General features: G+C 41.3%; 8 protein-coding genes across 13 annotated transcripts in view; 4 read left to right on the forward strand and 4 right to left on the reverse strand.

The window, feature by feature from the left end:
• The window catches only part of atad2b (ATPase family AAA domain containing 2B), a 71059-nt gene extending 63217 nt beyond the window's left edge, over nt 1-7842 (reverse strand). The window contains exons 1-14 of one of the 2 annotated variants that reach the window (XM_078274164.1): nt 7634-7842; nt 5701-5867; nt 5326-5357; nt 5059-5206; nt 4473-4572; nt 4241-4370; nt 3870-4010; nt 3620-3695; nt 3321-3422; nt 3078-3189; nt 2830-2945; nt 2407-2581; nt 2040-2128; nt 282-441 (exon numbers count right to left, since the gene is read on the reverse strand). In XM_078274164.1, the coding sequence (XP_078130290.1) occupies nt 282-441; nt 2040-2128; nt 2407-2581; nt 2830-2945; nt 3078-3189; nt 3321-3422; nt 3620-3695; nt 3870-4010; nt 4241-4370; nt 4473-4572; nt 5059-5206; nt 5326-5357; nt 5701-5867; nt 7634-7732 (1647 nt within the window). In that variant the 5' untranslated portion in view covers nt 7733-7842. Of the gene's footprint in view, nt 1-281; nt 442-2039; nt 2129-2406; nt 2582-2829; nt 2946-3065; nt 3190-3320; nt 3423-3619; nt 3696-3869; nt 4011-4240; nt 4371-4472; nt 4573-5058; nt 5207-5325; nt 5358-5700; nt 5868-7633 lie in introns of both variants that reach the window. The other variant, XM_078274163.1, reaches the window with a different exon arrangement.
• A 2385-nt stretch (nt 7843-10227) lies between these two features.
• On the forward strand, nt 10228-15749 carry ubxn2a (UBX domain protein 2A). Of its 2 annotated transcripts, none has more exons than XM_078275220.1 (7): nt 10228-10323; nt 11055-11117; nt 11499-11601; nt 11993-12114; nt 13196-13333; nt 13844-14005; nt 14713-15749. In XM_078275220.1, the coding sequence occupies exons 2-7, from the start codon at nt 11074-11076 to the stop codon at nt 14891-14893; spliced, it is 750 nt and encodes a 249-aa protein (XP_078131346.1). In that variant the 5' UTR covers nt 10228-10323; nt 11055-11073; the 3' UTR covers nt 14894-15749. The 2 variants fall into 2 exon arrangements, with proteins under 2 accessions (XP_078131346.1, XP_078131347.1); XM_078275221.1 differs by having other exon boundaries at nt 12005-12114.
• A 4618-nt stretch (nt 15750-20367) lies between these two features.
• mfsd2b (MFSD2 lysolipid transporter B, sphingolipid) lies at nt 20368-38547 on the forward strand. 2 transcript variants are annotated; one of them, XM_078274213.1, is made up of 15 exons: nt 20368-20470; nt 21070-21429; nt 25670-25795; nt 25902-26026; nt 29253-29376; nt 31443-31521; nt 31677-31858; nt 33183-33273; nt 34040-34161; nt 34677-34760; nt 34927-35010; nt 35147-35256; nt 36608-36751; nt 36997-37173; nt 37963-38547. In XM_078274213.1, the coding sequence occupies exons 2-15, from the start codon at nt 21088-21090 to the stop codon at nt 38009-38011; spliced, it is 1839 nt and encodes a 612-aa protein (XP_078130339.1). In that variant the 5' UTR covers nt 20368-20470; nt 21070-21087; the 3' UTR covers nt 38012-38547. The 2 variants fall into 2 exon arrangements, with proteins under 2 accessions (XP_078130339.1, XP_078130338.1); XM_078274212.1 differs by lacking the exon at nt 20368-20470 and having other exon boundaries at nt 21051-21429.
• wdcp (WD repeat and coiled coil containing) lies at nt 38369-44192 on the reverse strand. Of its 2 annotated transcripts, XM_078274209.1 has the most exons (4): nt 44055-44192; nt 41302-43204; nt 40834-40954; nt 38369-39887 (listed from the first exon to the last, which is right to left on the reverse strand). In XM_078274209.1, the coding sequence occupies exons 2-4, from the start codon at nt 43201-43203 to the stop codon at nt 39697-39699; spliced, it is 2214 nt and encodes a 737-aa protein (XP_078130335.1). In that variant the 5' UTR covers nt 43204; nt 44055-44192; the 3' UTR covers nt 38369-39696. The 2 variants fall into 2 exon arrangements, with proteins under 2 accessions (XP_078130335.1, XP_078130336.1); XM_078274210.1 differs by lacking the exon at nt 44055-44192 and having other exon boundaries at nt 41302-44044.
• Nucleotides 44193-44362: 170 nt separating this feature from the next.
• On the forward strand, nt 44363-54173 carry fkbp1b (FKBP prolyl isomerase 1B). Of its 2 annotated transcripts, XM_078274214.1 has the most exons (4): nt 44459-44733; nt 45388-45435; nt 51919-52031; nt 53370-54173. In XM_078274214.1, the coding sequence occupies exons 1-4, from the start codon at nt 44697-44699 to the stop codon at nt 53496-53498; spliced, it is 327 nt and encodes a 108-aa protein (XP_078130340.1). In that variant the 5' UTR covers nt 44459-44696; the 3' UTR covers nt 53499-54173. The 2 variants fall into 2 exon arrangements, with proteins under 2 accessions (XP_078130341.1, XP_078130340.1); XM_078274215.1 differs by lacking the exon at nt 45388-45435 and having other exon boundaries at nt 44363-44733.
• A 374-nt stretch (nt 54174-54547) lies between these two features.
• mmut (methylmalonyl CoA mutase) lies at nt 54548-76329 on the forward strand. The gene is made up of 13 exons (XM_078274552.1): nt 54548-54650; nt 55641-56073; nt 56756-57123; nt 57636-57793; nt 61185-61356; nt 61465-61713; nt 61986-62097; nt 65781-65896; nt 66689-66804; nt 69792-69923; nt 71545-71692; nt 73800-73967; nt 75191-76329. The coding sequence occupies exons 2-13, from the start codon at nt 55677-55679 to the stop codon at nt 75317-75319; spliced, it is 2265 nt and encodes a 754-aa protein (XP_078130678.1). The 5' UTR covers nt 54548-54650; nt 55641-55676; the 3' UTR covers nt 75320-76329.
• Nucleotides 76330-81050: 4721 nt separating this feature from the next.
• Nucleotides 81051-92258, reverse strand: opn8b (opsin 8, group member b). Its single transcript, XM_078275284.1, has 4 exons — nt 92189-92258; nt 87082-87375; nt 84621-84946; nt 81051-81714 (listed from the first exon to the last, which is right to left on the reverse strand). Exons 1-4 carry the CDS (start codon nt 92256-92258, stop codon nt 81379-81381), a joined length of 1026 nt encoding a protein of 341 aa, XP_078131410.1. The 3' UTR covers nt 81051-81378.
• A 6255-nt stretch (nt 92259-98513) lies between these two features.
• Nucleotides 98514-117962, reverse strand: opn8a (opsin 8, group member a). Its single transcript, XM_078275419.1, has 4 exons — nt 117890-117962; nt 106861-107154; nt 104405-104730; nt 98514-98906 (listed from the first exon to the last, which is right to left on the reverse strand). The coding sequence occupies exons 1-4, from the start codon at nt 117960-117962 to the stop codon at nt 98514-98516; spliced, it is 1086 nt and encodes a 361-aa protein (XP_078131545.1).
• Nucleotides 117963-143528: the final 25566 nt, after the last annotated feature.

Here is a 143528-nt window from a genome sequence, read left to right on the forward strand (position 1 = left end):
ATGTACAGTGAAGTGCTCCGTATACAGAAAATTGCATTCTGTCATCTCCCAGTTGGCCAGGAGATACAGATTCTGTGGTGCAACAATATCTTAAGTAATACTGCCACTGTACATCTTGGAATTCTATGTGTGATATGCAATGTTTTAGATATACTAATGAAAAGATCATGCTTCTGCAATGGAAAACATATCTGCTGAAAATCATCCCTGCACAATGTGTACAGTTGTGTCAATCAATATGTGTCCACTGTACACGATATTGATGCGTCACTCGGTCTCACCTTCTTGTCGGGCAGGTTGAACAGAAACTCCCGGTCAAAGCGTCCAGGCCTCCTGAGTGCCGGGTCGATAGAGTCAAGTCTGTTTGTAGCACCGATGACCACTATCTCCCCACGACTGTCCAAGCCGTCCATCAAGGCCAGCAGAGTGGACACAATAGAACTGGACAGAGGGAAGGAGGTGGGGAGACAGAGTGTAAGTATACATGCAGACATTTAGAGCCCAAATACTTATTGAGATTGAGAAAATATGACAAGGCTCAAGAGTAGGGGTGGTACGGTTCACAAAACCCACGGTTCGGTTCGTATCACGCTTTTAGGTTCTGTACGGTTCTTGTTATTTTTTCTTTTAATCTTTAACACTCCAGAAATACACTTCAGCATATGATACATAGCTAAAATGAGCATATTAAATGCATGTATGCACAATACACGCACACAGTGGCAGTTCTATCTATTGTTTTATTTCCGCTGTCATCATAGGTAACGTGAAATCCAAAATGTTCCCACACACCAGACTATATACACACGACGCTGGCGCATCCTCCAACTCCGGGCAGCCTTCCTCATCTCTCCCACTTGACATCTCTGCATGTGACGTGACCTGCAGCAGCAGCAGCAGCAGCAGCAGCACTCCACACTCCACTTGAGCGGTCGGCTCGGCGCCTCTCAAAATCTGACGAAAATCTTTTAAACTGACCTTTGTCGATCAAAAAAAAACAAAAAAAAAAACAGACTGTATGGCCTATTTCTCGCTTAAAATGTTTTCAGAAACACGTTTCGGTGAACTGTTTTTGTAAAATACGAGATCGTATTCAGAACGAGACGCCATTAGAGTCCGTTTTGAAATTCGGGAGCAGCAAGAACCGCGTGACGCGTTCGTCCAATCAGCTGCCATGTGTTGCGTTCGTCACGCTCATCCCCCTCGTCGTTTCCAGTAAGTGTTTTAACAAAGGTGTATAAAGTGGGCACTACGGCAGTAAGTGGTTAGTGCACATTAACAGTGTACTGACGAACCGTGCGACGCACACACGCTCCGAACCGAGACAAGCGAACCGAGCGGTTCGGATGTTTTTTCATGAACCGTACCACCCCTACTCAAGAGCCAGTAGGGACCAAATAAATAAGACATTATTTCTGCAAAGAGAACACAGACGGGGTCTATCAAACACACATATTGAACAAAACCGTGTGGGGCAAAAAATATCTGTCCATTTCTTATTATATGTCTATGTCTGTGTTGAGTAGAGCTCCATGTATGCATTAACCCAGCATGGCAGAAAGAGAACATCTATAAACTCAAGTTTTGAATAAACTTTGGTCCAGAATTACATTTCACAGTAACAAATATTCCATTTTTTGGATGGCAACCATTTCCACAAAGATCAACTGCAAGCTGCGTTTGTATGATAGGACTCTTCCTCGCCTGCAGTTCATATTGAAACGGTCTAAATCGGAAATAAAAATTGTTGTGGATTTCCAATTTCCATTGCTGTGGCTACTCAACACCAAATAATCAAACTCTGAAGCACCCAAATCCTGCCAAAATCAAAGCTGCAGTGCCAGTAAGTTCCAACCTGCAGTTTAAGAAAACCTGCACCACCTATTGGCAAGGAAAGTAACAGCAGCAGCAGTTTAGACCTGCAAATGCACACATGCCAATGTTGCAACTATGACACTTTCACCACTGCACGTCACATCTGTTGGGTACAGATAAGGTTTGTTTTTGTTTTTTTTGTTGTTTTTTTAAATTAGCCTTACCTGTGTATCTGGTCTTGCCTGCTGGAGCGAACAGGAGCCAAACCATCAATCTCATCAAAGAAAATGATGGATGGCCTCATCAGGTAAGCCTGATCAAAAGCATACACAAGGTCAAACCAGGAAAAGAAAAATCTGCCTCTCGTTGAAAAGAACAAGCAAAAAATAAAAAAACATTTAAGCGAGCTGGGTTCAGTTTACTTAAATTTCCTCCAAAAAAGTGAAAAGCAATGTGACAATATTAAGTTGCAACAGGTAGACTGAAAATCTTCTCCCAGCAGCCACCAGTTTTCCATTTCCATTCCGAAGTCAATTCAGGTCAAGCGACTGAAGCTGTGGTTACAACCAGCGTGCTGCCTCCGTGTCTCACCTGGTCAAAGAGCAGGCGTAGCTGGCGTTCCGATTCGCCGACCCACTTGCTGAGGCAGTCGGCTCCCTTCCTCATGAAGAAGGAAACTTTTCTGTCTCCCTGGCTACACTCATTGGCAAGCGCCCGTGCTACCAGGGTCTTTCCTGTACCCGGGGGGCCGTAGAACAAACACCCTCTTAAAAAAAAAAAAAAGGGAAGGGAGAGGAAATGGAAACCGTTGTTTATTTCATAATAGCAAAAGGAAGGCACTTTATCATCTTGCATCTGTGTAAGTAAAACCACTCATGAAAGTGGACAGCGTGTCTGCGATCAGATTTTAACGTAGTCGGTTTTTACATCAGACTTAATACAACAAAGTTCCAAACCAAGAAAAGGCGACCTTTCTGAAATAAACGCACGTATTCACATCGTAGTTCTTCTCACCTGGGAGGCTGAATCTTAAACTTCTCAAAGATCTCGGGATAAAGCAGTGGGAACACGACCATCTCCTTTAGTGACTGGATGTGATTACTGAGGCCACCCACATTGTCAAATTTCACCTGAGGAGAAAAACACACATTTGAAAACTGAAGATCTCCATTCATGGAGTAAACTGGCTCAAAAAAACCTGGACTAAAACTATGCTGCTTTACAGTTTTTTTTTTTTTATATTTACTGACGTTTCCACTCACTGAGCTATCAAGGTTCATGGGATCCACATCAGCCAAGCTGGCACCCACTTTCACCCGATCACGCAGCACCCCACTAGCCAGGTCTTCTGACGCCAGGTTCATGGGCAAACATCTGTGGGGGGGGAATAGGATTGACATGTATGTTAACAGTCCTGGATCTTCATTATTTTATAATCAGAAAAAGTGTTTTCGATCATAGCAAAAGTAAAAGTAAGGTAGAAGAAAGAAAGCAGCAGTCATCACCTGTTCCTGGCCCGGGTCATGCTTTTGCTTTTCCTCCGCTCAAACCGCTCTTCATCAGAAGACGAGGTGGTGTCACTGCTGTGAATGGCATGTTTCTTCACTCTGGAGAAGTGTGACAATCTACATTCAGTTTTACACTATTACACAGTAATATTCCTGAATCAGCGGAGGCCAATGGGGAGTGTAAAAACCTTTTTATAACCACAGCTCAGTTCATTAGTCAGGGTAGTGAAAATGCTGCATAGGAGTCACACATTGTGACGCATTTAGCACCAGATTTGACACAAATTTCTACCAACCTTATATGGCTTCTTCTTGCTGGGGATCTGTGGGTGTCAAAAAGTGAGGGGTTGCTCTGTTTTCTATTCACAGGCTCTGAGAAAGCAAACACAAAGTGACCAGTTGTCACACACCAAACCTCTAAACCGTTTCAAACAGGATTACACTGAGAGGAAATCATTAAATAAATGGACAATGTTCCTAACACAGCAAGAAGAAAACATACATGTGTATGTAATATATATATATATCGGTTTGATCAGCAATTACCAATAGGTGGTGCCTCATATCTCTGCACCGTCTTCCGCTGCCTCAGATTGTACGGCCTGTCATTTTCCTCTCCTGCCTCTTCTGCTTCATCCCCTTCGTCGTCTTCATCCTCTGCATCCTCCTCTTCCTCGCCGTGAGAATCTGAAAGTCAAAAATGTCCTTTTGAAAATTTCACATAGTACCAAATTTGAGCGTTTAAAAGATTCCCCCAAAGTACACTAAGCAATCGACTGTAGATGTTTTTTTTTTGTTTTTTTTAATCATTTGATGAATTAAGCTGAGGTGATGAATCAAGCTGAGGTGGTTCGTTACGTTTTCATGAGCTCTCTCGCTCCACTGATTCATAAGTACAACATTAGCAGGAACCTGACCTTCCGTCCCTTCCTCCTCTTCATCCTCCTGCTCCGTCTTGCTCATGACCTTGTGGTGTGTAGGCATGCTGAAAGTGCCCCTGCGCATGGATTTTCTGCGCTTCACCCGAGAATACATGTCCATGTTTTCCTAGAAAATACAGGGCCACTTATATAATATATATATCTCATTAGGCAATTGTATTGTACTTTTATAGCTCTGGGTTGTGTGTTACAGCAGGGCCACACTCACCTCCTCAGTGTCTCTAGTCCACATGCGAAGTCGCTCCACCTCACGGTTCTGCCTGATGCTGCTGATGTTGTCCATCTCCTGAAGGACAGCCTCAGCAGTGCTGCACGCACACGCACACGCACGCACACACACACACACAGGTAAACCATTCTTGTCTCACTGAGGTATATGATCTACAGTGCAGTTTTGGACAGTGACGTTTTTCTTATCCTTATTTTAAAGAATGACTATCATGGTAAAGTGCTGACATTCATCTCTAATTGGAGGACTTGTAGCCCTTACTTGACTGCTGCACTGACGACGTACCAATTTCTAAATCCAAGTACTGATTGAGCTGTATATACTGTAGGTAGGCTTTGTGAAGGAAGCAGACCTGGACAACATGGCAAATACAATTTAATTTAAAAAAAAGAAAGAAAGCTCTTTGGATTTCTCATACTTTTCTCAAGTATAAAGAAGTCCAATTCCATACAGTATGTTCCAAGATGAATAAAGTATGCTCCAACCAATAAAGTCAGTTCCATTTACTGTTGTGTTAGAAGCGATGTTGCAAAGAAAGGTGTCAGTTGTGTGACTGCTAAGCTACCTGTTGACCAGCTGGTCAAACAGCAGGCTCTGATTGAGGTGTTCAAACTGGCTCTTCTTCACCCGGCAGCTCCTCTTCAGCTCCACATGGCCATTCATGCGAGAGTGATCTCCCCCTCCACTCTCTTCATTCCGGTGACTCATATGGGCTGCAGCATCAACAAAAATGTAATGAGACCCATTATTTCATTGTATGCCTCTTAAAGCATATGTTCAATGTATGACTCTAAAAAGAAAAAAAGGGACAAATAAAAAATAATTGCATTACCGTGTCCATTTTGCATTATGCGAGAGGACAACCTAGAAATAAAACAAAACAAGTGAAAATACGTATGCACAGAAAACTACAATTAATCTCACATAATGTTGTCCGAGTGCTCATGTTTAAGTCTGTCCGTTTACGGTTTACCCGATTACAATACATGACATGAGAAGAATGAGATCTGACTCAACAGCCAGACAGCAAATAGGCGTGTAGAGATTAACTCTTGCTTATTTTAACTTTGGACAGACAACTTTGTCTTAACAAATCATTATATTTCTGCCAAAGTAAATGTAGTAAATAATGTACTGGCCTATCAGTGTGCTGCACAATATTACTATTGAGAGATACTCATGACTGAAACCAAGGCCAGCAACTGACCTGGTGTGGTAGGTGGGAATTTCCCAGCTGACCCTCTGGCCCTTGGTCTGAGGGGATGGGGAGGTATCACTGGAGCTGGGCTCGGAGGCAGTCTGGCGCCGCATCCGCTTGGAAGGAGGAGCCCGCCGCGGACTGCTTGGACTGCTCACATCACTACTGGGTTCTTTCTGTTGAACAAACAAACAACCACGCCAATTTTAGGAGAGAAGGGAGGAGAGAATGCAAAATGACAAACAATCAGAACAAGCAGGCAACAGAGAAAGAGAATGCCTCATATCGTGACAGCCTTTCACAATTATCTGCATAAACCATTCACCCCATCAAGATTGTATGAAGCCAGAATATTAAGACAATAACAGGCAAGCATGAGTAAAAAAATCAAATCCATGACAACATAAAAGAAGAAAGCTAGTACTTCAAATGGCAAACCCAGAATAGAGTACTATGACGAGACAAGACACCTTGTACCCAACTCCTTAATGTATTCCCCAAATCACAACAGAGCACCAACCAGACATATGCCCTTGATGCTCACGCCCTTCACAGCTTAACTTCCCTGCTGATATGAGAGCATATCTCACTGTTGTCATAGGCAACTGTCTGCAATGTCTGCAGAGGGGTTTGTCTGACTGTCTGACTGACTGGATAGATGAAGTGAAAAGTGCATAATGTACAAACAGTGAACAAATGCACAGTTGTGGCCTGCTGGGTGCACCTTGAAATCATTCCTCATTTAAATCATTTTCCAAACATTGTCATAACCGATGGTCAGATTTAGCAACGAGTTTTTGGACAAGGTCTTCACACAGGACACCAAGCGAAAATGGTTGGGAGTTTAGTGCACAAAACCTCAATTTTCTTCTTCAGAAAAATCTGAATTCTTGGAAATAACATTGTGAATGTTTAGGTGAATCACTCAAATGAATTTTAAGTCACAGATCACATTACCGTGTGTCATGATCAGTTAGCCTGGCTTGCGACCCACAGCCGGGAATGACTCGAATTACTTGCAACATAATTCAACAAAGTATAAAGCCTCGCCAAACAGCCCATTAAAACTCAAGAATGTGCTAATGACTATGAATACATTAGGAGATAAGTGAATTACTTTGTTCGTCTGTGTTAAATGCTATAATAATCGTAAATAATGCGGAAACACAGAGCCTCTTGCCTTGCATAATCTCAATGTTTACATTTTGAGACAAAGACTGACAGCTTGTAGGTCAGCCGATCAGAGTACAAACATAAGCTATTAATTTAGTGTACATTTCGAATAAGCTGAAAAATAGCATTCTGTATAACGTTATATCAGTGCGTTTAAAACGTTTACTGTACATAAATGCTGCGTAAGGGCATTTGCAGAAGAAAGTTCAATAAGTTCAGACTTGCTAAATACGGGACTTGAGTCAGCCAACTGTTTTGAACCTGGGACTCCCTTCCCCCACTGTAAACTAGCTGTCGGGCTAGCTATAACCTACAAACGCTAGCTTAACTAAAGCTTTATCTTAAATAATCAAGCTAATACTTCCAGGACGGCGACATGAAGTAATGATAATAGCCTCATGTCAAAATCCCAGTTGTCGTTATTAAGAGGGCTAATTTGTGGAGACAAATGTGAAACAAGTCAGCCGGGTAAAATTGCCAAACACAAAGGGAACTCAACTTGGGGCTAGCCAGGAGTTAACATCGCTAGCTTGAAATTTGACAGTTGTGCAATACGTTCAGTGTAAATGACACGCGTATGAATTGCTGCATTAAAGTCTTTTATTGTGTATCTGCTTGACTGAGTGGGTGTCAACTTCAACAATGCTCGTAGTTTGCTGTGAATTATACATTATGTAGAGCACCTTGAGGCCACAGCTACAGCTAGCTACCTAACCAACTAGCACAGCCAGCTAGCTAGCTGACCGGCAAAGAAAAGAAACCGGCTTACATGTTCATCAGAGTTTCGCTCGGTTCTCGACGACGATCTAGTCCTCGAGGAGATGAAGGGACCGCTCCCCGACCGTGAGCTTTTCCTTGTGTTCACCATGTTTTTTCCTTTTGTCTGCCCTTACTGAATCTCCCTAGCCAGCTCCAAACACTGCCTCAGTGAGCGCAGCATCGAGGCGCCATTTCTCTCTCTCTCCCTCTCTCTCCCTGTCTATCTCTCTCTCTCCCTCCCTCCCTCCCCCTCTCTCTCTCTCCCTCTCTCTCTCTCTCTCTCTCTCTCTCAAGTAGATGTGGGTCTGTTTGGCAGGTGCATTCATTTTTGCTGACTGGACTAATACTACAAAAAACTAGCCTAACTTAGTTATCATGTAGATACTAAACAAATATAACTAAAATGCCTTAATAACCAATATAAACAATTGTGTTGTGTTGTTACGGGTTATAAATTATAACGTGCAATTTACAGTAGTAATATTAAACATTACAGTGAACAGTACAGACTTCCATAAAGTCGCGTCACTAAGTAGGCCTACTGAAGCACGGTGAGTCCCTATAAAGGAATATTAAAGGAAACAACTTCAGAAAAAGAACATATATAATGCTTTTAAACCTGAGTACACCGTGTACCCCTCAGATAATTACCAGGGACTCGTTTGAAGCTGGCAGAAACCAGATGGAAGTGGGCAGCTTCCAATTTATTTGAAAAAAGTTACCATTTCACAAATTGCGTAGGCTATTACAATTCACTCTCCTTTCTACAAAAGTTGTGAAAGTTAATATCAAAACAGACATGTACAACCTGGACTGGAGTCATTGCTCCAGAATATTAAAAACAATATTATCCTACCTAAAAAAGATATTTTGCATCCACAGACTAATATTATTGACTATCTCTACTAACTTTTGTCATTCTTCACTACAACCTTAATGCACGTAGTCTAAGTTATCGAAATAATGATCATCATTCTCCTCTTGCTGTTTTCAGTATTGCTTCTCACCTTGTTCTCCACACCATTTGATTCCCACATCAGAGAAATATTATATAATAAATCTATGAAATATCATAATATCTGTCAGGCAGAATTCCCACGGGCATGATAAAGACCCAATGTGTTTTTGTTATTCGCTACTTCAGGTGGGCAATAACAGTGAAAAGTTTGAACCTTTGATCATACTAGATTTCCTATGAAGTAAAAGTGACATTTAACAAAACTGTAGTTTGCCAAGAACTTGCTGTGATCCTCTTCAGAACCCCTGTGGGATCCCTCGGGGATCACTGCTGAAAGTGTGTGTGTGTGTGTGTGTGTGTGTGTGTGTGTGTGTGTGTGTGTGTGTGTGTGTGTGTGTGTGTGTGTGTGTGTGTGTGTGTGCGCGCGTGTGTTTGTGTTGCCTCTTCTATTTCTGGCTTGACTGAAGATGCAACTGTGCTAGCCATCTGTTTCATGTTTTAGGTTCAGGGTTTGTTTTTTAAAAGCATAATCAACACTATTTTTGTTTTATTAGATAATGCATTATGTGTGTGTGTGTGTGTGTGTGTGTGTGTGTGTGTGTGTGTGTGTGTGTGTGTGTGTGTGTGTGTGTGTGTGCATGGAGCTGCTGAAGGCACCATCTGTGATCTGATTGAAACAATAGGTATCCCCACCACTGAACACAAGATTGAAACCTTTGTAATTCTCAAATGTAACTAGAACTGGTCAACACCTCATTCTAATGTTTTCTGATGCTGTAAAAATAGTTTTCTTTTAATATTTTTGAATTATGATCTTTTAAGAAACACACAAATGAATCCATCTATAACTAAAACTCTTTAAGTATGCGAAAATAGACCTCAAATTCATGGTCAAATGAAGGATTTATTGGGCCTTTCAATGGTCATAGACAAATCCCATATGTAGCCTACATTAGAGAGTAAAGAGGCTGTGCCCTGATTTTATTCGTAGGTGTTCAGTTGCATTGTGAATTATGCATACTAAAAGTGACTCAGTCACATATTCAGTTAATTCTTAATTAATGCATACATTAATGACTTGGCTGACTAATAGCATACACAGTATATTACAGTAATACAGTATTTAATCACACTTGTGGTTATATATCTGCCCCTAGTGGTCAATAGGAGGCATAGCAATGTAGATGGGTTTATGATTGTCTCTCACTGGAACACATTTCTCCAACTGAAAACCTTTTTAAATACTGTCTATGCTGAAAACATGTCTCTGTGAAAAGGTATGGAGGGACTTGTGGTGTAACACAGTTTAAATAAGTCTTACATGAAAAAAATAAGTACAGTAATATAGTAAAGTTGAGCCAGGCGGTAACAGTAGTTATTTTTCATATGGCAGTCCACCGATCAGTGTTCAAAAGCGGGACAGGGTGAGTAGCCCAGTAGATAGATGAATAGATAGATAGATGATAGATAGATAGATAGATAGATAGATAGATAGATAGATAGATAGATAGATAGATAGATGTCGACCCTGTGTGTATCAGTGGTATTGCCATTTAATACTGTCATCAGTTTCAATTGCAAGTCAATGTGCTGAGATCAGCAGTACAGTTGCATTACGACAAGAGGGGTCGATTTACGGCACTGTTATTACTTCACAGACATTGCTCAGCAGAGAATAGCCGCTGCACGAAACTCATGGCTGCAGATGTGTAGCCTGGGATTAACCGACAAAACACGGACTGGTAAATTAGTATTTGACCTTAACCTTAATACGCGCATGCAAATTCGCATCTACTGTGTGTGTACATGTCAATAGAATCCATGTTATGATACACAGGTCCTATGTCGTTGGCTCTATGAGCGTCTTTGGTTTTCTGACGCCCACTTAGGCCTACATAAGTAACGATAACGCTAGCTGCTTGGTTGTTTGTCGATAAGGTTATAGAGCTCTAGCGTACAATGACTTGTGAATGCCAGAGAATATAGGCTATACGTATAATTAACATAATTGAGCTAATAAAGGTTACCTCTCAAAATATAGGCCTAATAAAGATACATTTAAAGGCATAAACTGTACTGTAGGAGTGTATAGGCTACTGCAATGCACTTTTATTGTACTAATATTATCATTCTATATCATTAACGTTACTATCATAATGTGTACAGCTTATTTTTGCACTATTATTCTCATGTCGTTATCATTATTATAATGCAGCTTATTTTAGCACATATATTATCATTAATATATTATTATTATTATTATTTGATATTTATTTGATTTTTTTTATATTTATTTTAATTTATATTTATTTTTTTCCATTAACGTATTAAACGGTTATACAGTGTAAAGCTGAACCCCCCCCCCCCTCCTGTATTTCGTTAACTGTACTACTTTACGTGCCTCTGCAAATTGCCCCTCCGCTGTGATAGGCCCTATAATAACGTTTGCTTTGTCCATTTGTCATTCTCTTAGATGGAAAACACACAAAGTCATGAAAGAGATTGAAACCGCGGGGGGCAAGGAAGATGAAAATTCGTAAGTCACAACAAATTGTTTTCCCTTAAAATCCCTATATATTTAAATGGAACAATTGAAATTAAGAGTTCCCATAACTCCTAATGTTCCTGTAGGTGTGGATCAGCATTTTTCCTGAAATTTCAACTCAATCCCTGGATTTAATGTAGGTCAGTTGTATCAAGTGTGACGCATCTAGAATGAGAAATCAATTTGATTGAACCATAAAGTGTCCAGGAGAGCACATTTTCTGGTTTACAAACCTGCACGCTTAACATTATTTGGGGGGAGACAACTCAGTAATGCAATTTCTGTCCAATAAAGCCTGTGACTGCAGACTGAATTCAATAAGACATATAATGACTGAATCACACACTTGTCTATTTCTTAATGGGTTGTCAGTGAAGAAAATGAAGAGGAGGCTCCAATGAGGCGTAGTTTCTCGGTAGAAGACCTCCTCGGTGAGGTGGAGAAGATCTGTTACGATGCCTCGGGGACGTCAAAGGTCAGAAACAAATTCACGCCACTAAATCTTCGTGGCCATATCGCTGCACATATGCGTTCTGCAGCTGACACAGTAAAACTTTATTATGTCCCCGGACATATTTTGAGATCATTGACAGTTTTGACGTTTCATTATTTTTGAAAAATACACTGTAGACTTCTAAGAAGAAGAAGAAAGGATGAATAATGAAGTAAAACAAGACACCCACATACTGCTATAACGTAATATACTAAATAATTAAAAAGAAATCAGGACATTGTTCGACAGAGTAATCTACAGTGACATTACAGTTATATGTGCTCACTAACCCACTCATGTTAACATACATACCCTACGTGGTCACCAGAGTATTCAGTTAGGAGTTCAGCACATACAGGGCTCATTTTTGCAGCCTTCATTCCAGGTGGAGATGGTGGTGAGGCTATGGAAGAATGGCTTCACTGTAAACGATGAGGAGTTTCGCAGCTACTCCATACCAAATAATCAAGACTTCCTGGATGCCATCAAAAGGGGGTGAGTAGAATCTTACAGGTGTGTCGAGTATGATTTTACAACCTTAAAGCACAAAAAAGACCATAGTATCTTAAGCTCTGATAGGTTTGTTGTCCTGTAATCGTGTCGCGTAATATCGGTGACCGTACTACTACTTCAACAAGTGTTGGGATATCTGGCTTTTAATAGCTCACCTACTGGCCTGTACTTTGTGCCTAAAACTACCTAATTTGTTCCTCTCACATTGTCAAGCGGTAAAAGATGAGGACATTGCTACATGCGATGGTCGGGTATTGCAACACCTATTCTCCAGCTGATCAAAAGCAAATAACAAAGCATATATTATATATATTTCTGCTGGCTCTGGGTTGTATTGAGTATGAAAATGTGACTTGTGTCCATGACAAACCACTGTAAACGGAATACTTGAAGTTAATAAAAAAAAATACTATAGTATACCCTAGTATAAAACAGAACTATGGGGAACTAGATTACATAAATACCTAATACAGTTCAGTTTCAGTTGTCTCTCTCTCTCTCTCTTTTTTTTCTTATTTAGACTAGACTAGTACTATGCTGTTTATGTGTCAGTTACATGACATATATACCTATTTGCCAAATCCAGTGTCCGACCGGAAATTTTCCCAGGTAGGACAATGGTTGCAAAGCCAAGTGGAATGATGCATGTTGACTCATTCAGATTGACGCAGGTCACTGTGCTTGTGTAACAAAAAGAAAGATTTCTGGTGGATGACCAATTTTCAGATTTGACTTAAACTCAAAATGGTGGTTGACTTTTTCTTTTAAGATATACCAATACAGACAAACCTCACATTACATGTAAAATGTATATACCGTAGTGTATACTGTATATAGAGAGCTGAACCCTGTATGTAGCTCAAAATAAAAAAAATAAAAAAAATGTTTCTCCTTGGTTCAATCTTACATTCAAACCCTATTGGTCACCAAGGGGAAACTAGTAGCAAAGATGTCCCTCCTACAGACCCCAACCAGGCGAGATAAAGCATAATGCTTATTAGGGCTCATTTGTCATATTGATTGAGCTGACTAGACTTCAAACCCGGTCTTTTATTCTTCCCAGGGAGCTTCCGGCAGAGTGGGAGAGCAGAGCAGAGGAGAATGAGCTGGAGATCAGTGTGGAGGATCTGACGGAGGAAAATTATGTTCCAAAGAAAAAGGCCTTTCACCCCTTCAGCGGGCGCGGATACCGACTTGGCAGGTGAGAGCTTGCTGTTGTGATAGTGTTACCAAGTAAAAGGTTACATTTTAGATTATTATATATGTTGTATGTTATATATGTGTACATATGTTGATACGTGGTTAGACCTTTTTTTTTATTTATTTTTTTATTTTTTACAAAGGATCATTATATAAAAAAATAGTATACATATTGTCATAAATAATCAATAATGTACACCGCTGAAGTATGTCTCAAGTTTCAAGATACTATACTACTTTATACCACTAGGTGTCCTTCTAAATCCAGGTATCGAAACACCCACAAGCAGATCTGATCAAACAGGCAGTCAGCCTGATGAACTCAGAGCCTCAACATTTTCACAACATCACTGTATGAATACTGAATTGAATACTGAGAGTCCAAGAAATATTGAGTGTGAGAATTTATCTGCCTACACCTGGGAGTAATCAAATAATAAGTCCCAGTACACAATGCATATGCTGTTTGTAACTGGTTCTTAATCTGTTTTTTATTCCTCTCCATTCCCAGTGTTGCACCCAGAGTAGTGGCCAGGTCACCATCTGTGCACTCGGACGGAGAATCTCCTCCTATTCCCATGGTAACACTAGACCACGCCCTTCCTGTTACCTCCCTGCAGATCTGGTTGGCTGACGGCAGAAGATTGGTGCAGAGGTTTAACCTATCGCATCGGTGTGTATCACAAAGTCAAGGCCAGAAAAAACACATCTCTCCACATCTTGCTTGACATCATCAGACAACATCTACATATTAAAGACAGACGAAGTATTGTGCGTGAGGAATATCTTGACCCTTTCCACCCCTGCTATGCTGTCTGTAAATCCCCCTAATCTCAAGCATAGCAGGGGAAAAAAGTAGTTCAAGGGATGAGATAAGAATTTTGTTTGTACTAGCTTGGGAGGTGGTGAGGGGGGTTGTTTGAGGATTACATAATGCTTTGTTCTAGTCTGCTGGAGTTGAAGGCATGTTGCCTGTTATATCCCCTGCCACGGCGCATGGGGCTGCAGAAAACATTATCTGAGATGTAGCAACGGTGTGGATCTATAAAATCCCCAGAGAGTGATTGCGTAACTCGGATGCAGCATTTATATAACAGGGTTAGTAGCTAAAGGATAGGGAGAGCTGGACCCCTCCAACCTTCTGCTAGCCTCAGTGTGTGAGGATTGGGTCTGCCATAAGATCGCTCGTATATGTCGGGCTGCGATTAATAATGGATGATGTTACTAGTATAGTGCTTCAGAGAGACATCATGTGTCACAAGAGAGAGTAGAGTATTTGGGCGGTAATGCGTTGCTGCTGAGAAGGAACACACATGAGAAATAGTTCTGCCTTTTAACCCGTTGTCCCGATCTTAATTCTGTCTCTTAATTCTTCTCTAGGATCACTGATGTTCAAGATTTCGTGGCACGCTGCCAGAGGAGCTCCCCACCTTTTGTCCTGACAACGTCAGTTCCTTTCCGGGAGCTTGACGACAAAGAATTGAGTCTAGAAGAGGCAGATTTGGCCAACGCCGTCATCGTACAGAGACCCCTAAACACACAGGCTCCGTTTGGACACTGATTAAAAGGGCCCCCCGCCCCCCCATAATGCATACAACACACCACACACCCCTTCACCGACACCTCACCATGAGCCTGATTGCAGTCTCAAGGCTTCCTGTAAGTTATACTCTTTCTTTATTCTGCAGCTTGTGCTGCATTTGATGATTGTTATATTTATTCATCTCCGTGTGGGATTATCTGTGGCCTAATGGAGATGTTGTCAGTTCTTCGCCATCACAGGTGCTGAAGTGCTGTTGTTAATGCTTACTTTGTCGTTTTCCTCTGGAGGACAGTGTTTACCTGCCAACAGATCTCCCAAAACTCCCAAACTCCAGAAAGGCAAACCAATACTGTCGCCCGTGCAGATGGTCAACCATGTGTGTCCATCTGGTCGTCTACCACATGTAACCCTGCTTCCCTCTCTCTCTCACACACACACACACACACACACACACACACACACGCACACGCACAACACCAGCACCAGCATCACCAACATACTCTCTAAAGTCTTCCCAAACTGTGATCACCAGTTTTTCTGCACTATTTACAGTAAAAATAAATAAATGAGGGGCTGATGTTTCAATTTGCATCTCTGAGTTTACAATTATATATAAGGGACATATGATTTTGTTTGCACATTATTACTATTTAAAAAGAGAAAAGGTGGCAGCGTGTTATTTGTGTTGGCCTGACTGTTGAGGTCTATTAATTGTTTTGCCATTTGTTGCAGGGTTTTTTGTGTGAACATTTGCCTTTGTTCTTGTGGGGAGGGATTTAATTCAGAACGTACAATGAATTGTTTTATTTGACTGCATCCTTTCAGTACATATCACATATCAAGGTACAATAAAAATCCTCCTTAAAGTTCTGCATATTTTTGTTTCTTTTTGATGAAACACAAAATGAAGTGAAGTGGTATATTTTTTAAGCACTTTGACCATGATTAAAAGGGCCCCCCCGCCCCCCCATAATGCATACAACACACCACACACCCCTTCACCGACACCTCACCATGAGCCTATTATGTTATTACAGCCCAGGTGTGAAGACTGCTGACAGAAATATTTGATAATTAGGGCATCCATCAGCTCGGAGTGATTGTGATTATGGCGTGTCACCGAGCAGCACCTTATTCTGTGTTGTAATGCAACATCTGTGCTGCCATTACAGATTTAAATGGGGATTTAGATTAAGGAGGCAGGGAGGGGCTACTGATGTCAAATAAGTCAGAATGGGAGGAAAGGTGACGTTGCAGTGTTGACACAAAGACACAGTACAAAGTGTAACTGCAATGAGCATTGTGTGTAATAGTGGTCACTGGGTTGTAGAAATCAGCTGCTTCACAACAAAAGAAACAAGAAAGTGGCAAAAAAAAAGGGGTAAAAGGTGTAAATTTAAAGGTCCCATGGCAGGAAAATGTCACTTTATGAGGTTTTTTAACATTAATATGAGTTCCCCCAGCCTGCCTATGGTCCCCCAGTGGCTAGAAATGGCGATAGGTGTAAACAGAGCCCTGGGTATCCTTCTCTGCCTTTGAGAAAATGAAAGTTCAGATGGTCTGATCTGGAATCTGCTCCTTATGACATCATAAGGAGGAAGGTTACCTCCCCTTTCTCTGCTTTGCACACACGGAGAATTTGGCCCGCCAATGAGAAAGAGAGCGACATCATGGCTTGAAAACAAGCGAAGCATGGCAGTTGGTCAAGGCCACACCCCCACCCTCCACCTTGCCCCCCCCTCTCCTCCTCAATAGCATTTAAAGCTACAGACACAGAAATGGCACGCCCCAAGTAAAGCTCATTGTGAGACTGGCTCTAGTGGCTGTAATTCTACATCAAGGCTGAATTTCGGGAAAAGAGACTTCAGATACAGTATCAGGGGACCACTGAGGCCTATAGAAAAGCATCCAAAAAGCAGCATGTCATAGGACCTTTAAATCCTCGCTTTTCTTCTTGAATGATGCACCTTGTGTTTCTTGGCATGTGTAAGGACATGTGTGTGCTTTTACATCTCCTCATCTCCATGCTTTCTGCCTTGCCTCCGGAAGAAGGCGAACATTATCCATCTTCAATATTTAAAGCAATGGGAGGGAGTGTGCAGAACAGGAGGTTTGTGTTTGCTCATGGCTGAGGAAGAAGAGATGACAGCCTCAGGACGGCCAAGGTTAGGGGAAGAAAAGTCTTGAATATTCTAATCCCCTCTGAAAAATTACCTTTCTATGAGGCCACATTTTCAGATTTTCTACCTGAATGTACAGGCTGTTGGCAGCCAGTGGGTGTCTGGCTAAAGAGTAAAAGAGAGCACATTTCCTTTCTGCTACATATTTAATAAGGCTAAGCATGCAGGGAATTACTTTCCCTTTAACTCCCACATTTCCTTTCAGAATGACCCTTTTACTCATGCAGCAGCCAACCTTTCATTTTGCACATTCCTCTTCACGCATTATCAGAAACATACCCGTTCTAATGCAGGTCATATGGCTGACTTTTGTGCAACGGTGCCTTTTTCATTGTCATAATGTGGTTTTGGTCAAGGGGTTTGCATGCTTGGAATTCATGGGTTCATCAGCCGACGTCTCCATGACATGTTTGTTGACATGCTCTGAGGAGAGGTTTACTGTGGAGAGTAAGCATCTAAAGGAGCTGCTTATGAAAGTACTTTGTGGGAAAATGAAAGGCACTCAATATATCATAAGCGAAAGACTGGAAAAAGAGCCTATAAAAATAGCATTACAAGTATGTGTACAACTGTATCTCATTTTCCAACCAGACCAAAAATGTTTAGAAAAAGCTTACTTTCTTTTCTGGGACAAGCCTAGATTGAACTATTTATATGTATTTTAAAGAAATATTTTGTTTTACAGAACTAAGGATCTCTAAATTAAACAACATAGTAATCTTACAATATAAAGTTAGAGCCTGCAAAACACAAGATTTTAGAAAATAAATGAGAAAGGTTCAGTTAAATGGTACTGCGATGGGTTTACACATGAAGTTCAGTTTACTGGTCACAAGGATGATACCTGTGAATCAGATGTATAATGTCTTCTGTGGCTCTGGAGGGAGTTTTCTTAAATTTGGAAAAGAATAACCTTGATCAGACTTAAAGAGCTCAAAAGTTAAAATGTTTAAGCCTGCATGTGGGTTGAAAGAAGTGGACAGTGTAATGGCCTAGGCAGAAAGTGGCATAGCAATATTAATCTGAGCATATTTGTGAAATATATATATATATATATATATATATATATATATGAGTTATCTCAAGACACTTTACAGACAGAGTAGGTCTAGACCACACTCTATGATTTACAAAGACCCAACAATTCCAGTAATTCCCCCAAGAGCAAGCATTTAGTGCGACAGTGGCGCGGAAAAACTTTCTTTTAGGGAGAAACCTCGGACAGACCCAGGCTCTCGGTAGGCGGTGTCTGACGGTGCCGGTTGGGGGTGTGATGAACAGTGGCAATAATAGTCACAATAGTAGTTGTAGTAGTTCATGGTGTAGCAGGGCACTGCAGGGAGTTACAGGGTGTAGCAGGACGGATGAAGACATGAAAGGGGAGAGAAAGGGGGGAATGACATGCAGCAAAGGGCCGCAGGTCGGAGTCAAAACCCGCGGCTGCTGCGTCGAGGAGTAAACCTCTACATGTGTGCGCCTGCTCTACCAACTGAGTTAACCCAGCCACAGAAATATTTGGTTTTTAAGGCTTGGCGACGTAGGGACTACTCGCAGGGCTAGTCGTTAAACTACTGTAGCTGGCAAGCTAACCTCCAACACCCTAGCAGGACATGCTAACACAAGACAAGTCACAATAGCGCCCCCGAGGTTCTATTTTTTAGGAACGGTACCATTTACTCCTTTTCAGCATTTAATGCTAGTTCTGAGCATTGTACATGATTTCATTCAAAAAGATTTTATTGGAGAGGGAACCAATTAGCTCAGTTGCTAACGGGACAGTAAATTCACGCAGTTAATTCAAGAGACCGTAGAGTATCATCAACTAGGTACAAAGAGGATTAAATTTAATCTCAGAATTCTTAGAATAAAGTTTTTCCCATGTGGCCCTAATCCTCTTCTGTAACTAGGCCACTGCAAAGCATTCGTGTGTTTTTTTTTAGCAGTATATACTCTACAAGAGGAGGTTAAATAAAAGTGAATGGTGCAACACAGCTAATGAGCATCAATCGCTTCCTCCATTTTGGACTTTGTGGTTAATGACTCATTGTCGGGTCAAAATACGCACAGTGAGTGAATCCACTAATCTCTGCGATTCCATTGTAATTCATTTTATTTTCCGGCTAAACTGCCAGTTTTAATGTTGCGACCAGGTTTTAATGACAGACATTGTCCAGTTGCATTATGGGAAAATGAAGGATAAGGCGATTTTTGGAGCTAAACCCATTCTGGTAACTAAAAGTCTCCAAAAATGATCTTTATCTTGAAAATGTTTTTATTTTTTTATTCTTGTGAGTCCCTCAGTTTTATGAAAGTGCAATAACGAACCACTGGAGTACCCCTTTAAGTATGCCTACCACACACACACACACACACACACACACACACACACACACACACACACACACACACACACACACACACACACACACACACACACACACACACACACACTGGGCTACCTTGTATTGGAATGTAAAATCTTAGCCTATGTTAAACTAATTTCAAAGCTACTATTGTAAGTACAAACCAACTACACCTACTGTACTACAAACTATTACTATTATCCTGTGGTGATGCTGCTGTGTGGGAAACACACACACACACACACACACACACACACACACACACACACACACACACCTTTCCGCCTCTTTGTTCCAAAGAATTTCACAGGTCATTCTGCGTGACAGAAATGAAACCAAACTGCATTTTCGACATTCCGCGTGCACCACTTCATTAAAAATGACATTTCATGATATGCACGACCGGATATCAGCTCGATAATCATGAATAACAATATTCATTTGAAACAGGTGAGAGTTTGTAAACAAATGTAGGCTATGACCAAGCGGGGATTGGCTTATCGTGCGGAAACAATAACACAACTGCCAAGAAAATAAGCAGTCAGCATATTGATGCTTATTTTATATCAAGTGTAGAATATTACAGGATTGAGATTGTAGGATTGTCACACCTGATTAAAAACAACCGCAATGATGTCACTGTCTCACAAATAAAACACTAGGCCTATATATATTAACCTCCGTGAAATGTTTTAGAAACAATATCATTTGTGTTGCATTGTCTCACTGCACTGCTTTCCCATCTAAAACAAACACACTGCCTGTGTCAAACCGTCGCCTGCCATAATCTCCTCACAGATGCACACAGGCGCACGGGCAATCCGTTTTAAGTGTCATACACCGTGGCGGCCGCTGCAGGGCGCAGCTCCGTCACCGCAGGCTGAAAACAACCGAGAGTGGAGACGCGCAGACCATCTCCATCGTCCGCAGTCTCCTTCTCATCCCGCCTGCCTGACTGTCTGGCTGACTGGCAGATCACTGCATGGACCAAAACTAACTAACTACCGAACTACAACCACTGACAGCACCGGCTGCTTTTCCATCAGCACGGGGTAAGGTCCTAATTGTGTTTTCTCCTCCTTTTTTTTTTTTTTCTGGCTTCAAGGTTCTTATCAGGTGTGCAGAGTGGTTGTTTTATGGATGCACTTACAGTAATAGTATGAGGGGCAGACAACACACTCCTGCACGGGACATGTTCGCGTTTTTGTGCGTTTTGTTCCCCTGCTATCTCTTTCTCAACCACGGCCAGCTGTGCAAGCTGTCAAATACAGCAGTAGGTGATGGTAACATGACTGACATTTGACTTTTAATAGGCTGTATATTCAAAAAAGGTTGCTTAAGCTAGAGTGTCAGCATGTGTGTGTGTGTGTGTGTGTGTGTGTGTGTGTGTGTGTGTGATTTCTTGTGACATTCTCCTACATCTGTATTCCACTTTGCTCTTGTGCATTGTCCCATTTGTGTTTTTTTCATGCATCCAAAGTCTTTGTCTGTGTGTTTATGAGCCTGCATTCTTGTGCTTGTATGTTGCAGTACCTGCCTGTCATTGAGTGTGTGTGTGTGTGTGTGTGTGTGTGTGTGTGTGTGTGTGTGTGTGTGTGTGTGTGTGTGTGTGTGTGTCTGACTTTGCCCTTCCCTCCTGGCCTCATTCCAGAGCAACAACAGCATGTGAATGGCAGCAGAAAGCGGCAGAGTTGTCACAGAGGAGCAGGAGGAGCTCCCAGCCTCTGGAGCCGTCACTCACGCGCACCACACACACACCCGGAGTCAGAGCCACATCCAGTTTCAGCCTCTGACACACACCACCCAGTGGCAGGCTCCTCGTACTCTCGCTCAAACAAGGAGTCACAGTCACACTCACTTCAACACTCCCTCGCACACACAGTCGCAGAAGTACGGCTGTCGCCTCACACACAGTCTCTCAGCCATGGCCAAGGGAGAGAAGGGAGCGCAGGGCTCTGCAGGGAAGCTCATCAAGCCAACTGAACCGCTGTTCCCCAAAACTCCTCAGCAGGTAAGCTCACCTGTTTCTGCTGCTTCTTTTCTATTGTTGTTATCACATGTAATGGCACGCTGTGTGTAACCCTTGTTTGTACCCTTGCTGCAAAGTGAGACACTAAATCTGAGTGAGAATGTTCAATCTCATCTGGTGTGTTTTGCGGCTTAGTTTGGCTGCGAGTGACTTCACATGATTGGATGGAGAGGGAAAAAAAGATTGAAAGTGTGATCTCTTTAGTCGCTTATCTGTTTGTGTTTAATCAGCTGCATTGTTTTCCTGTGTGAACTGTAATCGACCAGTAGATTCAGTGTGTGAAGTTGATTGTTTTCAGTTGAGAAAGGTTGTTCCCATTGATGGGATGACCTGCTGTAGATGATTGCTTTCTTTTGCCTGATCTGTGAATTGAAGTGATGGAGTGATGAGTAATCACAGCCATGATAGGAAGCATGACAGCGAATAGACAGTAGAAAGGGAAGACGACGGAGTTGACATTCCTCTCATTTTTTTGTTTGATCTTTTGTTCTTTATCGTAATGGATGATTGCTATTTGAGTGCTAGAAGGTGATAAGTCTGTGAAGCGAGCACATCTTTTGTGTATTAGAGTGTGTTTTCATTTCTTGTGCCGGATGGATTTGGAAGAAGCTGTGTGTTCAGATTGATACTCTTCAGGATCTCATGGCCTGTAATGCTGTAAAGACTGAGAACCAAGGCTTTACAAAGGTGCATTGCCCTTTTATTTAGGTAGATACCACATTATGCAGACAGTGTTTCAAATACTGTTGTAATGCAATACTATGGCTGTTAGTCACTCATTTTCTGTTTGGCTACATTGACTTAGGTTTCCCATGAAACAGCGTTACATCACTTGATCTAACCAGTTCTGCCACTGCCTCATCTCTGCCAAACCTCTATCTAATCTGCAGTATTTCTTTAATTTGACTCAATGGATTTGACATTTTAAGATTTTAATTTGACTAAAAACAAACCATTGTGAAGGAAGTTTCCCCCGAAGATGGCAGAACTTGAATGTGAACTAGAGAATTAACATTCACATAAGAGTAGTGGATGAAACATGGCACAGTCGTTTGCATTTTGTTCAGCCAATTTCCTGGAAATGAGTTTGTACTATATTTGGATGGAAACTGGACTATTTTTTTCAGTATATAGAGACAAAAGTTTTTATTCGCACCAAAGACCTTGCTGCTCCAAGCTGCTCTTGTTGCTCCGCTTTTGGGCCAGAGCTAGTCCAAAGTAGGAACTGAAGTGGACACTAACTTTCATTGTGGTTAGCATTGTTGTTCAAATCAAAGGAAACAACCCTGACTTACTGTAACATGTCTTCAATATACACAGCAAGTTCTCTTAAAACTACAAGTTTAACCCCCACACAGTACATGCTACTAAGGCTGCAAATGTGCTATTCATTTCTTTAAATATCACTAGATATTTAAAATTGACTTACAGTAAAGTAAATATGAACAAAACTAAGACTTGCATGTTTCTCTGAACAACTAGGACCCGCAAAAGGAATTTTGAAGTTGTGTGTATGAGAAAAGTCAAATAAGGTCGGATCGGATGACTAAGTGGGACATTATAGATGAAAGCAGTTTCTCCCTCTGTGAATGAGACTAAATGACGGATCCATGGTCAGTGAACTGCCACAGCAAATTTCACAAAAAGAGCCTCCTGATTCATCACTAAAGTACAGAGTTTTGTCACTTTGACTCGCACGTGGAGCAGTTTTTGGAGAATGACTAAACGACTGGCTCTAAATTCTGTCCATCTTTAGATTTTCTGGATCGATTCCATGCGAGTTTAGCCAGCATCACCAGGCAACATCTTTATGGGTCCATTTTACCAGCTTAACTTTGTAACACCATACATTACATGTACACATTTATTCGGAGAATATAGCTGAGCTGGCTCAAGAGGCTTTTTCTTCCTCCCTTCTTTGCACTAGAATTATCCTCAATCCTGATTTAAATCACTTGCGGTGCAGTTCAGACATTTTAAATAGTTTTCCCTCTAGCGGTTAAGGATTCATTAACTTTAGAGATTAGTCTTATCTGTCCTTGTCCCTTGCTTGTAGACAGTCAGAACTTTGCAGATGCTCCCTTTAGTCCCAGCCAGTGTTTCTGCATGTGTGTGTGTGTGTGTGTGTGTGTGTGTGTGTGTGTGTGTGTGTGTGTGTGTGTGTGTGTGTTTGTGTTTGGTGCGTGTGCGAGTGTGCGTGTGTGTGTGTGTGCGTGCGTGTGTGTGTTGAATTGTGTATTAGTGGTGCTGTTTGTGCATCCAGACAACAGTAGAAGGGATATCCTGCTTATCGTCTTTGATGATAAGAACTAAGCAATGAAAGATTGAGAGTTAGTGGTTCGAGGGCGACAATGACAGTTTAGAGACAGAGAAAGAGAGTAGTGCTGGATGCACTGGAGTATTTTTGCACATCATCAGTTAAGCAGCGTTCACTAGACACCAAAGACTTTAATTGTTCTCTCCAATTAGGGGTAATTGCAGCAAGAGTGGAAGAAGAGAGAGTTTTGAAGTTGAAACCGCCGCACAGCCTTTACTTACCTCTGACCCGCTTGTCTTGCGATTGAATAATTACACACCTCCCTCCTTGGTAATTGTCGTTCTCCAACTCCTCCACGTTTCGATGGGGCAAAAAAGGATGAAGAGAAAACGTGGGCTGGATAATAACAGTGTGTCGGTCGCGGCTGCATTTACTTTGGTGATTTCCCCTCTTCATAAAACTCGGAGGAGAGTAGCTGTGGGCCAAGCCTAGGCTCTAGATGTAGAGTGACACTGTTTTGTGTGTGTGTGTGTGTGTGTGTGTGTGTGTGTGTGTGTGAGAGAGAGAGTCTGACACCAAAGGTGTCTGACACCAAAGGTTATACAGAACGGGGGGAAAGGGAAAGGTTTTGCACAGCCCCGGAGACAGTCGTAAATATTGGGCTCCCTAGACTGTGGTGTCTCGTCTTATTCATGTGTGAAGATGAAAGCTTGCTCTTCCTGCTGCACACACATGCGCGCGCACACACACACACACACACACACACACACACACACACACACACACACACACACACACAGTCACGTGCCTGATGGTTTTGGCAGAGCACGGTGAGGGGAAACGGAGCTGTGGATGACTTGTGGGTTTCTTAGGCTGCTCCATGTGCCTCAGTGTCTGCGCAGAAAGACCAAAATGCAAACAGCCAGCAGGGGGTCTCCTTCTAATCCTCTCTGATCTATTTTACTGTAACACACACATCATACGCACACATATTTTATACATGAGCATCGTTTTTTTTTTTTTGTCTGCTAGAGAAACCTATCATTTACGGAGATGAAACTACAGGAAAATCGATGATTTAAGGTTGTCCTGATTGTTGTTTTGCGTGTTTTTGGAGTGGAATTCACGAAGAAACAGATCACCGTCTAACTCATCTTCCACATACATCACAGCTGCAGTGTGACGTGGTTGCACTTTAGCAACTACTCCTAGTTTTCTTTGCATTTCACTGAATCACTGAATCATTGCGACATTACAGTAAGATGAGAAGGAATGTTATTTTAGGAGCACCTGAAATAGAATTCGAAAGGATTCAGACTATGAATGACCACAGGTTTCAGTATTTATGAGTCATAAGTCTGTTCTAATGACTTCATTTATTTGAAAGCAACACACCTTGCTTCACATTGGTGTGTCTGGGAAGTATAGTCTAAAGTTTAGCTTAGTTTAGTTAGTTGGATTTTAGGGCCTTCATTAAAACACTATATTCCGAAACAGAAACATACAGTTGATCATGTTATGACTGAATCATCCATGCATGTTGGCTAACAAAGTGACACATTTTGTATTTATACTCCTGATTTCCTGTTCCAGGAATGAGTAGGAGGTAAATATGCTATAAATGCCTGCACAATTTAAACTGAATATATTCTTTTCAATGACATCTATTGGCCTCGAATGAATGGTTACCATGAATGTGTAACTTGCAAACAATGTGTGTCCATAAATTCATAACCATGTTGAAAGCAATTACCTTATAGTTAGTTTAAACCTCAACAGTAAGCAGTTATAGTACATGTTTCAGTGGGTGGTGTCCTTCTTTCCTGTTCCCACTTGGAATGAGATTCTTCATCAGAATGCTTGCAGAGGAGAAAAATGAATTTGCTCATTAGCAACCTGACCTGCAAGGCCACCGTTGTCTTATTCATATTTTTTCCCTCTCCCTTGTCACCTTTGTCTTCACAGACTGAGTTGGGCCAGAAGTTGACATTATGCAGTAAGCTGTGTTTCGCCATCGGCGGCGCGCCCAAGGAGGTGGCTGCAAGCGCCACTGCCTTCTTCCTGCAAATCTACCTGCTTGATGTCGCTCAGGTAATGCGTTTGAGGACAAAGAGAATTAGAAAGCGTGTATATGGCTCCTGTATGTGAATACATGGGTGTGTTTCTAACTCCAGTCTGTCCCTGTTCTGCTCTGCAGATCAACGCCTTCCAGGCCTCCATGGTGCTGTTCATCGGTAAAGCCTGGGGTGCAGTGAGCGACCCTGTGGTCGGATTCCTCATTACAAAGAGCAGGTGGACCAAGATTGGCAGACTCATGCCCTGGTGAGCTCCCTGCTCACACGATGAAGGAAACTCCATCGTTGTCATTTCAGTCATTGTTTTGTTTCTTACTCCTTTTCTTGCTGTTCCCCGCATTTCTACATTTAGATTTTTTCATCGGCTCAAAGGTAGCGCTAGGCGGCTCTGACAAAATTAGATTCAAAACATATGATTGCACACAAATATTGATAATAAGACAGTTCTTAAGGGAAGGACTATTACTGTTTTTAAGATATTGACACAAAAGAAAATTATGATTATGTAAAATGAACTCACAACATTGTATTGTTTGACTGTAACCTAGAAAAGGATGGCATGTAAGCAATTGAATAAACGAAGCAAGCTAGTATTTTGTTTATCTAAGCTAAATGGTCCTTCTTTCATGCTGCTGTTGACATACAGCTAAGCTTGCGTAAAGGACTGCAATTTGTCGACAGATTATGAAACTTGTTTTGGTTTGCTCCCATCTCTCAGACATAATTATGGCCGCTACATCATGCTAATGTTTGTGCAAAATGAGAACAAAAACAAATCCTGTGCTCCAGTTCTGGCTGGTTTTGAAATTATTCTCAGGCCTGAGCCTCTCACCTGAGGATTGGGCTGAATAAATAGCTTTTGTGCTTTAAGTACACTGTTCCCGCACTCCCTCTGATGAGCTTTACATACTGTATGCTTCAAGGGTGTGAGCTGCCTTTTGCCTTTTGAGGACAGACAACAATAGACAAGGAAGTTCATCGGCATTCTTTCATAAATCGTGTTGCCACCGTGCTGCTCGTTGACATTTTAATACATTTATGTGACACCTCATTTCACATTTGGGCATCATCCAACTGTTTCTTTGTAGGCTCAATATTTCACAGCCTTTCGGTGCAATTTAACGTTGTGGCTCTATGATTGTGGATTATATAAAGCTATTACCATCCATTTTCATAAATCCCCTTTCGCAAAGATGATTTTATAAGCGGCATGTGTGCAGTATATGTCTTTTAAACACACTAGCGAGACACTTACTGTAATTACACATTCAGTATCTAATGCCTACTGCATTATAAAGCATAGATTACACACAAGCTGACAGAGCTGGATGGGGACCAAGTCCACTGTGGCCAGCCAGCCGCGCTCAATAGCAGACAGATGCTGATGGCTGTTAAATCAGCTTTGATTACCCACGTGAAGCTGTAGGTGTGTGTGTGTGTTGTGTGTTGTGTGTGTGTTTGTGTGTATGTGTGTGTGTGTGTGTGTGTGTGTGTGTGTGTGTATGTGGTATACATGGGTATTTTAAACGTGTGTCCATCAGTATTTGTGATGAGATGGCAAGACACTCCCTCAGTTTTGACCCTGTTTGGAAAGTCCCCTCTGCCCATCCAACAGGAAGTGTTTTTCCCCCTCTGGCTGTCACATCTACAGCCAGACACAAAGTGATTTCTATCTTGGAGTTCTTTAGGATGGAGTCATTTGGCCCAAAACTCCCTCTTGGGTACTGCCCTGTTTATTATTTTGTGATTGTAGTAATGCACAATCCCAGTGGCAAGTAAAAGATTTTTTCTCTCATAGAAAATTGTCTCCGCTAGAGAAAGACAAGGTGACAGTGATGATATATCAAAGTACCAATACAACAATGTCAAAATACTCCATTACAAGTAACAAACAGCACTAAGAACCTGAAGTAAAGTTATTGTATTATTATTATTATTAAAGTATTATCAGCAAAATACTACTACTTATTTGGCCCCTGTGATTGATAAAATACAGTATGTGTGTTAGATTGTTTAGGTTTTAATCTTTAACATTAGATTGTATTTTATGAAATTATCAATATATATGTTTTTTTTTAATGTAAATCTTAATTTGGAAAGTAAATCATGTGTTGGAGTACAATATTTCCCACTGAAATGTAGTGGAGTGTATAAACACTACTAAACCCAATATCAACTCTCACCCACCAGACCTCTGCTACAGTTAATCCCCTCTGTTCCACTGCACACCATCTAATTAACATTCTGCAAGTGTCCTGAACAAGTCAGAGAGGCGAGAAATATGTGTGCCAGCTTCCTAAAAACCCGTCCTGGCTTAATTAAGACTGTGCCGATTATTGGGACAGGTGTAAATATGTATTCACCCATGCCTGATGCGTGAGAAAATATGTGTTTGGCGCATGTGCCTTTGTTGCCTCTCCCCAAACACAGTCATCTTGCAGGAACATTCTGACTGTCCCATTCATCGACCCCGGGGCCCTTTCATCGCTTCCCATGACCAAGCGGTCAATACTGCAGCACCAGCGTTGTCAGCCGCCTTTGTTTGAGCAAACAATCAGGAGGAGAGTGAGGTGGGAGGGCTGGACGATGCTAGAAATGACCATTCCCTGTCTCTCTCTACCTCTTTCTCCCACTTTCTCTGTTTATAACTCCTGCTGCCGAGCGGGTCAGAGTTCAGAACCCCTGCTGGTTTTGTCACAGTCACCAAAAATGCTAACAGTCAACCTTTTACTACCTGCAGATGTGCTGATGTTACAGCTGCTCCAGGCTCAACACCGCGTGACAAACATTCACATTTGCTCTTTAAAGCAAAATGAGAGGGTGAATGATATTTTGGTGTTTGCAGAAAAGTCATACGGTTGATCATCCATGAACCCCCCCTTTTGCTTCATTTCAAAAACACACAGCTGTTCACTTTAACCATAATGACACATACCAGTTGTTTACCTATGAATTAAACATGGCCCACGTATCACTCCAAGCTCTGAGAAAAGCACAACACAGCAGAATTGCTTCATGCTGCATTTGCTTGAGTGTGTACTGAATATCCGTGGGCATGCGTGTGTGTGTGTGTGTGTGTGTGTGTGTGTGTGTGTGTTGATCTTTGAACGCTATTTGGGTTTGAAATATTATGGTATTTTCCTGCTTGCCCGTCCCTCCCAGGACAGATTCCTATCATACTTACAACAACATAATTTAGCAGTCAGCTTAGCCTCCCTGTAATCTGCTAGAAATATGGCCTGATTTGTACTCTGCACTGCTATGAATATTACATAACAAAACCACTGTCATCCCTACTCTGACAGCTTAAAATGGTGATGGCGGCTGCTTGGAGATAGCTTAGAATCGTAATAACTTGACACAAATCATGACATGTAATTAAGATAATTGTATCTGAAAACAAATTGTGATATTTCTGCTTCAAATGAACATTTAGGCATTAGTCTCACCTGGCATATGTCTGTGTTCTCTAGGATGGTGGGTTGCACTCCGTTTCTGGTGGTCTCCTACTTCTACCTCTGGTTTGTTCCTCCTTTCATCAGCGGAAGGTTCTTCTGGTACCTAGGCTTTTACTGCCTCTACCAAACCCTCATCACTGTAAGTACCAATGCTCTTTTCAGAAGTACATTTGAGGAATCTGAAATGGCGCACGCATGCTTCAGATCACTCAGCAGGACTTCACACGCAGTGCAAGCAGGTTGCAAGTGGGAGATAAAAGCTCTGATTGATGCAGCTCATAGTGTGCAGATACAAAATTACATAACATATAGATAAAATGCTGCAAACATTGCAAACAACAAAGTGGAGATGATTACAGTCATCTCATGCCAGACTCCGGCAGCTCCCGGTAGGATTTACACTTTGATTTGTTAGACGTGCAGCAGATTAGAGCCCAGAGCTCTTAGATACCTCACCTCAAAGAGGGAAGTGTAGTTATTTAGGTTGCCTTTTGTTATTATGGTCCGGACCATTCATCTCTCTCCCTCTCTGCTCTGGGGTAACCCATATAACATGTGCTACAGAGCGTGTGGACCGCTACAGCCACACTGCGGCGAGCTGTAATGGCATGTCATTCTAACTACTTGATAAGTATACGGTCAGTTTTGCCAGGAACCTCTTGCTGGGTAAATGCTGGTTACCACTTTTAGCCTTCCTTCATTGTCTCTGGATGTGTGTTTGTGTGAAGTAAGCTGGGAGAGGCCAGCTGTTATCACTCAGAGGGTCACAGTCTGTAAACAGAGGTTAGGATGCAATACATCATCTGTTCATGTAATCAACCTATAATGACCTATAATGGGCTTCTATCAGATTTATTAGTTCTCACTTCCATCTGCAGTGGACGGTTAAGCAGGTTCAATTCTATAAATGTTTGCATACAGTAAAGGCTCCATAAATGACATGCTGCATAGAACCAGCGGCTGAAGAAAATCTTTTCACGGCCGTGTTTATTTTCGTCGTGGCTTCCGTAGTGCTGACTGAGCCCTTGTGTAAATTACAAAGTGAAGCAGGACTCAATTTGCTTGCCTATTCTCTGGGAGAGGTGGTGAGGAAGGACAAAACAGAGAGCTGAGGTTTCGCCAACATGGAAACTGCAGAGATTGCTTTTGATATACAGTGTATATTTTGCATTTTCACAGGAACTTGCAGATAAAAGACATCTAAAGATATCATGGGTGTTGCCATTTGATTTTGAGTCAAATGTTATATTTTAACACAACTGAGAGTGGGAAGCCATGCCGGCGGCTCTGTGAGGCTGAGCTACAACGCCAGCATGCTAACATGTTCACAATGACAATGCTAATGTTTAGCAGGTATAATGTTTGCCATGTTCACCATCTAAGACTTATGGGAATTGCATCAGTCTTGCAGGCATTTAGTCATAAAACTAAGTATTGGACACGTTCACATTTTGACCTGATGATAGCGCTAGATTTCAAGGTAAAGGTCCCATTTTGTAAAAAGTGAGATTTCAATTATCAAGCAGGTCGAGGTGCTAAATAAACACTGTGAAAGTATCAAAACGCTCAATCGGCAGAGAAATGCAGACGGCCCGTATTCAGAAACGGTGCCTTTAAATGAGCCGTCAGGACTTCTGTACGGTTGTGATGTCACAACTATACTATATATAGGTAGAAAGTGTCGCTTTTTTTGAAGATTAAAGTATGTACAGTAAGCATGTCCTAGTAGGAACCCAAAATACAAGTATGAACCTAAAAATGAGCATGATGTGGGACCTTTAAGGGATGGCCAAAGTGATTATAATTCATCCTGAAGGGAACATTAATATGTGTACCAAATTGTATGGCAACCCATTCAAAAGTTGTTAATGCGTTTCACGCAAAACCAAAAATGTCAACCTCATTGTGGCGCTATAGGAAAGGTCAGGGGATCGCCAAAGTCATTAGGATTCATCATGTGCGAACCATGGATATCTGTACAAAGTGTCATGGCAATTCATTAAATAGTTGCTAAGATATTTGGTCTGGGCCAAAGTGGTGGACCAACCAACTAGAGCCATGCTGCCAGGCTAAGAAATCTAAAAAACAAGTTAAAATGAATTATCTTTCTCCACCATTATGACCCTTGTGCGACGGTTTGACTGCTGCTGTGCCAGACTTGTTTTTTTACCCGAGCCATGACTGTGTCTTTCTGCTCCTTTGCAGTGCTTCCACGTGCCTTATTCTGCTCTCACCATGTTCCTGAGCACAGACCAGAAGGAAAGAGACTCAGCCACTGCCTACCGTAAGCTCTTTTAATATGAAAAATACAGTTTTTAATGCCTGCAATGCTGAATTAATCGTCCTGTTCTTTTTGCAACAGTTCAGAATTAAGAATGTGTGAATTTCTTTAAGTAAGTGCTGGAACTGATAGCTTGATCTTTTCTTGTGTGATGCCAGGAATGACAATGGAAGTGCTGGGGACACTTGTGGGCGCTGCCATCCAGGGCCAGATCGTGGCCAGTGCTCACACTCTGAAGCACTGCCCGCCTCACAACATGTCTGCCGGTTACCTTGGCAACAGCAGCGGGGCAGAGATCGTCACGAGACTGGTGCGCTCCCAGGACTACCTGTCACACTCAGTAAGTGTCGCCGTGCCAAACAAGGAGCCCAGGTGTGCTCAAAGTAGGCCGCAGAGTTGCTTTGAAAATAACTCGGACTGTCATCAGCATTCTCACTTAACTTGGATCTGCGTTGTGTGCTCAAGGCGGTTTACTTCTGCTAAATACCCGGGGGTCGAAAAAAGCAGCACTGAATGAAAAGGAGGACTGTTCGAAATTGGGTCCATATTTACAGACTGTCTACAGGTTCTGACATCCAAAATGGCCTCATGTTTTAATCCATGAAACCCATGGGATTGAAAGGAGACGCCACTGTTTGATATCTGAACCCGACATCCTGAGCCAGCTCCCCTCTTATGACCACAAAGGGGATTCCTCCCTCACATCAGGCTCCAAACTGTGGCCCCCACATTGAGGGGTCTTCACAGTCTGCAAGTGATTAGGCCTATTTATATCCCACCCACAACATTTGGAACAAGGCACTCCAGATTCATTATGTTGGAAGTATTAGTCTGTTACTTCAAGGTGGCTGCAGCTTGGCCTAAAGTTGGAGGGAAAGGAACATGATAGGACACATTCACATCCACATTTCAGTTTGCAGAGCTGTGAATAAACACGACTGCTGCAGGGAATCCATCATGGGATTTTTTTGTGGAGATAAAATGAGTCCAAACTGTCCTGCGTTGGATTTTGGTTGCACCGCAGCTATTTGGGCTTCAAATGGTTCTTTTCCAATGGATTTTGGGTGAACCCTATCGGGGCGACCCGCTCACCACGCCAACCCTCTGCAGCCACCCGCTACATTCCTTTGCGGTCGCTGGTGAGGGTGGCACACCGTCTGGGCAAACTAGGTCTGCCTTCGGAAACAGGGAGTGTTTGATGTGCATAAATAATAATGAACCGCTGGGCTGAGCCACATGGAAAAATAGCAAACAAACAGAGGCTGTTTAAGGCAGAGTAGTTCCTGTCAGGGTACGGCATTAAATGGTTAAGGCTGTATTTTAGGATACAGATGTACTTGAGGTTTCCTCCTGTTTATGCTTGTATTTGTACAGTGAAATGCGCAGTTTTAACTGATGTGGAAAACAACACAGGACGTCTCGGAAGAACTGGAAGAACAAAATACATGTAGACCTAGCTACCAGTTGAGTAAAAACTGACACCTACCGTGACCATATCCAGAATGGATGCATAGCATATCGAAATGAAGCATTTGAATTATTTAGGCATTTGAGAACATTATGAATTAAAGATTGAGAAAAGGCTTAAAATAGACTGGATTGTGCTTTGCTGTGTAAGAAGTGATGGATGGATGTTGCTACATGTGTGTTCTTTCTCTCTGCAGAAGAAGGTGTACATGATAGCTGCTGGTGTTGTAGGAGGTGTGTTCCTCGTCTGCACATTGGTGATGTTCCTGGGAGTCAAAGAGAGAGATGGTGAGACTTTTTTTCTTTTTTGGGTTCTGAGAACTATAGTAGTGAAACAATTAAATAAAAGTAAAAACAAAAAAAAAAAAAGAAGCATAATCAACAAGTATATTAATCAAGGAATGATTTAAAGCGGTTATCTCATAATGCGCTTGAGACGTTGATTTTGACCATTGTTATTTTAATTCTGTCTCTTGAGAGTGCCCCAACATTATTGAAGTGCAACACTCAACATGTGATGAATTGGTTGCACTTCTCCTTTTTTATAACGTTGTAAACGGAAAATCTTTGAGTTTTGGACGGTTGGTTAGATAAAAACAAGCAATCTGAAGATGTCACCTTAGGCTCTGGGAACTTGTGACAGCATTTTATAGGCTAATGATTAAACACATAAATCAGTGATGAAAAGTAGTGTTAGTTGCAGCCCTAATGAGATATGAACACATTTTGGATTCAAACCAGTACAGTTGGAGATGAAATTAGTAGCCAGCGGGGCATCCCTTTGGGTTATTGGTCTGAGATGCATACTACGTAACGCTTTCCCTTGCATCTTTTACATTTCTTTCCACAGCGCGAGTGTGTCTTTGAACCACTTGGGACTCTGCCAGTGTTAGCTGTCATTCTCTTATCTTTATTTTAAATGACAAACAGCATCCACTGCAATGCAGGGGCAGTTCCAGGATTGCCAGTGAGCAAACACATCGCCTTTCTTTTCCCGCATGTTATTGGATATGCTGCATACTCATATTCTTATTCCACGTGTTACTGTTTTCAGATCCGTACACCCCAAGGACAGAGAAGCAGATCCCATTCCATCAGGGCTTCATCCTGGTGATGAGACACGGGCCATACCTCACTCTAACTGCTGCATTCCTCTTCATCACTGTCGCCATTCAGGTATAAAGCTAATTTATTTATAAAACACTTCTTAGACACGACCCTCAACGTTACAGTAAATGGAGTTCTGGAATCCTGACAATGCCGAAGAATTACTGGCGCTCGATGTTGATTCGATCAATGTAGAAGAGCACTTACTGAAAGCTCACAGTTTAAAGCATGTTTTCAGTCTCTTGAGAGTGATAGCAGCGCAGCACATTCTTGCTGTTTGTCTGTCACTTGTAGGCAGATAATTCAGTTTTCACACCTGGGGTTTAGGCTGTTTAAATTATTGCAGACTATTCCTACTTTTGCATCGGATCTATTCCTGTATATTTTCCTCCTATCATCTCCGTGGCGGTGTCAGTTGTCATCCGTGTGAGCCCAGAGTGGGAATAAATCACTGCAAAACACCGTCAGCAGCTTCTCCAGTCACTTGGTTCGGCACTTGGCGCAGCAAGCTGAGCACCCAGCGACAGTGCTGAGTAGACAAGACATGACTGAATATCTGAAAGTTTGATCTCTGATTTCTGCAGCTGGTACAGAGCAACTTTGTCCTCTTCTGCACTTACGCCGCCGACCTGAGGGATCACTTCCAGAATATTGTGCTGACCATCCTGGTGAGAATAGCTTTTATCACTGATTCACCTCACAAGTACCCAAAGATGACTTGCAACTTGTCTGTAAAATACAGAGTTATAGTGGTATGATTTAAAAAAAAAAAGCAACTAGATACATATTTTTCAACATTGGTACAATTGTATGACTGTTTGCACGTTTACCCAGGTTTCTGCAGTGATAAGCATCCCGCTGTGGCAGTGGTTTCTGCAGCGGTTTGGGAAGAAGACGGCAGCTTTTTGCGGTATCACAGTGAGTATACTGTTTTTATTTTGGTAGCTTTTAACGCTGACTATTACACTCTGTTCCATCTTTGCAGACAAAGTTGGCAATGTGGCATCCTCATCTGTGAGACTTGTTTTTTAAATGACTCTTTCCCTCTATCTAGTGGATCATGCCCTTCACCATGATGCTGGTCTTCATCCCCAATGTTGTGGTGGCCTACGTTGTGGCTGTCTCCTCTGGACTCAGTGTGGCTGCCTCGCTCCTGCTGCCATGGTAAGACTTTCAGAGCACATCAGATCATACTTCACTCGAGAGGATCGTCATTTTTGTCACTTTTTATTCGTAACAATTTAGCTATATTTGATGGGAATCAAGAGGCGTATACCTTTCTTGGTCTATTTGTCTTTATGTCCTTAGATCTATCTAGATCCACATATGATAGTTTCCTTGTTGTTCGCAGTTCTACCATTTTCTGGGAAAGGTCATCCCACATTATTCTTTAGGCAAAATGTCACTTATAGGATCAACATTTATTTAAAAACACCAAAATTGTAAATAAACAAAACATTTTTGAAATATTTGAGCAAAATAATCTATTATGAGATCACATAAATCAAGAGTTTTTTTCTTCTTCTCGGATGTTCCAGTTTCCTCTAGCAGTTTAAATACAGGCAAGCCAGGTAGACTGGAGACTCTTTGTGTTGCCTGCGGTATTGAAATGTAAGAGTCTGTCAAAATGTCAACCCTATTTGGGACTGTCCAGGGCGTCTCTCTACCGTCTGCCAAGTTTATGTTCAGCGGGCCTCCACCATGGGGATTAAAAGAAATATGCTACAGCTTATTTTATATCCCCAGAATATTCCAAATCCCCTAAACCTCTGACATTGTTTATGTAACTGCAGTGCTACAATATGTCTGTCTGTGCAATGGTTGTGCTGCTCATGTTAGTTCCCTTTGATTTGATGCAAAGTGCCATTAGTCAAACCACAATAGTGCACCAACCTTCTGTCAGTGGTGACTCTGTACCTAGAGAGCCCTGTCCATTCATGTAGGTCATGTCACGGTCATCGAAGTGATGTCATTTTCATGAATCAGAGGCGGCGTCTACTATAAATCTTCTATACCATCACAGAGCTAATACACCGCCAGAGGAAAAGCAGTCTTCTTCTCCGTGTCTGTTTTTCCAGTCGTTTCTATTGCCGCCTCCGCTCCTCACTCATCTCTTGTCCCCTCCTTTCAAAACCCCAAATTACAGGGGCCTCCCGCAGGGGCATGTTTATTTTGGAAGGGGCCGATTGTTTATCCTGTCTGTGGGCCGAGGCCGGTGGTACCGCCCGCTGCTCATCATCTAATCGTGTTATTAGCTCTGTAATTTTAGCCCACCAGTTTATCAGAACGCTATAAGTAGACCTAACATCATCAGCTGCTACCATCTTGTATAAGATGATCAGAGTAAGACCATGAGGGAGGTCTTAGGCATGCATCGGCTTAGAATGTTACCATGTCTTAGAGCGATGTTGAGAATTAAAGACAAGGGACACATGCTCACAAGATTCTGCAAAAAAAAAAAAAAAAACATAGATTGGTGTGCATTCAACTTTGCATGTATGTGTGTGCAATTCAGGTCTATGCTGCCAGATGTGGTGGATGACTTCAGACTGGCTAACCCCTACTGTAAAGGCCATGAAGCCATCTTCTACTCCTTCTACGTGTTCTTCACTAAGTTTGCTGCAGGCATCTCCCTGGGGGTGTCCACCCTCTGCCTGGAGTGAGTCTGCATTACTATCCCACATGCACCATACATTTACATACTCCATGATGCTCTGTAACTGCACTTAGCGTGTCATGATACCTTGCAGAAATGCATTAACCCCAGACCTGATGTATGATTCATAATGTGAAAGGTGTGGAGTTTACTCATTTGCAGTATTGCAGCGTCAGGCTGGATATCGATTTCCTGTAACCTGGGTTTAAATTGGATCTCTGCGTGTGTGTGTGTGTGTGTGTGTGTAGATTTGCAGGGTATGACACCGGCGCCTGCAAGCAGCCTGCTCCTGTAGTGTACACCTTGAAGCTGCTGATTGGTGCTGCCCCAGTGGCCTTTATTGTTACGGGGTTAATGATCCTACTGCTCTATCCTATCACCGAAGACGTACGGCTCAGGAACAGACTCTGCCTGGATGAGCTACGGTGAGCAGAAATCATAAATGTACACCTGAGGAAAAAAAAAAGTAAACCAACTGGTCTTTAAAAGGGCACTCCATTAACTGTTCACATTAAGTTCAGTTTACTCGTCATGGGGAGTTCTATTCAGCCTGTAAATACAGTTGTATAAATGTCTTCTGTACCTCCGGAGGGAGCTGTTTAAAGTTTGAAAAAATAACCCTGATGACATCATCAGAGTTATTTTCTTTTAGAAAGTTTGTCTTGGGTTTGAGACTTAACATCTTCAACAGAAAGCCTGCATTACAAACTGTGTTTGGACACTTATGAGGCAATCAGGGTCTAATGCAAGACACCACTGAGATGCAACATGGGAATTGTAGGAGTAGGAGCTTGGCCCATACCAAAGAATTAAAGTCAGGATATCTCAGGCGCTCTCTTTCTTTCTTTATTGTGACTCTAGGGAGTCCCCCAATTTTACGGAAATGCTAAACACATGTAAGTGTTACATGGCTGGCTCCTCTCTGTGTCCAATTTATGTTACAAAATAAAGATTTCACTTTATTAATATATTAAAATGTGATTATGTTATGCATGTAGAATCTCAATCAGAAAATGAACCAATAACTGCAGCTGTCAGATTAATGTAGTAGAGTCAAAAAGTCCATTATTTGCCTCTGAAAAATATAAGTTGGGAGTAGAGAAATATGAAAAAAGGTACCTCAAAACTGTATTCAAGTACAGTACTTAAGTAAATGTACTTAGTAACTTTCCACCACTGCTAATATTAATGTAACACATTGATGTCTCCCACAGGAAACAAAGCATCAGCTCCAAAACAATGGAAGATTTGAGTAATGTGTGACCTGGATCTGGGATGAAGTGAATTCACAAAGCCACGTATTCCAGTGACGCTGCTGGAAAGTTGTTCATTAGTGTATATTACACTGATAGTTAAATTGTTTTAATGTAAACATTTTTGTTTCATTTTCACATGTACTGTGCAGTCATCTTGGATATATAAATATTACCTAATTTATATAAATGAATGTATATGATTATTTGCTGTGTTTAGCTCTACAACGCTGTTATTTATTTATGATACATGATTATTGAGGGCTGATGATATGAAATGAATAAATGTTGTAGAGGATGGTTGATAGACCGAATAAATGTGTGTTGTCTCTTTGCTGAAGTAAAATAAGTAACACACAAAGGAGTGTAAAGTAGTTATGCAGATTTAATATTCAAAATGCTACCAAAAGATGTCTTTTTATAACAAGATACACTTTTAAAACATATTTGGTCTTCAACAGAGCTCTGAACGACACTGTATAGCAGTGATACTCAACCTATGGCCCCTGCCATTTTCTAATTCGCAATAAAAATAAATGAATTTCACTGGAATTTTTTTTTTTTGCACTTTGAATGTGAATAAGGTGCCAGACAGAGACCATGTGGGTTTTGGATGGAGTGCAAAGCGGATTTTTTTTAAATGTTAGGAGCTTAGCCTTATCTCCCGCTCCACCCTGCTCACATCATGAGTTCGAAGCCTGCCCGAGTCTGTCTCTCTGTTACTGCAGCACAGTACATGCAGATGAATGGCGCCAGCCTTCCCTACATGCTGCCAGTGCTTGTCATCTGGCCGACCTTTTGCCCAGGATCCCCTGGACCCCGTCAGGTCCGGGCTACTCCCGGATGTCCTAAAATCCTAGAAACGCCCCTGCGTACACCTGACCTGTGCGAGCTGCTGCGACTGGATTTGCCACTTAAAAGGTTGAAAACAGGCCGTTCGATAAAAATAGACAGATGAATTTGCCTTGATTTTCCCACTTCATACCAATCCTAAACCGCTGTGTTTAATTTGCCAAATGGCAATTGATGTATGCAAGGTTGCTAATATCAGGCGCCATCACAGGTTGTATATTAACTGGCCCCTGGCCTTGTGTTTATTTTGCAAAAGTGCCCCCTGTGTGAAGCAAGTTGAGTATCATTGCTGTACAGCAATGACAGGGAAGTTTCTGTGGAGTCCTGCCCCCTCTAGTGGTCAGTTGTGTTACTGAGCTTGGTAACATTACAAATATACAGTAGGAGAAAAAGTGCTTCAACATTTTATATGATTTTTATATAACCCAGAGCATTGTATAACAAAGGTTAAATTACACTTGAGTGTTACACATTCATTTTAGTGGGACTTTTCAGCATGAAAGAGCCAAAACTAAATATAATTCTATGGATAACATTTAAATTTCATACACCTCATTTGGAATTAGGAATTAGGAAATTAAAGAAAAAACATTGCTCGGTGCTCAAACTTCTTTCAGGTAAGCTTTCATTTCAAAGCAGCAACATGTAAACATCACATGTGAATAGGCAGCCCTTTTCAACTCACTACTGTTTTTCAATAGAAAAATAAATTTGACATATAACTGCATTAGTGAGACTCTACATGTTCGTGCCACATTCACTCTGCACTGCATACTTGGATCCACTCAAATGTATTTCAGTAAGAGCGTTATAACTGCATGAGTACATAAATGGAGGTGTGTGTTAATAGGCACTATATGAGGCCTCTGTCGTGTTGGGGCCATGGCTGGGGGCTGGACTGGATGGGACGGAGTTCTCCGGAGTCCGGAGGGCAGATTTCCGCTTCCCGTTCCGCACTGTAAGTTCCTCTTGGGACTTGAACGTCAGAGGCACAAAGCCGTCTGCATCGGCCACGAGTACAATCCACAATGGACCTGTAAAAATAACACAAGACTATTGGCATGAGCATGGTTTTCGGTACGTCTGAGATCTGTTTAATAATCGAATACAGTGTTAAACCACCGCAAAATGTAGTTTGTGATAGCTATTACTTGCTGCTTGTGTCTCATTTTAGGACAGTATGTTGCTACAGCAACAAAACAATATGCTCATTAGTAGTAAGCTGCTTTTGTTTAAAACCTTGTAATCTGACCTAGGCCTTTAATCACTTCCAATTATAGCTTACGTATGGTATCAATGCTAAAAAGTGTCGTCTAAAATTGTACAATAAAATAATTTATCAATTAGAATGCATTCTGAATGGGTAGCTTGAAGGTTTAAAAAAGACAACAGTAACTGCAGAGAGTTTGACTTTGACAACCTATCTGTCGGATGACTAGGGATACCCATCATAAACGCTTGCTGAAAATACAGGCCAAGAGGCCTGCAAGGGGTTTCCTCTAAGTGGTTTTAATTTATTAACCCTCTCACTCACACTCTCTCTCACAACATGGTTAATCTCACAGGCAAGAAGAACGCGGCTTAGACGTACTGCTTTGTAGTGAAGACAAACCAATTCTAAGGTTTACACGGACTTATTCACATGTGAAACATATAAATTAGCCAGGTATCTTGAGAAAACCTGGGAGAAGAGGAAAAAAGCTCTTTACCGAGATGATCTGTATAGATGAGGATTTGTTGTTTGTGTGTGTGCGTGTATATATTTGTATTCATGTATTTCTCCGAATGGTTTGTATATGCGACCGGAAAAAGACGTTTGCTAAATAAGTTTGTGGAGTCTTGTAATCCCATGTAGGATGGGCCAAAATGTTTGGCATTACGCAGAAATACAATTAAACTAACAAACTAACTAAAAAAAACTATACCAAACTCGGAAGGGCCGTTTCAAAGAATGGAGGCAAAAAAAGGCTGCACACACACCATACATCATCTCCACAATGGTTAGGTTGAAGAGGTCTTGGAGGGCCCGCAGACACAGCTTCCCATCACACAGCAACACTGGCCTCCGCTCGTCAATGAACACATTTTCCGATAACTGCTTCTGCATTTGCACAAAGAGGGACAGAGTAAAGAAAAGAGTAACAGTCCGCATCAGGAATAAATCAAAGAAGTCAAGCTAAGATGCTTTTATAACAGTTGATTATCTTAATCTGATACCTGATAACACACCGTAGCTGTGTGTTTGTAACACATTAAACAGGTCCAGGTATTTCAGTTGTCTTATCCCTTAAGTGTAAATTCCCGCTGATTAAGCCGTTTAAGCCTCTCATGCAAAAGCTGCTCATGAAAGAGATTGTAGAAAGAAAGGGAATCTCCATCCTTCTAGCCAGGGTTGTTATCCCTGTCAGTTACAAATACACAGAGAAAATGTAGTGAGTAAAACTGTACCTGACATGTGACATTGACATACGGGGGTTCACAGGCATTGGGGTAGACACTCAGGGCCTTCTTGCCATTCTGGGTAAAATCTTTGATTTCTGTCAGGCACTGCTGTACATCTGCACAGCGCGTAAAAAGCCTCTCCATGTTGTGAACGAGCTGCTCCAGTGCGCGATCCTTGGCGGGGTCTGAAGTCTTTCCAGGCATAGGCAGCGTTGGGTCTGTGTGGAGCTTGTCCGAAGGCTCGTGACGAGGAGAGCTGGCCCGGCTGGAGTTCCTGCTGGCCTGGCCGGCCACCGCCAGGCTGGTCATACGGTTGACATGGTCCATGTCAAAACTCTCCACGGTGATGGAGGATGCACTGGACGCTGCTCTGTCGGAGAAGTCCACAGAGCTGGTGACGGGGCTGGGCTCGCCGCTCCTCACCTCCTCCACCAGCTTACGCCTGTTGCTTGGTGAACGAAAAACTGCCCCTCCAGGTAACACCAAGTCCCTAATCCCTGGGCGCTCCCTTTCATCCTTAGATAGATGCTCCGAGCGCCTTCTAATCCCTGCGCAGAAATTAGAGTCATGGTTGTGAGCAGAGGGGGATGGTGGGATTGGAGTCTCTCCATCGGGCATCAGCTCTTTAGCTACGAGACGAAGAATATATTTATCTGCGTTAGAAGACGGGAGGAAGGCAGGGTCGTTGGACTTCTGTCTGCCCACCATCAGCAGCAGCATCTTGTCACTGAGGAAGCAGACTCCTTTGGGCCTCTCGTTTGTCTGCAGAGAGATCTGCTGAATGTTTGGCATGGCGGAGGCTGTGATGCAATACACGAGCACCATGTTACAGGTGTTGGAAGCCACTGCAACTGTGGAGCCACGTGGGTCAAAAGCCACAATGTCTGGAACCAAAATCCCCGGGATACTGACTTTGCGGCTGGTAGTGACTTTACGCTCATAGGTGACCAGGATGAGGTGTGAGGAGTCCTGGCCTGAGCCTGTCATAGTGTCTCTGCGACGCAGGTGAATCAGGGGGCTGGGGTCAGAGCGACGGTGCCTCGCCAGGAGGTGGGTGAGGTCTAGAGGGCCTGAGCTGGTGACGCTGGACCTATCTGATTCAAAAGATCTTCTTCTCGAGTCCGGAAAGTTGTCTTCTTCTGACATGACCATATGCGAGCCGTGGCTATGCAGGGACTCAGCATCTGACGGCATGTCGAATGCTATGCCGGCATTTAACCCACAGATTTTATCTAGAGGGAGCTCTGTAGCCACAGCTACCTGAGCGTCCCCCGTGGCTTCGATGGCACAGATGTAGCCTCCCACATCAAAGATGGGGCAGAAGGAGCAGGCTGCCAGACTCTTCTGGATGTCATTCCAGATGTAAGAGTGAAGAGAACTTCCTATAGCCACCACCAGACGTGTACCATCTTTAGTCCAGCATGCACAGTGGATAAGTCCACTACCTTTGACGTCCGCTTTGATTCTCCTGTTGTCCACCCTGACGGAAAACAAGACAGAAGTGTCCCTCTTGGTCAGCAGAGCCAGGATGTCCAGTTTAGGATGCCACACACAGCCTTGGGAGAGCAAGGGGAAAGGCTCGCTCATCTCACAAGTCTGAGTGCACAGCAGCTTGTTTTGCTCAAGCGCACTGAGCTGCAGTTGCCACACAGTGACATGTTTCTTGTGCTGAACAGCTAGCAAGGCCGGTGATTCAGAGCAGCACAGCGGGCCCCAGTAGAGCCCGAAGACATGCTCAAACTGCCCGATAACGTTTGTGTCCCCAAAATTCACCTCACCATTGATGAAGAAGAGAGTTGTCAGGCAGACTTGCCTGCCGTCCGTCCATGCTATCCCATGCACAGGGTGGATGGCTTGGTGTAGAGTGTTAAGACCTGTCCGAAGCAGCTTTGCCTTACCAAGATCCATCCTTGCAGGTATGAAGGAGCGAAAGAGAAAAAAAAAAAAATATGACTCAGAAAGTTTACATTGATGACAGAGACCTGTATGTGGTCTGGTCCTGCACAAGAGTAGCTATTGTTGCCTATGCCTAGGCTATACCTATGCAGATCAAGAATAGCAAAAGCCTGTCGTGTCTCCTTCCAAGTACATGCCTTAATCGCCTCACACTTAGCTGCTTACGCCTGAATGACCTTAACAACACACTGGTCCTCTTGGGACAGGTCAGGGCATTAACAAAACTAGCCTATGTGTTGAGTAGGAGTGTCTTATCAAATCATTTTGTCTTTTAGATGTGGTAAAACTGCCATGATCGAAATTAGGTGTGCATGTTACACATCTTTGATAATTGACATTTGTATTACTGGAGCATTACCTTGAATATGAAAATCAGACTATAACAACTGTATAGCGTTAAAATATAACAAAATACCACCTTACTTAAGCAAAGTTGGTATACGTGCAGTTTAGTGTCCCAAATTCCCCATACAATGTCCTTAATTAATTATGAACCTGATAAACCACCTGTGCTACCCTAACCCTATCCCTAACCTTAACCTGTCTCAAATAAGACCCTCGTCATTTGGGACACTCAGTTTTTGGAAAACAATTTGTGACACTAAACTGCACGTAAGCCAGCAAAGTTATCACATATATGGTTAAAATGAGAAGGTTATAAACTTAGCCCCCATTATGAGACGCAGAAGTTTTCCAATTCATCCTCATAATGCATATTTAGTCAACCTTTAGCTATGTGCAGCAAGCTAACTAATAATTAAAGTAAAATTCCACACAAACATGTAATTTTACTCTACGAATACCTTATAAAACCACAAGCATCTCATGTGGAATCCGTGTTAAATACAGAAATTGAGTTTCTCGTCCATAAAATCACGTTTTGTCGGGTCGAAATGTGTCTGAAATGTTCGTTTCAAATTGACTCGGAAGCTAAATTAACGTTAACGTTGTCGGTGCATTATGGGATATGTAGTTGAGTTATAGCCGTCTTGTGTTTGCTGTGTTTGCCACTGTGTTTACCCATATCCCCACTCGAGGGCGCTGCGCTGTGTGTGTTCTATGGATGTGAAAATACTGGGAACTAAAACGAGTGAAATATTCACTATAAAAAATGTATTCAACCAGTAAATAAAAAAAAATAAATGCGTAAGACAACGGTTGATATTTACTTAAAACTTAGCACACCCACCGTGTGGCGCAAGTATGTGACAAGGTTGAAGACGACGTACGTAGTGTAGTTGAAGATCTCGACGCTGTCTCGCTACAAACTAGAAAATATCTTGGCTGTCCCACGGTTGGCTGCAGCTACGGGTCCGTAGTGGTCGGTGAATGCATGGTTTCCACCGATATACCCCGACTTGTAGCTGCAAAACGGGTAACATTGGTTGTCGAAACGGCTTTGTAGTTCTCTATGTTTCAGAGCTATTTTTTTAAGTAGTACAACCATGGGCGTGGAAGTCGAGACAATATCTCCCGGTGATGGTGAGTTAATTTATCCGCTTGTGTGTGCTTCGATGGCTGGGGTTGTGGTGTATAGGGGCTGTGGTTCCCCACAATGTCTTTCAAATCTTGTTAAATCGTCAACATAATTTACATAAAATATCATGTTCAGTGTTCGACGATGGATGAATTCGGGATATAATAAGGGGTATGTAAAGTCAATTTTTCACTGTTATTCATCATCACTGACGCCTGCACAGTGTTTTTCTCGAACTCTCCATACGTAACGTTACAGTTAAACGGGTTACCTTGGCAAGCTTTATCTGCATGTCTCTTTTAAATTGAGAACTTGTTCACAAGGTAACTGAGATTTGGCAGCCAGAATAAATATATTGTCAGGTTGTCTGGCAAGACTCCTCAAGACTTATGTATCTCTGTAAAACAAATAACAGATGTATAGGCATTTGATTGCCCTGGAAAAAGAAGCCTCCAGGCTAAAGTTTCAAAATGAGAATGATACTTAACAGACGCATATCTGACTTCAATATGTCAGCAGGCATAATATAAGGAGGGTATGGCATTCCTGCCAGGAACACCTCACCAGACTTGACCCAGTCATAGTCCACAAGATAAGGCTGACAGATTGTGAGGTGTTCACACAAAAGCCTAACCATTGTTTATCTCTCTTCTCAACAGGAAGAACATTTCCAAAGAAAGGCCAGACATGTGTTGTTCATTACATAGGTAACTGACCCTTTCTTTGAAATTTGGCAATCATGGAGCCATACATCTTTCCTGTCTCCTTGTTGAGAGAGGACATTTGTGTGTGTGTGTGTGTGTGTGTGTGTGTGTGTGTGTGTGTGTGTGTGTGTGTTTTTGACAATTCAGTTTGCAGCCCAGCTCTCACAGTGTACACAGTCTGCGAGACATGTATGCACCTGTGTGTCGCTTAAAGTTTCAAAGATAGGGTGGAGCTGCCACCACACCCACACAAGATTATTTTTCTTTTGTTTTGAAGGACAAATTTGATGTCTTGTGGTGTTAATGCCATTTTACAGACTGTTGAAACTTGCACCATGACCAAAGACTGCGTCTCACACACACACACACACACACACACACACACACATACATATATACAAACACACATGCCCTTTTTTTCCCCCTGTTTGTCTCCTGTCAGATTGCCCAGTTTTGAGGCGGGGCAGTAAGACGCTGAGACGTTTGAGAAATAAATTTGCGTTATTCTGTGCCCCTGGGTTGGCAGTCCAGACAACTAGGTCAGACAGAAAGTAAACAAAACCTAGTTCACAGTCATCAGTCTGTCTGATTATCAGTGTAATTACATTGCTATAACAGTTCTTGCACACTCCCTCGTTTTGGCTCTGTTGTAAACAGGTTTGATTGTGTGTGAGTATCGTTGTGTTGTCTGTGAATGTGTTTGCATGCAAGTATTAGTCTTTAGCCAATTATTGCTTGTCCCTCGTGCTGGGGATTTTCCGTCCATTTAAAATGAATTCACATGGTTGTCTTAATCTATTACAATATGGCGGCACTGACTTTTTTTTTTTTTTTAATAGTATTTAGTTTAATAGAAGAATCTCCGCTTTGTTTGACTTGTCTGTGTGTGTGTGTGTGTGTGTGTTTGTGTGTGTGTATGTGTGTGTGAGTGAGTGATAATAGTCAGGCCAACTCTGGATAACAAATGTTGTGTTCTATTTAGAACAGTGGAAAAAGTAACCTGATTTTACTTTGGGCCTGCTCTCTGCAGAGATACGGTACGTGAGGGTTTGGTAGTCACTCGCTTAGTACATTAGCAAAAGCAGATAATGAGTTTTAGTCTCCATCTGCACCTCAACCCCACTTTTAAGGTTATACTTATTGTGGACCCTGTGCTCCATTGTCACAATCACATCATGAAATGCGTTTTTTTAAAGGCAGAGCTGCATACCAAATGAAAATAAGACCTCAGTGTTGAACACAAGCCAGGTGATTATCTGAAGAATGTTGTCTTCTTAGAAGAAATTAGAGCATTTGTATTGTAATAAGTAGTGTTAGATACAGAAAGGCTTGTATGCAGTGCACATGTAAGCACGTTTCATATCATATACTAATGCATTAAAGAGGTATTGCTCACTTTATTTTGATTTCATTCACTTTGTTTGTTTTTTTTGTGTTTTTGTGTAGTTTAACAGGCAAAAAGTAATCCTAGAACACACACAGATTAAATATCTTTCTATTTTGGGAAATCCCTATTAATTGGTATTAACTGTAACTGCGTTAGTTATCCAGGAATTCGTATGAAAGCTAAACTAATGAAGATTTAAGATTACATAAATAACTTTTTGGGTCAGTAGGCTGTAATAAAGACAGACAGTAACCCACATTTGTTTTATTTTAAAAGCTCAAATACGAGATTAAGGCAATATCTGATATAGAGAGAGTCCTGGTAATAGAGGTTAGCTGTAGATCTGGGACATAGGCCTGTCCAAGTCATCCAGCTGGCTGTTCGTGCAAAACCACAGACTTCACCCTCCGCTGCACCCTGCACTGGTGTTAGTTTTCCAGATAGCACAGCTAAGAGTAACAGTAAGAGAGGGAGAGAGCGATTTCCCAGTACATAATGAGATTGGAAACCACTCCTGTTTCAGCATTTACCATTAGGGAGCCTCATTCTCACAGAGACTCTCTCTCACTCGCTCACTGCTATTCCTTTTTAATCCTCACTTTCACCTTTGGGATTTTAAACATGCAGACACACACATGCCAGAGCACATAGACACACAGATATGTGAGTGACAACCCCCCCCCCTTCTGACTCTAGTGAGAGTTGTGGTTGCCCAAATTAGCAGAGTGCTCATTGCCATGAGGCAGGTAAGGGGCTCTGGCTTGGACAAAAATAATTAGAAAAGCTGCCCACTCTTTCACACTCATTCTTGTTTCTGTCATGCCTGACTGCCAGTCTGTTCACAGAGCAGCCGCTCTATCAGCAGCACATCTCAGAGCAGGGTTGCAAAGACAAGCAGTCTGGTGTGTAAATGGTAAAGTGCCTGATTCGAGGGCAGATCATATATATTAAGAGCTGTTAATGCCTCAGAGGCTTCCGTCCCCTGTTTGTGCGCCAAGCTGAGCAGGCAGTCCTGCAATCACAAGCTCATTTCTCTGTCAGGCTCTCACTGGAGGAAGGAAATGAAAGTGGATCTGATATCAGTCATTATGAAGACATCTACAGCAGCCTGTGGGTTTCCGCGATCGATGAAGTTTGGCACTAGGCTGTGATGATAAACAGCCTCGTCTCCACTGACAAGACGCATGAGCTTTGGGAGCAACAGGCTTATCAGATATGATGTCATGTCTAAATGTGAACGTCATTCCTTACCATGTTTGAGCTCCAGACTTCACCACGAAACGTGCTGAAGCGGAGTCCTAATGGCCCTTGGTGTGGGACACAGAAATAGATAGAGACTGAAACGCAGGTTTGTATGTCAGGGGATGCCAAACTCGCCTTTCAAGGAGAATGTTGTAATTGAATGTCGTGGGAAGTGTTCAATCCAGACATTGTTGAGTTACAGAAAGCAAGAAAAGAGTTGAGAGTTTGACTTTTAACAGCTTGTATTTTGATAGCGTAGGCACAAGCTCTTCTTGCAGTGCCCCGACAGAAAAGATGGGAGAGGGATTTGAGGAGAAATATTAAAGCAGTGTTATAGCATGTTAGTAATTATCCAGCAAACTGGTCCACTGACGATCCAGGACACCCCATATCTTGTCCAGAATGGACTCTTGTTTGGCATCTATAATGATAAGATTAGAATAAGTTTTAAGCCACTGCTGAGGATCATTTTCAGGCTATCCTTGGTGCAGCAGTGAATTTGCTTTTTATTGTTTTTTATTTTTGAAAAAAATCCTAATCGCATCACACCTACTCCCAGTTTCTCACACTTGATATATTAACGAAGCATGTGCAAGATTTTATTCTTTCCATTGAGACGTGCGTGCTTGCAGCTGTGAAACGCGGCAACACATATAAGTTTGTCGTCGACGGATAGCTTTACATGCATCTCATTTCATCCACACTTGGGCCAAGGGGGGGTTGTTGTTGTGCTGGCCACCGTCCTAGACGGGGGTGAGACAAGATACAGTAAACTGAGTAAAAATAACCCCACCCCTGTGGGCCACAGATTTTTGCAGATCTAGCCAGAGCATTACCAAGTGCAAGCCTTTTTATGAGGAGAGAGTCTGGGAGTCGGCCTCGGGAAGGGACTGCGTTATTTTTGCAGAGACCCCACCCGTGCTTAGCTGTTCAAAGAGTGATAACGGAGCACTGATACAAGGGCGGTGTAGAAGTAGTTTTGGATGTTTTTGCTTTGCTGCAAGATACAGTCTGACAGCCATGAGTGAAACGTTTAAGCACCTAGCCTTGCTGTCTTTATATACTGTATATATTGTAGCAAGAATTGAAAGTAGCATAGAACATTACGCAATGCGTCACCATGCTGTAACTCAGTGAAATATTGGAATGGCCATGTCTCTTTAGAGCAATACTGCTTTATATTTGCTTCCACAGGAAACAAAGAGCTTGTGGTGGTTTCTTCATTGTTTTTTGGTTTTTTTCCCTTTTTCAATCTGGTTGTAGCCAGTTGCCAGTGTGTACCACAGTCCCTGTTGCTGGTAACCCCTCTGCTGGCTGCTGTTGCTGCCTCCTCCAATACGATTGGCGTAACATGCAGGAGCCTTTACAATAGCGTGTAACGTTTCCTGGGGTAGGCTTTTACACCAGCAGTCTCTGAGCAGACAGCCACAACCAACCAGTAGGACTAATAAGTGCAACGCTCAGGATATGATCCCTCACTGGCTTCCCACCTGTGGACATTGCCTATCTGTGTTTCCTTGCAAGTTGCAGCCACCACTGCCAGAAACTGAATCCGCTATTCTGCGGTTGACGCAAGAAGGTTTTGCCTCTCTGCTACTCGAATGCCCTGCAGCAGGTGGTATTCGCCTTGGTGTGTGCACTCAGTCACTCCACGGTTGGACCGAGCCCAATCCAATGTTGGACCTACTAAGTTTAGAGGGAATGAAACGGAAGAAGCAGTACAGTACCAACATTCATATGACTAGATGACTTCAGTGAGCACACAACTTTAAATGCCAAGTATTCACACTTGTTGAATTACGACAGAGGAAGGTAAATCAAAGGACAATTACAGGGCAACCTCCAAAAAATGCAAGTGGATGTTGTGGAAAGTTTTAGCTTGAAGCTACCTTGACTCACTGCTGCATGACTGTAAAACTAGTTTAAAAAAAGTTAATCATGGATAAAATCTTCAATCATAGCATATGTCATTGTATCGCCTACAGTTAGATATCGCTTGTTCCTCAAAGATACGTTCGTGCAAACGTCTTGTTGACTTGCTCTCTCGGACGTCGAAGAGGGTCAGAAAGTTCACTTGAGTTATCAGAATAACACAACATCGCTTCAAATGGCAGCTTAGATTCCCTCAAGTGAAAGTGGCAAGGGGAAGTCAAGGAGGGCATGTTAAAATGACTGAAGTGGGGCCAGTGCCTTTAGTAGTGTTTAATGGCCCCAGTGTTGTCTGAACGGTAAGTCAGTGTTCTGAAGGAGCGCAGTCCTGCACCGCTGCGCCTTTGTTACCCTCTTTTCCCTGTGGTCTAGATACAGGCAAGGCATGGCCTAGTTAACTTTAAAAATAATCCACTAAACCAGGCCAATGCTTCCTGATTCACATTCCCTTTGTTCATTTGCGTAATTGAAACAGACCCAAGATCCTGATAAGAAGCAGCGCCAGAATAATTCCTCAGACTGGAGCCAGAATGACTTCATTCCTTTGATCTTAAAATGCCTCTTACCAAAACATTAGCTACTGAGGAAAGGGTGTGAATTGATCTGGCATCACACTGTGATAAGTGACCATAGTGAATTAAGATTAGGTACAGTAGTTTTACTAGCATTTAGCTATAGAGATGTGAAAAAAACTAGTAATTAAGAGGACAATTCTGGCGCAAAACGAACCTAGGGGTTAACAACAGATGTGTACCCACTCTGTCGTTGAGACATGTTTTCATGCTAATCGAATGTGTTTGTAGCTTGAAACAAGCTAGCGTGGACCGCTGATTAGCTTACAACGCTAGTATTCGGGGCACAGGGAAAGTAAAAACAAATCATACGAATTCCTGGCAACAAATCAATTTTGTACCACTAAAAAGGCTCAACATATCACCACACTTCAACGGTAGCATAATGAGGGTCCCTAAATGTTAACCGAAGCATTGAGAACTTTGTAAGTGTACAGACAGTTTATTGAAAAGATACATTATAAAGACTCGCGTTCATGTTTACATGCCGCCGCCGTCTTGAAAACCAGTCATGACTTACAGCTGGCGATGCAAACTAAAATCCAAAGCAATTTGCTCAATATATCTGAAATAATCGCACTCTGCATAACTTGTCTAGTGTACTTACTCAGTGGATAACTGTCCATCTGGTCCCTCCGGTCTGGGTTGCCGTCTCCAATTTATTTTCGGGACATGGAAAAAAAAGTTTCAAGTAAAGCCCTGTTTATCAGAGAGGGGAAATCTTCAGACTGTATAAAACACTGCGTCTTTTGGGTGTCACGACGCAACAGGTCCCACTCCGTGCAACACAGACACTCCTGTTCGGTGGCCATAGCTTCACAATGTCCGCAGGTACACCACCAGTTTCCCGAAGTACGAGGCTGTGTTGCGGCATTGACTACCGGTAGCTCTCTCTCTCTCTCTCTCGTAGCCCTTTCACGGAGCTCCCGCAGCTCTTCGTTCAATAAACTGTTTGTACACTTACAAAGTTCTCAATGCTTCGGTTAACATTTAGGGACCCTCATTACGCTACCGTTGAAGTGTGGTGATATTTTGAGCCTTTTTAGTGGTATAAATAGCGATTTGTTTTTACTTTCCCTGTGCCCCGAATACTAGCGTTGTAAGCTAATCAGTGGTCCGCGCTAGCTTCTTTCAAGCTACAAACACATTCGATTAGCATGAAAACATGTCCCAGAGAGCGATCGAGTGGGTACACATCTGTTAAAAAACGCTAGGTATGTTTTGCGCTGGAATTGTCCTTTAAGTAAGTAAGTAAGTAAAAATAAGTGTGCTTCGTCTTTATTTTGTATCAGATGATCATGGGTAGCTTCTTAACCAGATGCTTCACTACTCTCTGTGTACATATCTCTGTGGCAGGTATGCTGCAGAATGGGAAGAAGTTTGACTCTTCCCGAGACAGGAACAAGCCCTTTAAGTTCAAGATTGGACGGAGTGAGGTCATTAGGGGCTGGGAGGAAGGAGTAGCACAGGTAAGAGGGAAAGCTAAGGCAGATTGAATTCAATGGCTGATTACTACTATTATTGTATATGTTTGATGTTTAAATGGATCGTACCAACCAGTTAGTTACTGCTGTCATTCTTGTCAAACTTGTAGTGTTCTGTAATAATACATGAAAAGGAGACATCTGAGACTGAAGAGTCAGCGAGAATTTGCTAAGCAGCACCAGCATGTTTAAAGTGATACTCTTCTCAAAACTACAAACTTTTTACACCACATTTAATGCCTATATAGGGGTATGACATGGTATAGGCTTTGGTTGGGTATCACTTTATTGTAAGAAACTACCAAACTTTATCCTTTTCGCAATGTCTGTGTTTCTTTATTGTCCGTCGTTGGAGTTTAAAGTGATGGTTCGGAGTAATTTCACCCTAGGTTGCTTTGCACCTTGACCTCGAGCCAAACAACCCCCCATAAGCTTTTTTTTCCCTTGTTATAACGTTGGTCGAGTTAGCGTTATCAGCTGGTTAGCTTAGCGCAGGCGCTAATGGATCCACGTTTGTATCTCGTAAATTACCCCACTAATAATGCCCGGAATGATACCAAACTTCTACAGTAGTACAAATAGTTTCTGTAGTTATAAAACGAGGCATTAGAAAGTTTGTACCTACACCATAAGTATATTTAAATAACACTTGCCTGATGGAAACTCCTCTCGGCTGCTACCGCGCGAGATCACACACAGAGCACAACATCTATTGTTTTTAAACCGCAGTCGGGATATATACAACTGTGTGGCATCTTGTCCTATCGCCTTCTTTACCAGTAGTCTCTTCCAGCAATAAATGTGCTAATGTCTAATGCCTTGTTTTATAAGTACAGAAACTATTTGTACTACTGTAGAAGTTTGGTATCATTCCGGGCATTATTAGTTGGGTAATTTACGAGATACAAACGTGGATCCATTAGCGCCTGCGCTAAGCTAACCAGCTGATAATGCTAACTCGAACGTTATAACAAGGGAAAAAAGCTTATGGGGGGTTGTTTGGCTCGAGGTCAAGGTGCAAAGCAGCCTAGGGTGAAATTACTCCGAACCATCACTTTAAATGTCTAGTGACAGGAATGTGTAAATGTTTGGCTATCATGTTTCAAACCTTGAACGTAGGATTTTCACCCAAACAAAAACTGTGCTTGAAATTGCATTGTTATTTATAAAACAAAACAGTGTTAGCTATGATGCATTTCCTCTCTCAATTTTATACTCTTTTATACTGAAATGAACAGAAACCAGTGGTGTGTAGGGCTTTTAAAACAGCATAAAAAAGAAGCAGCATACTCAGTCATGTTTTCCTTTTCTCCTTTGCTTCAGATGAGCCTGGGCCAGAGGGCAAAAATCACCTGCACACCAGATATGGCTTATGGAGTGACAGGCCACCCTGGGGTCATCCCCCCGAACGCCACACTTATATTCGATGTGGAACTGCTCAAGCTGGAGTGATGCCTGAGGTTAAATACGAAGGGTGAAGCTTAATGAGGCTGAGTTTGTCACAACCTGTTTCTACAGGGAGACCATACTTGGCTGCTGCCTCCCACCATCCACCTACTCTTCTTTGATTTCTACTGTCTTCTTTAGTTCATTATTTAAACGTATCTACTGCTGCTTCGTTGCCATCTTGTCATCATAGATCCTGCGCGAAAGATTTCACATCGTGCAAGACTTTTTCACTCACACCACAGTTTGGTTTCTGTTTGTTAGTCAGAGATGCTATTTAGTTTGATTGCATTTAAAGTTGTACATTTTGTTGAACCATGAGGAAATCATTCATCATGGTAACAAGCCATACTACATTGCAATCAATACATATACTGCCTTACAGTTTCAACAACAGAGGACGGGTACTTATGTTGAAAGTACATCATTTCTGCTCTGTAACTTAACTGGGCATTATATACCACTGTCTGCATTGCCACTTTGATAAAGGTTTGTCCTGCTGAATGCTCTGATGATGTTGCTATGTGTAGCATATTTTATATCCCTCATAAACATGTACTGCAAGTATACCCAATCAAATCTAACCCAATCCAATACAGTACAGAACTCTATGAGAGCCATTGCTACTATGACAGTTTATCGACCAACTCTTGAATAAAAATGGCATGTATTGTGTTGAGAGGTCTGTGTCCTGTGTGTGATTTGTGAGTGAGTGATTAAGTAATAATAGCAAGAATACAAAATGATTTACAGTATGTTTGAAATTGACAGCATGTAAGACAGGGGTTTCTCCAGCAACATCACCTCCTAGTGGCAGATTTTATAAAAATGCACTATGGCTGCGTCTAAATAATCAATAGTACTAATAAAGTATATACTGTGACCAAAGTAAATGGACTGAACAAACTTCACTAACATTGTGTAATATTGAATAATACATAATTGGAATATTACATTGGATTGTAATAACAATTGCTGACATTGCTTAGCTCTACGACATGCAACAATCTTGAATGTAATATTTACTTCCGGGGTCCTAGGTGAAAGTTTACCGATTGACGGTAGCACGCTATTGGCTGACTGTCAATGTTATGAAATGTCATTGGATAGACGCACACACGCCTTTCGCCAATCTGAAAGAGCACAACAGACGCCAAGGTCAGGAAATTATCTTAAAATATGTCAAATGGGCGCTATAAAATATAGTTACGTGTCTACAAAATGTCTAATGTTAGCGGACCTCCATTTGGCTTCTTAAACGAATGCTAACAGTTCAAGCAAACACCCACAGTTAGCTAGCTCAGTGCTCAGCAGCGCAACTGTAGCTAAAGTAACGTTAGCTTACCTAGCGTTATGTCAACATTAACTTGCACGTTTTGCCTTTTTACTATTCATTGAAAACGTTTCCACAGTCGTCCATATGGATTTAATCATCCTATGCCTTTATGTCTTTTTCAAAAAGACATTTATATTTGGCTAGTTCTAGTTCAGCTAACGTTAGTTGACACTGCTAAACTAGCTAATGTTAACGTTGTCGCTGTAAAATGTTACAACAATGTCATCTGTCCAGTGTCAATATCACATGCTAGCTGCTTGTTAAGATGCACCAACCTGTACTAATTATTTTCAATATGACTGACAGACTGAGTGGTACGTGTCAGCTTTACATTAACGTTATAGCTAGCTAGCCATCATTCAGCGTTTGAGCATGATATTAACATTAGCTAAAATAGTTTTTGTTGGATTTCTCAAAATGTTGTTGAATTGTTATTTTTTTACAACCGCAACTAGTTTTATATGCTAACTGGTTGGCCTCATGTTAATCATACACCAAAACAAAGTAAACTGTAAAGGGTGTCAGCATTAGCAAGCAGGAAACCAAGCCTAAAATGTCTCACTGTAAGATGATAGTGCTTGGTGGATGATATCCATGCTGAAAAAGCGATTGTCTTCTTAATAACGCAGAAATTATCAGATTTAATGCACTTTTTTGTCTCTTCGCAAAGTCACGTTTTTGTAACATCTCCATAGAAGATGCAATAGAATGCATTGTTGTTTTATCCATGTGTACTGGCATCACTAACTCACTCCTAACCATGTTCACATTTAACCATCACAAGTATTTTCACCTTTATTTGTCTACCTCAGGTGATTCATGTCCTTCTGATTGATTCAACATTAAGCATGCTGACTGCACAGAGGGCATGTGCAGCGATGGCTGCTCGGCGCCTGGTTAGAGCTTCTTTCTCCTCAGCACACACACACCGCTCTCTGATCCACACTTCCACACCATGCGAGGACCAGGATGAGCTGCATCCAGAATGGGCCAGTCTGGCTAAGAAACAGTTGAAGGGGAAGAACCCGGAAGATCTGATCTGGCGCACGCCTGAGGGACTCAACATCAAGCCTGTGTACACCAAAGCAGACTCAGTCGACAGGCCAGATGAGTTGCCAGGAGTATTTCCCTACACTAGGGGGCCCTATCCTACCATGTACACATACAGACCTTGGACTATCAGGCAGTATGCTGGCTTTAGCACTGTGGAGGAGAGCAACAAGTTCTACAAAGATAACATTAAAGGTAGATGTTGCCCATGGGGGAGTCCTTAACAGTCCATTTACATTTTCCTATCCTATCTTGGCAGAATGAACACACATTTTTCGACATTATGTTCCTGGAACACATCTGAACCCTACAAAAAGTCACTGGCTTTTGGCTGTTACGTCTCCCTAGGACTTGGCCGTTTAGCAAAATATTCTGTTATATGAATACACATATACAATCAGACTTTATAGTAGTGCAAATTTGAGAGAGAATATATTGCACGCCACATTTTAGCCAAACTGCCTGTGAAATGCATTATTATACTGGAGGCTACACGTTGAATTGCACTGAATAATTAGAAAACTAGATTAAAGAAGATGGATAGACTAAATAAATATTGATATAATATAAATAAGATGACAGTGGCATTGCAAGGTCACATTTGTGTCATGCAAATCATGTACTTATGAGTAAGGTCAGAAACTGCATGAGAAGTTTTAACCCTCTAGAAGGTCACCAAAGCTTTTATTCTGGTTGGCTCAAGCCAAAATAGTTGAGCCTATTGACAGACTAAATAGTGGATTTCAAGTTGAATTCTTGGTGTCGTTGGGTGTGAATTTTATTTTGCTATCTGCTCCAATTTATGACCCATGCCTTTATGTATCTCCATTTTCCTCATAAGCTCTAATCCACTATCTGTTTTGCTCTTTCATGTCAGCTGGACAGCAAGGTCTTTCCGTGGCTTTTGACCTGCCGACGCACCGCGGGTATGACTCGGACAACCCCCGAGTCCACGGAGATGTCGGCATGGCTGGAGTTGCTATAGACACGGTTGAAGACATGAAGATGCTCTTTGATGGAATCCCACTGGAGAAGATGTCCGTTTCAATGACAATGAATGGAGCAGTGATCCCTGTGTTGGCGATGTTCATTGTGACCGGAGAGGAGCAGGGCGTGTCTAAAGCCAAACTAACTGGCACCATTCAAAATGATATCTTGAAGGAGTTTATGGTACGCAACACCTACATTTTCCCCCCGGAGCCTTCCATGCACGCCATCGCAGACATCTTTGCTTATACCTCCAAGGTAGGTCCCACTTTAGTGTTACTTAATATGTAATCTGCTTGTATAGTGCTTACGTTATGTCATGTTCAGGGTTTTCCCTATACCATTATACGGTAAGTCTTAGGTGCAGCACCCGAGCCGTTTTTGGCAGCACCTAAGCAAAATGAATGTGAAATGCGGCAAAACGGCACCAAAAATGTTGATTAAAAAGCATCAGATCTCAGATCCAATGATTGTGGTTGGACTTCTTTAACAAATTTTGTCTTTAAGCTTTCTGAATGTTATTTATTATCTGCTCTAGCTTTCCCAACATTTAAGTCACAGATATGGTGATAATAATCCAGAATTATGTCAAATTGCATAATTTCCTCTATTGAAAATCATCACATTTTCTTGAGGAAAGACCCTTAAACCCCTCTGCCAAATATGTGCACCTAAGTCTTTAACAAACCCATGGAAAACACCGATGTTGGTAATGTTATACTACTCATATTGGGAGTTTCACTGATTCTAATGACTCTCCATGTTTCCAGCACATGCCCAAGTTCAACTCCATATCCATCAGTGGCTACCATCTTCAGGAAGCTGGGGCTGATGCCATCCTGGAAGTAGCCTACACCATCGCTAACGGCCTGGAGTACTGCCGCACTGGTCTGAAAGCCGGCTTAACCATCGATGAGTTTGCCCCGAGGTACAAAATATTAAGATCTTATTAATAAGTGTAGAAGAAACCAGTTTTGATTTACATATCTGTTGCTCACTGCTATGGCTGGATAATGTATTGTTTTTAAAATATGATTTAATTATAGATTTTTTCCAATAAACACATCACAAAAGCCTGCAATATTAAGAATAGTTGTATCAAGCATTAAGAAAATAACCCTCAGAATAGCTTTGAAGATAAAAAAAAGAAAAGAAAAGCTACATATTGTGTGAACCTTTAGTATTCTTCTTGAGGTTCATTTAGATAATGTGCCCGGATCACAGTAATGAGAGTCCAATACTTAAATATTTGAAAAATAATTTGATTAAAGCTATAGTGCGTAGTTTCTGTCGCCCCCATGAGGAATACTAAGTAATGACAACAAAACTGTCGGCGCGTCCACATGATACAGCCTTCCGTGACAGCGCACGATCACGCACACGCAGTTGCTAGTAGCCAAGGAGGACACGGAGGATACGGAGGATTAAAACACATGATGGACTCTTCAGAAGAGGTAATTGTCTTGACTTGATTTTCTGCGTGGGAAAGTCACCGGACGACACAATCTTCTGAACACAGCCATACAGAGAAATACAGAGAGAGTTGATTGAGCTGATAGTCTTAATTAGCTTTGAAGCAACTCATCTGGCAATGGCCTGACTGTAACAGATGTTCATAAATATCAAAACGTTATGCACTAAAGCTTTAAATGTAGGATGAATGCCAAGTCTGAAGTCCAAAACTGTTTTTTTTTTTTTTTTAAGATTTGTACTTTTAGTTGAAATCTTAGTTATATCTATCACATCTCATAACACCATCACAGTATCCAATAATTGTATGACACATTCCATACTTCCTCTACAACATGCGGCGCCTCCCAAAGCTCAACTCAAATCCAGCCAGACATACCTTCTAAATACAGTAAAAGTAACGCGTGTGAATATGAGACATTTTTAAGTCACTGCAGTTTATTATTTTAAACATACAGGTCAGAAATAATACCCTCTCGCGCTGCCTTTCTATTTATTACATTCTTTTAATCCATGCCGTTGCTCAAATAATTGCTTAATATACTAACGCAACCAGGCTGGATAAAAGAGATACCGTAAAATGAAAAATGTGCTGTTGATGAATATTCATTAGGTAATGTCTTAAGTTCAAATTAAAAGTCCGATAAGTGGGTTTGAGTTCCAAATATATAGATCAATAGATGACATAAGGATAAGTATTTAACCAATCCCAGTGGGGGAAATTCCATTTGAAACCGCAGCAAACTAAATACTGAAAAGCAAGCCAAGACTCGAGGGATACAAGATGTCAATCCTGACACTTGATTCTAAGGTGTGACTTAGCTCTTAGCACCACCAGTGTCAGTAGATGGTGTCGCTGAATTTGAAAGAGGTCACATTACCTTTACACTTATTCCCTTTTAAGCAGGAGCTTGTGCTGTCCGTCAATAACTTCGCAGTTCAGTTTCACTCACTCGCTAACTGAAATGCCTTGTTAACAACGGAACTCTCAAATATGTACGCTACTACTGATACTAATACTACTAATACACTAGTTCTGCCATCCATGATGTTGGTCCTTACTAATATTCCGATGCCACTGTGCAGCCACATTTAACTAGCAAACCAATACCTTCCTCGTTATTTGTTGAACCTCCAGATGGGACTCACAGACTGAATCAGCATACAATTAAAGCCAGATGGAAAGGCTGCTAGTCAAATCAATCCGTTTAAATAGTAATTTATACAAATACTTACAATTGAGCCCAACACAAAGTGGGTAATATAGATGTTATATCCAACATTTTAGCTGTCTACTTGTTTCTCCAGGGACTGAACTAATTGTAATATGTATTCTTGCTGTTATCCATAATGCTTCTTTTTAAGTAATTCTCTTGGGCTCTCTTGGCTGCGGTCATTTTGAACTAAATGATCTTTAATGCTGCTGTAGACAGAAAATGGTTCTTTTCAGTCAATTACACAATTGCTCCACTTCAGCAACCCTGCCCTCAAATGTCCATTTCTTGTTCCTTGAATTGTACTTCCATTGCCTCCTCCTCATGTCATTACTCCGACAATAGCGAGGGTATGTGTGAATGCCGTCACCATGAACATCATGATGGCCCAGTCCAGCTTGACCTTTTCCACATAATGGCTTGAGAGACGGGCCTTATAGACTCTGAATCAATGTAGAGATGTCGCTCTATTGTGTGAAATGGAATGGTTTCCACCCAAAGCTATTATCTCTAATTGTTCCAAATATTTCCTAGACACACAACCAGTGCTTACCCCCCGGGTTCGCACAAATACTGGAACTTAGTGTTAAAATTGTGACTGTGACGTCATGCTTTTGGACTTTTTAATGCCACTGTTGTCGGCTTTCAGTGTACTGTCTTATTAGGTTTTTGGAGCAAGAGGAAAAGCTTCTACAGGAAAGTAAAAGGGTGGAGGTCAGACGTTTGTATCTTTTCTTTAGGCACATACTGTTTCAGTTGTCCTTCCCTCTAAGCAATATGCATTGTTTTATTTGATACGCTGCAAAAATGTGAAAGAACAGGTGTTGGAATTCGTCATGATTAATTCCAGCTGATTGATGCTCATTTTCCTTTATAAGTGGACCGATGTTTGAGAGTTTAAAATCGTATTCATACATAGTGACTGGTTGAATTTCTTTTTTTATAAACATAATTAATTAACATATACGTAACAGTTTTGGGTCGCTAAAATGTTTGTATTTTTTTAAGAATCGTGACCACGATATGTACTGAGCAGGACATTTTGCGGTTAAAAAATAAAGTTGTTAGTGCTGTCTGGAGGACTGTCTATGTTAGATTGCATATACACCGATACCAATATATCTGCAATAAGCTAATATCCGCCAATTTATCGTTCAAGCTCTAGTACAGTAACCCAACTGAGACACTAAGATACTTGGGTTGGCTTCCTATTGAAGACCATATTAGTTTGCATTGTCTGTGTGAAAGGTTGCTGAGGTTGTGATGCTACTTGAGTAGCATCACAACCAGGTTTTTTTGGTTGCGTTTTTTGTCGGTATGGCAGTTTATTTATAACTCTGGCACTGGACAGGCTGCTTGCTTCCATTTTCTTCTATCTATTTCCAGTAATAGTGGTAGTCATCACTGGGTGAAGCCTGTGACATTGCTATAAGACATAATGAAACATAAAGCTTAATCAGTTCTTTTCACATAGTGCTGTTTGTGTTTAGATACTCTAATTGTGGTGGGTTTGTCTCATGATGTGTTGTGCTTGCTTATACAAATGGACTCTGATTTCTATTTTGTGCAGAATTGCTCTCATTTTCAATTTTCAGTTAATTTTAATAACTGACTATATTTCTCTTGTTTTGTCAGGTTGTCATTCTTCTGGGGTATTGGGATGAATTTCTACATGGAAATTGCCAAGCTGAGGGCAGGCAGGAGGTTGTGGTCCACGCTCATTAAAAAGAACTTCCAGCCTAAGAACACCAAGTCTCTGCTCCTCCGCACACACTGCCAGACTTCAGGCTGGTCTCTCACGGAACAAGTAAATACAAGCCAGAGTTTGAAAGTCCTTTAAAATGTACGGAGAAACTCACACATGTCAAATGAGCAAATGGTGATTAGAACTTTCCCCTGTGAACCCTCCTCTAAGGATCCGTACAACAACGTGGTCCGTACAGTGATCGAGGCCATGGCGGCTGTGTTCGGGGGGACCCAGTCTCTCCACACCAACTCGTTCGATGAAGCTCTGGGCTTGCCCACAGTAAAGAGCGCTCGCATTGCCAGGAACACCCAGATCATCATCCAGGAAGAGTCGGGCATCCCCAAAGTAGCAGATCCCTGGGGGGGCTCGCACATGATGGAGGCCCTCACAGATGACGTCTATAACAAAGCTTTGAAGGTTTGTCATAGGGACCAATGGGCAACTGCCTAGACTTCCTTCCAGAGTATGTTCTAATTAACAGTTTGTTATTATTTTACTCTGTCCATTTTCTTTTTGCCCAAAATTCACTTCTAATATACAGCTAGGGGCTAATTACACTCTGAAATATTTTAAATACTGTCGTTAATGAGAACTTTAGTTGTTGTCTTGTGAGGTAAATGTCATTATACACAAAGTGAATCAATCATCATTGAGTCACTCTTTTACAAGCTGTGTTTTCCTTTGTATAGTTTATTAACGAAATTGAAGAGCTGGGAGGCATGGCCAGAGCTGTGGCAGAGGGCATTCCAAAACTTCGTATTGAGGAATGTGCTGCTCGCAGACAGGCCCGCATTGACTCAGGTACTGTATCAATATATCATAAGCTTATTTGCCTTAAAGCCTCTCATGCTTTCATCTTTTTAGCTTCTTCCTCTGCCTCAAGCACTAAATGCTCTCTATCTCTCTCAGAGAAGCCTGCTTTTGTTGATTTTCACCATGCAACATCTCTTCTTTTTTTTACCCAAAAACAGTGTCACAAGGTTACTTAAACCCCTTGGTATGATGGTCTTAAACTCTCTAGAGCAGGGGTCTTCAACGTTTTTTAAACCAAGGACTCCTTAACTGAAAGAGAGATGGAGCAGGGCCCCCCTACTACATATATTGTATAAAATGAAGTTGCATAATAAACTGGGCCTACAATAATGTGTAGGGCAGCCTAAAGCCTTTTTACATACATTTTTTTTGCATAGAATACTAAGCTTTTAAAAAAAGCCTTATAATTGTTGGCATGATTTTATAAATTACTTTTTAAATTTTAAAACAATACATTCAGCACCATGAATCCTTAGGATGAGCTGTATCTGTGGATGGCTACCTTAGTGACTACCTTACCTATGGGCCAGTAAGCCTATCATCAGTGGCGATTTATATTTGCTAATAATATGTTGAATTCATGTTAAGACTTTTTCATTTTTGAAAAAACATTCAAAAATTTACAATAATTTGGAGGCCCCCCTGCAGTGACTATGAGGACCCCCTAGGGGCCCCGGACCCCCTGTTGAAGATCCCTGCTCTAGAGTTTAAACTTTCAATCCGCTAAGGTCAATGCTCTGTGTTATAAAAGCTTTAGCGTAGACTTGCCTTTCGTTGAGTCAGATAAGATTACTTCCTGAAGTCGAGATGAAATAATGTTAAACTTGAGTATAAAAGGATTGACTTGTGTCAAGCATTCAGTAGTAGTGGCCTATTTTAAGTTTGAATTGAGCTGAACTGCAGCATAATACTGGGTTTGCAGCCTTGGCTATTAAAATTGATTCTATCACTTGAAAGAACCCTTAACCCCAACACGTGCGTCGTTAGAACCCAAAGCACGGATAGGAAAGCAGCTCACAAAAGAAGAAGAAGAAGGTGTGTGATTTGTTAGAGGTTGTTATCACATCCCATGATGACAGAAACGAGTGCGAGGGAATGGAGCAGAACAGAACCTTTACAGACTGTGGAGCTTTCCTCCATAATCCCCCTGATGCCTGCTCTCATTGATATTCATTGGCTTTCTGATCCACCCTCATTGCACAGCTTTGCTGCTGACATTTGTTTTCACTTCTGATGGGCTTTGAATTCTGATTGACCATGTTGGGCTCTCAGATCATTTTTGGCATTTGACATAATGCATAATGCAGGGCTCTTACGGCGGACATCTCTCCATCCCATGGGCCCACCACCTGTGGGAGGAACCGCTGGGGTCGGGTGCGCTGCCACATGGGCAGTGAAGGTCAGGGGCCTCGACGGACCAGACCCGGGCAGCAGAGGCTGGCTCTGGGGACGTGGAATGTCACCTCTCTGTGGGGGAAGGAGCCGGAACTTGTGCGGGGAGGTGGTGCGCTACCGGTTAGATCTGGTGGGGCTTACCTCTACGCACAGTCTCGGTTCTGGAACCATACTCCTGGATAGGGGTTGGACTCTTTTCTTCTCCGGAGTTGCCCAGGGTGTGAGGCGCCGGGCGGGTGTGGGGATACTCACAAGCCCCCGGCTGAGCGCCGCTACGTTGGAGTTTAACCCGGTGGACGAGAGGGTCGCCTCCCTACGCCTGCGGGTTGTGGGGGGGAAAACTCTGACTGTTGTTTGTGCATGTGCACCAAACAAGAGTTCAGAGTATTCGGCCTTCTTGGAGACCTTGAGTGGAGTCCTGCATGGGGCTCCAGTCGGGGACTCCATAGTTCTACTGGGGGACTTCAACGCGCACGTGGGCAATGATGGAGACACATGGAGAGGCGTGATTGGGAGGAACGCCCTCCCTGATCTAAACCAGAGTGGTTGTGCGAACATAGGGATGCTCATAAGTGTACTAGGTACCAGAGCACCCTAGGCCAAAGGTCAATGATCGATTTTATAATCGTTTCATCTGATCTGAGCCCGTATGTTTTGGACACTCGGGTGAAGAGAGGGGCGGAGCTGTCAACCGATCACCATCTGGTGGTGAGTTGGGTCAGGGGGTGGGGGAAGACTCTGGACAGACCTGGTAAGCCCAAACGGGTAGTGCGGGTAAATTGGGAACGTCTGGAGGAGGCCCCTGTCCGACAGACTTTCAACTCACACCTCCGGCGGAGCTTTTCGTGCATCCCTGTGGAGGCTGGGGGCATTGAACCCGAGTGGACAATGTTCAAAGTTTCCATTGCTGAAGCTGCGGTGAGGAGCTGTGGTCTTAGGGTGTTAGGTGCCTCAAGGGGCGGTAACCCACAAACACCGTGGTGGACACCAGTGGTCAGGGAAGCCGTCCGACTGAAGAAGGAGTCTTTCCGGGATATGTTATCCCAGACGTGCCAATTACAGGGGTATCACACTTCTCAGCCTCCCCGGTAAAGTCTACTCCAAGGTGCTGGAAAGGAGGGTTCAGTCGATAGTCGAATCTCAGGTTGAAGAGGAACAATGCGGATTCCGTCCTGGTCGTGGAACAACGGACCAGATCTTTACTCTCGCAAGGATCCTAGAGGGAGCCTGGGAGTATGCCCAACCAGTCTACATGTGTTTTGTGGATCTGGAGAAGGCATATGACCGGGTGCCCCGGGAGATACTGTGGGAGGTGCTGCAGTAGTACGCGGTGAGGGGGTCCCTTCTCAGGGCCATCCAATCTCTGTACGACCAAAGCAAGAGCTGTGTCCGGGTTCTCGGCAGTAAGTCGGACTCGTTTCAGGTGAGAGTTGGCCTCCTCAGGGCAATTTATCGCACCGTTGTGACTAAAAGAGAGCTGAGCCAGAAGGCAAAGCTCTCAATCTACCGGTCAGTTTTTGTTCCTACCCTCACCTATGGTCATGAAGGCTGGGTCATGACCGAAAGAACAAGATCCAGGGTACAAGCGGCCGAAATGGTATTCCTCAGGAGGGTAGCTGGCGTCTCCCTTAGAGATAGGGTGAGAAGCTCAGTTATCCGTGAGGAGCTCGGAGTAGAGCCGCTGCTCCTTTGCGTCGAAAGGAGCCAGTTGAGGTGGTTCGGGCATCTGGTAAGGATGCCCCCTGGGTGCCTCCCTAGGGAGGTGTTCCAGGCACGTCCAGCTGGGAGGAGGCCTCGGGGAAGACCCAGGACTAGGTGGAGGGATTATATCTCTAACCAGGCCTGGGAACGCTTCGGGATCCCCCAGTCGGAGCTGGTTAATGTGGCCCGGGAAAGGGAAGTTTGGGGTCCCCTGCTGGAGCTGCTACCCCCGCGACCCGACCCCGGATAAGCGGATGAAGATGGATGGATGGATGGATGGATGGATGGATGGATGGAGGGCTCTTACATTTTGATTTATCCCTAAGAGAGTAAACGAGGATATTAGCACAGTTAGTGGGGAATAACATCAATAATTCAATTAATTAGATTTTCTTTCTTTCTGAGTCTGTTTTCTATGTCTTCACTTTTGTTTTTCTAAAGGTTCCTTATTCTTGGATATCCTTGGAAAACACCCTGAAAAGGTTTTTCACAAATGTGTGTTTTTGGTGGTTACTTGTATTTTTCCCCCCTGATTCCCATACCTGCATGCTTTCCCCCCCCCTGTTCTTCTTCAGGATCAGAAGTCATTGTCGGGGTGAACAAGTACCGTCTGGGAAAAGAGGAGACTGTGGAGGTGTTGGCAATAGATAACACTGTTGTACGTCAGAAACAGATTGACAAACTGAAGAAGGTTAGTGTTCCTTTGAGAATTAAAATGATAACACACACACACACACACACACACACACACACACACACACACACACACACACACACAAAATCAACATTCTCTCCAGAATATTCTCATATCGATGTTGGGATTTGAAGTCCACACGTCTAAATAAATAATATGATAAATGTACCAAAATCCATCACACGTGTATATAAGGTGTTTCAAGATATAGACTGCTCTATAATCTCAAGATTTTGTTTTAGTTACTGTTCTAGTCAATACTAAAAAACAATTTCATGTAATGTGAAGAATGTGATTTTAACTTTTTACCATTGTTTTGAATACTAATATTGTGAAAACTTCTAAAAGACATAATTACGTAATTACCCATTGTCCTCATTATTTGAAATATAATGAGTGAATTTCAACATTTTTTTTAAGTGGTGGTATATTTTAAGATCAAAGGTCAAAAAAAAAAAACAACCTTTAAAATAGTGTTTACATGGAAATGAATACATAATAAGTTAACTATGAGGTGAAAAACAATATTGGATCATAATCATTGTTTTATGAGTATTTTGGGCTGAGTTAAATCACAGGTTCACAAATCACAAATTTGACCCACTAACACCAAAAATGTGTGCAGCTTTCTAACACATTACAAGGGTTAAACACCCATACGATTTTTTTACCAGTTGACACATGCATCTACACTGTATATAGTGAAGTATATCAATTTGTGTTGTTAGCAGGGCAGATACAAAAACAAATCCCATGTTTATGGTGTGTTGCTCCCTTCTTCTGTTGTAGGTGAGGGAGAGTCGTGACCCAGAGGCAGCGAAGAAGTGCCTGGCAGCCATTGAGGAGTGCGCCCGAACCGGGGATGGCAACCTTTTAGCCCTGGCTGTGGAGGCAGCACGAGCCAGGTCAAAACTCCCACAGTCACTAAAATCTCTAATTGTAATGTGTAATGACCACTCTTGTGTCTGCACGACTTTAGCTTCAAAAATTAAATGTAGTTGTCATAATGTTTACTGCCTTTACTTTATTGTTTATTATACTTCACCAAGCTGTTACTTCCATAACAATCTGTTTTTGTTTAAATAAATCTAAAGATTTTAAGGGGGTGCAGTGTTTCCCACAGATTCAAAAGCAGTTTGTGGCGGGGGGGTAGGGCGTAAGGCTTAAGAGTAAAAAATGACATAACATTATTTATTATACGTTTATTTGATTTACAGCTGCTATATAGTGTTTTGACCTCGACAACCCAACTGCATTTTACTGCAAACTTGCGACTAGTTAACTTCCTAAAGAAGGCACAATCGCTTGCTAGCTAAGAGTCGGGTCGGTGATTGTGAATGTGCGATTGTGTAAAGGTGTTCACGAGATAGATGCCAACCTTTCGGTGAACTATTTTAGTACAATACGAGATCGTATTCTGAACAAGCCGCCACGACAGTGTGGCTGTGAATTTCTGGAGAAAAAAGACCCGCGGCCGGTTTTCATTTTCTGGGAAACTATACAGAGAAGCGCCACCTGCTGCTATTGCGACGTATTACGTTTTGCGCACGCGCAGAGCGTATGCTCAAGTCGGCGTCGCCTCAGTGTGTTTTGAGGCATTTTTTGGGGCCTCAGGGACCTGACTGATCAGTCCGACTGCCTTTTCTGCTGACGGTCGGCCGTCTGGTTGGTGTGTAAGCACCTTAATGAAAAGAAAGATCTTACAAAGAGTCCACATGCTGATCACAGCCCACTTGCTGAGAGGCCCTGGCACATGACCGGGATTACTTAACAGCACAACTCACACAATCATCTTCAACCACTTCAACATCTCATTAAATTTTACTTTCATTAGACCGTTAATCCATCTCAATATAATATGCTTCATGCTTTCCTTATAGGTACAAATGATTCAGCAATTGAATTGCAAATGACATGTTACTTGATCATTGCTATTTTATTACCCTCACTGCAACAGTGGTATTGTGGGAAATGAGACTAGAGTAAATCTTTCTCCCATGTGACACAGACACTAATAAGCAGGCTCGAAACGTTTTTTTTTGCTTGTAGTGGAGATGTGTTAAAGGGTAACTACCGTTTTTTTTTTCAACCTGGACCCTATTTTCCTATGTTTTTGTGTCTAGATTGATATATTAAGTGTCTGACAACATTATGGAAAGGATTTCTAAGGAGGTCGACCTTTCTGTTAAAGAGTAAAATCCCTTTTTTAAACATAAAAACATCCGCGAAATTGCGTTTGCAAAAGCCACCAGACTCCATGTAAATAAACAGTAATTTTAGCATCGTGAAATACACTTCATTCAAAGTCGACTGCAACAAAATAAAACTATGAAAAGCCGTTTTGGGTCGTCTTTCCACTTTTCCAACCATCACAACTCGGTTTTAGTTTTGGTTGAAATAAACACATAGTTTACCGATTTACATGTGAAAATATGCTGGTTCTATACACGCTAAAAGTATTGCTTTTTTAAATGGAGTCTGGTGGGTTTAGCGCTAGCGACTTCAGAGCTGTTTCTGGTTAAACAGAAAGGTCTCAAAAGAGGTTTTAAAGGTCTATCTCTGAAGAAATTCTTTCCATAATGTTGTCAGACACTTATGGCGTTTTTCCATTACATGGTACCTGCTCGACTCGCCTCGACTCTACTCGCCTTTTTTGATTTTACATTACGAAAAAAAATCCCTAGTACCTGCTAACAGGTAGTTTTTTTTAGTACCACCTCCGTTGAGGTTCCAAGCGAGGTGAGCCGATACCAAAAGGTGACGTGAAAGTGACAGATGGGGGTGTCCTGAACAAACCCGGCATTTTTAAATAGTTTAGCCAGCTGTGTGTGTTTTTTTTTTTTTTTTGCTGCCTCCAGCTTCATTTGAAACAGAATGTGTCTTCTGGCTGTGGCAACAACAACACACCTTCGACGTTCTGTGTGTGTCGCGTTACGGCGGTCACGGCAGTTTACTGCGGCGCCGCTATGACGACCAGCCACGCTCGCCTCACGCATGAGGCGGTACTAAATCTGCAATGGAAAATGGAGGACGGGGCACCGCGGTTCAGTCGAGCCGAGTAGAGCTGGTACTAGCAGTGGAAAAACGCCATTAGAATATCAATCTGAGCCTGTCAGTCGCAAAATGAGCACTTTTGTGAAGGTAAATACAAGCTGGACAATTGCCCTATTAACTTACATTGTAGCTTGTTTCGCCACTGCCAACTGCAGCGATCTCGCTTAAAGGTGCTGTAGGTAGGATTGCGAAGATCCAGGACTTAGCCAAAATATTTGAACATCGACAACTTCTCAGTCCCTCCCCCCTTTCCGCTTAAGCCCAAAACTGTCTCCTAAGCCCCTCCCCCCACAAGGGAGAATGAATGTGTGTGCATGAGCAGTGATTGACACGCAGTTAGACACCCCCCCTGGCCCTGATTGGTGCATCTGAACAGGGAGCGGTGGATTTTTGCAAATCACACTACAGGCTGTAGGTGGTGCCAGAGGAGCAGGATTTATTTTAAATGACCTGCTTCATGTAGTTCTACTAGAACATAGGGTCAGTATCAGCAAATATGACAGAAAGTTAGTTTTATAAGTCTTACCTACTGCACCTTTTAATACAGGACCAATGTCAAAGATTGTTGTTCCCATCAGTCACTTAGACACAAAAACATAGGAAAATAGGGTCCAGGTACAGTAGTTACCCTTTAACATTCTGTGTTTAATAAGGCATGATAATAAATAATACAGATAATCAAGCAGACTGCAGTAAAATGAAAAAGCAAGGACATTTGCATTTGCTTAAAGTCTTGAAGTCTTAAAATGAATTGGAACAAATTGAATAACTGGCTGCCTTACATTATTTATCATCATAAAGTGAAAACGTATTGAGGAAGATGCTCTCTGCTTTTTAGATGTTCGGTCGGTGAAATAACTGATGCTATGAAGAAAGTGTTTGGTGAACACAAGGCCAGTACCAGGATGGTGAGCGGTGCCTACCGAAGCGAGTATGGGGAGCATGAAGAGATCGCCGGGGCCCACAATAGGTAGAACATAAACCGAATTAGCATCTTTACATTCATTATGCACAGCGTGATTGCTCGAAGGTTAGAGCCTCCATTACCCCCGATGTCCCTGACCTGCAACAAAATAGATTGACTAGTTTTATCCCATTATCTTGACTGAACTTTTAGAAACCGTTTCATATATGAGTGTGTCCTTAAGCCCTCTTGAAGCGATGGAATGTGTCGGGCCCTGTTTGCTTTCTGTTTGTAACAGTTCGTTGTCTAGTGGTTGTGTTCCAGATTATTTTAAAACTGCTTTTGTGAACCCTCTGCTTAAAAAGAACTGGGCTAGATCTCTTTGAAAACTATAGACCAATTTCCAAGTTCCCATTTTATATCAAAATCCAAGCAATTTATCTCTGCACTGGAAAATAACAACTTTCAACAAGGTTTCCGGAAGTATCACAGCACTGAGACTGCCCTGCCCAAGGTTACCTTTGAATGGCTGCTGATGATGGCATGTGCTTTGTCCTTGTGATTTACATTGTTGAACGTAGCATTATCAGCGCCATGGCCAACCCGCAGAAAGCGCACGCTGTGATACTTCAGCTTACGTCGTATTTACCAAACCTGCAGTTCATCGGGTAATCAGCGCCTTTCTCCGCCCACTATACCGTAAATTGTGCTGTACCAAAGCGTTAAGTACTGGTGCTATGATACGGCTGAGTGCAGACTGCGATATTCCCACTGCTGATGCTATGACTGTTTGAAATGATCCTGATACCAAAATATTTGTAATGTAGCGAGGAGTTTAACAACTGCTGGAATGGAATGTGAACGCTGAGTCGGAGAGTCTATGTCATCTTTGATTTCTTCCAGTAGTCCACTGTTCCCCTATTTGATCATATCAAGCCTGTTACAAAGAAATGTTGGCGTCTGGTTTGACAGAAATTTGTGTACTACAACGCTTGTATCGTCGTAAAAATATTTCAGAAATAATTTTTAAAGACACACAGACTATTTTACACTCCCGGATCTTATCATGCCTGGATAACAGCAACAGCCTCTTTACTTGCCTGAACCCAAAATCTGTTGATCGACTCCAGACTGTACAGAACTCCGCTGCGAGGGTTTCAACCAGTACCTAGAGACTTAATCACATCACTCCTGTTTTAGCTTCTTTACACTGGCTCCCAGTATGTTCTAGAAAAGATTAAAAAAAGATTTGACTGATTACTTTAAAGGCTCCTAATGGCCTCTCTCCCTGCTATATCTCTGACCTCCTTTGTAACGCATGTGCCGCTATGTACTTGAGATCCTCGGGCAGACTTCTTTTGTCTGTTTTGTCTAAGGCCCGGCCGAAAACAGAATGGGACGATCTGCCCAGGGAAATCAGGTCTGCTGAGTCAGTGAAGTCCATTCTGAAAACATACTTTTATCGGAGAGCCTTTCCTGATTTTACTGTTTAGATGTTTTCTCTTACACTGTATTGGTTTTTATACACCAAATTGTTTTGTATCTGTTTTCTTTTAAAACCTAATGAGTTTATGACCTGTTTGTTTGAATCTTTCTGCCGTCTGGAGCACTTTGTAATTTGGATGTTTCAAAGTGCTCTATAAATACAGGTTATTATTACTCTACTAATTTGTTTTTCAAATCTCAGAGTTGCAGATTTTAAGAAGCACGAGGGCAGGAACCCTCGACTGCTGGTGGCAAAGATGGGGCAGGATGGTCACGACAGGGGTGCCAAAGTCATCGCCACAGGGTTTGCTGACCTGGGCTTTGATGTGGACATCGGACCACTGTTTCAGGTCAGTGTCAGATGGCAAAATGGAGTAAAATAGACCTTATAACATGCATTAAAGCAGTGTAGGTCAATTCTTGACTAAGGTCTCAAGTAATTGTAAGTGCCCTACAATTAGAAAAAGAATATAGTAAACATCAAAGTTAGGGAAGTAAGACATAAGTGACTTAACCATTTTTGTTTTAGTTTATTGAGAATGACCTACCAAAGATGTGGGCTTTTGTTTATCCTAAAACCCACATTGCATATTGCACATATTCTAAGTCTTTTACAAATGAATGGTTTTGCGATTCTTTTTCTTACAGTATCCTGCCAAACACACGTACAAACTTACAGATAGGAGGGCTCTTAATTGGTGCTTTGTTGAAGCCAGGTGCACTGAAAAGTACTAATACTTAACCCTATGCATGGTACAGACAGACAGTTGGGAGGCATGTCAACTGTACAGTATGTTGACTGCTGCAAGTGCATAACAAGAGTAAGACAACTCTTGACCATTCACCTTATATCTAGGTCCGTTCCAGTCACATAAAGTCACACACATTTCCCTTTTTTAAGTGTACGTTTTACCTTATGTCTATTTTCTAATTTGATTGTATTTATAATGGGAGTTTTGAATTACATTAACTTGAAAAGGCCAAATCATTTGGAGTTAAAAAACAGCCTATTGACCTTTCTGTTAGTATATTTACAGTACCAGGCAGTGCAAAATTGCCCAAAACTGACATTAAGACTTGCCAGACGCAGGTGCAACTAGTTACATTAATTAATGATTGCTACATTCCATTCAGGTGTGTCAGCACCAGAGTCCTGTTACTGTGCGTGCTCGCTTACTGCAGAGCTTACAGGCACACTCAAATGGAATAAAGGCATCGTTAATCTTATTAGTTGCACCTGTGCTTTCCCTGTTATGACTAGTTCAAATATTTGCTGTAAGACAGGTCTGTAAGCAGTTTGATTGCTTCTGTTCTCTGTGTTAAAGTACAATTAAAACCTTTTTTTATGTAATTAATTTAAAGTGCTCATATTGTGCTTTTAGGCTTTTCCCCTTTCCTTTGTGTTATATATCTTTTTGTGCACGTTATAGGTTTACAAAGTGAAAAAGCCCAAAGTCCACCCCAAAGGGACTTACCATCTTCCAGAGAAAACACTGTTCACAAACTGCTCCAAACAGCTCTATTGTAGTCCAGCCTTTACTTCCGTGACGAACGTGCGTCACTTTGTAACACACGTTATAATGCTCGCCTAGCTGCTAGCGTGGCACGCCCTCCTGCTCTGCAACGGACTAGCTAGCAGTACTTACTGCGCATGCGCGACAACAAAGATGGTACAGAAGTGAGATGTCTCACTCTGTAGCTAAAACAGCTCAACACACAGGGTGAAAAGAGGAGCAGCAGCAATGTGCAGCACAACAAAAATATGGTGTTTTCTGAAAATTAAACCACATAAACCTATTCTGGTACAACCTCTAAATACAATTATGAACCTGAAAATGAGCATAATATGAGCACTTTAAAACCATCCAAAAAACATAACCCCATTTGATGATGTCATATGGAACATTACAATGTACTCTGACCTAAGATGGCAAACATGTGGAGAGGCTCACCTCTCCATGTAACACTTCATAGTGTTGGCAAGATATATCGGGGCGTACCTGAGCTAAACTAGCACAGCCAAGGCCCACTCTCTCCCACTGCATGACTTTGGTTTTCAAACGCATATAAGAGGTGAATCATTGGCAGTGTGTCATTGATCTTTAACTTAATTACATGCTACAGTAAGTGTTTTTTGTTTCTATTCACCCAATTGAACTTAGATTCCGATGCTGGATATCATATAAGTGAATCAATGTAATGTGTAACATCCTGATGACTCCCTGTCCTGAAGCTGTTCAGGATGGATCAGTCCTTTTTGTGATAGCTTCCAGTAGTACAGCTTACATCAGTATGTAAAAATATGAAAAGGTTGTACATTTGTTGTTTGGCTTTACTTCGTAGTGTTTATATTGCACCAGATTATATAGTATTTTTTCTTTCTTCCTCATGTTTCGTACACCTCACTCAGAGTTGTGTTTTCTTTTATTCTTCCATGTCTGATTCTTGGGTGAGCAGACTCCCCTGGAGGTTGCCCAGCAGGCGGTCGATGCAGACGTACACTGTGTCGGGGTCAGCACGCTCGCCGCAGGACACAAGACCCTGGTCCCAGAGCTCCTCAAGGAACTACGGAAGCTCAACAGGCCAGATATCCTGGTCATCTGTGGCGGCGTCATCCCACCGCAGGTAACCTTTGATTTTCATGATTATCTAATCTCTAACCGTGAGAATCCCCCCCCCCAATTTCTTGACGTCCTGTTATGACATTTAGTAGACATCCATCTTGCTTTGTTTCTCTTTCATTGTCTCTTTAGTTTCTCTTCGTTTTTGCTCTTTCCAACGCAAGCCCCTTAAAGGAATACTTGACCCAATCAGTCACTCACCCCGTGTTACCTTGAATTCGTCAAAGAAAAATGGGTTTTTCTCGCATGCCTCCATCTGAACAAAGAATCCAAAACCAAAGAAAATGCATCAATTATTTTTACTTGACTGCTGGCATCTGAGAGTACGTTTTTTTCATGTAAAATATGAATATTTCAATGGATATTCCAAATATTTTTAAGACTATAATGAACTATGTGTGGAGCTAATTCTCTGCTTTGGTAGGACAGGTGCTCACACTGACACACACACGCGTCCCGTGCTTGTGCCCGCGGCCGCGCGTTGCTTCTCCTTGTGAAACCTAAATAGCGCGCCGAGCCACAGAGCTGGATGGCATCGCAGAGTGTCTGGTGCCAGACTGGAGCAAAGACAACTGTAGGAGTCGAATACAACTACCCACCGGCCTCGGCGTGCACAATCCCTTTATCACTATTAAATCACCGTTCTTTATTATCAACGTTTCATTCCTTTGAAGACATTTGGCAGAGCAGCATTGTCTTTTTTTTTTTTTTTTACCAAGTTGGATTGCTTTCGTGAGCTTCTACTATCTAGCCTACTTTTAGTTCTCAACACAGAGTCTGTTTCAGTCCCCCCTCCCCTTTCCCCTTCTCACACAGCTTCTCGGCAAGCAGGGGCGCCAATTTGCCAATTCCCCACACAGTGAAATGATAGATAATAGAAAAAACGCTTGTTCCGCCCCCCCATGTGTCATGAATAAATGCCGCCCCGGGTGGCTGCCCGCTTCGCCCGTGCCAAAAACCGCTACTGGTTGTGATCATCATGACCACACCATAGGGTTTCCTTGCTTGCATGCAGTGCAGTGTCATTTCCTGTCGTCCTGTTCCTGTCAATCTTAGCGTTTGTCTTCAAAATACATTTCATCTCTTTCCTTTTGGTGATAACTTCTAATTGAATCCGTTGTAGCATAATTAACAACATAGGGACTGTGTACATCATTCTTTCACTACATGAATAAACTCATTAACTGCAGTTCACATCAACTGTGTTCCACCTCTGTGTGTATGCAGGACTATGAGTTCTTGTATCAGAGCGGCGTGTCCGCCATCTTCGGCCCAGGAACCAGAATCCCACAAGCTGCTGTGGAGGTTATTGACAACATTGAAAGGAGCCTGGAAAAAATCCGGCAGGTCATGTGAACCCAAACAACAACTTGAAGAAACTGTCTATTTATGTTGTATCAACAACAAAAGCCAATGGTGGGAACCCACACTTCTGTATAGAATCAGGTTGACTTGTCACAAAAGATTGTAAAAAGCTAAAATGTAATTTCCCACCGTGAGAACACAGCATGTTCAGCAGTCAAAATGATTAAACACCTGTTAGACAGTCATGGTTGTATTAACATTGCATTCTTAGTATATGAAATTAGATTTTTAGTGTGCTCACAGTTTGCCGTTTTCAGTCCTGTAACTTCACAAAGAAAAAAAGTGAACATGTACCCAACAGTATCTAGTTTTGTTCATTCAATATCGAAAGAAATCCTCTCCCACATAACTTCTTCAGTCAGATAAATGGTGATTTCACCCTAACAGCATGCCTGTGTGTGAATTGCAGTTGTTACAGCGTTATTAATATCCTGTAACTATCCTAGGAATTCAAGAATATGAATGGGAACGCCTCTTGGTCAATACTATAAAGTTAACACCAATTAAACTCTATTAAGACTTTTACCCACACTTAAAAAAACAATACATCATACACTACATTTCAACTAATTAGGATATGTTTAACATAATACAGTACCATGTGAAACATTGGCTTGAGATGAGCAGAGCATCTTTTTTGGCATCCAAGAATAAACCTTATGTCACAGCACTATAAACCTACTTGAAATGTTATGCTTTTATTGTGAAATGTGTGTTTCATTTTCAATTACGTAGCAGGCTGTTATTAGTGCTAGTGCGGTGGAAATGGAGGGGTAGAAATTCAAATGAAAAACCTCTTATTACCCCCGGGGGTTTTATGTTGATGGATATCTTCATCTTGAAAGTGGCCTTCTGTTGTCTTGATCTCTTGCCTCATGTTTAATTGTTGCTTCAATTCAAAGATAAAACCACGGAACAGTGATCACAATTTCTTTGGAAATAATATTTTCCTAATCAGATTTAGCGCTCTTTGGTCTAAATAAATGACTTTGGAAATGTGACTTGTGTCTAAAGATTATGTGAATTGCAGCATCTTTTTTTTCTGAGATATTCAATCACTTTTGGAAATGAAGTTAGTAAATTCAATATTTTTTTAAACCCGGGTAAGATAAAGGTCAACTCTTATCTGAATCACAGGATCTCAAACCTACTGTAACGGGTGAGAGCTTGGACATTGGGAGGATGATTTATTTTGACATTGTTTTGACAGTAAATTGCAGTAATTGGCTTGATGGAGGTGGAGTACGTGTACTTGTTAGACTGCAGCATTAATAAGCACAGTCATTTCTGGTTTCAGCTGGTTATAATTGGCTTGAAATCAAACACATTTGAGTGAAAACATCAGAAAGACAGTATGTTACTTTCACAGACTGCTCATTTTCAGTGCAGCACCTGCAGTTTACTATACTTAATTCCATATTTATACAATAATCTTAAATTGTGCTACTAGATAGATTGCCATAACATTTGGCCCCCTTGAGATGATTGTAATAACTTTGATGATCCTTAAAAGAGAATAACACCGATTCAGCATCGCACCCTTATAACATTGTTGGACCAGCAATATTTTCATTTTTATTTTCTATGCATTCTTCTTTTTGTTGAGAAAACCAAGTGCCTACATTACCCACAATGCAATCGACCGCCAACTTGATCCGAAATTCGGGTGTGATGCTAGCAGCTGTTAATGTAGCCTCAAGCCGATAGCAGCGATGAGGAGCAGGCTAAACCCGTCTGGTAAGCTCACTTCATTCTAATTCCACATCCCCTGATTTTTTTTATTTACTGTATTTTTAAAACTTGCAGTCCTCAGCTCCGCCCCAACAGACGCTGACTCAAGTGACATCACTTGAGGACATTTCATTTATTTATCATGTCACGCAGCTGGAGCCACACATCATTTTGTTTTTGTTTTTACATATGCTGTAGTATACTTCACAAGACCTGATTTGATATGTTTTAATTAATGGTTTAGTAAATGCAACAGCCAGCCAATATACCAAATACCCGTACAACTAATGACAGCTCCATCAGCTGCTGATGGTGAACATAGAAAACATTATGTCTGTTACTTAAGCTATAGTCATTGTGAGCATGTTAGCATGCATGCTGCCTTGAGCGTATGTCTTTAAGCCCTGCTGTGCCTTACAGCCTCACGGAGCTGCTAGCGTCTTGTTGCTAATAATGTTACTAGTGGGTGGGGCAGCATCTCGGCTCTAATGGATATACTGTATTATGACTGGGGTTCTTAAAATTTGGATGAATTTTTTTTAGAGGGAGCCAGCATATAATTGATAGCTGTACAGGAAAAACGGCACTTTTAGCATGTTCATGCACAACACTGCCGTTAGTTGCCATGCAACCAGTAGCTTTCTCCAATCTGCTAACCTGAAAGACGCTTAGGGGGGGTGCAGTTGGATGCAGTAGCTGATTAGTGTATGAAATGTAAGCTATTGAAAGGGACCACGGATGGTTAAAATATAATGCATGTATTACATTCGGGGTTCGACAAAATCAGGGGTCTTCAAAGTTTTTCAAGCCAAGGACCCCTTAACTTAGAGAGGGACAGAGCAGGGACCCCCTATTACGTATATTGTTTAAAAGTTGCATAATAAACTGGGCCTACAATAATGTGTAGGGCCACCTTTATACCTTTTTGCATAGAATACTGAGCTATTAAAATAGCCTACTAATTGTCGGCATGATTTTATAAATGTAGCACAGTGAACCCTTAGGATGAACTGTATCTCTGAATGGCCTTAGTGACTACTTTACCTATAGGCCAGTAAGCAGTGGGGATTTATGTTTGCTAATAATATGTTGGATTCATCTTAAGACTTTTTCATTTTTGAAAAAAAAATCCCTGCTTTAAAGTGTTAATTTTCAGGTTCATAATTGTATTTAGAGGTTGTACCAGAATAGGTTTATGTGGTTTCATTTTCAGAAAACACCATATTTTTGTTGTACTGCACATTGCTGCTGCTCCTCTTGTCACCCTGTGTGTTGAGCTCTCTGTTTTAGCTACAGAGTGAGACATCACACTTCTGTTCCATCTTTGTTGGGAGTCGCACATGCGCAGTAAGTACTGCTAGCTAGTCCGTTGCAGAGTATGAGGGCGTGCCACGCTAGCAGCTAGGCGAGCATTATAACGTGTGTTACAAAGTGACGCACGTTGGTCACGGAAGTAAAGGCTGGACTACAACAGAGCTGTTTGGAGCAGTTTGTGAACAGTGTTTTCTGTTGGAGATGGTAAGTCCCTTTGGGGTGGACTTTGGGCTTTTTCACTTTGTAAACCTGTAACGTGCACAAAAAAGATACATAACACAATAAAGGAAAGGGGAAAAGCCAAAAAGCATAATATGAGAACAAGTATTACTTGTAGTAGTACTTTTATAATATATAAAAGAACAAGTTAGACTCATTCACTTTCTTATCAAGAGTTAGATGACAGGATTGATACCACTCTCATATTTGTCTATTTAATAGGGATTATGGTGACATAATCTATAGACATGTTGCTGCTTCCACTCTCACACCCCTGGACTCAGTTTATCACTCGGCCCTCTGATTCATTACAGGAGACCCCTATCACACTCACCACTGTACTCTGTATGACTAAGTTGGTTGGACCTCTCTGGCATGAAAAACATTTGTATCTTTTTTTTTTTTTTTTTTTAAATCTCTCATTGGGCTGTCACCACCACATATACAGTAGCATCTATGCTGAACTGGATCACAGGACCTTGCCAAATTCGCTTAACAATTTGCCTTATGCTTCATGTCCCACAGGTTAACTCTGTGTTTGGTAAATCTGCTTTTAGTTTCAATGCACCAATGGAACCACCTTCAGTGTTCACTGACGCTGGACACTCTTACTGTTACTCTTAGTCTAAGACTGTTATTTCAGATCATTTCACTTCTGTGTGCAATTGTTTTCATTGAGTATTATTTATTTGTTTTGTGCTTTATATTTTAAAGATTATTTTTTGGGGCATTTAAGGCCTTTAATTCTACAGGACAAGACATGACAGGGGAGAGAGAAGGGGAATGACATGCAGCATACAGGTCGGAGTCGAACTAAGGGCGCTGCGTCGAGGAGTAAACGTCTATATATGTGCGCCTGCTCTACCAACTGAGCTAACCCGGCCACATTGTGCTTTATATTTTATGTGTCTTGTATCTCGGCATCATTAATGATCATAAATCATAAATGAGGGAGACCTCAATGATTTCCGAGATTTTAAATTAAGGTTATAATAATACAAATAATAATAATAACAATATGAAGCTACCACCAGCAGCCAGTTAGTTTAGCTTAGCACAAAGACTGGAACAGAAGGAAACAGCTAGCCTGGCTCCATCCAAAGGTAAAAAAAAATCTGCCTACCAGCCGGGAGCTTGCTAATTGACACATTTGATTTTTCTAAGTAGTTTAATTCGTACAATACCTGAAGTGTACCTTTTGACGAGTTTTCCTGCATTCCACGACATTTCTCGGCAAAACACGCCCTGTGTAGCAGCAACAGTTAGGCAGGTTATGCATTGACCTCAGGATAGTCTCGCATTGCCAGACCTACAGTACATACCATACCCTACATCTGCATGTGTTGAACAGCCAATAGGATCACTCTCTCTGTTTGAAATGACCTGTGATTGGCCAAAGTCTAGATTTTCGAAAGCCTTATAACAGAGTCAAGAGGAGAAGTTTTCTCCGAGACCACTTGATCTACAATATGCTGAGAGATTATTATGGAATTTTTGCTTGCCACATACCACAGCTTTAATTAAAACATTTAGCACATATACAGTAAATGTTATTCCTGAACTGAAAGTATTCCCCACTACCCGGAAAAATAACTGATTTGGTGTTACAAAATTATAAAACAAGTTATGTAGTTATTTTTAAACTAACAAGTGTCTATCACAGATTAAACCTGAAACATTAAACATCTCAAAATAAGGTTTTTGTCAAATTCTGCTGTACAACTTTTGATTTGTAATGTGTTAAAATACGTCCATCCATCCATCCATCCATCCATCCATCCATCCATCTTCATCCGCTTATCCGGGGTTGGGTCGCGGGGGTAGCAGCTCCAGCAGGGGACCCCAAACTTCCCTTTCCCGGGCCACATTAACCAAGCTCCGACTGGGGGATCCCGAGGCGTTCCCAGGCCAGGTTAGAGATATAATCCCTCCACCTAGTCCTGGGTCTTCCCCGAGGCCTCCTCCCAGCTGGACGTGCCTGGAACACCTCCCTAGGGAGGCGCCCAGGGGGCATCCTTACCAGATGCCCGAACCACCTCAACTGGCTCCTTTCGACGCGAAGGAGCAGCGGCTCTACTCCGAGCTCCTCACGGATGACTGAGCCACCCTCCTGAGGAAACCCATTTCGGCCGCTTGTACCCTGGATCTCGTTCTTTCGGTCATGACCCAGCCTTCATGACCATAGGTGAGGGTAGGAACAAAAACTGACCGGTAGATTGAGAGCTTTGCCTTCTGGCTCAGCTCTCTTTTCGTCACAACGGTGCGATAAATTGAATGTAATACCGCACCCGCTGTGCCGATTCTCCGACCAATCTCCCGCTCCATTGTCCCCTCACTCGCGAACAAGACCCCAAGGTACTTGAACTCCTTCACTTGGGGTATAAATATATATATGTTAAAATACATGATTTTCTTTAATCCTATGTGGCTGCCACTTGTTGATTTCACTTCTATCACATCTGGCTGTTACTCAACAGAGAGTAGGACTTCATTTCTGGGCTACAAGGGTTTAGGGTTTAGCCACATATAAACATAGAATTAACTCTAATCAATAGCTCAGTTGGCTGACCTTTCACAGCATTTAACATATTATGCAAACATGCCCTCTCATTAATCATAGCCACACACATAAGAGGCCAGCATTACCCTACCAGGTGTTTTCTATCCTGATAACAGTTGTGAGATAACACATTATGAGATTACACATTTTTTCCCCACATTTAATAACACAAAAGTCTGTCTTCTCATATCCCAAAAAAATCCTTTCAACCCAAAATCACTGTCTTTCACTCCTCCATCTCCTGCAAAGTAGACAGTGCTTGTACTCTGGACATGACATCAGCACTGACCATATACATTTTGTTGTCATTGATGTTGTTGGAGACGTCGCATGGGTCAGAGCTGAGGCAAAACCAGCACAGCTGCTTGACCTCCCTTTTGAAGCTCGGGCTGAAGATGTAGTAGATGAGAGGATTGTATGCAGTGGAACTCTTTGCAAACATGCACGGCAGGAGGCTGACTTCAGGTGGGATGGTGCTACTGTCACTGAAAAGAGACCATATGCTGACTATTCCATAGGGCGCCCAGCAAACTATGAAGCCTAAGCTGACAAGCACAGCGATCTGCAACAGAACAGGAGGATAGAGTCAGTAAAAAGAGATGTGAAAATAAAAACCTGTCTTGACCTACCAATATGGAACAGGCAATATGTACACTACAGGTGTGTGTGTGTGCCAAGTAAAATTTGAAAAACACTTCCATATTCTGAACATAACCCTAAACAGACTTGGTTTGCATGTTGCTAAAGGCGATGCATTCTGCTTAAAGCTATTTATGCATACACAGTCATGTGCAGCACATATAAACAGATGTTTTTCCCAGTGATGTAGTCTAATGTATTGTAATGGGTATACTGTACTGTATATATTGGCCAGAATCTGCCTTGGGGGGGGGGAGGGGGGGGCAAAACATCTGACCAATCCCTCCTGGAAAGCCTTTCTTTAAATTCCTCAGCTGTGTAATGTTTTGTGCATCTGTTCCTAATTGAACTATGGTTCCCAGTCTTCAATAGTGATTTAAAAACTTTGCGTGTGCAATAAGTGACGTTACGATCACTCAAAGCAACATCAAGGACGCCTGATTGAGAAATATTTTCACGTTCTGAAACTAATATTAAGTCCAATAGGAATTGACTATTAAAGGTCCCATGGCATGAAAATGTCACTTTATGAGGTTTTTTAACATTAATATGAGTTCCCCCAGCCTGCCTATGGTCCCCCAGTGGCTAGAAATGGTGATAGGTGTAAACCGAGCCCTGGGTATCCTGCTCTGCCTTTGAGAAAATGAAAGCTCAGATGGTCTGATCTGGAATCTGCTCCTTATGACGTCATAAGGAGGAAGGTTACCTCCCCTTTCTCTGCTTTGAATTCCCAGAGAATTTGGCACACCCATGAGAGAGAGAGACATCATGGCTTTCAAACGAGCAAAGTGGCATTTGGTCAAGGCCACACCCCCACTCTCCACCTTGCCCCCCCCCCTCTCTCTCCTCCTCAATAGCTACAGACTAAGGAAAGCTCATTGTAGGACTGTCTCTAGTGGCTGTAATTCTGCACGAAGGCTGAATTTCGGGAAAGAGACTTCAGATACAATATTAGGGGACCACTGAGGCCTATATAAAAGAGACTTCAGATACAGTATTAGGGGACCACTGAGGCCTATATAAAAGAGACTTCAGATACAGTATTAGGGGACCACTGAGGCCTATATAAAAGAGACTTCAGATACAGTATTAGGGGACCACTGAGGCCTATATAAAAGCATCCAAAGAGCACTATGTCATGGGACCTTTAACAGACACTCTAGTAAGTTCAGTGATTAACTGTTGTAGGCCAGACACCTTGCAAAAAGTTAACCGCGGTGTCACGACGGTGGTTAACCCACCTAGTTCAATCAACCCAGGGTTTCCCTAATCCAGCGACGTGTGCGTTCACATAAAAGAGTTGCAACATCTACCAGAGCCACATATTTTACATAAGAAGAGCAAACTATAATTCTACATAAACATGAAGAACACAGACACGGTTTTACAGGCAAAATGCAATACAGTCGCTGCTTCCTAAAACAGGAAGGAAAGCTGGCAAAAAAAATAGCAGACGCTGTAACGCTTATCAATATCACTTCCCCATCAGTCAGGCACAAGATCTGCCCATAATTACACTTGTGCTTTCCATAAACTGTCGTTGCTTTAGCTTATTATTTCAGTTGCAACCCTGACAGTGGTAAGCGATAGTGAGAGCAAATAAAAAATATAAAAACATAATTCAAACCGATGTGTCGCATTGGCAACACACGGTTCAAGAAGCCGACAAATAGCCTATATGTAATTCCCTCCGCTGAACATCTATATCTTTCATAAAAATACCCAACAGGGAATGTTAATGGCTTTTGTCGGTCTCTAAATGTTTTAACTTTTATGAGCGCACCCCTCTCTCTCTCCGCACCGAGCTCCACCTGATCTTCTAAGAACGGTGACGCCGTTATCAATCGAGTATTGATTGGTCAGTAGGCGGTGCTTTTACACCGGTTGATCTCTAATCTCCAACATAACCTGCTCCAGAGCAGGTTAGGTGTTCAGCATAAGTTACCACGGCGATTGAACCCGGTAACAAGTGATCCACCGCCGTGATACACAAAACCCTGGGTTGAACCTGAAGTTACCCCGTTAACGCCAAATCTTGCTTCGTAGTACAGGCCTCTGGTCTCCCTGCTTAAGGGGTCCTGCACACTGCCTGCGTGGCGTGAGCGTGGCGTTTCTGTTGCGTGTCAGCTGCGTGGCGGTTGCGTGGTGTTTTCTATGTCTTTGCACACCAGAAACGTGTCTGACGCGGCACTGCTGCTGCTAGCCTTGTCTGTACACATGTATGTTTCCCATAAACATAAACATAAATATAGACTGATCTGATTACAGCAAAGACAACGTCAGCAGTATTGACGGCAAAATAGGCTACAGAATATTTTGTTTTGTATTGACAGGTGCAATATTTGAAAATTGATAATTATTATTATTATTATTATTATTATTATTATTATTTTTAATTATATTTATATCTGCATTATGTCAAAACCTAGAGACTTTCAAACATCAAAATGTCATTTATTAAATGTATCCGTGTCAAATATAAACATCTTTTCCTATTCTATTTTGCCTGGAAATGCTTCCAACACGCTTGCGTGTCGCTTGAAAAATCGGCGTCAGTTCTATTTCTAGCATGCACGCGTTTTCCGTGCCTGAGATGTTCGTGTCATGCAGGCAGTGTGCAAACTCTAACCTGTTAACATGGGAGCCGAAATAAAAAATGGACACACCATGCAGCTGACATGCTCACGCCACGCAGGCAGTGTGCAGGAAGGCTTTTCATGTATGCCCCAGAACAGAGCCATAATTGCAGATGAATTAATCTATTTACTGAGAAAGTGGTTCTGACTGAACTATAACAATAGAGCTGTCTCATCAGTAAGAGTAACTCACCATTAACAGCCTTCGTTGGAGCTTGACAATACTGGGGACTCGGTTGCTGTTCATTGACTTTTTGTAGGCCAAATAGAGCTTGATGGAGATGCCAAAGTAACAGCAGATAATGATGACACAAGGCATGATTAGGTTGAAGGAGAACATGAAGATGACCATAGAGTAGCCCTCATGTTTCATTTGTCCCCAGGCAAGAGAGCAGGACAGGCCGAAGGGCTCTGGGCCGTACTGTCCCCAGCCCAGAATGGGGAACAGAGCCCAGATCAGAGCGTACAGCCAGGTCCACATGCACAGCATCTTCACGTTCTTGAAGCTGATTTTCTCATCTGCAGAGAGAAAAAGAAAGGCTGGTTGTTTTCTTGTTTCTTTTGTTTAACCATGCTGTACAGTATAGATAGGTGGTGCTTTATTATAGCACAATGTGAAGCAGCTCACAATTTATGCAAAAGAGAGAGGCTATATTCCTAAGTCTCCCAAAATTACATGTTGATTGCAAGGATGCGAGAGTGCCCAAATACTGTAATAGAGATAAAAACATATTGCTGATATAAGACCTGACTAGACTGAGCTGACTGACTGTTAAGCCCTATAGAAAACTGTGCACACTGACAGAAGGTCCAGGACACACTTTAAATTCAGAGAAATGCGCAATTCAATTTCATATTCATGATAATAAATCATGAACTTCAGAACTAGGGTATGCGATCATGATCTGCGATCATCAATAATTTAATCCCCAGGGCATGCCAAAACACTTATTTATGAACTTCAATATTCAATGGAAATAATCTCAAAATGAAATAGCAGAAGCCGGGGAGCAAAGTGCACTTTCCGGAGAAAACAAAATACTTTCACCCAGGAAACGCCTGTTCGTTTCTCTGGAATGTTTAAGTCCAAACCGCGATGTTTTTCCTAAAACTAGTCGTCTAACTAGTCGTTTTGGTGCCTAAACTGAACTCTCTTCGCGGCATGACACTCACTTTTTCTTGGCTATAAACTCAACTGCCACGGCCTCTGAAAGGACCGTTATCTGGCCGTGCCTGTAGCCGGCTCACAGTCACCTATTGGCAACTGACGCCTGCTCGGTTTTTATCGTTTTATCGTCTATCGCACTATAGACTGTTCACGTACTTAGTTTAAAATACCTAGACCTATGTCCACAGACCTTTCTCCCTGCTGAAGTTGGGTAGAAGATACCGGAGACACCAGGCCGGCACTGAGAGGGCCAACCCCCCCTCCCATACACATATATTTTATTATTATTACTGTTTTTAATGCAATTTTGTATGATTTCACGTGAAAAATTTGGGTTGATTGATTGATTGATTGATTTATTTATTGAGTGATTGACTGATTGATTGATTGATTGATTGATTGATTGAGTGATTGATATCTGTACATATAAGGCGATAGCCAGCAGCTGGCTAACTAAGCTCAGCATGAAGACTAGAACCAGAGAAACAGTTAATCTGGCTTTGTCCAAAGATAACAAAATTTGCCACCACCACCACCTCTAAAGCTCACTAATCAACACGTCATATACTTCAATTAAAAAAAAAGTGCAACATATTTCCCATTTCCAGCTAACTAGCAGCTGGCCATAGCCGTATATTTGCTGGACAGATATGAGAATTGGTAATTGGTATTAATTTGCTACTACTGAAACTAAACAACTGCTGTAGGTCCCTAACGGGCTGCTCAATTTTCTCAGTAAAACAGTGTTAAAAGAAACTAGAAATGCAATGTAGACATTCTTTATTGAAAATATTAAGTAAGTAGCCTAGAAATCTAGACGCACCATAGCAGCAGCAAATTTAATTTGCAGCCGAGGGGGGGGGGGGCTAGGCACTCTCCATTGGCTTGCGAGCTGGAAAAACCAAACTCTGGCTGGGCCAATCACATCGTGTATAGAGTCGGTGAGCGGGCTTATGGCTGCTGCTGCTGGGAACAGCGGTCTTTCGAATCGGCTTTGGCCGCGACTCAGGAAGACTTGGAGTTAAGCTTTTCTTTGAGAAAAAAGGAAGATGTGTTCGGAGTTTTGACCGGATATGGATCTATCAACTAGCTCCGCTACCTTCTCCGTTGCTCTGCTTGGTTGTAGTGCTATCCTATTGCGTGCAGAGAGAATTTGAAAGACAACCGTTTATCCCGCCCCTTGGATTGAGCCCTGGCAATGGTGAGTTCCCAGACCCAACATCTTGATGTGGGCCTGGCTTGTCAGGCTATTAAGTAAGAGCAGCCAATTACCATCTTCCATGCAAAGTATATTTCAAAGGTTTCAACACTACTAGAATGTATCACCCATCAATGATGGCATTGTCTCCTGGAGCATAGAACATGAAGTTCACAGGGGTTAAAAGTTGCTGCATAAAATGTGCATTGTGATTATGTTCTCCAAATGATAAGTCTGAAAATACCAGGTAGTAATCATATCAGGCTTTTCGAGCCCTGAGTTACTCACTGGGTGACGTCATATTGATGGACACAATGAAGCGCACTATGGCCAATATAGTCAGGTTCATGATGCTGGCGACGCCGAAGAAGAACCCTGCCAGGCCGTAATATAAACAGGTAGCATCTCCCCCGAGCCAGTGGTGGCTCCAGGCAGAGGCCGCAGACAGGGGGTACATGGTAACAGCTGCTCCCAGGTCTGTCACTGCCAGATTCACGATTAGCAGCTCCGGCGGTTTCATCCTCGATGACCTTTTGGCTGCCACGATGAGGACCAGCACGTTTCCCACGATGGAGAAAATAGCTGAGACAGACAGGATGAGGAGGAGACAGAGAGAAAAGATTCAGGTGTACTCCCGCTTTCTTTTTTGTTTGTGTTATCAGAACCCTGTTGTTCTGTGTTGGCTAACGCTGCCCCGAATGGCGAAAACTTAAGAGACAATTTACTAGGCACAAAATAAAACAGAACCTTAAATCCAGTTAGAACTGTCAGTCACACTGAGTGGATTTGAGCGGGTTTCCATGTTATTACCAGCGGAGTTATAACATCGTTATTTCTCTTTCATGGGACAGGCAAATGACACGCATGAATGACCAGGTGTGACAACTTGTTTAGGACATAACCTCCCCCTCCCCCCCAGGTCCTCTGTTTGTTTTGGACACTGCTCACCTTGAATGATTGCATCCAAAAAAAACACAGGATGTATTCCTTCTGGAGCAGCAGAAACACAGAATGAAAACACATTGATCAAACATTATGATGAAGTGTGTAAAAAAGGGTACAGAGCGGTCATGTGTGTAATGTACGTAAGGGTGAGGGAAAGTACAACAAACACAGGATGGAGGTTGCCTGGGAGCCAATAACAGACATTTTATAGTGTAGAGGAGATGGACAGGTTTGGCTAAAGACCCTCAACTCCATCTACTAGCAGCCTTCAAAAGAGAGGCACAATGATAAGCCAATTAACTACAAAATATAGTTATACCTTAGGAATAGGGAGAGAAAATATATCTCACTGTGAGCACCACATCTAAGAAAAATACCTATTTTTTTATCTCATTTCCAGAACAAGGACACTCGCCTCAGTGTCTGACTCAGAAGAGGAAGACAGCACATAGGGAATTGAATGCCCCTGTTATAGCTTTCACCTTTGGTCATGAAGGCTGGGTCATGACCGAAAGAACAAGATCCAGGCTACAAGCAGCCAAAATGGGTTTCCTCAGGAGGGTGGCTGGCGTCTCCCTTAGAGATAGGGTGAGAAGCTTAGTCATCCGTGAGGAGCTCGGAGTAGAGCCGCTGCTCCTTCGCATCGAAAGGAGCCAGTTGAGGTGGTTCGGGCATCTGGTAAGGATTCCCCCTGGGCGCCTCCCTAGGGAGGTGTTCCAGGCACGTCCAGCTGGGAGGAGGCCTCGGTTATTCGTCCTTTTTTTTTTTGTTTGTTCCAGGTTTAGGTTACCCTTTTTAGTTAATTTAGAGGGAGACGCGGGAGCGACAGCCCACTGCGAGGTTGGTCCAGCGTCTTCCCATCTTTTGTTCTTTTTGGCCGGGGTCTCCAGTCTCCTTTTGTTTTTCCTTGTTTGTTACTTTTGGGAATATTCTTTATTTAATAAAGCTTGTTGGCATCCTTTTTATATGTTGCATCCTCCAATACCTTTTGTGCCTTGGTTTATTCCTTTAAATGGAGGCCGTAACATATTTGGGGGCTCGTCTAAACGCGGTTTTCCACATGAGTGGTATTTGTAGGCTTTGAGGTGTGGTGGAGCGTTGATGGCTTTTGCTTTTCGCCTCAGCATGTGGCTGTGCACATGCTGAGGCGCCCTACATTTTAGGCGCGGTTACATGTGTTGGTAAACTTGCGTTTCGTTTCTTTCGACTTACCTTCCCCAAAGCAATAAACCAACCAACGTGAAGCCCAAAACCTGACACCTCACAAGCTCAATTTTCAGGGTTCGAAAATGCAACAACTTTCAAGCACCAATTAATATACTTAAAGAAATTAGTAACTACCACTATTGACAATCGTTAAAAAAAAAGGCCTTCTGGCTGTTACGAAAGAGAACAAACTGAAGTAGTATTCAGACTAAACGTTGGAATTTGCTACATGTTCAAACAGTTAAAAGGTCCTTTTTTGCTAAACTGGAACAATAAGAATAGATTAACAGATATCAAATGAACGGAGTGTATGAAACACAAGTGTCAAAACATTGAACCTTCACCTGCATAGCTTGAGGCTTTTTACCGCTATAGTCCAAATCAACTAACGGCTCACTGATAATCATGTTAATGGAAGTGCCAGAATTGGTTACACTTTACTTGAAGGTATCTACATAAGAGTGACATGACACTGTCATGAACGTGTCATAAACATTACATAACATTACTTTTAGTGTCATTCGGTTTTTGTCATGACAAGTTATGGTTAGGGTTAGAGTTAAGGTTCATGTGTCATGACAGAGTCATGTGTCACTCTTACTCCTAATGGGGCTCAGTAAGGGTCTCAGATGATACACTATTGACTGAAAGGGATTACATCAGAGATGGTGAAGGGAGCAGTGGGGGAGGGGTGGAGGATGCAGAATGGGGGATTGAAAGGTAAAGATGGACATTATCTACAACCTTCCTTCACTTACTCTTCAGCTTAAAGCTTTAGTGAAAACCCTAATTACTCTGGGGAGTTCATTGCTTTTCTCACCACACCTATAATTTTCTTTCAGTTTTTAGCTTTTATCGCAACTCTTGAATGAAATTGGTACGTACAGTATATGAGCACAGACTGACACTTAGTATGACACTTTTTGTGCCTGTGATGGCACTGAAAAAAACATTTTCAATTCACAGCAACCTTATAATAAGCCAATAATCCTCATATTGAAAATGAGGTAATCACAGCCCTAACAAAGTGTGAAACAACTGAATGTAATGTACAGTATGCCTCATACACATCCTTTTTCTATAGTTATTTTTGATCGCATTATTTTGTTCATCTTCCCCCTAACACCTTCTCTCAAATTCAAATACACACCACAGCTCAACTATCACCACATTCTATAGCACTATAGGCTTCCTACTTTCCCCCTGCAAGCAAACCATGTCACCAATTAGCTAGTCTTATCCTTCTGTCATGATGTGAATTGTCTGCACACTATATTCCCTTATGGTTGTTAAAATCTCAACCCATGTCTTATGTCGTCTTGGATGTTGTCATATTGCCCCAAAAGACAAGAAAAGAAAGGTCATAAGGAGCACTGATATGTGAGTTCTTTCGCACGTCTTTGTGTTAACGTTAAATCCGTTGACATTTCTTTTAATGTCAAATGCTCTACACAGATAGAATCAGCCACATACTCCTTCTGATGGCTAACAGAGAAATAAGCAGGGAGGAACTGCAGATGTGAAGTGAATGTCAATGCTCAACCAGGAGGTCTACACCCGCTCCTTTTGGCCATTACAGAAAACAAATTCAGAATGTGGAGGTTTTAGCACATGACAATTTTTTTTTCGTTGCCCCATTGTGCTTCAGCTGTCTGTGTGTTGTTTCGCCAATTAACATAAAATGTGTCTGTCCTAAGCTTCTTTCATCCATCTTTAATTTCGCTCTGTAAATCTACCAATCTGCCTTTGGTTGTTCAGTAGATTTACTGCCTTATAATAAAGACAGTCATCATGTGTGGAATAGCAGGAGGATGGCTGCAGCTTTTGTCATCCAGCAGATTACCTATTATGGATGTAAGTGGCTGTGTGAGATTACATGAATGCAATCCTGTTGAGGGAGGATGTGAGCAGTTGCGAGCTGCAGGAATCTTACTGAAGGTGAGAGCTACATTTTCACGTAAATAAAATGGAAATGAATGTGATATACATACATACAGTATTACAGTTAAAATATCAGTAAGAGAATAATATCCACTGGATTAAATGCTCACAAATGTGTGCTATTTATAGCCCACATGAAGGATCTTAATGTATAGTGGGGCAAAAAAGTATTTAGTCAGCCACCGATTGTGCAAGTTCTCCCACTTAAAAAGATGAGAGAGGCCTGTAATTTTCATCATAGGTACACTTCAACTATGAGAGACAAAATGAGAAAAAAAAATCCAGAAAATCACATTGTAGGATTTTTAATGAATTTATTTGCAAATTATGGTGGAAAATAAGTATTTGGTCACCTACAAACAAGCAAGATTTCTGACTCTTACAGATCTGTAACTTCTTTAAGAGGCTCCTCTGTCCTCCACTCATTACCTGTATTAATGGCACCTGTTTGAACTTGTTATCAGTATAAAAGACATCTGTCCACAACCTCAAACAGTCACACTCAAAACTCCACTATGGCCAAGACCAAAGAGCTGTCAAAGGACACCAGAAACAAAATTGTAGACCTGCACCAGGCTGGGAAGACACAATTGGTGGCTGACTAAATACTTTTTTTCCCCACTGTATATTTGAATTCCTCTGATTAACTCAATTATAGCACTATACATAGATACTGTTATATGTTATATGAAAGGTTATGTGTCCTATGGGGTTGAAAGCTGCCCTCTTACACATGGACTCATTTGTTTTTGTCACTTTGGAGGTCATTAACTTACACTTATTCTCTATACACTAACCTTAATCATGACCACTTCATGCCTAACCCTAATCCTAATTGAAGACGAAGTCTTCAACTTGAATGGCTAACACTGTGGGGACCCTATTGTGTGCTTCTGTCCCCACAGCGTGATTAATATGATTCATTTATGGAGACGTAAGCAACATGGTGGCTCTCATGTCCATTTAAAAACACTTTTTAAACATTTCTAACTGAGTATCGTCTTAAAGTTTTAGATGAGGAAGAAAACGCTAGAAAATAAGAGACAGCAGAGACTTTAGCCAGGTCTAAACGACACGTGTATCCATCAACTTTAACGTGCGTAAAAATGAATTATGGAAAAGTACAATTTAGTGCTTTTTGATTCTCTTTACAAATCTCCATATCCTGAGGAAGAAATTAATCCAGTATAACTGTCTTTTTCACCTACACATAACTGAGCCGAGCAGGGATGCACAGATTTAAGAGCGCTAATAGCATCTTGTGAGATTATTCATTCAAGTTTACGCGCGGCTTCTAACTTACCTACAAACAGCATAAAACAACCTGTGCAGATGTCCAGCGCGGGAGATAACGTGGAGGAGTAGATATCCATTGGAACTGGCATCAGTAACAGACAAGAAGGATAACAGAGAAGAAGTGATCTGTCTTCATAGGCTGGAGAAAGTCAAAATGAGCCGCTGTTGATGCGTCCTGGCGTCAGACCCATCTGTCTTCGAGTAGGTAGTAGGCAGAGACGCAGAAGCGCGGGTGTGTGTGTGTGTGTGTGTGTGTGTGTGTTTGTGTGTGTGTGGAGTTGTTCTGTGATTTATACATCACAGAACCGTATAAAAATAAAGTGCAATACACTTACAATAAACTAGATTAAAAAATACAGACTTGCTGTACACCGTTTTCAGATATGAGGAAACAGAACAGAAATAAAGTGATACACAATGTATTTCTTACAGCAACAAGTGCTCTACAGCGAGTTCAATATGTTTCTACTTCTAAACTCTCAACAAAGTACACAGTTGCCATACAATGTGTGTTTAAAGTATACACTGTGTTCCAAATTATCATGCAAATGATATTTTACACTGATTTTCCTAAATAGTCGATGCAAATGATAATAAATATATATATATATATATATATATATATATATATATATATATATATATATATGTATATGTATATATATATATATGTATATATATATATATATATATATATATATATATATATATATATATATGTATATATATATATATATATATATATATATATATATATATATATATATCATATATATATATATAGACCCGCCCCTTGGTACCATTACAGATTTTGGTGTTTGGGGGGAATTGCTTATTCATGCACTCAATTTAGTTTTATTTTGAGTATTTCTATTTAGGATTTTTTTTCTGACTGGTCTCCAGTGTGGAGATAGTTAGCTGAACAAATGAAAATGACAAATCCAAGTCATTTAAAAAATAACTTGGGTTGTGGCTGAGTGAGGAGGGGGGTGTCATTGGGGGACCTCAGTATTTGAAAAATCTTGGTTATGACCCTGTTTATTATAATGTTCAATAGGTTTGGCTTACCAGCATTTAATTGTGCAAGATGACATACTATTTTCTTCATCTGGCCTTGACAACATATCAACAGGCCTCTTGTATTCAGGTTATGGCCGGTCAGGGCCAGTCCGCTATGAAGAGCTTTGGCTGAAATTGCTTCCCTCTTTCCCCCACAGTAGCGCCTCGGGTCAAACAAATTCATAAATGTCACTGTAAATTGAAATTCTAATTAATTACATCTATTCAATTAGCTTTGCAATGAACATGAGCGACAGTTATGACACCAACTATTAAATAATGATGGTTGTCTTATTGGAAATCCATAGCCTTTTGACTGACACAATCTATTAAAGTAGAGTAACATAAAGAAAGGATGTTTCTGTGGCAAATGTCAAAGAAAACCCCTTCCTCTCAAATTAATCATATACGTCTGACCTCAACCCCTCCTTTGTAATATTATATCTAAACGTTATATCTAGCAGTGCAGAAACCTGATTCAAAAATGACATAATCCTTACTATATATATATATATATATTACATTTGTGACATCATTTAAGATGAGGACAAAAGGTCCTTTCATTCTCTACAACACCCTAGCCAATCATAAGCATGAAAGAAGCTTCTCCGTGCAGAGACTAATTATGATCCTCGTCATTGAAAAAAAATCTTAGATAACCACCAAGGAGGTTTTCTTTTCGATCACAGCACATTTCAAGAGAAGGCAAGGTGGGCACAGAGGTGTTGGGTTTTTTTCCTTTTATTTCTATTCTTGTTTTTGTTTTTTTCAAGTCCATATTATTAAAAAAAACCCTCACATTCCTGCACACACCTTTGATTTGCTCACAGTTAGAAAGAACCGGCGTTGAGGGAATTCATTATTGTTGTGAAAGTACTTTTTACCCAACAACCAACTGTCACGCTTCACTAGGACAGGAACCCAAAAGCAGACAAGGACAAGGTAAGTAGAGTGGAAAAAAGATAAGTATTTATTTATTTGGTTTTGGTACGTGGAAGCAGGGGAATCCAGCTGGTGAGGCAGTGGGTGGAATTGAGTCGACTGACGGATTAGTGCAGACTCAGTAATAAAGGTGATGCAGACGACCAGATGGTGATGTAGAGAATCTTCCAGGTCCCAAAACTGAAGACAGAGGAACAGGCAGATTAGCAACGGTAAAACGTCACAAAAGAGCAGAACAAACTTCTCAAACTTACTAACTGGCACTCTAGCAAACATACTGGTGAGGATAACGATCCAGCAGGCAATGGATGTCAGTCACGGCTTAATGGTGGAGAGGTGATTATCAGGACCAGGTGTGCAGATTGCAGATGAGATATAGGTGAGTGTGATTGCAGATGCTCTCGCCTTGTTCGTTGCCAAGCAACTAGACAGGATGCGTTCAGGAACTCAGAAAAACACAGACTCACAGGTGAAAACAGAAACTGAGGCAGAAAGTGAACCTAGGAAGCAGGATTCCTGTCACCAACTGCAAGTCTTGCCTGACAGTAGTGCTGATTTTACCTCCTCTTCCTTTTCTGTGGAGAAAAAAAGCACAATCATTTGTTCTGTGGTTAAAGGTACCATGTGGTTTTTTTTTTTTGACTACTAGAGATGCTGTTTAGACAACTTACTTGTTGTGGTATCTATAATGCAGATAGTTTTGTCTTTACTTGTCCAGGTTATGAGAGAAAAAAAAACGAGACTGGTTTGATGGAAATCCCCTCTTGATGGGAACACTTTCACACGGTCATCACATAATGAAGACTTTAATCTGCAGCACCAAGTTCAGTTTTGTTTTGTAGATGTGTTTGATTATTTACACACACTAAATTACTTACACTAAATTATGCATGTGTTATTGCTAGTGGCACATTAAACCAGTGCTCCAAATACTTACTGTAAAGTTATGCTAGTACTATCCCTATTTACTCTCTATTTATTTGTAATGTTTTTTCCAGTGTTGCTGCAGTTTACCTCATTCAACTTTGATAGCATACAATATATCTAATATATAATGACCTGTGGCGGTAAATATTTACTCAATATTTACTCCATATAAAAACTGTTCTCCTCCAGCTCCAAATTGAGAATGTGTGTGAATGTTTATCTGATGAGCAGTAACATCTTGTCTGGTAGGCAGCCTTGTCTAAAGGTCCTGACATACCCGATTATCGGCCGTTGGACAGTCTGGCGAGGTCAGTGACTCCAGTCTGTTCGGTGTGTCAGTCGGAGGGGCCGTCGGCCTTCATTTGGGCCGATTTGACATGTTGAATCGGAAGGCGGGCAGTTGGACTCAATGGCCAATCTGATTGGTGGAGTGCTAACCCGGAAATGACGAGCGGGATGAGCTTGACTAACGCCTCTCAAAATCTGACGAAAATCTTTCAAACTGACCTTGGTCGATCTGAAATGAAGACAGATTCAACAACTGCATGATCTATTTCTCGCCTAAAATGGTTTCAGAAACATGTTTTGGTGAACTATCTTCGTAAAATATGAGATCGTATTCCGAATGAGCTGCCATTATGCTCGGTTGTAAAATCCGGGAGCCAGACCCACATGACACGTTCGTCCAATCAGCTGCTGGTTTTCATTTTTTGGGCGACAATACAGATTAGCGCTGCCTGCTGCTATGGAGATGTATTACGTCTTGCGCACACGCAGAACGTATGCTCAAGTCAGCGTCGCTTCGGTGTGTTCCGAGGCACTTTTTTGACCAACTCAGGGAGGCAGTCAGTCCGACTGCCGTTTCTGCTGAAGGTCGGCCGCCGGGTTGGTGTGTTAGAGTCTTACAAGTGTGTGAAGGCGATGAATGGTAACTGTAGTGGAGAGAGCGCTTTGAGAGGTCGCAAAGACTAGAAAAGCGCAGTCTATTTACTTCATAATAAGTACCTCCCTCTACCTCCTTCCATCTCCTGGAATAACACCATGTGAGCCTAACTTCTTGGCCTCATCTTCAGTTAGCTCTGATGTACCACTACCAGGTACAATGGTTTCAACACAGATTGGACCCTGCCCGCCCCGTTAATAGAAACATTTCTATACAGCTATATTGGTAGAGCAATTTAGATTGTTGTGTGGGATGAAAGAGCATGTGGTTGGTGGAAGTCTATTGACTGGACTGTCAATCAGTTGCCACTACAAGACTCTCACAAATAACATGTGATTTTCGAGATCCAATCATTAGGATTTTTAATGATGAGGTGTTTTATTTGTACAAAAACGTAATTAATTGTGTTTTTAAATGAATTGAATTAGTAGTTAATAGGTGAGATAATTTACTTCTAGCCTATATCTGCCACCAAAGATAGAAAATGGTGCTTGCCTGCAGGTAATTCACATACGAATAGATGTCTCGATGAGGCATTTGCTGGGTAATCAATACGAGAACTAATAATAATAATAATAATAATAATAATAATAATAATAATAATAAAAAAGAACAAAAAAAAGAACATAAAGATACATCCATAAAATTTATATATTATATACCAGACATACTTTGCACTACTAGCATGGGGAAAACTTGCAGAATGTTGATGCAGTACAGGGGGTCGCTTAGCCATCCAGCTGCTAATCTATGAAGTTTAATTAAATGATTATTTTTTAAATGTATAGACATGGAAGGACAAAGGCAATAGAAAACATGTGCCTTCTGAAAAAAGAACAGTTACAAAGACATTAAGCTTCTGAATGATGGTTGAGATGTATTCGGTACGTGTGTGTGTGTGTGTGTGTGTGTGTGTGTGTGTGTGTGTGTGTGTGTGTGTGTTTGTTTGCAATGAATGTGTTGTGAGATTAGTTTTATATATATGTGTTACAATGATGTGCTACAATTTCATTGCACTTAAATGCAATGACAATAAAGGCATTCAACTGAATTCAGCTTAAGAATTCATAGCTTTCAAAGCTCTGTGTGCTGATAAAAGCAAAGCATGCAGTGTTTTGAAGCAAAGTCACAAATGCCGGCGGGCTTCCAGTTTGGATGTAATCCATTTTATGCCGTTTATTTGCCTTAATTCAAGGTGAACCTTGCGTCAACTGTGAAATACCTTTGTTCATATTTTGAATTTATGTGTTTGTCTCCACCACTTCTCTTTTTGTTTCAGTACCTTGCTTCAATCAGAAAACGGAACTCCTTTAGATGAAATAAATGTATGTAGCCTACTGAGCTAAAAGGTAAAAATAGAAAAGCAAACTGTAAAGCCAACCAATTAGGACCAATAAATATCTAAGTTAGAGGATATAAGCTGTGGAACAAAAGCACAGACTGTAATAAATATATAAATAAATATATTGCTATTTTCTTTAATACAATTATTAAAGAAATGTAATATTTGGGTGTAACAGTGTACAAAAATCCCGGTGTACCTCGGTTTTGAAGTCACGGTTCGGCTCATTTTCGGTACATTAAGGGGGGGGAAAAATGCAAAACTCCCAACAAGTAAAGCAAAGAAGCAGATCACAGTTGATGGAAGGCCAAGAGAAGGTAACAAATTAATATTTTTATCTTCTTGTCTGTCTACCATCTCTCTCATCGCTTCTGTTTTTGTAAAGAATAAACGTAAAAGATACAATGTTTTAATTTGTGAGCCTAAAAGGTGCTTGCAGATGGATTTTGTTACGTTTGGATAGAGCAAGCCAGCTGTCTTTCTCCTAAGCTACGCTGTTTCTTCTAAGCCACCTTGGTCTAGCTACAAATTTGACTACTTTTATTCCATCTTCTGTCATCTTACTAAACAAAAGAAATCGTGATGATTGAAATACCTTAATTGATGCATTAATTAACGTATTGTTCCTGCATTAAGTCATGAATGAGATACTATTAATCATGGTAACTAGCAGCTATGAAACTGACACTTGATGATGATTCATTTGTCAAAGGAACAGTAATATGTAAGTTGGGCCCTTGACACACATGTAGCAAATGCCATATTCTCTGTATGAACATGGAGTGAAATGCTACTATGAAATGCAGTGGGTGATTGTGGTGCATTTTACAGTGCTAAATTGTATCATTATATGTAATCACATAGCTGACCATTACTGATAGTTCATAAAGTACCACATGAATAAAAAATGAAAAGTCGTGCATGAATTCATGATATTTCATGTACCATTATAATAAATTAAAATTTATAATAATATTATGTTACCGACACATTTCCACATGATTGGACAATAAAGATATCTATACTATTCTATTCTATATTTACCATATAAACATGAAATTCCTTCAATGACAATTTAAAGAAAGAGATTCAATAAGAATGTAGAATTCATTACATGTATTAGCCCAGAGGCATCATCTGACTCTCAGACTGTTTGTCAGGAGCTCCCATTGGACCCACACAGGTTTCATCCGTTTCTTTTTCAAAACTGGTGCAGTCCAAACCTTTGACCATTTTGCCTTCGAGGTTCTCTCCTTCAGCAGATGAATTGGCCTGATGAGAACCACAACACACAAGTTTGTGGAGGTGGAAGAGCTTGTGCCGGGAGGTATCCTGGAAGATGAAGTATATGAAAGGGTTGTATGCGGTGGAGCTCTTAGCGAAGAGGCATGGTAACATGGTGATGATTGGAGCCATGTGGTCCTGCTCCTGAGAGTGAAACATGCTCCAGAAGCTCACAGCAACGTAGGGGGTCCAGGCAATAATGAAACCTGAACTGATCATCACAGCCACCTGGAATAAGAAGAGCAGATAAAAGAACATGGGAGGGCATGGAGGAATAAAGAAAAGAAAACAGAGGGGTGCGTGGAATATGTGTGATCAGTAAAGGAGGCGAGAGGGCTCGGCAAGAGTAGCCTGGTCCTACCAGACTCTCGTACATTTCATTTGTACAAAGAGTCTGGCCACTCTCCATTGACAAGTGTTAACTTCCTTTAAGGCGGGTACTCTGTTGAAGTTTAAAACTATTGGATCTGCCCAGAACCACTCTGGATCTGCCATAACCAATCGCTAACGTTTGTGAGGCGTTCCCAGGCCAGGTTGGAGATATAATCCCTCCACCTAGTCCTGGGTCTTCCCCGAGGCCTCCTCCCAGCTGGACGTGCCTGGAACACCTCCCAGCTCTCTTTTCGTCACAACGGTGCGATAAATTGAATGTAATACCGCACCTGCTGTGCCGATTCTCCGACCAATCTCCCGCTCCATTGTCCCCTCACTCACGAACAAGACCCCAAGGTAGTTGAACTCCTTCACTTGGGGTAAGGACTCATTCCCTACCTGGAGAAGGCACTCCATCGGTTTCCTGCTGAGAACCATGGCCTCAGATTTAGAGGTGCAGATCCTCATCCCAGCCGCTTCACATTCGGCTGCGAACCGATCCAGTGAATATATTCTTGGCTAAATCATTAAAACACACCAACGCGTTTCGGCCATGAAGGCAAAATGTTTGCCTTTGAGCTGTATCGTATAGCTCATTGGCCAGGGATCACATGGTCAACAGGTAAAAGTCAAATGATTGGTGTGAACAGGTAAAGTCACGTGACAGAACATGTTAGCCAGTGTATCAATCATCACTTATCAAAAACAATATAAAGAACAAAAATAGCAATAAACAAGCAAATAATACATACCAAACATCAGGACAACTGTACATAATGGTCGCCCTAGAAAAATATATACAAAACATCTTTATGTCTCTCAGTATTCAGGTATAAAAGACACACTGGCTAAAACAGCACATGGCGTTTTAAAAGGACGCTGCTGCATAACAAAAAGAGATCCCTTTTATAAAATCTTTGGCTCATGTCTTGAGCATTTTTGTCAAAAACCTCTGAATCACAGATGTGTTTAAGTGAGAAAAAAAACTGACCGAAGGATATGTTATTAATTAACCAAGGAGGATTAAAACTTTTAAACTTTACCCTCTTGAGTGCCTCAGTTTCCTTCAACCCTTATACGACGATATACTGTAGGTTGATTATTTCTGCCCTCTAACACAGTGTTTGAAACGTATACTAGCATTAAGTGTTTCTCAGTTAAAAGGTTGTTGTTTAGCCTAAACCAACACATTCTCACTTCCAATTCACACTAGAACATGTTAAATCCAGCTGTAGCTCATAATTAATTGGAAACTATTTGTTAAAGACAAATGCATTCCCATGATAGAAGAAAGTTAAAGTGAATGTTACAGGTACAAACGTACAAACTCACTCACTCATTCACTCACTCACTCACTCACACACCCTCAACAGCCATAGCCACACAAACACATCTGTTGTGTTCCCAGATGTTTAAAAGTGATGGCCAGTCGCTCTGTCAAGCACAATCGGCAGAACGGCCAGACACTTTCCCTTCTGATCTTTGTCAATCCCTCCTCAATTTCCTGCAGTCACATTGCCTGAAGCCTGACCAAAGTCAGACCACAGATAGATTTACAAATAACCTCAAAAGAATTATGACCTTTAGCTTCATTTTCTAATCTGCTGCATTTTAAATATGAATTCAAAGCACGCATTGTGACACACTCATGAATATGCACTTACACTTACACTTACACACACACACACACACACACACACACACACACACACACACACACACACACACACACACACGTAAATGCACATGTGGACATACAATTTAACGGCTTAGATAAGGCTCACACGGGGGTCACTCAGATCACGCAGATCACTCGAGGCAATCATTCCACCGATCGCCTGACATCAAGTGGAGTCACGTATCAAGGAAGTGATCAGATGAGAGATTTCTACAATTCTCACAAGAGGGACCACTCTTTATCTAGTGTCCTTCATTCGTAATCTATAACGGGTGTTTTAAGTGGCACAGTGTTGGTAAATAATGAAGGTGAAATCCCTAAAACCACTTTGTACCACTTGGCATTGTTAATGGGTGTGAAAGGCATAAGTGAATTAAGTAATAAGTCTGGTCATATTCTATATTTATCTTGTATTAAAATCCTATGAAAAGGTTACATAATACCAACACTTTATCCTAATAAGAAAAAGCTTATTACACGTGTAGCCAAATCTGGATGTAATTTATACGCTGTGCCACAGACCTCTGTTGAAAATTAAAAACTATTAAAAGACTAATAAAAAAAATTAAAAAGACAATTTGCACTGTTCATTATTCATTATTATTACATGCTATTTTAGTCTATCCCACATACAGTGCATCATCCTTCCGCCATAATTACTCACTAAAGCACCAAATGAACATAGTAAACATAGTTTATATTGACTTCACTTTTTTGTTGAGAAGATCAAAACCACTGGGCTAGAGCCAGCCATTGGGAAATTAGATTAAAGGTGCTCTAAGCGATGTTGGGTGACGTTACTTCTTGTTGACGTTCGAAGTATTTTCAAACAAAACAAGGCTAGCTCACCCCTCCCTCATCTCCCTTCCTTCCGTGCTTCCACGCACTAACCCCCCCACCTCCATATCCTTCTTGTCGGTTATTGACTGGAACGCTGGAAGACTGTTTGTTATGTTTGGTGGTGCAGGTTGGCACATATTATTTTTGTTGCCGTTTGTGGAGCCTGGGCTGTCTACAGACACCGCGTTTTTTTTACAGTGTGTTCAGGGGACAGGCAGCTCGCGGATAGTGAGGAGATGTTTGCTGTATGTGCCAAAAAAATGTTGTAGCCATTGTGACATCGCTTAGAGCACCTTTAAATTAGCATTGAGACTGAAAGCAGGGGCCCCCTTTGCCAGGGACATCCACATGCAAAGCTTTACTTTAGTCTTCATTTGTCTTGCTTGTGTTTCAAATGTGGCTTTAAAGCAACACTAAAGAACTTTTCCTGCTATGGTCCCACCAAGGTTGGAAGCGTAATTGTCCATTACATTACATTACATTATGCATGTTTTCCAGATCGGGTAGCGGATCTGTAGTTCGAATGCACTGGACAATGTAATGTAATGGATAATTCTGCTTCCAACCTGTAGGGGGACCGAAGCGGGAAAATGGCATTTTTCCACTACATGGTGCCTACATGGCGCCTGCTCGACTCAGCTCGGCTCAGCTCGGCTCAGCTCGGCTCAACTCGGCCGCGGTGCCCCGTCCTCCATTTTCCATTGCAGATTTAGTACCGCCTCATGTTTGAGGCGAGCGTGGCTGTTCGTCAGGAAACTGCCGCGACCTAATGCGACACACACACACACACACACACACACACACACACACACACACAGAACGTCGAAGGTGTGTTGTTTTTGATTCTCGGCATGTGGCTGTTGCCACAGCCAGAAGACCCATTTTGTTTCAAAAGAATCTGGAGGCAGCAAAAACACCACAGCTGGCTAAACTATTTAAAAATGGCGGGTTTGTTCAGGACATCCATGAGGAGACCCCCGTCTGTCGCTAGCAATGATGACGCAGTGATTAGTGACGATTCTCGCCGACCAATCAGTAGTCTGCAGGTTTTCACGTCACCTTTTGGTATCGCCTCAGCTCGCTTGGAACCTCGACGGAAGTGATACTAAAAAAAGTACCTGTTGGCAGGTACCAGGGACTTTTTTTCATAATGGAAAACCAAAAAAGGCGAGTAGAGTCGAGGTGAGTCGAGCAGGTACCATGTAGTGGAAAAACGCCATTAGTGTTGCTTTAAGTGAGAGGAGGAGGGGAATCAGGAGGTGAGGTGATTATTAACTGTGCACAGAAATAAGTGCTTTCAGCAGCAGACTTTAAATGCTAAAAATGTAGAATCTTTATTGGAAATGTTCCTGGGACATGCTGAATGTGATTCGTATCCTTGTCGTTGAATATACTGCATAGACATTTCAATCAGGACAGACTTCATTTTGAGTGAGTGAACAATTATTTATTGACGTACACAACAGAAATGATAATTGAGAAAAGTCTTTAGCGATTAGACCCCATTGTGTTCTATTCAGACGATAATGGGAAGCAGGAGGAGGGGGGAGAGTGAGGTGACTGAGAATGAGTGAGTAACATAAGATAGTCTTCCTGACTGAACTTACGCTAGGCTTTAGATTTATCTCACTCAATGGTTTTTGTCATAGCAGATTTGAACTCACAAGAAACTCGCAGAAATTTGTTGAAAGAAATAGTACACCTAATATTTTTATTTATTTATTACAAAGCAGGTCGAGGGGCTATATAAAGACTGTGAAAGTACTAATTTAAAACGCTCAGTCCAAAAAGAAAAGCACACAGCCCGTATTTAGAAACTGTGCCTTTAAATGAGCCATCAGCATTTCTGTACGGTCATATTGTCACAGCTATATTTCATATACTATATTCATATTTTAAAAAAAAGTCGAGGTGAGTCGAGCAGGTACCATGTAGTGGAAAAACGCCATTAGTGTTGCTTTAAGTGAGAGGAGGAGGGGAATCAGGAGGTGAGGTGATTATTAACTGTGCACTCAATAAATGTACTATGTCAATGTTGTCAGAATGATCCTGCTTACCCGGAAATCACTTTTATGTCAACGTTATTCCAATAGACTTATGCCTGTCAAATATATGCTCTGCCCAGATTTAGCCTGAACATTGATATAGTTACTGACATATTTGTGACAGACATATAGTGTGACATGATGTCTATAAATATTTAGCTTTGGAAAAATATTCAAAAGAACATAAAACAGACTCTACTGTACTATATATGCCTCTACTGGAAAGCACAAACAGGGCTGCTGCTGAGACATTTCTCCCAGCTATGAAGTTTTTCATGGGGATTATTGAGTGATATAGAATATAAATGTACATACCTGAAGGGATGGATCATAGTTCTAATTTATAATATGGTTGGCAACAATATAACAATAGGATATTTAGATAAATATAAATATTCAGATTTCTTTATGCCCTGATTTTTATTTTATTTTTTTATATGATTGCTTATTACAATTACAATGTTAATACTTGTTTTTACGTCATGTTATTTAATTTATGTTGGTACAAATATTAAGAAAAAAGCAAAGTGAAAGTATTTCCTTTTGTGTTGTCACTTATATTTTTGCTTTGGTTTTAGCATTTATTCTTGTGCTGTGCATTTATTTGACTTAATTACGTCACCTAAATGCTATATTATTTGTTGCTTAGAGTATGTATATAAGTGTATATAAGTATAAACGTCTACAGCATACCACACACACAAATATTGTCTTTAATTACAGTTAAGGACTAAGGCCTTTTAATCTCTGCAGGGACAGAGTCAAGACATAATTGATGGTCTTATACTTACAAGAGTGATTTTCTTCTCAACATTGCCATTTTGAACATCATTGCTCTGCATGGATTGGTAGACCCTATGCAGCTTCCAGGCAATACCAAAATAGCTGAAGAGGATGACCAGACAGGGGAGGAATGTGCAGAGTACAGACAGAGCCATGATGAAGGAGGTGTGGTTCAGGGACTCCCCATAGCCAGTCCAGTCTATCGAGCAGGCGAGTCCAAACGGCTCCGGCCCATAGCTGCCCCAGCCCATCAGAGGTAACAAGGCCCACAGGATGGCATACAGCCAGATCGCACTGATCACAATACTGATGCTTCTCCTCTGGAACTTAACACCTGTGCACAAGCAGATTTTAAATTCGGTTTGGTATGTTGATTACATGACACTATCGTGTTAGTATAGATAATTTACTACTTTGCACTACAGTCCTTGCTATCTTTTCGTCTACAGCATGGCTTTTACACCATAAAGCATAAGCATCAACTAGGCAGCAACGTCACCCCCTTCAGTGGCACAGCATGTAATGAAGAGCCTGAAGTGTCAACGGTGTGTAACCATCATAGTTCAGTCAGAGACATATCAAGAAATTCACTGTTAGATTTGACGGAAAAAGTTTTGCTTTTTGAGTGACAATACGATTGTTAAACAAATTATGATAATACACTAGAATATATAACGTATACAAAAGTCTGTATAAAAACTATATATTTTTGTTCTCGCTTAAAATTGTAGGCAGGCGTCTTAGTAGGCCAAACCCCCGGGACCTCTTAACCTGGGACCCTTGCTGTCATCAGGTCAGCTGCTAGCTGCTATCATCCTCATTTTTCCTGCCGCCACGGCATCACTATTTTATGAATGAAATATAGCGGAGAAACGTAAAAGTGCTGATAACTCCTCTGTATCAAAAAATGAAAGTAAGGCTCTATCTCGAGAGTTACCTCAACTTCGGTTTCGGAGGGGGGGCTCAGCTTTTCTTAGACATAAGTAGGGGGGGCGCCAAGGAAAAAAGGTTGGGAACCACTGTACTAATCAACTACATCCATATTGATTTACACTTATAACTAATCTTTAGCAGTCCAGCTGCCATTTCCCATGCACCCAAAATGCAAACTGGCACTGACAGTTCTTCTGCCTTTTTCCATGTTGTGTCAATTATCATGACACGCTCTTATGTAAGTGTGATTTTGTATTTCATGAATCATTTCATGATATTGTTTTTATATCTCCAACTCCTGAAAGCTCAAAAGGGAACCTCTCTGCAGCATATACTGTATACATTTATACTAGATAACAACATGGTATATGAAAGTCAGCAACAGCAACATTTGGATCTCAAACCCCCTGTGGAGGTGCTTTGATATCACTATTGCGATACACTTGTGATACACTATGGCTATATTTCATGCTTATTTGGTGTGCTCAAACCTGTCAATCACTGTCACTGTATGCAACAAATTGTCAGTAGAGCACCTTGTCTCCTATATGGAGCTGCATATTTTACCCACTTAATTACTTGTACGATATGCCATGCTATCAAATCAATATTTAGCTTTATTTAACTTCATTTAGCATCTTTAACATGACCTATTATCTGCAAGTTTAAGAATTATGGCTAAACTTGTAGGAATTCCCAGCATTTTATATGTTTTTTGGTTGGCTAATTGCAGGAATAAACCTCCTTAGTTATTATCCTTTCACACTTTTTTTTGCTGTGCTTGTGGCAACACCCAGACTAATACAGCAATGTGGACTGCGACAATATTCACGGGTTGTGTGGCTGCTGCTTAACTAGCCTTGTGCTGAAGCTCAGAGGTCTCATGGGTTAATGTCAGTTAAGGCATTAGTTGTATGTATTATGGTGATGGCAGAGTGGATATGACACCTGACTTTGGTGTGGGAAATGTGGGTTCAATTCACACTGTGATACATCAACCAATGTGTCCCTGAGCAAGACATTTAACCCCTAGTTGCTCCAGAGGCGTGCGACCTCTGACATATAGCAATTGTAAGTCGCTTTGGATAAAAGCTAAATTACATGTAATGTATTATTCAGCAAACTATACTGCTTGCTTGGGATCCTTTTAAAACCAACTACCTGACAAGAATGAAGTCCTCAGTGAGTGGCTTCAATCACCCCAAAAAGCTTGTTCATAGAGCTTAGCAAAGATTTGACTGGGAGTAAGTCAAACCATAGCAGGTCAATATTACTTTTGACTTTGTTTCTTGTAAAGTGTTCAGTCTCATTAATAATTCCAGTAAGGTTTATGCTTGATGATAATCTGAAAGGTTTTAGGTTTGGTTAAAAGATTAAAAATGCTTTCTTTACCATTTGATGTCACATTAGAAGGTAAATCCCAGTGGCCTTTAATAAGATTGACTGCTTAAACATTGATTTCTTCATGCCAACTGGTATCCATTAAAAACTGCACTGATCCCCTATAAAATCCTATTTTAGATTACACTACCTCTCTTGGGTGGACATCCTGTTACCAGGTATCTGATCATCCCCATCACAGCCAGAGTCAAGATGCTGGTTATGCTGAAGATCATGCCCATCAGGCTGTAGTAGAGGCAAGATGTGTCGCCTCCAATCCAGGCATGGTTAAACGCTGAAGAAATGGACAGAGGATACATGCAGAGGGCCATGCCGATGTCTGTTATGGCCAAGTTCACTGTCAGCAGCTGGGGAGCTTTGAGCCGGGCATGACGACGACCTGCGCTGACCAGGACTGCCGCATTCCCAAAGATAGACAGGATAGCTGCAGGACAGAATAGGATGGACAAAAAAAGAGGGATTTCAAGACAACATTTTTAATAAATAACCTATCCCTGTAGAGAGATGTGCTTGATGTCACCCACTGACAATGAATGTGCCTCAGTAATCTGATCAATCCCCTTCAACAGTGATTAATACATGTAGCATACAAGCAGTTGAGCGAGTGGATGATCACACGTTTTCGTCCAGTGACGTGGTGGTCAAGAATAAATTGACTTGACATCAAAATCTGACGCTGCTTCACCCTTTCACAACAATGATCAGAAATCATAAGAGCATGCAGTAGAATTCTCCAGTGATCATGATGTGCTTACATTCCATATACAAACAGAAGAACAACCGTTTTCTGCTGTCTTCTATATTTGAGGTGGGTAGGTACACACACACACACACACACACACACACACACACACACACACACACACACACACACACACACACACACACACACACTATGCTCGATTAAATCCAACCAATCAATCAGGGTGAGGTTAATACAGTTTCAAAGTGCTTCACAAATGACTGACAAGCCAGGAATAACACATGCAGGTCGTACACAACAGAAAAGACAAAAACAATTTAACAATGCACATGAGACAATAAAATGATAAGAATTTAATAAAATAGATTTAAAAGCTACAATAACAGTATTAGCAGTAAAATAGAGTGAATTAAACTAGATTAAAGAACTAGATCAAATGATGACAAGAAAACAAAATAAGAAAGATTCTAAAGCTATTATAACATTAAAATAGTTTGATTGACAAAAAAATTGGTTAAAGACATTAAAAAGACAAAACAAAACAAAGACAAATAATATATAGTCACGGAGTAGAGCCCAAGATTGTGTATGGAGGCTGGCTGTTTGTGAGATGATAAGATGGTAAGGTGGGCCCATGACACAACTAACACGTTATACAGCTACTTATGCTAAAATATATATATATATATATATATATTTTTTATTTTTATATATAAATAGGCTATGTTATATATCATCTGTATTATCTTGCTGATCACTTTGATCTGAATCTCTGCACTTGATTAGGCTATTGTATACATTCGGATATTATAACAACACAATTAAAGGAACGGTTTATACAGTAGACATTTAGGAAAGTATGTTCATTTGCTTTTGTGCTGAGTGGTAGATGGGAAGATTGATACTGCTCTCGATATATACTGAGAGTGGTATCAATCTTCTCATGTAACTCTCGGCAAGAAGATGAATAGGTCTATTTCCCAAAATGTCTAATTAAGTGAAGACTCACCTTATAGCTTTGTGTTGAGTAAAAGACAACAGATTCATAGGCTACAGAAAACAATCATATAGAAAACAGATCCCAAATAATACAATCATTACACATCTGTTGAATAAAACTGCCTTAGCTAATGCTCAAGTTAAAAGTTGAAACAGTCATAGAAATTGTGAACTTTCATAAATTGATCACATCACATGTACATTTTTATCCATATTTGACAACAGGTGAGACCTTAAGTGCAGCACATAAGCTCAGGTTCTGACCGAAAAACTGATTTTTAGCTTATTGGAAAATGTTAGCCTCATTATACAATATTTCTTTAGTATATGAACCAGGGCTGATGTCGAGTGCATGCGATTAAAGTGCTTTCTCCACGATGTCATGATAAATATAAGGGAACAAAAACTAAAGGATTTGGAATTCACAGATACAAACAATTTGATTATTAAGTGTTTTAACCATATAGTGATAATGTGTATAAAGGAAAGGGAAGATGATCTGATTAGATTACCGGGTTCCACAAATTTATAGTGACTCTTATATACAATTTTAAGCAGGCAACCAAATATGTGACACACAAATATTTTACCCCTGTGCAACAAAATGCTTACAGTGCATGCAAGTATTTACTACAAAATTGCTGCTTTAATAATATAATGTCTACTTCATTATAGAGATTGGTTGATGTGTTCTTGGTTCCACCTGCTTTACGTAATGTCTCTCTTTCACATAAGCTTATGGAAATTTGATTGACACAACATGCAATATTGTGTTGACGTATTCATTTTTTAAACAGTCTTTTTAATTTGTGATAAAGCATGTCAGGTTTTTGTCCTTAATGGATTTCTCTCTCCCAGAGCGACCTTGACACAAGTGCTCTGCATTCACACTGTATTCATTAACTTTCTGTCAATAAAAGACAAAATGACAATGACACAATGCATATTTCTACTCATATTTCTTTTCTATTGATTACTTAATACGGTGATTATGTACAGAAATAAGTGCTTTCAGCAGCAGACTTTAAATGCTAAAAATGTAGAATCTTTATTGGAAATGTTCCTGGGACATGCTGAATGTGATTCGTATCCTTGTCGTTAAATATACTGCATAGACATTTCAATCAGGACAGACTTCATTTTGAGTGAGTGAACAATTATTTATTGACGTACACAACAGAAATGATAATTGAGAAAAGTCTTTGGCGATTAGACCCCATTGTGTTCTATTCAGACGATAATGGGAAGCAGGAGGAGGGGGAGAGTGAGGTGACTGAGAATGAGTGAGTAACATAAGATAGTCTTCCTGACTGAACTTATGCTAGGCTTTAGATTTATCTCACTCAATGGTTTTGTCATAGCAGATTTGAACTCACAAGAAACTCGCAGAAATTTGTTGAAAGAAATAGTACACCTAATATTTTTATTTATTTATTACAAAGCAGGTCGAGGGGCTATATAAAGACTGTGAAAGTACTAATTTAAAACGCTCAGTCCAAAAAGAAAAGCACACAGCCCGTATTTAGAAACTGTGCCTTTAAATGAGCCATCAGCATTTCTGTACGGTCGTATTGTCACAGCTATATTTCATATACTATATACATATTTAAAAAAAAAAAAAAACAGCAGGCTGGGATTGCAGACAGGGAAATACTGAAATTTTTCATGGCCACATGCACGTGCGTCCAGACCGGCTATTAAAACACAGAAGTAAAGAAACTTGGACTACAAGTGACTTCATTCTCTGCTCAGGATGCCATTACTCCACTATATTTTTACTTAGCAAATATTTATTAGATATTGCTTCTATATTAATGTTTTGAATATCCAGAACTGCCCCTTCAAAGAGTTAGATGCAAAAACTGAGAGATATCTTTCTCATTTTTCTCAACACATACTAAACATTGCTGACATGTATGTATTTATTAGATGTTCTGCTTTCAGCTTGTGAAATGAAAACTTCAATCAGCCACATTCATCATTTCCATTTGTGCCTCTTCTCTGTTCTCCTACACCCTATGTCATCTCATCCATTCAATCACTGCCTCAATTCCTGGCTCAAATTCATGCCTCCTCCCTTGCTCTTTTTGTCACTTATTGTTTTGCACATCTCACAACCACCTATGACTCAATGCTACTAACATAGGCTTAATTCATTTGAAAATCAATTTAGATGAAGAAAAGGTTTTAACACATGATAATAAAATCAATGGAAACAAAATGCACCATGATGTAAAACACCAGTGGATTTACAGATGCTGTGTTGCATTTTAAATCCATGCCTCTTATCTTGAAGGCTTTGGACATATGCATCACTGGGGACTCAGGCTAAGTCTCCACTGTGTGACTAATTGTGTGTATGTGTGAATCACTCCTTTATTTGGCTTCAACCATTATGTCAGGATGATGTGGCAAATGATGGGTGAATGATCTACACAGGGAACAAAAAGAGGCTTTTGTGGTTGTGATGTAAGCAGCACTCATTAGGAATTGACATCAATCACAAACAACAGCTGTTATGTGCCTTACGACTTGGGATCAAGAGTAAAACTCATTTACTCTGATGTAGTGGGGAGGACATAGTTGACATAGCACATACTTAAGGTATCGAACAGTATGATGGAATGGGGATGGAATAATAATGTCTGTAGTGAACTACAATGTAGAACTTGTTTAATTGCCCCTTTCTGGTAGCACCTATGCTGAATGTGACTGTCAACCAATTACGTTATAATATTAATCACAACATGCTGACCAGATACACAGCCAGATGGCTAATGTGATGGGTAAACACATACGGAGCTACATCTCTAACAAATCGGGGAACCTCTGTATACGTGTGTGTGTGTGTGTGTGTGTGTGTGTGTGTGTGTGTGTGTGCGTGCGTGCGTGCGTGCGTGCGTGCGTCTGTCTTTAATATATCTCATGAACCGTTCATCCAATCTACACTCACCTAAAGGATTATTAGGAACACCATACTAATACCGTGTTTGACCCTATCCTATCGATATGGGCCAACATTTCTAAAGAATGCTTCCAGCACCTTGTTGAATCAATGACACAAAGAATGAAGGCAGTTCTGAAGGCGAAAGGGTTCCCCCACACCATTACACCACCACCAGCCTGCCCAGTGGTAACAAGGCATGACGGCTCCATGTTCTCATTCTGTTTACGCCATATTCTGACTCTACCATCTGAATGTCTCAACAGAAATCGAGACTCATCAGACCAGGCAACATTTTTCCAGTCTTCAACTGTCCAATTTTGGTGCGCTTGTGCAAATAGTAGCCTCATTTTCCTATTTTTAGTGGAGATGAGTGGTACCCGGTGGAGTCTTCTGCTGGTGTAGCCCATCCGCCTCACGGTTGCGCGTGTTGTGGCTTCACAAATGCTTTGCTGCATACCTCGGTTGTAACGAGTGGTTATTTGAGTCAAAGTTGATCTTTTATCAGCTTGAATCTCCTCTGACCTCTAGCATCAACAAGGCATTTTCGTCCACAGGACTGCAGCAAACTGGATGTTTTTCCTTTTTCAGACCATTCTTTGTAAACCCTAGAAATGGTTGTGCCTGAAAATCCCAGTAACTGAGCAGATTGTGAAATACTCAGACCAGCCCGTCTGGCACCAACGACCATGCCACGCTCAAAGTTGCTTAGATCACCTTTCTTTCCCATTCTGACATTCAGTTTGGAGTTCAGGAGATTGTCTAGACCTGGACCACACCTACTAACAGGACAGGACAGTTTTTGCTGCCACTGCTTTTCGCTGACTGGACAAAGAGAGCAGTCTTCATCAGACTCACCCTGGGTCCGGTTGTTTAAGTGTGCTGCTAATTTATAACACTAATAACATTACCGTCGGCAAAACACCCCCGCAAATCAAATCCATAATTTAACAATAATTCACGCCCGTGCCTGCTTGGAAATAACACCTCTGCTGAAGTGTTAAATTCGTTAATAATAATGACGAGACGAGACAGCACCGCCATTATTAAAGGCTGATGCCTGATGATGTGGCGATGTGAACATGTATCATTGACGAAAAAGACATCACTAAAATGTAGTTAAACAAAAACTCTTTATTTTCATTGCCTCCCGTCTTTTCTTTCGGCTGACTCCGTCTCTGCAGGCTATTGGTCCAGTTCTGGTGGTTGATTAACGCAGATTTCTGCTGATTGGCTCTTATAACGTGCCAGATGGGTGGACCTGATTACTCTACATTTAAATTATTTTAGGATTTTTAATATATTTTTAATATTTTGATACGTTCTCAGTCAGTAGGTCAATGTAGTACAATGTTTTTCTAAGTAAGTCAGGAGGCCTAGGCTATAATGGTTGCATATTAAGTGCTTTGGGGTTATAATACATTTTTAGGTACAATGTTTTTTGGAGAAAGCTAGCTACAAGAAGTAATACCACAGGCCAAGCAGTTGGCCCGTTCCAAACAGGCACATTTTGAACGGAACTTAGCATTCATTTGGAGTTGTTTTTCTGACCTTATGAATGTAACTCCAATATTTACACTAGTTTTAGTTATGTTTTAATCTGCCCCAAATTGTCTGGGTCTTCAGCAAGCCCAAACCTCCACTAGCTTTACAATCCACTTGTTGTGTCTGCTGATTCTGGGCAGCTTTAGTGTAGGCCTATGTGGGTTTATCAGATGTTTTGCTGGATACTGCTGCCTATACAGTATGACAGAGGAAATAATGTATTACGTCCGACTAAATAGTGTTGTGTAATGGCCTGATATTCACGGTATTTATTTTTATTTTTTTAATTATATTTTATGCATACCGTTTTACTGCTAGCAGTGTAGTAAGAGTTGTTACCAAATGTCTCCAGTAGGGAGAGCGCATAGGTTTTGAGCTGCATTGGGCGAACGCAGCTTCCTTCAATTAGAAATGTGAGCTGAGAAAATACTCCGTTTTTCAGGTATAAGTCCCTGTTAATAATATCTTATGTGTTGTTAGGTGATGTGGTGCGGTGTTAGTGAGTTACGTGTATGAACACTTGCTAAGGACGACATTCGTCTTTTAGCATGTTTTTGTATTGTGAAGTAATACGGTAATGGAACTACCAGTAGCTGGCTAGCTTTTGCGAATGATAGCAGCACTCCCCATTGCGGAATGTTAACGATAGCTATTAGCTAGCTAGTACGAAGTTACCTTGGAGGTAAAATACATGTAATGTTAAGTTAGCTAGCTAGTTACTGTTAGCTGTTGTGGGTATGACGTGTTAACTTAGGTTATGTCTAAATTTACTGTACTGTGCTGTGAAGTAGCTATGTTAAGTGTTTAACGTTAACGTTAACACAGTATAGGCTACTGCAACTATTATATATTATACATACAATGTCCTTAATTAATTATGAACCTGGTAAACCACCTGTGCTGTTTAACAGGTGTTTTATAGTAAGTAATCAATGTTGTTGCAAATGTGCATTATTTACAAGCGAAACAATGGCATGGCGACCCCGTTCTTCGGAATCGATTGTGGCAAATTGCGAGGTCCTCAATGACGATCAAATTAAGGGGGGAGGAATGGAATTTAACGAGGCTAATTCCCGAACTCGCCACACCGACAGCGACTTTGGAGTGGCTCGCCAGACTGCGCCTAATCGCGAATGCGATGGTTGCACCGCTGGCCGTCACCAAGCGCGACTGGTGCGTCTTGAAAGGGGGATAGACGGCTTCAGGTGGTACTAATACACACAGTTGTCACAATTTACAGTGTAGCCTCACGATAGGCCTACTACTTGCCTAACCCCATAAACACTAGCATATCAGAACTGAAACACTGGAACAACAAACTCTGACTCACAGTCTGTTTCCCCATAGATGGATATACGTTTCTTTTTTTAAAGAAAACAGCCAGGTTCAGGTGAGAAAGTATAAGATAAACCTTTAACATTATCCCACTGCACTGAACAGCAACTCCATATTCACATATGTTATAAATAGGTGAATTTATAACCTTTGGTAGCCTACACCATGCATTCTCTGTTGATTAGTCGATTACATTTAACTTCTGGTTGACAGCACAAAGGAGTGAGGAGAATAGAGAGGGCTAGGTAGGCTAGGTAGCCTACAAGATAAAGATATATATATATATATATATATATATATATATATATATAATATATATATATATATATAATATATTTATAGTATGACTACTGTGTTTTGTTTTCTCTTTTATTAGAAGATTATTTTCTAGTTGATTACAAAATGTTTTGTATGTGATTGTCAGTGATACGACGGAGGGAGAGGGATAGAGGGAGAGAGCAGGATGGAGAGAGAGAGAGCAGGATGGAGAGAGAGTGGACAAAGAGAGGGACCTGGAAGAACCAGGTGAGAAAGTGGACATATATTGTACGGGCAAAAACACTTAAAACACTTAAAATATTCCATTCACATTATATTTACATATGCATTTCATGGAGGACTAGGCTCTTAAGAAAAAGAGATGTTGTATTTTCCACATCTGGTTCAGAGGCATTATTAGATTAGATTATTCATCATTTAGCTGTATAACCATATCAGTTTCTATCAATGATGTAAATGAAAAAGTTGAAAATTAACAGCAGAAAAAAACATGAATAACCCTGTCTAAGAATATGTTAAGGCTTATTTTACCAGTTCAAGGTATGTGCAGGGGCGTAACTCAAAATTCTGGGCCCTGTAGAAAGGCATTTTCTATGGGCCCCTCCCTGCATCCACAGCTATTCATTTTAGCATATTTTTGGGCCCTCCTCACACGAGGAACTCAGTCCTCCCCCCCCCTAGTCCGACACCTGTGTATTTGTGCTGCAATAATAATGCTTTGTAGTTGCCATCTTTTTGACTGCTATCAACTCTTCATTAGGGGCTGAGCACCCCCAAAGGTAACCACACTTGGAAACACTTTATCGGCACTGCCGTGACTCACTGTGACTTCAGCTAAACTGCAGAGCCAATGTAGTTTGCTCTGGATGCACCTCTGCACATGCGTGCGTGTGTGCGTGCGTGTCGGAGCTCCTCTCTCTGTCAACAATCGGAGAGGACATATAAGCTTGCGCTTACACGCTCTCAGGTACCGAAATTTGGCACCGTTTGATTTTGAAAGGAGTCGGCAACACTGTTTTTGCTAGTCACGCACATCGCGTCTGCTAGTTGTTATTCACATATGCCTACCTGTATACGTGGTCAGTATCCAGGTTTGGTAATAGAAAACAAGACAGACAATACAAGTTGTGATCTGCATTGCCTAGCTCAAGTCAAGATTTTTCCTGTATTTCACCTTGGTCATCATTACATCATTTACCTTCATATCTTTGGTCGATGGAACCAACTACTACGTTGCTTGAGTGTATGACAGACCTGCAACTTTGTTAGAGAATGATCAGACACCTGTATAAGCCAAGGTATACCCAGTATCCTGTTTTTCTTTGGAGTACAACAACTACCATATCTGGGTTTTTCAAAACTGGGAAAAGGCTCATCCAGGTTTCTGAAACCAGGATAAGGTGTTTACAGGCTCAAAACATAACCAGGATGCTACAAAAAAACAGATCATAACCAGGATACTCATGCACATATAAATAAACTCAATATGTTGGCTCTGTATTTCAGCACATTAGTTTTAGCTTCATTCAGCTCAAAGTAATAATAATAATAATAATACATTTTATTTATATAGCGCTTTTCATGGTACTCAAAGACACTTTACAGTAAAAACCAGCACATATAGCACATTAAAAACAGATAAGCAATAAAGCCAACACATAAAACACGCATATTAGAAGCAATTAAAAACAATGAAACCAGTAACTATCAGGTGAGAGATGTAAGACTATTGTGTGTGTGGAAAGCTAATCTGAAGATATGTGTTTTGATTAGTGTTTTGACTGTGTATGGGTAGGGAGTTCCAGAGGGAGGGGGCTGTAATGGTGAAAGCTCTGTCACCACAGGTACGGTGCATAGTCCTGAAGTAGCACTGAACCTCACAGTCATCATTTCATTTAACAACAGTACTTAAAAATAAAAACAATGCACAATAGACAGCCACTTCACTATATACTAGCATAATAATGCAACCAAATAAAAGCCTTACTGAACTGAAGTTGGCATGAAAACCGAAGTGAAAGAGATAAAAAGCTGCCGCCCACCCAGTAGCGTGCACGCTCCATGTAGGCTGAGTCCTTGGCAGTGGCTGGATTCGAATCCGACCTGCGGCCCTTTGCTGCATGTCATCTCCTTTCTCTCCACCCCATTCCTGTCTATCTACTATCACTATATACTAAAAATAAAATAAATAAGCCCAACGAGATGAACACTCTCATTTTCAGGCTGTGAAAAGTAGGCCACATAACTGTTGCCAAATAATATACTCTTCTATATTACACATTGTGTTACTGGTTAGTGTGAAACATATGATTGTGTGCTTATTGGAGAGACTGTGCCAGATCTTTTGTTAACACACTCAACCCCACCACCTTAACAAGGTTTCTTATCAATTTTAAAGTTATAGCAACAAGATATAAAGCAGATCAAACTAACAATATTATATACACAAAATGGGGAGCTCATAAGACTGAAACAGGAAGTTTGACACTGAAATCATTTTTTTTTTTACCTCCAACAGGGGGCAAGCAAACCAACAAATTTAGAGGCTTAATACAGGGTTTCCACGGGGTCCTAAAGTCTAAAAAAGTCTAGAATTTCAAAATGAAAGTGCTCATATTATGCTTTTTGGCTTTGTGAAAAGAGGAGCTGCAGCAGTGTGTGGTACAACAAAAATATGGTGTTTTTTGAAAATTAAACCATGTAAACCTATTCTGATATAACCTCTAAATACAATTATAAACCTGAAAATGAGCATAATATGAGCGCTTTAATATGTTAGTCCTTAAATCCAATGAAGTATTGTGTCTTAAATAATTTTCTTAATTTTCCTATGTCCATGTAACGCTACCTTTAATGCTCATTGAAATACTTTTTTTTAAATTCCGTGGTGTTGTAGTTCTTTCTTTCGATAGTCCAAATATAATTTGCTGTATATGTACAGATTACTGTGTTGCTTTTATTCAATTTGAATACATTTATTTACTTTGCAAGTACTTTTGTGTCTCTGCATTTCGTTGTCATATATGTAGGTCTTACATTTCATTCATAAAGGTCCTCAAACGGTCATAAAAAGTCTTAAATGTGACTTGTTGAAACCTGCAGAACCCCTGTAATAAAGTGCATGCTCCTCATAAGTCATTCACTTCTGTTTGGACGCAAACTGCATTTCGTTGTCTTTGTACTCTGCACAATGACAATAAAGTTGAATCTGATCTAATCTAATTTATGGGTTTTAGCTTCTAGCCTGCAGCCATATTAAATAAGTGGCACTTTCTCAGAATCCTAAAATAAATCTATGCTAAGCTTAAAATATTGAGCTTAGGAGACATGTCAATAAGTAGGCAACGTACTTACCAATTATCACCAGGTACATCCCTGCACAAAAATCAACAGTAGGTGACAGTTTGGACACGTATTTATCATCCATGTTTGTCCACTCAGTGTTAAAACAAATGCACAAATTACTTCTTTAGGTTCTTGAGTCTAGTCCTTGAATTTTTGTTTCCTGTCTCTTCTGTCAACTCTCTTCTTTGTGTGCGATGCAGCATCTGCCTTTTATACTGGCAGTAACCCGCCACATGCACTTACACACACACACACACACACACACACACGCACACACACACATGCACACACACACACACACACACACACACACACACACACACAAACAAAAGTGATTCATCAAAAAAAATTCTTCTTATCTCTTACATTCATTAATGAATCAAATGCCTTAAAACTAAATTAGGCTATACAGCAGCATTTTATTAATAATAATAATAATAATAATAATAATAATAATAATAATAATGGAATGTGAAGTAGGGACAAAAGCTTTATTGTCTGCTTTTAATTGAAGATTGAATTGAGGACACGATCAAATGGGATTAATATTTTACCCGGTGGGATTTATTGTACAAACCAGGCCATTGTCTGTCTACGAATATACGTACATAATCTCATGTGTGTGGTTGCATCTTAGTGCATGTGGTCGACATGGATTACAATGTGCTTTTTATAAAGATTTTTATTCTTATTCTTCAAGCAATAGGCTGTATGTGCATAATATTGAATTTACAATTTACTTGCAACGTCAACTTTAGAAAGCTGTATACGAACAGCATATTGCTAATTCCCTTCATGTTTTGAGTCTTTTGTAGCCTACTGACTCCAGGGATAACTGAACTCTTGACCCTTGTTATAGCCTGCCGCTTCTTTATCTTGCACCCTCTCCACATTTACCCGAGAGATCTTTGCACCTCTTTATGTGTGAAAAGGGAAGTGAAAACATCAGAGTTCACATACTGTCTCTGTTAAGTAAAAAAAGCTGTTTATAGTTAAGGGTGTAATGGCTGGGACCATGTACCGTGTAATAATGGCCTATGTATTACCAGAATAGTGTGAGGAAATAGACCATATCAGTCTTAAAGAGTATTTATTTACGGAGCTGTACAAAAGCAAACAATGTTCAAGGCTCATGGACATTTTTCAAGAATAAATAAGAAGATTATATACATATGTAGATTCTAAATGGGCAACATATACAGGTGCTGGTCATATAATTAGAATATCATGAAAAAGTTGATTTATTTCAGTAATTCCATTCAAAAAGTGAAACTGGTATAATGTATACATTCATTCCACACAGACTGATATATTTCAAGTGTTTATTTCTTTTAATTTTGATGATTATAACTGACAACTAATGAAAACCCCAAATTCAGTATCTCAGAAAATTAGAATATTACTGAAGACCAATACAAAAATAGGACTTTTAGAAATGTTGGCCAACTGAAAAGCATGAACATGAAAAGTATAGTTAATTGGGGCTCCTTTTGCCTGTATACTTAGTTGGGGCTCCTTTTGCCTGAATTACTGCAGCAATGCGGCGTGGCATGGAGTCAATCAGTCTGTGGCACTGCTCAGGTGTTATGAGGGCCCAGGTTGCTCTGATAGTGGCCTTCAGCTCTTCTGCATTGTTGGGTCTGGCGCATCGCATCATCCTCTTCACAATACCCCATCGATTTTCTATAAGGTTAAGGTCAGGCGAGTTTGCTGGCCAATTAAGAACAGGGATACCATGGTCCTTAAACCAGGTACTGGTAGCGTTGGCACTGTGTGCAGGTGCCAAGTCCTGTTGGAAAATGAAATCTGCATCTCCATAAAGTTGGTCAGCAGCATGAAGTGCTCTAAAACTTCCTGGTAGACGGCTGCGTTGACCCTGGACCTCAGAAAACACAGTGGACCAACACCAGCAGATGACATGGCACCCCAAACCATCACTGACTGTGGAAACTTTACACTGGACTTCAAGCAACATGGATTCTGTGCCTCTCATCTCTTCCTCCAGACTCTGGGACCTTGATTTCCAAAGGAAATGCAAAATTTACTTTCATCAGAGAACATAACTTTGGCCCAGGCGAGACGCTTCTGACGCGGTGTCTTGTTCAGGAGTGGCTTGAGCTGCTGAAACCCATGTCCTGCATACGTCTGTGCGTGGTGATTCTTGAAGCACTGACTCCAGCTGCAGTCCACTCTTTGTGAATCTCCCCCACATTTTTGAATGGGTTTTGTTTCACTTTTTTCTACCACATCTTTTCCTTCCCTTGGCCTCTCTATTAATGTGCTTGGACACAGAGCTCTGTGAACAGCCAGCCTCTTTAGCAATGACCTTTTGTGTCTTGCCCTCCTTGTGCAAGGTGTCAATGGTCGTCTTTTGGACAGCTGTCAAACCAGCAGTCTTCCCCATGATTGTGTAGCCTCCAGAACTAGACTGAGAGACCATTTAAAGGCCTTTGCAGGTGTTTTGAGTTAATTAGCTGATTAGAGTGTGGCACCAGGTGTCTTCAATATTCAACCTTTTCACAATATTCTAATTTTTGTCAGTTCTAATCATCAAAAGTTAAAGAAATAAACACTTGAAATATATCAGTCTGTGTGGAATAAATGTATACATTATACAAGTTTTACTTTTTGAATGGAATTACTGAAATAAATCAACTTTTTCATTTCTAATTATATGACCAGCACCTGTACATGGGCCACAGCTAGCCCCCAGCCAGCGACTAAGACAACCTGAACCCAGCCAGGACAAACATCAGTGCTGGGACTACCAGCAGCAAAATGCTAATGAAAGAAAGTTTAATAATCCATCAGGGAACAGACCATATTGGACCCCAAGCACCTATGAATGTTCACAAGACTTGATTCCCAGAATTCCTCAGTGAGGGGCACCTCCAATTCTGTCTCCCACTCAGTTCCTGACCTATCTGTGCTGGTTGCTTCATGGCTGATCAGAGTCTGGTATAAGATTGCCACTGCTCTTTTGCTTCCTGGCCGAACATTAGTTATGTTTTTGAATGTGTAATGCCGTGGTATGTCTGCAAGACTTTACAAAATGTCGGATTTGCAGATATTGGAAAACGTTTGAGGCTGGGAGGCTATATTTGTTCATCAATTGCCCAAAGGACATGAAGTGCCCCCCCTGATACATTCCACTCCTTTTTCGCTCCAGAGAGCCAACACGGGATCCGTCCCCGAAGGTTTAAAGGCATGGTTGTCGCAGATAGGGCTGTCTATGAACATATCTGGGGCTTTCAAGTACAATTTAATCTGCTTCCAGACTTTCAAAGAACTGTGTACTAGAAAGTTCCCCCCGTATAAAGATTTGTTTGTCTTAACTAAATAGGGCCGGGAGAGAGGTCCCGCAGCAGACTGATTGTTCTATAGAAAGCCAGGCTGGTTCCCCAACCATGCGGAGAACATCGGAGAGGAGACACTGACATGTGAAATGTATTGTTGGGAAGTTGTAGGTGTACAGATTATAATTATTGGCAAATGATCAAAGATGTTTTATCAATATTAATAAAGTTATGAATATGGTTATTAATAACTTTATCAAATCGAGAAACAATCAAAACGGGGCACCACCCTGGAACTTCAGGGGCCAATAACCAAACTGTGAAAGTCTCATTTAGGTGGTGTTCCCTTTAAAATACAGATCTTACCTTGGTTAATCTATCTGGTATTCTTTAAAGGAACAAAAGGAAGGGTGAATTTGAGCACTGACCTGTGTTCAACCAGCAATTATTACAACAAATAGACAAAATAATCACAACAACTGCTATTTAAAGTATAATAGAATTTATTCAACTTCAAAATCATCAATGGCCAATCAATAATTCTTCGATCAATCAAAACCAATATACCTCTTTTATAAAATTACAACCAAAAGCAAAACAGCCAACCGACATGTAGCAGGCATGTGTCTGGGTCTGTGTGTGTGTGTGTGTGTGTGTGTGTGTGTGTGCGAGGAGGGGGGATGAAGAGACCGCGGGGGTTGCTAGGCAACGCGATCACGATTAGCCGTCAGCTCGTTCAAGCTAGCCTATGTGCTACAGACACAAATAGATACACAAAGAGATACACAGGTTTTAGCTATTAAACGCCCGTGTGTGCGTTTAGGCGTGTGTATATGCGACTGTTGTGGCTAATCGTGTTAGCTGTTCACAACACGTGTATGCATGTCTGGGTGGATGTGTGTAAAGGTGTGTGTATGTCAGGTTAGTGTCAAAGAGGGAAGGAAAGCATGTTTTAGAGAAAGAAGAAAAAGGAGCATTCGGAGTCTTGATTTCGAGGCTCTGAGGAATAAACACTCCTCTCGTCCACTAAGGATTCTGGCCCAACGTGACGTTAGGGCAGAGTCTGAGACTTTGTCAACGAGGGGAAATGTTTATTATACACACTCTGGTGTGCAAACAGCTGATTCTTCGCGGAGATAAACACATGCTCCATCGGTCTAAACGGCCGCGATGTGGCGTTCTCGTCACGCCGCAGGCTGTATTCAGACGGACCAACAGAGCTTATTATCTCACTAACAGTAACTAAACTCCGAGAATGGAGCAGCAGTGTAGCATTTTCAGTTCACAAGCTACAGTATTCAACACAACATATATCAACAGTATTGTGATCAAATGATTGATTGAATGATGACACATTCACAGCAAAACAGATTGGACTCGGCGGTCCAATCAGATTAATAAATCACGTGTGCAGCAATAGCACAAGTATTAATCAAAATCACATTAATGTCATAACACAATTCGAACGAGAATCCGGATCGCCTGTCGGCGAGTTCACGGAAAACTTTTCCCTCCAAAAACAGCAGGAAGGGAACAGTTTAGTCAACTTGAGAAGAAAAACGTTGTTTCCTTCTCCTGCAGATATGAAAACACTGGCGCGTGGTTTCATAGGATCCACGGTGCTCCCAGCACTGAAATTAAATCCCCTTTGTTTCAAAAATGGAAGTTTTAGCACAAACTTGGGCGCTGACCTGTTACAACCAGAGTTGAGATGGAAAGCGATGATTTTGGTGTGTCAGCAGGTTTTATAGGCCCCGACCTCATGCTGTGTTCAGGGTCTTGCTGAGCCAATGGGGAGATTCCGAACTGTCGAAGGTGTGAAAACCTTCATGAAGGTCCACCCAGAAGCCATTTTGTGGCCTTCTTATCTCCATTTCTTCATTTAGGAGTTTGGAGCAAGGGTTGTGGAATTTACATGTAGGCCGAAACCCTCTGTTTGAAAGACCACATGGTCTCTGAGTCTCTCTTTAAAATACAGATCTTAATTCATTTGATTATTCTATCTTGTTTCTTTAAAAGGAACAAAATAAGGGTGAGCAATCGAGCACTGACCTGTATAACCAGCTGTTATTACAATACCAAATACCAAATACCACACAACGACTTCTTGTTAAAGTCTAATAGGATTTATTTAACTTCAAAAATACTGACGTTCAATCAATAATTCTTCAATCAAACTTCAACAATATCGTGATCAATGATTCATTCACAGCAAAACTGGGACGCGGCGGCCCGATCACATTAATGGCAAAAACAATGGCAACAATAGCCTTCACTCATTAACAAAACACACTGTTCTATATCTGCCCAGAACTATCAAGCCTCTTACTTTGTGCATAGTCCGTTAGGTTGTCCGGCGGATTTTCCGCGGTGAGCAGAAACGGGTTAACCACTTACCAGTGATTAACGAGACAGCTCCGTCCAGGGCAGTGGAGTGGAAAAGCTCAGTCGACTTTGAAGAAAAAGCAAAGCGCGATGTCCTTCTTTTTCCTCAAAAAACTGGGTTAATAACCCTCTCTGCAGATTTGGTGAGATACTGTTTAGTGTCTCACTAGGATCCCCTTGTATCACGAAAGATACAGAACAGCTCACTCGACCAGTGAATGATACTATTATTCTCATACAACGTTGACGGCGTGCTTTCTTCAGCCACGGGTTGCAAGCGAAAAGCGGTGGGAAATGGGTGACAGGGTTTTTTATTCCTCCGCCACCTGGTCGCAGCCCCTGCTGCGTTCAAGGAACCTCAGCCAATAGGACGTCAGGACCTCTCAGCCATTTTGAGCCTCTTTTCCTCGTGGTTTTGTACTTTCGACCATTTTGAAGACTCTTTCACGTGGAGGTGTGAAGTCTTAGGCTTCTGAGATTACATGAAGGCCTTTCTCTTTGTTTGAGAAGGCCTGTGGCCTGCCTCATGTTGGCCACATGTTAATTCCCTTTGTCTCACTGGTCTGGTCCCAACAACAAATAGAATGTAAGTGATTATGTGGGAAAAACTGCGGCTTTTTCATTATAAATTATTATTTAATTATTATCATATTCATTTATAAACGTTTCAAAATGAAACGTTAAACGCTGACGCCGATTTAATGGCCGACGAAGGCCGACACATGGCGGCGGTGCTGGACACATTGCAGAAACTAGGCCCAATTTAGACCAACGGCCAACGGTCGCCTTGGGGTGTCAGGGCCTTAAGCCTTAATTTCCTTACAAATGGTGGTGATGATGATGATGATGATGATGTCGATGCATACAGTATAATGATTATGACAGCAACATATTAGATGGGCTTTTTTCATCATGGCAACAGTACGTTTTTATTGATAGTTATAATTTTTCATTGCTAAATGCGGGTGGTTTAGGGATATTTGTGATTCTGGTTTATAAGATTACACACTCAGCCATATGGAGAGTGAATGGAGATTAACAGAGGGTTTGCTTTGTCTGTGTACGTATATGTTTGTATTGTTCCAGGATCATAGTATTGTTGAATTAAGTGCCATTCTTAGTCCTAGTGAGAAAAGATGCTGGGCATCAAACAAAAGCAGTTTGATGTCAAACAGTCCAGAACAGGAGATTTATCCATTGTGCATTGTGCCATGGTCTTTTTTTGTTATTCCTCCACTCCGATGGCAGCCGTGGCCGGAGGCAGCCGTGGCCAGGGGTGTTATGTCCCAGGCTGTCTGTTCGCCCGTCTGTTGCTTTATAGTGAGCGCAATATCTTAGGAACATTGAGGCTTGAGGGACAAAGGTCCAGTTGGACTCATTGATGAACTGATTAGGTTTTGGTGATCATGGTCAAGGTCATTGTTACCTCACAAAACATGTTTTTGGCTATACCTCAACTATGCTAATTATGACAAATTGTCACATAAATGTCAAATAGAATAAAATGATGAATTTATGACATTTTATTTCTAAAATGTCAAGGAGCCATTTCACTGTAACATCATAATGTTCTACAAAAACATCTGTTTTTGGGGCAGCTGTGGCAGCTCACCTGGTAGAGCAGGCGCCCATATATAGAGGTTTACTCCTTGATGCGGCGGCCGTGGGTTCGGCTTCGCCCTGCGGCCCTTTGCTGCATGTCGTTTCCCCTCTCTCTCCCCTTTCATGTCTTCAGCTGTCCCATATAAATAAAGGCCTGAAATGCCCCAAAAAATAATCTTATGGCCGTTATTCAAACCTCGACCTGGTTAATTCCATCTTGCTTTGATCTTGTCCTTCATCCTGCCAATCTGCCACAGCTTGTTGTAGAGAGGCTGAGAAGGGTTATCCAAGATGGCTTTGATTATTTCCCTCGTCCTCCTCTCTGCCACTGCCTCCGTCTGCTCTGTCTCTCTCCCTTCCTGGAGAGGGCTTCACTGTTGTGAGCAGAGCCTGAATTGGACCAAAAAAAGGTGCCGGTACTCTAATTTAGCAGTTGCATGGCATGATCATCGCATGCATCTTGGATATATTTATACGCAAGACTTGGTAAGCTGTTCCTCTGGTAGTCCACCACTAGCTTATTGGTTTCGCTATTAGACTAAACTTTAGGGGATTGTCATCGCACCATGTTGCGAAACTCTCTTTTAGTACTTCACTGTAAAAATAATGAAGACAGCATGTTTCTCACTGGAAGTTATTCACTGGATGTCAATATAGTGTATAACAAATACAATAATAAAAAATACACTTAATACTAGGGGTGTGCAAAAAAATCGATTCAAATTTGAATCGAGATTCAAGCTCTACCGATTCAAAATTGATTCATAGAATTCCAAAAATCAATTCATATTTTTTTTATTTTTTTCTCGTTTTGACACTATTGTCCTGAAATGACATCACCTCGCCATTCCCATAGATGGCGCTGCATCGAATTCACACTGAAGCCTGGGCACTCTGAATCGTACACCCCTACTTAATACCTTTAAAATCTTCTATTATAATCTCTAATTATATGCATCTGGACCGACAAGGATGTAAACTGCAACTTGACTGGTTGCTGCAGGCATATAACCGTGAGGCAGTAATTAGCTGTTTGTAGTGTTTCTGTATCCCTGTGTGTTTCTCCTTCTCTTGCTGGTGACGCAGCAGCGCCCCTTGCATTAATTCATCATGCTGTTTCTTTTGCATGTCCACAAAGGCCTCCATCATGTCACTCACATCTGTCTTCATCTTTCCCCTTCTTGCCCTGCTCTGAGGGTGTATTAGGTGTAGTACTATCAGTCTACACCTCATCACCAGTGTGTGACTGATCTGATGTGACTGAAAATAAAACCAAAATAAACATCGTAAACACAAATAAAAACATCTGCTAATTTTCACAGGCAAAGACTAATACAGGTGTGAACTGTATCCCCTGGCAACGGGAGCGCGCTTGCATTCAGGGAAGTGTTCTTTTAATGCTGCGCAGGTGTGGTCTGGGGATGGCTCGCTCCTTCCTGCCCTCTAAGGTGATTTCTGTTTTTGGGCAGGGAGGGTCAGTGTAGCAAAAATGAGCCATCCCCAGACCACACTCGCAGAGGATGGAAAAGTGGATTACAATAGAAGCAACTCAAAGAAAAGATGCATTTATGTTGATGAATTAGCCTCTTGTTGCTTTGGAAAACACTGTCAATACAACCCTAATACTAAAACAATGAATTAAACAACTCACATTTTTCTCATTGAAGAGGTAAAAGCGAAGCGCAGCAATAAAACAACACTTCCTTGAATGCAAGCGCGCTCCCGTGGCCAGGGGATACAATTCCTGTCCTGTTGATTTGTCCTACCGTGTCAGATTTTCCTACCGTAACGCCAAACGGTCACAGAAAGCCCCGGCAGCAACATATGATGGGTAGTATGCATTGACTACACACTGGCATGTACAGATCTTAAACGACTGAGCGTGTTAGTATAACAGTAGTCATCAAATTTAAGCTAGCATAGGCTAATGTTACTCGCCGTTCAATGGGCTCGCCAGTCCAGTGTCCTCTGTAACGTTGTCAGACGCTGTTCCCAGACGCGACTCCAAAACATTAGGTTGGCTGGTTTCAAGCCAATTATTTTGTCGATCCAATCGTACCAATGGAATTTATCCTTAATGTCCGACGAGCTATCAGATTTACGGAGTGCATCCCATACCTTCAAAAACTGAACACGCAGTTTTTTCAGCTTTTGGTGGCACTGCTCAGTGGTTCTTTCATACCCATGAGCACGTAGATGGTTTTGAATTTCTCCAAATATCTCTTGAGTTCTTGTGGGTTGTATACAGTTGTTCCTGTATACTCTCGTCTGCTCAAATTTCCAATAAACACTGCACTTCTGCCATAGACCGACGTGTTCCCTTGCTGCCATGATGTTTGTAATGGAACAGTCGCATCAATAATCTTAATTGGAAGCGGGCCAGGGAACAGTTAAGCCTACCGTGCCCGGGCACGGTACGTAGATCACACTAGTCAAATGATGCAGACTTTGGGGTCAAACGTGATCAGGTACGGTTTAACTGGGCCAAGTGTGAGTACGCCCTAAGAGTTCAGGATTTTGCACTATATCCAATACTGACCAAGAGAAAAAAAATACACGATTGAAACAATAAAAAGAAAGTAATTTTTCTATTTTTTTTTTTTTTTTTTTTTATGGTTTAGAAATCAAACGGCTGTAATGTACAGTATTAATTGACAGTAACAGAGCATAAAATTACCTCTGTTAAGTTTATGGCGTCATCTCTTTTCAAATTGTAATTAGCGCGTTCACACGAGAAACCATCTACTGTATAATCATACTTTTACAAATATTTGCCAAGGGCTTGTGCAGTAATGGGGGAAGATGAATGATGACTAAATGACAACAATACACTGATGTACTTTGAAATTCAATCATTTGAGAAGGAACAGCAGGCATCAGCTTAAATAACCAAAGCCTGCTAGCAACTGCTGTAGGCATGGCAACTGCAGCTGCAAACCTGGGGTCAGAAAGGTAATTTGCTTCTTTTATCCAAACCCACAGCATTGGTTTACATTTAGCCGTCTACTCATGTTCTTAAAGCAAGACGCAACAATAGCCTGTAGAACAATTGGAAGGACATGGGGCTGCAAAAGAGATAGTGATGTCATAGTGATATGACATCAGTGTGATAGATAGAAGTTCTCACATGGAAGAAAAGGGAAATAAAAAAGAAAAAGATATGATGTGATGTGACATTGGATGGGATGTGAAGCAGGCTGTAAGCAAAAGTCAGTTCTGACAGTCTATACCAGAAAGGTGTGAAAATATGTAATCGAATATCATATCAGTTTGTTCTTTTAACGCATTTGCTGTCAGAATAGGGATCAATAACAGGAACGACAGGCGTGAAAAGGGAGTGCATAATGAGACATTGAGGGCTTATTACCACATACCTCGTTTTTAAGCATTGTCACTGTTAGATAATCTTGAGGGCCTATTCCAAAGACCAGAGGCTATATAAATAGCTCCACATTGGCCTCAACAATAGGTGAAACATGTCCACAAATCTCCTCTCTGAACATGATGTCATATGGATGTAAAGTTCTACATCTCGTTGGAGTATATGGAAAGAAAATAGCATGTATTGTGTATCCCCTCTGTACTTGTCGTCAGTCTGTTCTCAGTTTAGTATGACAGATCTAGTATGTCTCTCAGCTATATTGTTATTCAAAAATACATAATATAATTGATGGAAACAAATCCTAATATGTTTTAATATTGTGTAATGAAACTAGTTTGTTTTTTAAAGATTCAAAGAAGTAATTTGAATTGAGCTTGATAGTCAAAGCTGCATAGCTACAAGACTAGGTATTGTGTATTAGTATAGACAGGTATAAAGGTAGGTATTGAGTTCCTGCAGTGACATCGCCATCTAGTGCTGCACACCACATTAAATGAAAGAAGCAATGCATCAGGTTTATACATGACAATATTATAATTCATTATTTTTAAGGAGTGAATGCATTTTTCATGAAATGAGGTCAGTTTCCACCTACTGATAACCTGTCTCACCTACTGTAAATGAAGAATTCCAATATCTTATTTCCATGGCCTGGAAAGTTGAATCTTTATTCTATTTATTTTATCTATTTTATCTAGTGTTCTCAGTTCTAAAACAGAAAATGTACCCATATACTCATCGCAGGAGGTGGCGGTACTCAGTAAGAAGTAACGGTACTCATGTGGACAGAAATCGGAAGTGCTGGTACTCGGTACCTTTTGAGTTCCAGCCCCTTTCCAGCACTGTTTGTGAGTCCAGTCCAGTTTTATTGATTAGGAAGGTACTTTTATGAGTATACTCTTTTCACTTCCTCTCCATGGATGACACCCAGGACAGGATGCCTTCTGTTTCTCTGGTAGTCCACCACTAGCTTATTGGTTTTGCTGATATTAGGCTAAGCTTCAGGGGATTGTAATAACATTTTACCTAATTCATTATTCGTCTATGGCGCAGTTCCAGACTTTATACTTGATGACATCACAAATTTGAATTTGAGAGATTTGCGAGAGAGTTGTTTATATTTATTAATAATTTTGCACTGTCTTAGACCATAGGAATAGCATGTATGAATTGTGAAAACGGGCGTAGTTCACCTTTAAGAGCTAGAGAGATATAGTGGTGATATAAGGCAATTACTTGTATTACATCCCCTGCTCACTTGTTTACATGCTAAGCAATGGGATGTATCCCCATGCAACCTCAGCTCGACATTGCCTACCACATACTGACCATTAAAAGTGATGAGAAAAGTCTTAAAGGTCACATGGCATGAAAATATCACTTTATGATGTTTTTTAACATCATAATGAGTTCCCCCAGACTGCCTATGGTCCCCCAGTGGCTAGAAATGGCGATAGGTGTAAACCAAGCCCTGGGTATCCTGCTCTGCCTTTGAGAAAATGAAAGCTCAGAGGGGCCGATCTGGAATCTTCCCTTTATGACGTCATAAGCTGAAAGATTACCTCCCCTTTCTCTGCTTTGCCCGTCCAGAGAATTTGGCCCGCCCATGAGAAAGAGAGAGACATGGCAGTTGGTCAAGGCCACACCCCCACCCTCCACATTGCCCCCCCTCTCTCCTCCTCAATAGCATTTACAGCTACAGACACAGAAATGGCACATCCTAAGTAAAGCTCATTGTGAGACTGGCTCTAGTGGCTGTAATTCTACATCAAGGCTAAATATCGGGAAAGAGACTTCAGATACAGTATTAGGGGAACGCTCAATGGTGTTTTAAGCCCCCAACGTCTCCTTCCAGGCAGCGCTGCGACCGTTGACTTCAAGGCACCTAACCCTAATCTTAGGCTGCGTATCATTTCTCTGTCTTACCCCACCCCTTCCCCTTAGTTTTGTGCGTTCACGTGACCCTAACCCTAACCATAACCATTGCCTAATCCTAGTGCGTGTTGGGTGCTTAAAACACCGATAAACGTAGGGGACCACTGAGGCCTATATAAAAGCATCCAAAAAGCAGCATGTCATAGGACCTTTAAATGTTGTGCCAAAAAACTAGCAAGGAGGAGGTTAGGCTAGGAGGTTAAACTTAAACTTACTGTATGATTTCTACAACTGGCACCAACGTGGACAGCATCATGGTCATGTCGTGCTTCAAATAATATCAGAGATTTCTCTTTTCTTGGCAGGATGGACACTGTGGGCTACTCAACAGTCAAATATGTGAGGTGAGATTATTGATCTGTTTGTTTTTATTTTAGAACAACTGCAAACCTCTAAAATCCAATTCAGATGTATTATAGCTGAGATCCTCTTATGAGTACATGAGGCCTAGTGTTCCAGCAGAGCCTATGACTCGATTGCACACAATACAGTATGCTCTGCCTAGCCAGGATGGACACCGTAATCAGTTGTTATTGATCTGCTAATTAAAAAAAGACCTGCTACAATGCAAATGCAAGATAACGTATTGTCAGGTAACACTGAAAAAAAAAAAAAACGGAAAAAAAGGAATACAGGTAGAGCAGTGAAACTTCGCCTTACAATCATTTCTTATGAATGATACATTTAAGACAGCATTTCATTTGTCGGAGTGCCTTGGTATGTGCAATGGTGCACAATTGTCTCTGCTAGAGCAGCAGAGAACATGATTTTAAACGAAACCTCACTTTAATAATGCAGGATCTTCAGGAGGCCTCGGCATAATGTATCAACAGCTCCGTGTGGGGAGTTAAAGTCACTATAAGAATATGAAATCAAAAGAATCCTAAAGGAGGGTCATTCATTATTCAGTGATCTGTCATCTCAAACAGAGACACTAAGCTAGAGAAAGGCTTAGTCTGAGTTTGTCAGGGGTAAATGATGAGGAGTTACTGCTTATACGGATTGCTGCACAATACAGCCTGCATAAGATCAAGTGTAATGTGAGACAATAAGACAATCAGCCCTTGTTTTCCAGGAGCTTTATATGGTATTTTAAAAGTTTGTTTAAGAGCATGTAGAGCAGAAATCCACCTTCTTTTTTTTTTTTTTTTTTTTTTACTTTCGAGCAAGGCAGAGACGTTTAAGCATTTATGACCTCTAAGCTTTAGAAACTTTTTCTTAATCAAAATTAACTAGGGATGCAGGAAACTTTATTTTTCATTATTGATTAATCAGTTAATCCCTTGGTCTATAAAATATCCAAAAAACAATAAGAAAAAAACGTCCATTTCAGTTTTCCAGAACCCAAGGCGACATCTTCAAATGTCTTGTTTTATCTGACCAACAGTCCAAAACCCAAAGATATTCAACTTACTACCATTGAAGACTAAGAAAACCACCAAATATTCAGATTTGAGAAGTTGTTAGTTTAGGTAGTTCTAGGTTAATTATTTTAGGTATTTCTGCTTCAAAAATTATAATACGGTTCAGTAGATTGTCAAAATTGTTGCTACTTAATTTTCTGTTAATGAATAAATCGACTAAATGTTTCAGCTCTAAACGTAACTACAGAGTAGAGTACATGTAGGAAAAGAATAATTACGAGTCCTTAAGCTGCAGTGCAGAATATCACCACTAGAGAGCAGGCTTGCTCATCTCATTTATTACATTCACTCAAAGTACATGTGTACAATTTTACAGTATGATATTTCTGACTTATATATTTTAGGCAGTTATAGATTTAATGTTGTGCTAAAAATTGTACTTTCCTCCAGTCTGCTCTTTTATTCAGACATATCAATCTGACATAAAGATAAATGTTGGACATTACATGCAAACCTAATTTATCTGTAACTGGGAAGATGATAATAACTGTGAACCTCACTGGGTACAAATTCACAAGACAGCAGATTCCCATATCTTCATATATTATATTACATTATGTAGTAAATAATACACTTTAATTTAATTCCAAATATTCAAAATGACAAAGAATGAAGACACATTTTCTTTTGGATTTTCTGAAACGGTGTATAATTTGTCAGATCCTAATCACTCATGTTGGTCTTGTATCATGTTAAAGAACCCACAATCTATGAAGTAAACCACAACAGTCCTAATGTATTTCCACTCCTATCGTGGCACTGAAAATAATTTCTTGCTGAAATGTATTGGTGTCAGCATTCTGTGACCACTAATGCAGATAAAGTTTCAATGTTTATTTTTCGCATAAATAATCACACTCATTCTGTTTAAAAAAATATATATAAAAAATCCCTGAATGCTCAGGAGAGGCATGATAAATTTAGTTTCCATGTGAGGGAGTAAAAACAACTTTGACAGCAGCGATGTTTTAACAGGGCAAGTGAATTTTGGCACCACCAAAGGCACATTTTCTGTATTTCTTTTTCAGAGGGTACATACAACTCAACTTAATCAAGACTGCTGCGCACAAAGGGGGTATTTGTTTAATCATTTTGGCACTGACAGAGGTATGCACAGACAACCTGGACTCACAGCCGCTGCTTGTGTGGTGTCAGTGTGCATGTTTCTGTGAACATGTGTGCGTTCCTTCAATGCAGTTGTGTGTCTGTTTCTACTGTATCTGTATGCATGCAGCTATAACAATTTGTATTTGCTTCTTTTTAAAATGTAATCTCAGAAAAAGCTGCATTTTGAAAAGCAGCAGAAAAGAGAGATTGTAAATCCGATGTGGTTGATACGATTTCAGATACTTTTGTGGATTGTGACATGTCTGAGACAACAGCTAAATCAACAAGACTAACTACTAATCTGCAGCAAAGTGGCTCCGTCAGGCTGTGCTTTCAGCTAAATGCTAACTTTGGGATGCTAACATGCTCACAATGACTTGGCTAGCATGCTGATGTTAATCAGGTATAATGTTTACCATGTTCAGCTTCTTAGTTTAGTGTGTAAGCATGCTTACATTTGCTAATTGGCACCAGCCTCAGTACAACCGAGGATGATGGAAATGGTATTCGTTTAGCAGGTATTTGTTCATAAACTAAAGTATGGGAGAGGCTGGAATTTGACCTCGTGATGCCGCTAGGCTAGATAAGAAGTCATGAGATCACCAGGGCATCATTAATATTTGCCATCAAATGTTAAAATGTGATGGCCATCATTCCAGTGTTGAGACATGTCAATCAAAACCACAAATGTCAACCTCATGTTGACACTAGAGGAAAAGTCAGTGGATTTCTCCTCTGGGCACCATGCATATCTGTTCTAAATATCATGGCAATATATCCAATAGGTGGTATGATATTTCACTAAAAAACACTACTGTAGCATGGCTTGCACTAGCCATGAGGTAAAAGAAATAAGTGTAAATGTGTGTGTTTCTTGCTACAGGCATTTTTCTGCATTTCTGTGTGGTTAATTTTAAGCAAAGTAGCAGCTTTATTGCAATTGTCTCAGAAATGCCTAAACCAATTGATCCTAGATCTTATTTCACTGGCTGTAGATGTCTGTTTAAGGGGGGCAGACACCACTTCAAAGGTATAGTATCTACCCTTTAGCCTTTCATGTTAATTTCAGCACAGTCTCCAACAAAGGTCTAACCATATCCTGTCAGACACAACTTGAAAAGTGGGGTGCCATTATGACCTGCTGTATGAATTATCCACTCACTGCTAGCTGAGGCCCTGACAGCACACTGTCAGCGCAATGTCCACTTCTACTGTACGCCGCCAGCCTTTGAGCAAAAGAGAGACCATGTGAGGAACCTGATCTCTGTTGACACAGTGTTTAAATGACAGTATTCCACAAACACAGAGGTGGTGTGCCTCCTCTAGGGACTTGTACGAGCCGGCAGCTCCTGTGTACAGTTTAAATAGCCTGTAGATGATCAGAAGGATTAAATGGTCAAGGGATAAAACCACAAAGGGGTGCTCTGCTCCGTGTGAAAACATTAAGGTGCTCATTATGATTACTTACAACCTGTTGACTCACTAAAATTGCTGTGAAATTGGCCATACTGCTGAGGAATGCTGCGCCCAGACAGACCGTAATTGCATTTCCTGTTAGTCTCTGAGTTTGTCTTTCTCTATCTGTGTGTGTGTGTGTGCATGTGAGTGTGACTGAACACCTATTTTAGCTGCCCTTGATCATAGAGTGTAGATTGAACTGACTGCAATACAGACAGTCAAAAGAGATTAAGCGACATTGCACACATTACACTAGTCACATATGAAGTGAAACATTTTAAGAGAATGTTTTTCATTAGGATTTTATCATCATAACGAAAACTGTTTTGCAAAGGCCTCACAAATTGAGAAGGACCCTATATTAGGTCAAACTTGACTTTATAGGACTTTTTGATTGCCAGGCATTGATTGCCAGGAGAGCATTTACCTTTCATTTACCTTTTTTTTCACGTACGTGCACATATAAAAAGCTCCTGCTTATGGGAAACGCAACTCTTGAAAATGGTTGACTGCATCCAGGCCTCCTAATGGCACTGAGCTGAGGGAACGAGCTCACTACTCCATGTCCTGTTCGATACAACTGGGTTTTGGGTGTATGCCATTACTAGGGGCTTGGCAGGATGGAGTGACTCGCTGAGGTTTGAAACCCCATTAAATATTGTCACTTTATTTTAAGCAGCTGCCACACTTGTGAGCCCCACATCCTTCTGGTAAACTAATCAGAACCCCAGAGCTGGCCGGGGATTGGCCAAACGACATTCATACTGTGAATCTGAGTTGTTAAAGTTTGTTTCCCCTAGATGACTTCAGGGTAATGAATTCTTTAAATTTTCTTGTCAGCTGAAGTAAAGGCGTCTTTCCGGCGTGTTGTGTCTTGAGACGCTGGGAAGATTATTTATGAAATTTTCACTGCATACCTGAGAAAACCATGATGGTTGTGTGTGGGCCAACTCATAATCCCAACTAGATTTAGTGAATTTGCTACAGCTAGACACTTTATAGTACAGACTGACAATTCTCCCACTTTTGTCCACTCGTAGCTGCATTTCCATCAGTGTTTCCATATGTCTGTCCACAGTGTACACTTTTATTGAATGATTGTTTAACGGACATATCTTCTTTATTGATACAGAGAGGATCAACAGAAAAGATGATGAAACAGAACAAAGGAGGGGACCTGGACTCCAAATGGCATTTCCCATGTGCCCGAGCCTAGTGCAAGACACATCGTGTGAAAGAGGTCAGTGACCTAAAAGTGGATTTATAGTCAACGCAATGAGTTACTGTTAACAGTCTCACTGTAAATACCTACGACATATGTTTAGATTTTTACTTCAGCGTCAGATTCGATCCGTTGATAGCACCACCTTGTATAGGAGAATAGGAGACCACTTTCATTCATTCCTAGAGAACAGCGACCTCGGTGAGCAGAAGGTTTGGAGTGTAAATGGCTTTACTAGATGTTTTACTTAACTATGGAAAACACTTTCTTCAATCTCTTTAATGTTGTCCTCAGTATCAACTATTTCTATGGGCATTGGAAACAGTTGTTTCACAGTGTCCTCAACATGTAGTTATAATTTTGAGGACCTGCACGTCCAGCTATAATGTGGGCATAGCTGCTACGGGTGTAGGCTCTGTAGTTACGCTGTAATCCCTTAACTCGCAACCATAAAGCATGATGATGTCATCCAGGCGATAGAATATCTAGAAGTACTACGGCAGCTGGTTTTACTGTTTAAGTCGATAAGATGTTTTGCCCCAATGCGCCAGAGTGGTTTGTTAACCCACTAAGAAGCTGTCATTGGAAACTGTTTGGAAAAGGGCAGACACTTAAAAAAATACCTGGCTGGTGATTGGATGAACCATCTGTCTATCACGTCCGTCAGTGTTGTTTTGAATGAACAGTCGCAGCCGTTACACACACCTAAACCACGCCCATAGCTGCCAGTAGCTTCTTGGTTCGTTCGCTGCTGTTCGGACACAAGCTCTGTTCGCACAAGTACTTGAAGCCTGACCACATGAATTTTCGTCACGAGAATCCAACTGCTGTGCAAGGTAAGTTTCACCCCTGGTCTGAAAGGTTGGTCTTCATCAGTTCTTTCAAGATACCTGTCAAAACTGATGTTGCGTCTTGGATAAGTTACAAAAAGGCTTTAAAACTAAAACTTAGTACTTCTAGATGTCAGTGTTAGTAAAAGCACAAACGTGTTCACTCTCACGTTAGTTTTGTTGGTCTTCCCCTACTCCTGTGGAAAAATATGCCACAATTTTGGGCTGTTCTATCATGTCCAGAGGCCAAAATGAGGTTTGGTCATCCAAATTGCCGTCTCGTTCTTTATCTGCTAAGTGCTCAATAGCCTGAAAGGCTCTAAAAGGCTACAGCTTGGGGAAGAACTGCAAAGCCTGCGATAAACCCCCGTGGTTCATCACCGTGAGTGATCCCTTTCACATTCTAATTAGAAATTTCATCCACTGTTGAGCAACTTGAACTCAAATCAAGCCAGTAAAATGAAAAATGACAAACATTTACATGTGAGTTTTACAGAATGAGATGGCTACTGTACAGCAATGGCTTACAATACTCTGTTTTAGTATTTCTGTCTCTTTCTGGTTCTCTTAAAGAGCCACGCACACACATACACTAAATCACACAAACACACACTCTCATGTATGTGGAACGGTTTTGTCTCGCTTGCTGGACATCAAGCTGGCAATTTAGTCCTTATAGCATGCAGATGGTTGGTGTCACTCCAAGGTAAACCTCAGCTCTGCCAGACAGAGTGCACACTACCTGCCAGCAGCCTCAGCTCTATCATGGTCTAGTAGCGTCCACCAACCCTATGCTTCGTAGTGGGCGTCTGCCTAGCAAATCCATACACACAGTCTAGTTCCTGTTGTGCCTCTGTCCCCAAACGGCTAGAGATGAGTATAAACAAGCCCAGAAACCCAGCTGTTTATTGTTAAAGGTATATGCAGTCAAGGCCTAGCGACAGGGGTGAAAACGCGACTGTTTATTTTATATCCAGTTCTAAAGTGTGCCTGGAGACACACGGAACAGGATGAATAACACATTGAAGAGGAAAGAAAAGACTAAAAATCAAAATAATCAACACTGGAGCAGAAAGATGGAGGGGGTGTGCGGAGGAATTTTGGCAGTATTTTGCAACAGCAGCAAAATTGCAAGACCGAAATGTTAGTAAAAACATGTCCTCTCAATGCTTTATAAAAAATATTTTAGAACTGGGAGAAATGGGGGGAAAGAAAGGCGAAACGGTTTTGTTTTTGTCTATGAAAGTTAAAATGTTTGGCTAGGCTGAGTGCCAGCGTGGAGGACGGCCTGCTGTAGTTCCCCTGTTCTGGTGGGCCATGAAGCAAAGGTCAGCTAAGCCTGCTGAAATCAAATCCAGTGTCTCCCACCCGCAACAACAATGTGGCAGAATGGCCCAAGGGTAATGACATGATTATGTTGTTGTGTTCTGGGCTAAATCTAACGAGAAGTTCGAGCTCTGCCCTCGCTGTCTCTCTGGATTACATAGACATGCAAGGCCTGTCTAAGCAAAAGCCAGGTGCCTTATCCTATCGCCTTGTGTGGCACAGATACAGCTGAATTAGCAGAACCTTGCCATTCTTGGCAGTCTGGTGCACTAACGAGATCTCTTATCCCCTTTCATGTTTGAAACCTGCTCGACATCTCTGTCAAACAGCCCTACAGTATTCAGACCTGATGACAAAAGCAGATATACTGTGACGGTAAAATACCTATATAAATGATATTGTTCCTGCAAAATGCTAAAACAAAATCCGTTTTAGACTTGATAACACATCTGCTCAGTGCAACATGAAATTTAACTTCAGACTGGAAGGTCACTTGGTTGCAAACAGGAGATATACGGTAATGGGGCCTACAGTACACGCCAGTGGGTGTAAAAACTGTTTGAAATGTTACACTGTTACAAGAGATTGCTTAATCAGAATGAGCCATGGTTTTCAGATGGTATTTAGATATGTAATGCTAACAAATGAGGCTTTTCTATTATTGTAACAGGCTCTTAATGTTATTTCAGCAGCCAAGTCTGTCTCTTTCTAGTGGTAAAGGGAGCTTAGACAGTTTCCTGAGGCATGGACTAAGCACGTTTGTGTAAGCACATTCTCTTCTTAGCGTGTAATTGCGATATTATTGCCATGAAATATTGGTATGCAAAGTCCACGAATTCAGCGTTTGACATGGCATCAGTTTGTATCTTCAGTACGTTGCATGACTTTTGTTACATTTTAATTTGGAGTCTCATTAAGCTGCACTTCTGGATCTTCTTAAAATCAGTGCAGACACCTCTTGACCACAGTATTCATTTTGACAAACATATTAAGATAATTGCCGAAGACTATGATATGCTATCAGTGATCAGATTTAGACCACTTTTGATGTCAACTCAGTCAAAATTCTGGGCACGTAACCATTTTTGTAGATTAAATCTACACTCGGCGGTTTACTTTCTATGTTCTTTTTTTCAGTTTTTCCTTCCACCTCACACACCCCTCAGCTCTACATCAAGGAATGCATTTTTTTTTAGTCACGCCCCTGCACTCCTGACAGGTAGCAACTGCATGAGAGGACAGTTTGTCCTGCAGAGCTATGCTAGCTGCAGGGGCCCATGTTTGGCTTGGATGCCAATGAATAACATTGTATGGAGAGAGGAAATTAAAAATGCAGGGTTATAATTTACTGGAGAGGGGAACTGATTTAAAAGCTTCTTTTTTTCTAAATCTGCCACAGCTGAGTGTGAACTGAGCTTCGTTGTACTGGCAATAACAAGCCAGACAAAGCTGCAAGTTCTCTCTACCTTAACCCCTCTTACCATTACGTCTTGGCAAACACACGACCATGCTAAGGTAAGCTTTCATGAAATCCAAATGCTAGACATGCCTAACTGATTTCACATCTCAAATAAAATGCAGCTTTATGCTATCATGCAAAGGTATTTCCTCCTGCAGTTAGACTATGTTTGTGCTATTTGCTAGCTAGCCAGAGCATTGAGCGATGTCATGAGCAACAGTTTTCGATTATTGGTCTCGCAGTGAGCATGTGCCTGCCTGTGGTCGCTGTGGGTGGTTCCCTGGTGTGACACAGGTAACAACAGATTAATAGTGTAATGAATCTAACTTTACAAGGCAATCAAGCTTCCATGAAATTGGAACTCCTGGCTTTAGTCTCTTGATTTAAGCACGCCAATGAACTATAACACTAAAAACGGAAGTGTTTTACGTTTCTTCTCCATTATCTCTGACTGTGTGTTGAGGGCAATCCTAACATTGACTAATGACAATGAAAGAATTGCAGATTAAGACAGAGTACCTCACCCTGGCTAGCTGCTGTGTTAAAGGAAACTGCACTCAGATTTTTTTTACGGCTTTCTCCCTTTATAAACCTCAAATTTGCTGCTGGGTAACTCAACCACTTCCTCCCTTCCTGTGAGATCAGGCAGTCAAGCAGGGTGAAGCCAAGCAGTGCAGGGGCTGCTGTGGCTTGCAAACAGCTGGCACGGTACTCACTATACCTTTGGCACCTGTGGGTGGGCGTCAACACTGTTGGCTAAACAAACAAGGCCATCATCCAGCTCTTACCGCAATCATGAACAGGGAATGGAATCAGAGCGCCGCCTGCAGCTGAGGAAGCCGAAGCAAGACATATAAGTTGACTTTTCCTAAACTGTGGTGTCAGGACTAAACTAGAGCCCGCTGATATAAAACAATATAATATTACTTCTCATTTTGTAGTAATTGTATTGTTTTAGTAGTACTGAGATGTGGCCGATTATTTCATTGGTTTCAATCCTGCTGCTCTCCTGCAGATGGTGATGTTGTCCTAATTTGAGATTATGCCCTTGCAAAGCCCAAGCCACTATGTGTGAGGCCTTTTTCCAAATTGGTGACTTTTAACAAGCCTATGCAAATCGCTCCCTGTCTCCATCTCCCATTCCCTCTTGGCCTCAAGCCTTATATCAAAGACTTTGTCACATTGTGTTGAAAGTAAAGTGCAGCTCAGGGAGGGAGGTGACGGGTTGGCGTGGGGGTGGGGATTCTTGGGCTTTACAGAGCCCACGCGAGCGTCTGGTAGAGCGTCATCTTCCAGGACAGAGAGGACTAGAACTAGATGGAAGAAGTGGCAACTGATCTGTTTGCCTAAAACAAACACAAAATGGAAATTTGCCTCAGTGATGGTCACATGGAAGACGTTAGTACACCACTACTACCAGCGGAATTTTCCTAAAACAAGACAGGAAAGTGGAGGGCCAGATAGACAGATATAAAATGAGCAAGGAGGCAAGGGGACCCTCCAGAGAGGAGTGAAACTTTCCACAGGTTCACCGTGGTTATGTGGGGCTGGCAGTGCCTAAACTGAGGAAAGGATGCTGAGGAAGTCAGACTTGTTGCTGAGAATGGTTCTCTTTCTCTGATCTCGTGACAGGCTGCTCTTATTGCTATCTTTCCATCTCTGTCCTTGCTCAATGTCTCCCTTTTCAGTCCCTTATTTGCCTCCTCCTTTTCCTCTTTTCTCACACCCTAAATATGCTGATGTGTGTCCAGGAAAAGAAGCCATTAACAGGCCTAGAGAGCAAGCCTGTGAACCAGCCAGATTTCCCACTTTACTACACCCCCCCCACCCTCCCCTCCACTACCTCCCCCGTGATCCGTGATGACACAGCTTTTTCTGTTCCTTGATGGGAGCCCAGAACAATAGTGGACAAAGCTGAATCACAGACATTTTTGCTAGAATAATAGTTTTCAGACATAAAGATTGAAAACAAGCACATTTCATGGTGGTTCAAATAGTTAAGCGCGAATAAACATTCTTTGTTTCGTCAGGAAAATATGTCTTTATTATAATGTTAATAACATTCATGTTGAATAGATTTAATTTACATTAAGAGATCATCCTGAAGATAGGCAAACTTCCCCAAAGCTTTCATACAATAGCCACAGTGTAGCCTACATCACCATCGCCTCATCTCCATCAACACACAGACGTTTTCTCTTCAGCTCTCCTACCTCAGTCTCCGGGATGACAGGCACACTTGGAACTTTTGTATATGATAAAGTATGTGATAGGTAACCCGGACCAACCTCCCCTCCACCTTTTCCTCTTTCCCCTGCCTCTTTACATCCACCTTTTTTCTTTCCTCCTTCATAAATCCTCCTCTCAGATTTCTCTCTCTGCCCTTCATGCGTCCCCCCCCCCCCCAGCCTCAACCCCAGCTGCTGGCTCTCTGCCCACAGCCGAGGATGTGAGTGCCCAGCGACGCTGTGTGATCCCCGGGGATGGGGAGCCGGCGAGGCAGGGGGGCTGCTGATGGTGGTCAGAGCCTGAATGAGCTGAGCGGCCGCAGGAGAAACCACAGCGCGTTTGTGTGTCGTAGCGTGTGCGTCGGTGTGAACCCACGTCCCGTGGGTCAACATACTATGTCCTGAAGATCCAATAATGGCAGACCTGAACACACGCATATGTTCCCCTCACATTGTGTGTCTGTTCAACAGCTCACAAGGCTGGGCAGTGCTGGTTCACTGCTGTTGAAAGCATTACGTGTCCAGCCATGTCCAGCCAGCCGAGTGAGCCATTAGTTAGAATTAGCTGTCGTAAAGTGATTCCCTTGTCTGAAAATGAGGTTTGTTAAGTTAGGCCAAACAGGGCCACTGCTGCACACTGTGGTAAAGCTTGACCACGAAGTTGAGCACTAGAGAGGCAAGTGCGAAATCAAAATTGAAAACAGTCTTTATTTTTAATAAATTGTGCAGTAGAGACTCGTCTGTTAGAGCCCATGGAGCTTTGAAGTCAATAGAATGTTTGACAGAGAGTACGCTAAAATACAAAGATAATTCAGAATATAAAAATCAGTGTGTACAAAATTGCCTTTGTTGATAAAGTTAATAAAAGTAATTATATGGATACGGTTTTGTACATAATGTGTAATAAAGATGGTATTCTGTAGTTAGTATTATCTTTTTTAATGAAGAAATCATTGATGGTAGAGTATTGTAAAACACACAACCCCTCATGTTTATGGTGGATGTAGGTAGTGTTGTGATTTGCTGAGTGTGTATCGCGTGGTCATGGCTTGTCGGCTCATACCTTTTGGAGGTGATAGCTTTCACACCATGTTTGTTTTTCCATGCATTAAAATCAACACCACAAGCCCCAGTGTTATCATACTGTGCTGCAGGAGCTGGTCTACGTTTTAGTTTATCTGATATACAACAGGTTTTAGGTACCACACAATCTTCCTTAACAACAGCTGTAAATTCCTCGAATGTGGGTGCTGACAATGGGAGGGAAAGTTACGCATATCAGCTTTCAGTTTGTCTTATTAACTGGTGTGTCAGCGTGTGTGGTTGGTGTTGGTTTGATGCTGAACAGTGTTTAAAGAAATGGTTATCTCATAAAATATTTTAGTTTGGAGGTTGAAGGTCTCCAATGCCACATAATGCCATCATGATACAGAACAAATAGGCCTCTCGGTTCTTCATGCAAAATTCCCCCACTCTCTGTATAGTCAGGAATGGTTCGTGATGGTTTGGCAGTAACCACTAAAGAGGCAAACACAGTCGCTCTTTTGCTGATCTCGGGGTGGCGGTGGAGGGATAGCAGTGACGGTTTGACCTGTCGTTGTATTAGTCCTGACAGGTCTTAACAGGATTAGAAGCCCTCTTAGCCTGCACTAAAAGAAACACAGAGAGAAAATGAGAGAAATCAGGACGCATAGAGGTTATGCTTGTCATAATACACATGCATGAAGTGAACTGGATTAAAGTTGTGGCAACTCCCACACCTCTTCACACACTCACGTGCTGTTTGTTTTTACAGTTGCATTGTGGGACACCTTTGCCTTGCTGCCCCTGCTCCCAACTGTCAAACAAGATTATTGGGGTTGCCCCCTTTTCTCCTGCAGTACTAAGGATTAAAAAGAGTAAGCTTTCTCAACAGCTTGTGACAAAGAGACGCACAATTGCATGCACAGTCTAAGGCTAACGGAGACTACATTTTTACCCAACTCCCCAGCAGA

Source organism: Sander vitreus, chromosome 18, assembly GCF_031162955.1.
Source record: "Sander vitreus isolate 19-12246 chromosome 18, sanVit1, whole genome shotgun sequence".
Taxonomy (NCBI): Eukaryota; Metazoa; Chordata; class Actinopteri; order Perciformes; family Percidae; genus Sander; species Sander vitreus.

Coding starts and splice junctions, on each gene's coding strand:
- ubxn2a (XM_078275220.1), top strand. CDS start 11,074: ATGAAAGAGATTGAAACCGCGGGGGGCAAGGAAGATGAAAATTC. Junction 13,334..13,843: donor CGCGGATACCGACTTGGCAG/GTGAGAGCTTGC, acceptor CTCCATTCCCAG/TGTTGCACCCAGAGTAGTGG. Junction 14,006..14,712: donor AGGTTTAACCTATCGCATCG/GTGTGTATCACA, acceptor ATTCTTCTCTAG/GATCACTGATGTTCAAGATT.
- mfsd2b (XM_078274213.1), top strand. CDS start 21,088: ATGGCAGCAGAAAGCGGCAGAGTTGTCACAGAGGAGCAGGAGGAGCTC. Junction 31,522..31,676: donor AGACTCAGCCACTGCCTACC/GTAAGCTCTTTT, acceptor GTGTGATGCCAG/GAATGACAATGGAAGTGCTG. Junction 34,162..34,676: donor TCATCACTGTCGCCATTCAG/GTATAAAGCTAA, acceptor TGATTTCTGCAG/CTGGTACAGAGCAACTTTGT.
- wdcp (XM_078274209.1), bottom strand. CDS start 43,203: ATGGATCTTGGTAAGGCAAAGCTGCTTCGGACAGGTCTTAACACTCTA. Junction 40,955..41,301: donor ATGTCAATGTCACATGTCAG/GTACAGTTTTAC, acceptor GTGCAAATGCAG/AAGCAGTTATCGGAAAATGT. Junction 39,888..40,833: donor CATTGTGGAGATGATGTATG/GTGTGTGTGCAG, acceptor TTATTTTTACAG/GTCCATTGTGGATTGTACTC.
- fkbp1b (XM_078274214.1), top strand. CDS start 44,697: ATGGGCGTGGAAGTCGAGACAATATCTCCCGGTGATG. Junction 44,734..45,387: donor GACAATATCTCCCGGTGATG/GTGAGTTAATTT, acceptor TCTTCTCAACAG/GAAGAACATTTCCAAAGAAA. Junction 45,436..51,918: donor ATGTGTTGTTCATTACATAG/GTAACTGACCCT, acceptor TCTCTGTGGCAG/GTATGCTGCAGAATGGGAAG.
- mmut (XM_078274552.1), top strand. CDS start 55,677: ATGCTGACTGCACAGAGGGCATGTGCAGCGATGGCTGCTCGGCGCCTG. Junction 61,357..61,464: donor GCTGGTCTCTCACGGAACAA/GTAAATACAAGC, acceptor CCCTCCTCTAAG/GATCCGTACAACAACGTGGT. Junction 62,098..65,780: donor ACAGGCCCGCATTGACTCAG/GTACTGTATCAA, acceptor GTTCTTCTTCAG/GATCAGAAGTCATTGTCGGG.
- opn8b (XM_078275284.1), bottom strand. CDS start 92,258: ATGGATATCTACTCCTCCACGTTATCTCCCGCGCTGGACATCTGCACA. Junction 87,376..92,188: donor TTGTTTTATGCTGTTTGTAG/GTAAGTTAGAAG, acceptor TGTCTGTCTCAG/CTATTTTCTCCATCGTGGGA. Junction 81,715..84,620: donor TCCAACGAAGGCTGTTAATG/GTGAGTTACTCT, acceptor GTTCTGTTGCAG/ATCGCTGTGCTTGTCAGCTT.
- opn8a (XM_078275419.1), bottom strand. CDS start 117,962: ATGGATGATAAATACGTGTCCAAACTGTCACCTACTGTTGATTTTTGT. Junction 107,155..117,889: donor GATGTACCTGGTGATAATTG/GTAAGTACGTTG, acceptor TCTGTCCTGCAG/CTATCCTGTCTATCTTTGGG. Junction 98,907..104,404: donor TTGAGAAGAAAATCACTCTT/GTAAGTATAAGA, acceptor TTCTTATTCCAG/GTGGCTGTGATGATCAGTTC.